Source organism: Colius striatus, chromosome Z (genome assembly GCF_028858725.1).
Source record: "Colius striatus isolate bColStr4 chromosome Z, bColStr4.1.hap1, whole genome shotgun sequence".
Classification (NCBI taxonomy): Eukaryota; Metazoa; Chordata; class Aves; order Coliiformes; family Coliidae; genus Colius; species Colius striatus.
Window position 1 is genome coordinate 88,567,806 of NC_084790.1, and position 104,723 is coordinate 88,672,528.

Sequence of the window (104,723 nt, forward strand, 5' to 3'; positions counted from 1 at the left end):
TTTCAAATGCTACCTCCAGTAAACTTCTTGCTGTCTTCTGGCATGTGCAGTTCCCTCCTCTGTCTGCAGACCTCCACATAAGCTACACCTGAGTTGAACGTAGCACGGTATGTTCTGTCAGTTCTGGCCCTGCCTGGGCGTTTTGGGTAAGTCCTGACTCCTTGGCAGCCAGGTGCTGGCCCAGAGCACCCTCAAAACACAGCTCTGTGCTACCCAGGAAAGTCACTGTACCTACTCCAATCGAAAATGCTGAGAGGTGCTGAAATATCCTCTGTGTGCAGTGGTTTGTTTCAGATGGCAGCTGTCTGGCAACACGCAGACTCCAAACCTCTGCCCTACGATAGGATCAGTGCAGGAACAGCAGCACTGTGCCAGGGTGAGCTGCAGATTCCAGGGAGCTCATGTGGAAAGGAAGCAAATCTGTGGATAATCAAACAAGCTGCCTGCCCTTCAGCTGACGGCATCGCTTCATCAGGACCTTATAGAGGACAGAGGCTGATTTTGTGTGGGGCAGAAGACAGGGGTGTCCATTTGTGAATGGCTTTGTCTGGTATTAAAAGACAGGTAAGTGGGAGAAAATATTTCAACGGGAGGGTTATGGTAGAATTACAATATGCAAAAATATGGGGAAGAAAACAACTTTTCTAGAGCAGCCTGAGCACCAACACTGTGCAAAACTTTGACCGAGTGGCATCTTAAATACGTGGCTGTTCTTGTAGGTGCTGAACCCACAGGGTCACAGGCACAGACAAACAGGAGGGAAGATGTTCTCCAGGGGCCTGTGGTGCACTCGGTGTCCAAGCCTCAAAACATGCAGCTACCAGTACACAGGAGGGTTGTAAGATGGTCCAGGCAGATGGCTGGGATTGTCTTCCACACCACAGCTTGGTGTTACATCTCAGGTACCAAGAATCAGCTTCGTTGCTGGCATCAGCATCAGGATGGCTCTGAAATAATGTCACAAGGCAAAAGACTACAGTTATCCCCTCACCAGGTTGCTGGTGCCTATCGCTACGTATCCCCAACAGGAGTTCCCACGACATGGGACAGTGCAACTCAGTGCTCCGAAGAAATGAAGCCTCTAGGTTCTCTGGCTTTCTTGGGCACTACTTTCTTCACAGTCGATGAGTTTGGTAGATTTTTGCTCTTCATGGCTGTTGCTTTCCTCTGTTTTTGGTGAGCTGTCCGGAGAGGTTTCAGCCCCAGCATCTCGCAGTACTTATTGCACTGGTGGAGGGCTCTGAACTGCTCGATGAAGGAAATCGAGCAGTTGCCTTTAAAACCTTTGTATCTGTAGCAACAAAGACAAAAAGAAAAGTCAGATGGGATTTCATTTTCAGCGCAGGGAGGCAGAGTATGAAGGCTGACTCATAAGCAGCTTGAAAACATTAAGCAAACCTCTTCCACCCTTGCTGTTTTGAGAAGCACCAACTGCCACGGAGAATCAAGCAAAGCCATTGAAAGGTGAAGGGAACTGGGTAACTAGTAATGACAGAAGAGGGAAAAGGGTTAGAGAGGCATAGTTACATGGTCTCTGTCCTGGCTACTATCTTCCATTTCATTTAGTTGGGAATTCAATTGTCTGAGGCTAACTTTGTCCCAGCAACACAGAAACAAGATCCATTCTACTTTACTCTCTCCCTAAGCAGCTCTTGTGACCAGCACAAAGAAACCAGGTGGCTGCACCAGGTGCTGTCAGAACCAGAAGCCGTTTCCATCCAAACATGTAGAACTTCTCTGCTCCTCTCCTCCCTCCCCCAGGCTTGACTGCAAGATGTGAAAGAGCCAAGCCTCTTGTGAAGCAGAGACAGAACATGGATACTCAATACGTGACTACTTTTGTTTTACTATCTTTGCTCCTAAGCAAGCTTTCTCCGTTTCCCTTCCCTTACACAACACACCTGCACTTGATCTGGTGGCTACAGATGTGGCCTGGGTAACACTCCTTGTCCTCATTGGAAGTTGGGAGGCATCAACAAGCCTGATTTGGCTCTGCAGTGTGCAGACAGCCCCAGGTCTTAGAGTGAGCCATAGGAAAACTCATGTACAGATGTGAGACCAAAGTTCTGCATCAGAGTTCTCACAGCTGTTTGCTGTTTGTTAGCCACTGCTCCCTTTTCATGCCTCCAGGCTGCATCCCTTGCTCTGGACAGGCCTAATGGCCACAGCTCTGTTGTAACTGGGCAGGACTTGTGAGTGTAATTCAAACTGTTCCACGCTGTGACAGCCTGTGGTGTGCATCGCTGGGGGAAGTCTCCGCGAGTGAACAGCTTCCACACTCTACCATCTCTTGCTCTTGTGCTTTGTGTTCAGCACCAGCAAACCACTGGCCACTCCCAACACACTCTGCACAGCACATGGGATTAAATGCACTTGACTGGGCGTCCCACGAGTACAGCCCAGACAGAATTCTACCTCCAGACTTGATGGTTGGGTTTTGCCCATCGTCCTTAAACCTGGAGGGGAGATGTGGGATTTACTCCCAGGCTTAAATTCCCCGGTGTCTCTTGTTGCCACGCTGAGTGAGACTGAATTTGTCGATGCCCTGAACCCAGAGAGACTCGGCCACACGTGGCAACCTGCAGAGCTGCCAGTCACGACCCAGGGCACGGTGACCCCGCTTCCTTCACCGCTGTCCTCGCCACTCCTGGACGGGCGCCTGGCCCTGACGCACAGTCGCCAGAGCGGCCAGCCACAGCGAAGTGCTGGCTTTGCTTAGGCTCGCCAAGGACCCCGGGAAGCAGCTTATTGAAAGGGCCGGCGCCTGGCTGTGGTGTGCCCCGCGTTGGAAACACTCGCCAGCCTTTTCGGTTTCTAGTTGGGCTTCGCCCTCTACTGACAGAAGCTGTCTCGCAGCCACCGCGGCGCTGCAGGACCCTTCGCTCCGGGCTCGCTCGGTTCCCAGCCCGCTGGTCACACGGACACAGGGAGGACAGAGATCAGAACTGGCTGGAAGAGCAGTTTGTTAACTGCTGCGAACAGCGGTCTCTGCACTGCGTCTCCAGGAAGGAGGCGGCGGGCGAAGACACACGATACAGAACTGCTCATCCAGAAATACGTGTCCAAGCCTGGAACGTGTCTGGACCCACGAACAAGATCACTGCCAGCAACGAGCAGTGTGGAATATAGGTGCAAAATGTTGATATATGCTGTTTACTGCGCCTGGTTTACGAGACGCCCTGGGGGATAAATAATGGCTATGAATAATTCACGACAGTTGCCACACAGGCCTTTGCAAACTCATCAGTAACAGCTTGTGCTATGACATGAGATGGTTCGAAACCCCGATTTACCACGAGCGTGGTGGGCGTGAGGTGGGCGAGATGGATTCTTTAAAACCTTGTTTTCCCCTCTCATCATAAGTTAATCTTGGAGTAAAATTAGATTTGCATTCCATTTACATTCCAGCCAGGAACAATAGAGATGTTCCTCCACTCGTCAAGCGTCACCAGAGCATCACCCAGGGATATTTTTGGTTCCATGGTGTGACTGGCCCGGGGCTCAGACCTGTCTGTGATCAGGGAGCTCGTCAGCCCTGCAAAGATTGCTTGAGGAAACTGGAGGAATTCCTATAGGCCACGAAACTCAGCTTTGCTTCTCCTCTGACAATACAGATAAACCTGTCAGCAGTGTCACACGGTATTTTTGAGTTGAGTAGGACGGTGAATGTTCTCCCCAGCCTGTGAAACAGATTCATCAGCACGGCTGCACACTACCAAAAGCAGCAACGGCCAATGACACAGATCAGTTCCATGTACTGGTTTGTTGTACCCACCCAGGAACTGGAAATCAAACTGCAGAGCTGTTTGAAAGAAAAATATGGGGCCAGGAAAGACAACCTGCTGTCTTGCAGCAGCATCCTTAGCTGAATCACAAACAGAAACACCCTCAGCATTTTTAAGGGGTTGCTTTTGAAGTGAAATTGCATTCCTTTCTGTATGACTGAGGTGATCTTTACTACAGCTTGCACTGTGTATTCATTTTCTCACGTCAGCTTCTCCTCCCTAGTCCAACTCGTGTTTTACAGGGGTAGGTTCCCACAGTGGGCTGGACAACCACATCCATTAAAGCCTCTCTATAAATCTTGGATTCCAGAGCACAGTGGGGCCTACATACATTTTTCATGACTCTTTGTTTCATAACAGGATGATGCAACTCCATTTCAACTGACTTGACTTTGGATGCACAGCTAAAAGAGCAAAACAGAAGAAGAGAAGCTCTGGATGGATGCCAGCCTGCAGATGCTGAGGATCTTCCCAGAATGTTCTGGGGCCAAATCTTTCATGATCTAAAGGATATTGTGAGGAGGTTTTTTCCAGCACCACAGGCATATAGGCAAGGTCCAGATCAGTGTGAAGACTGAAGGCATGTGATCGGATCTGCTTTTCCGTGTCTGTTTCCCAAAGGACAACATGAATTTAAAGCCTTGGTCACAGGCATTTACTCAGTTGCCTTTTCCTTTCCAGCAGCTATCTGATTTGAATGTCTGCCTACACCACCTAGTCCTATCAATGTCTCTCTTGGCCTGTTGTGAAACAAGAAGCTTTAATTAACAGAAACTTGACAGAAGTGGAAGAAGCTTAGGATAATAAAAGCATATACCTTTACATACATGCTTCAGTCTCCCTGAAAGCTCTGAAGCCACTGCAAAACAGGCCTCTAAATATTAAAACCAGATCCTCTGTCATATGGCAGAAATACTGCTTCTCTGAGAGAAGGGAAAGAGATACCATCAAATCCCTTAACACATTTCCTTGGGTAAGAGGTAAGTGGCCTGTGCAAAGCTGAACAGACACCTCCCCTCCAGCCACGCAGCTGACAAGAACACGGGGCTCAAGGCAAGGTTACAGCCACTGCCTGCCGTAGGAAGGGAAACTAACTGCTGGGCTCTGAACTTAAGGAAGAGTCTTTATAAAAAGTTGTGCCATAAATTCATGTTCCAAAGCTTTGGCACCTTTGCAAAGAGATTTCAGCGATCAGGGATTGTCTCATGCAGTCTCTGCATCACTCCTTTAAATTCCTTGCAAAAAGTGCACCACCAGCTTTGGCCCCTCTCGGGGCATCTCCCACACTTCCCATCTGTGGCAGATGCCTTCTCTTCTTCCAGAGGAAGAGCAGCAGGGCAGGAGGATCACCTCAGCTACTGGCAGGAGGACCTGGGAGTAGGGCTAGATAGGTATAGGTGCTTGTGTTTGCATTTGCTGGGGCAGGTGCTAGTGAGTGCAAGCCCCACAGGAGCTCTGGTCCCAACAGCCCGCTGGGTGTGGGATGTCTCCTCTGTGGGCAGGAGCTCTGGACCACGCAAACACCAGGTCTTTCATTGTACCTCAGGCTGCAGCCAGGACTGGCCCTGTACTTTCAGGCTTCCCTTCCTCCAGCTGATGTACCATGAAGTTTAAGTCACCAGAGACCTTGACTTCACTCATGAAATGCCGTTGGAATAAGTTTCTTCTAAGGGAGGCATGAAGAAAAAGCAAAGCCCAATCTGCATTGTAGCTGCATCCCTTTAGAACAAAATAGCTGTGTTCTCGCATACAAATGAAGAAAAAGCAGCCCAGCAGGTCAGATCAGGATTGTTTGTTCTCTTCCACGGCTCAAGGAAGAACAACTTTCCAGTGCACATTCCCCCAACATATTTACACTGTGAGCAGGATGATGTGTAAAGCAAAACCATGCTGTTGAGAGTTTTTCACTCACCCTTTGGCCAGTGTTGCTATGCCAACGTCAGTTAACTTCATTCCTACACCTGCAGGGCACCAAGGAAAACAAGAGCTTACACCAGAACTTCTAGGCATGCCTTCATGTTCAAGCACACCATACAGAGGCATTCTGTGGGTTTGACGCTTTGCAAACCTGGATTACAGTGTTTATCAGTAGGAATTACACGTGTGTTTTCTCAGTCCCATAGCATTAGTTCAACCTTGGTTTTTTGGGTGAGAAATCCAAAATCCCTTCCTCATCCAGTACTCAAAAAACTTGGCATTTTAACCTGTCCCTTTGCTGCCTTGTTTACAGGCAAAATCCAGCCCTGTGGGGTGCCATTTTCTCTGTATGGGAAAATGATGGTCTCAGGACCATTTTCCTTGGAGAACAGAAATCTCTACTGGTATGCTTGAAAAATGCAGCCTCGCTACTCGAATGTGAAGGTGATCGGAGAGGGAGGATGTTTCTCTTCAGCAGCAGCAGGTGTATTGTCCTTTGTTGCAGCAGTCACTACAGAGGCTCAGGTACCATTTCCGCCTCCCTCAGACTAGGACTTTGTTCTGTCTTCTCCCTTTAAATTACCTCAGGGTTCTGTTTAGGTGTCTCTTTGCTAATTTTCCTGCCTTATTCTGATGTGATATTTTCTAAGATCCCATCTTTTCCTTTATTTTTCTTTAACAAGGGTCTGTCTTTCCATGTTTTAAACAGATCTCTGCACACAGTGTGGGTGCAGCCCAGCAGTCAGGAGGCGCCACACACCCAGGGGCACAAGAGCAGTGTTTGGTGCATGTGAGGAGAGAGGTTCCTCACCAGCCTTCTCGCTCTTGAAGGAACATCTTTCCTCAAACCTACCCAGGACCTGAATGTGGAGCGTCCCACTCTTCAGAGACTGTCAGTAAGTGTTCAAATACAACAAAAAGTGAAGGACTGGGATGTTATCAACAACTGAAGTCTTTCACTCACAAGGCTTTCCATTAACCTCTGGGAGATGAGACAATAAGCCAGACTCAACTCATATTGAGTGTCTTGATTTACCAAGGGGACATGTGGAAGAAAACTCTCCCATTAAGAGTGTAGGATTTGTTTCTTCTTTCCCCAACTGTCTTCTTACAAGAACATAAGCTAGGCAAAACTCCCCTCTCTGCTGACTAGGTAAACAACCTAATACTATATAGGTTATATATGGCATTACCTGTACATCTGTATTAACCTAATATTAGACAGGTTAATGCACGTGCCCCTGCAGCCGTAGTAGGCAATTCATTTATGTCCTTCTGACCCCTGGGGTAACACATGCAAGTAAACACAGTGCAGTTAAAAGAGCCTAGAAAACAAAATACCCTAACTCTCCTGTCTTGTAGCCTGCTCCACCTGAGATGCTGTATGAAACAGGCACAGGGGTAGCATATCTGGAGACGACTTTGCCTGTTACAAGACCATGGCAGGAGAACACTCGGGGCTGTCAACGGGACAGAGAAAGCCAAGAGCTTAACGTTGCTCAGAAATAACCCTGCAAGTTCTGCAGTTACAGACTGACTCTGAGAGGTCACTAAGCTGTATCCCAGGAAAGTCATTTTGTTGCCCCCACACAGACAACTCACCTTGCAGGTCAGTGACAAGCAAGCTCCCATTGGTCTTGTCATACACCCAGTGCTGGAAGGTGCAACACTTCTGGCCAGCCTCCGAGTCTCTTCTCAGGAAATTTACTTCCTTGCCATCCCTGACAGAGTATTTCACAAACTCCCCAACCAGCTCCTCCTCCACTGTTGCATAGGGGATGTTATTAGCAGGGCGATGGACAAGAAAAATAGGAATGATCCTGAAATCAAGGGATAAAAGCTGATAAAATCCAGAGAGTTCTGTCAATGAATGAGTAGGACACAGACGAAGTGGGGAGTGATCTCAGAGAGCAAATGGCACCTACCAAAGCTAAACCAAGTCAGCAGATACCTGGATAAAATGGAGATGATCTAGGTAGCTCTAGAACATGATCACATTATCCTCTATGTGCCTATTTCTGTTATTTACTCAGATATAAACTTCTTCAAAGCATGCTTCCTAATTTTGTCCTATTGCATTCCAAAACCTGAACTATGCACAATAAAGTGTGCAGCTTACTTCAGAGCATCACAGCTTTAGCTGCTCAGGCTGGCTGACACCTGCATCAGTCTTTGTGAGATGTTAAACACCTGCAAATCTGACCCATTCCAGAAAGAGCTTTACCAGTGGCAGCGGCAATGAAGGAAGAGGCAGAGAAGCAGCTGACTTGCACAACTATTTTCCCTAGAAGGCTTCACTGCCACCGTCATCGCTATTTCCAGCCCTGAAAAGGTGTCTCTAAGGAGTCACTCCAGAGGCTGTTTTAAGTGTTCCCTTTTTTTTCCAGGACCTTTTTTTCCTTTTCAGCAGATCTTGTGTCATCTCAGTGGAGGTGGGGATTTAGCTTGCTGTCAGTCACAGACGTCTTATCCTTGAAGTAAGGCAGATGGAATTTCAACCATCCATTGCAAATTCAACTCTGCACAGTAGCCTGACACTGGAACAGCAAATCCTTTGACAAAGATCTATTACCAAACCCTCAAGGTGCCACTTTCCAGCCTGAGGCAGAAGTGAACCTGTGCTGAGCTGCTGCTCTGATGTAGATATATTTGGGAAATGGAAAACTTCTGAAATGAAGTAAACTGATCTCTGGAGGCACCTAGAATCAGAGCTGAGCTTTCTGGCTTGATCCTTTATGCATAGAAAATTTGCCTAAGGAGTGGCTTCATATCAGCTTCAGAATGATCATGATTTCTCTCAAGATATTGACAGTATCATCTACTGGTGTCACATAGAGCGATTTCCTCTAAACATGTACCAAAATCATGGCTTTTGCCTGCTGTTTGCTCTCTCTACTCCTTATCATCCTTCTCTAACAGGAATGAAATCTCTCTGACCACCTCAGTACTCAAAATCTAGGTGATGATTCCAGCTGTAACTGTTCTCAACATTCCTCTTTCTTCCTTAGCAACGTCACCTAGCAGTCGCTGAGCAGCTGTGGCACAGGACAATATCTATAAGCCAAGGTGTATATCCATATAAAACCCACACAGACTCACTCTGGTACTTCCCCAAAGCCTTCCAAGGGTTCAGCTTCAGCTGCATATATCTTCGCGTACTCTCTCGCAGTGTTTTGGACGTAGCACTCCTACATTGCAAACAGATGCACCTATGGAACATCACTCAAAACATTTCACACATCACCTGTCTGAATAATTGCAAGACAGCTTTCCCCACAGCTCTTGCTCACAAAGGACAGGGAGGCAGCTTACCTGCAGAGCTAGCTTGTAGTTCTTTTGAACTAGATCATCCTTACTCTTGGTCCCGTAGGTGACGGCGTTGTGCACTTTGAGGACACAGGCGTGGCCAGGGCTGAACACTGGCACCAGCCCCTGCATCACTTTGCTGCGGAAGGCTTTCCTGTGCATGCCCTCGCCGAAGTGCAGCTCTTCTGTGGCTATGACTCCGTGCAGGTTCCCACCAAAGTAGCTGTCGCTGATGAAATCTTCTCTGAACATGAGCTGCATGAATTCGATTTCTTCCACACCTGAAGCACAACGACACTTTATAGAATCACAGAAAGGTTTCAGCTGGCAGAGACCTTTCAGCCCATGGAGTGCAGCCTCTGTCCCAGCCCCATCACCCACCAGCCCATTGCCCTCAGTGCAACACCCACCCAGCTCTGACACCCCTCCAGGGACGGTGACTCCAGCAGCTCCCTGGGCAGCCCCTGACAATGCCTGACAGCCCTGGCAGCAAAGAAATTCCTGCTCACATCCAGCCTGAATCTCCCCTGGTGACACTTGAGGCCATTTCCTCTTGTTCTGTTGCTTGTTACCAGGGGGAACAGACAGACCCCACCTGGCTACAGGTTCCTGTCAGGTAAATGTAGAGAGTGAGAAGGTCTCCCCTGAGCCTCTTTTCTCCAGGCTCAAAAGCCCCAGACCCCTCAGCCCTTCCTCATGTGAGACATGCTCCAAATCCTTTCCTGGCTTGGCAGCAGCCTCTGGATCCTCTCCAGCACCTCAGTGTCCCTCTTGTAGAGAGGGCCCAGAACTGGACACAGTGATGAAGGTGCAGCCTCACTAACACAGCACCCTTCTAGAAACAGGCACAGGGAAAGGGGTGGGCGTGGGGGAAAAACTCATCCCTATGACCATAGAGTATTAAAGAAAATGCTCAGTGGATACACAACACATGGGGTTGAGATCCTGCTCCTCTGAAAGTGACTTGTTGCCTTCACTGTCTTAAGCCAATATGGAGAAAGGTGGCAGCTCAGGTGCATGAGGAGAGAATACAGAGTGTGGCAAACCAAAAATTTAAACTATTTTTAAACTATTAAACTGTTTTTAAACTATTAGGTGAGCTACAAACTGGAGCTGGAAATGAACATGCAGTAAAGCGAGCTTACTAAAGAGGCACTGAGGGAAAACAGAGATGCTGCCAACTCTGCTTTTAGGGGAAGACAGAGGTGGTAATAAAGCCAACGTGCAGCAGTGCAGGTAGATGGGAAAAGCAGAACACAGTTCTGTACCCAGTGTGCTCAGAGCACATCCTTCTGAAGCTAGCCTGTCTTCTCTGAAAAGCCAGAAGTCACTGAAGCCTCCAGAGCTTGTTTGAGCCTTCAGCTTGGATTGTTTTCAGGGGAAGATTCTGTCATGTGTTCATAGAGGTACTCTGTTACCCACTGTGACCACAATGGCAACGTGCCTTTCATAGCACCACCACATTCACTATGTCAGCTCTGGTGCTGCAGGCTGGCATGCTAAAGTGTTTCTTTTCAATCTGACAAGCACCATCTTCATTAGCAAAGGCAGAGGAAAATAGCAAGATTTTACTCCGTGAATGATTTTGAGGAAGAGCCACATTTGTACAAATGACCATGTTTCTACCAAAAAGTAAATACATCGGGTTTAGTCATCTTCAGATTCGGGAGAAATTGGTACAATGATATTTCTCTTATCCACCCATTTTGAAGGTACCAGTAGCATGGGAATGTGTGCCTAAGCTGAAGCCAAGCAGGATTATGGATTTCACCCTTTTAAATGATCATTTGAATACAAAAGGAAACAAAAAAACTGTAAGGGGGACCAAAAAAAAGTGGTTAAGCACTGAGAGAAACTGAAAAACTCTAACTGCCCTTCAGGTGTGTCTAACATAACACTTCAAAGGACACCAGTGAAAAAGATAAACAGGAAAGGTATATACAACACAGCAGGGAAATCCTTCCAGCTCCTCTTTGTAGGTACCTTTGGTTAGGGTTCTGGGCTCTGCTGCCTCTGGTTGAAGCACAGTGCACACGTAAAGCTGGAGTTAGAAGCTCCTTAACCTTGAGCCAAAACTCTGTTGCTCAAAAGTTATACAGTGCTATGTTAAAAGCTCTGTCTTTATTTTAACAAGGAGCTAAATGTTTAATTATATTCTGCCAGGAGAAGAACCAGTTGCCTGAATGAAGTACTGGGTCAGTACTGTGTGTTCAGACATGATCAACCAATTTGCAATGCCCTGTCTATCTTTAGCTGCAGCACTGCAAGACACACGACGGGTGTGATTAAACACGAGGTAACATATGGGGAAAGCATCCCAGATCCTCATGCCTGTCTTTCTCTGGGAGTAAAGTTACACAGCAGGTGACTTGCAAAGACCATGTGTTCAAACACCACCGGCAAGTTCTCGCGCCAACAGAGCTCTCGGCCCTCGGTGTGTGGCCGTGTGAGCGATGGGATGTGGCGTGATGCTGTCCCACTGCAAACTGCAGGTGAAGCACACTCAGCTACTGAGGAGTCAAGTTCAAAGCAGTGGTTTGCCATGGTGGCAACTCCATCACCCTGCACAAACCATTCCATCCTACAGGAGGGTAATTCACCTACAAACCTCCCATGAACCAGAGTGCAAGAAGGCAAAGACAGCTAGCAGAAACACAGCGCTGATTCAGTGGACTCCCAGAGTTTCCCAAGGGGTAACTGTCAAAATGTCTCAGCCTGGGCATGCTCTCCCATCCTTGGTTCTGTTTGGAAATCAGAAAGAATGCAGATTTGAGCACACAGTCCAGCAGATGTGTGGCCTTACCTTCACAGGTCTGAAAACTCGAGAGATGTTCCAGTACTACAAGGAAAGAGAGAAACAGATTTTGTGGTTAAAGAGAAAAAAGGATGATAACTCCCACAGTCATTGTACCCATCGGAACTGTACACTGGGATTTACCTTCAGAAGTCAGGTTAAACTCAGCAGTCACCTTCCCATACGTGTTACTCAAGCAGCAATAGTATATTCCCTGGTCTTTGTTGCTGGATTTAGCTATTGCCAACGAGACAGGGGAGTCATCCTGGGCACTGGAACAGAAGATGTTATTGTTGCATATTAATACCTTAAAAGGTCCTTCCTGATTATTCCATGTGTCTCTCCTCCTGTCCCTGGAATTCCTGTCCCTCACTGCAAAGGCTGATCCAAATACAATGCAAGTGGACAAAACATTCTATTTCACTCTAGTCAGAGGCATTCACCCTACTACATATTTCACAATGGATGAACATACTACATTGTGAGAGAAAACTACCTCCATCGAATCCAGGAACAACGAAATCCCACCAAAACGTGTTCCAATATTCCTATCAATATCATGGCCAAATATCTGAATTACATATAAAAGCCCAGATCATTGCATGCTGTTCCTTAATAGCGACTCCTCACTCAGCTTTCTCTGGTCTTTCGCTTTTGTCAAGCTAGATATTTGCTCTCTGGTGTCTGTTAGCAATGTCACAAAGGGATCAAGGGCAGGTGTCATTAACAGGAGGGCAGTGGCATGTGAATGGAGCTACAGTGCTTGCAGACCCAAGCTGGCTCTGGAAGCAATAAAACCACACTGGAACAGAGCTGTGCCTGAGGGAAAACCCCTCTTAGACAAGAAGGTTTTCAGATGTGCCACAGAGGGTGTCCACAAAAGCACTCATCAGCAATTACAATTGAGGGGTGACCTCATTCGTGTTACAAATGCATCAAGGGTGGGTGTGAGGAGGCTGGAGCCAGGCTGTGCTCAGGGATGGCCAGTGACAGGACGAGGGGCAACGGGCACAAGCTGTAACAGAAGAGGTTCCAAAGCAACACAAGGACAAACTTGTTCCCTGTTGAGGTGAGGGAGCACTGGCAGGGGCTGCCCAGATGGGCTGTGGAGGCTCCTTCTCTGGAGACATTCAACCCCAGCTGGATGAGTCCCTGTGTGCCCTGCTCTAGGTGGTGCTGCTCTGGCAGGGGGTTGCACTGGATGAGCTTTCCAGGTCCCTTCCAGCCCTTCAGATTCTTAAGCAAACCAGGTAATCTATACAGGGATGACAGAAACCTGGCTGTTGTGTTTTAAAGCTCCTGTGAAGTGCATTAATGAAGGTGTGCACACTTTCTTGGCAACATGAAGCTCCATTACATTTTGGCACACTGGGGAGTTCATTTCATCCAGCAATAGCTTTTAAATCAAATGACTTCTCATTCACCAACGTTACAAGCAAGCTGTGTTTCTCAATGCACATTCCTACATGGTGACAGAAACTCAGATTCATTACATGATTTCCTATAATCACCTCCTGCAGAAACCAAAACCTTAAATGTACCAAACAGCCCAGATTAAGAACTTGTGTGGACTGATGTGTGCTTCCAAAAGAGGAAGCAGTGCTTGGGCACACACAAAGCAGTTGGGTTTTGATTGTGATGGAAAGGAGGTTTGCTCTGAACTCTACTGAACATACTCGAAGTAAAAGTTGCGACTTAGCAGCTCTCCCAATCTAAATCTCTGTTATATATTTCACTTTATTTCTGATGCTTGGAAATGTATTTATCCTATCAAGTTAAAGTTCAAATATTTTGTGTTATCACGTTTTATTCCTGACAAACCTGATAAATCTGGTGTCTCCCCACCGCCCGCTTCTTAAAACGCTGCAAAACTATTTAGCATATAACTACACGTACTAACAGTGCAATGGATGTTGCAACACAATAATCAGAACCCATAAAGGTAAAACAAGATCAGAAACACATGGGAATTTAACCAATTCACACAACTTTGTCTCCCTGCTTAAAAGAACAACCGACAAGGTGCCTTCCTGCAAAACTTTTTCACCTCCTCAAGATTCCGTGCTCTGATGGAAGCAGCTTTTCCTTTTGTGCTTTGGGTGACGTTAGTTGTGTATTTTTGAAACACCTCACACAGATTTTAAGAGCTATGTGATAAGAATGCCACTAATTACTGCTAGGGAAGAAAATAACCTGTTTCATAGAAACACAGCCCAGGAAGCAGCTGGCTCTCTGGGCTCCCAGTGCACACTGACAGCTCACGTCAGGCTTCTGTTCACCAGCAGCCCAAGCCTCTCTCTGCAGGGCTGCTCTCAATCCACTCATCCCCCAGCCTGCACAGGTGTTGCAGAATAATCACATCAAGCTCTATGTTGCATGTTGGTTGTCCCAGCAGCTCCCTTCCACCACACCAGGACAGCCTCTCACATACGAACCAAGCGTGTTTGTGTTCAAACTTCACTCCATCCTTTGAAAGTAGTTTGAGACTGGTCATGAGCAGGCTGAGAGCAGACTGATGAGGGAACTCAAACTGTGACCGACACTAATGCCCTGTGTGAAGATATGCTGCTTGATTACCCTGTTCAAACTCATTTTTTGCACCCATCATATGAAACCTTGCAACAGATACAAGAGTGAAACACAGGCACACTTTCCCAAAACCCTTTCAGAAAGCTCCAGGCCTTCAGAGACATTCACTCACCTTCTCTGCAGCCGAGACAGTAACTTGGAATCTTTAGTCCACGTAATGGTGGAGTCAGCATGAATATTACCAAACTGACAGCACAGCTTAATATTTCCAGGGCAGTCAGGAAACCACTCTGCCTGGATTTTCTTCAGCAGCTTGGGAGCTGGAAACAGAAGAGCCACAGTTTAGGATTAGAAGATACTTGTATTGTTTTGACATTTTAAAGGAACCTCAGCACAACTTAGAGACATTAAGAACATGAATCTAACGAGACTAGTAAATAGTTATGGTTGCTTCTGGTGCAGAAACCAAGGCTGGAAATGGTTTCAACAAAAGGACATTTTCAATCTATGGAATAGGACTGAAGGGAAGTTCCAGCCTGAAAAGACACTCACATCAAATAATCTCTTCATGAAAACATGTGCTCTCCAACTACAGGACAAGCTGGTTTTATCAGTAAAAAACCACCACAAAGGCAGAAAACACTGTATGGTTACATGATGGGAACTCACATTAACCAAATACTTGTAACTCGCAGCTTTTTTCAACTGATCACAGCCTGTGAGAGAAAAGATTGCAGGTCTCAGGAGATGCTCAGTCTCCAAAGTGTTCTGGGAACACACCTAACACACACTGCCAGGATGAGACTCTGCAAGATGCAGTGATGGCACCACTTCCTTTAAAGCACAGCTGGAAGGAGGAACCCACACTCGGTGCTCTGTCAGACATTTGCACTTGGCAATGTCAATGGCCTTTGCTTCCCTCTTAGAAAGTGATTTCTGCTTATGAAGTCCCTCCCTTTCCAGCCACAAGGCACAGTTCTTTTGCCAAACACTGACCGTGGTGCAGAACAAATCCAAGATCACTCTGGTCACAGCAAGACAGCACCATACTCAGTCTGGGGAAAGTCCTGACGCACACTGAGGGAAAGGTTCTGGGACCATGGCACGTTCCTGCACTCAAGTGAGACATCCCTGCTGGGTGTCAGGGATGTAAAACACAAGAAGTTTGCTTCCCACTGTGTTAACTCTGACCTGCTGCACTCTGACTGAACCGTCATGAGACAGCTCCCTCAGGGATCCCATTCCCGTGGTCTAACCTTCTCCAGTTAATGCTGAAGGAACGCTGGGTCCAACTTGAAGGGTCAGGCACCTGGAATTCACTGCTATGTTTAACTTGTAGTCACTAAAGTCCTTAGGCCTAAGAATCTCACTGAATCAGGGCTAAAATGACGCAGACAGCCTGTGACAGAACTGTAAACAGAGCTAATGGCTGTGGATTCCCTGCCCTAACCACCAAGTCATCCCTTCTGCCATGGAAAATAAGGCAAAAGAGAGCACTGAGTATATGCCCAGCTGTCCACACAGACCTGCCCTTAATGCTGAGCAAAGGCCCAACAAGTCTCTAAAGTAGGAATGTACACTCATCTCAGTCTAGACTGAGGCAGATAAGAAGCAAGTTAAGAAAATTCAAGCTTATCTAACGCAAGCGTGGATGATTAAAACATTTCTCAAGCATAGCCTCAGGCACAAGGAAAACAATCAAGCATTTCCCAGTAACTGCAGTTTGCTTGCTCTGCTCTGAAGGAACGCGTCTCTCCTCCCACACGTTGGATTCTCCAGCAAAGGCCACATCTTTGATCAGAGAAGAGTCTGGGGTTAGAAAAATGTGACTGGAAAAGCAGAACTCTCACCAGACTGTAATTAGAATCCCTGTAGACCTTCATAGTTGAGTCGCTTCCCTTTAGTCACTGCTAAGCCTTGTTTTGATCTATTAAGTTCTTTTATGAAGTGAACGTGAAACGTGGTGCCAAAATGCAAAGATTGGACCTCGGTCCTTGCAAAGTATCCATGGAAACCACAAATACCCCATCTGTCCAGCTCTTACACGACTGCTACTCCTGTCTGCATTTTGCTTTACCTGTTGGCAGCCTCCTAGGGACCCTGACAAACAGCCCAAGTTTTGCTTCAATTACATGTTCTCTACGCCAGTTTAATATTGCTAATTTAACCATTTAGTCACTTGTGACCCATGGTGGTGAAAAGGCATGCAGGACCAGCCATCAGTCATCAAACTGGACTGCAAAACATCACACTTACCAGTGGCACCCCACAAATGACAATAATACTTGGCTAGTACTAAAACCATTTAGTAGCCAAGAGAGGGTAATTGCATCTGGGAGTGACGGTGTCGAAGCACAGCAGGGAGCACAGTCCCAGCTGTGGGAACATGACCACATGCAGGTTTGCAGTTGCTGAGTGGTGTGCAGTTATCTGGTACCACTGTGCACCACATCCCAGAAAATGAAAAAACAGGTTTCAAGCAGGTTTAAAAGTCCATAAATGTAACACATTTGCCAGCCAGGACCAGGATGTTAGCGAGGGTTCAGCTCTGTGGCACAGGCACGGCACAGGCTACTAAACTCACAGCAATTAAAGTCTGTGAGGGCAGGAGCCCTCTAGCTGACAGGGCTCGGAGCAAAGGCCTGCAGGTGTTTAATGAGCCCGAGTTTCATGCTGTAGCCAGAGCGATGGGGAAGACAGAAATGAACATCAGTGTGCTCTTACCTTTGCTGTCCTTCTTCAAAATTGTTTTCCTTTGCTCTCTTCTATCTTCTCTGTGAGTCAGGCCTGCCTCGCTCTTCACAGACTTCCTAACACAGCTGGGATCCTTGCTGACCTTCCCTCTCTCCTCCAGTCGTGGCTTTTTGGACACTGTTGCTGATGGTAATTTCTTCTTAGCTCCAGCAGTCAAATGCCCACTTGGTGCTGCATCTTGTTTACACTTCATGGGCTCAGGCTCAGCAACAGTTGGTGATGTCTGGTGGGATTTGGACCCTTCCTGATTCTTCAGCCTCCCTGTGTTGACTGGCATCAGATCATACGTGGCCACTGCTAAGGAGAAGGGCTGAGCTCTGCTACAGAGATGTTGCTCTTGGAAATTCTGGTTGTTCCCTGAACCAGCTTGTGACAAATTAACTAAGCCATTGACCTCACACTCTGATGTCATGACTTCTTCATCTTTACCACACTCGGTAGAATTAACTGAACGATTGACCTCACCAAGCTTGCTGGAAGAGATGGAGCCAGGACAGGGCTCCTTAGTGCTAACACCCACCAACTGTCTCTGAGCCTTGGAGCTACTTAAAGTGTGCAAAAGTGCCTTCACTCCAGCATCATCTGGGTCATTTTCAACAGCTGCTTGAATCTCCTGTTTATTTTCACATGAGGGTGCTCCCACCTTGTTTTCTTCAGGTACTCTACAGAACTGACCCTGCCACACTTGGCAGGTTCCCAGCACACCCAGACATTCATCCTCCTTGGCTGCAGTTTGTGTGGATCCTGTTTTCACGTGAGTCCCTGTGCCAGGACACCCCGTTGCTGATGCACTGGCAAGGAGGCCCTGTGACTGGCTCACAGGTGTGCAGAGTGCTAATGTCTCTGTTGCAGTTGGTTGCAGTACAACTAGCTGGTTACCACTCTCTCTGCAGCCCTCCTTTGCCAGGCGGTGGTACCCATTCTGAGCCTCTCCAGGCAGTTGGGCACTAACCAGTGTTACACTTCCAGGTGTACATGGCTGATTCTCTGAAGAATCTGTTTTTAACTCTTCCTCGGACTGGAAGGTGCTGTCAACAGAAAATACATGTTTTTGTGATGTCTTATGAGGGGAAACTGCAGCCTGACTCTCTGAAGCACGACTAACTCCCGAGTCACAGGAAGTTTCAGTCCTTTGTTCATCACCTATGCAAATATCTCTCTGTTCTTCTGTTTCATGGGATTCATATCTGGGCACTTCTACATAAGAATCCCTTAAAAGTGGATCCCCAGAAGAGGGAGTGAGCGCCACTTGTTGGGTTTTTACATCTGTCAGTTGGTCTACATTTTGGGGTAGATTCTCACATGCCACAGTTTTGGGAGTCTTAATTAAACACGGCAATTGCTTTAGGTATCCAGATTTCTGTGCATTAGAAACAACCTGAAAATCTTGACAGCCATCATTGTTTGAAAGATGATAACTGTCAGAAGTATGGTCATTTCCCATGCCCCAGGCTAAGCTGTTTCCTTTTTCATGCCAATCATCTCCATAGCCTTTATGTATGGTGTTAACACCAGAGTGATTTTCACAGGTAAACTGGTTGATATTTTCACTGGGGAAAACCTCTTTGTCTTCAGGGAAACAAGCCAGTTCTTCTCTAAAACGACAGCCTTGATCAGCTACAGACTCATTTATCAAGGATAGGTTGTGCTCAGTATGAAGTAATTGCCCACTTGTCCTGTGTGACTCATCCACCCTGTAAGCTGGGTTTTCCTCCTCACATGCCCAATCACCACCCTGAGCATTCTTTAACCTTTGAGGAGAACCAGCACGGTGTGTTTGGGAAGCCTTAGCGGTGGCAAGCTTTCCCTCCCAAGCAGCAGTCGTTTGAGTGGATCCATTACTGTCAGTTAAGGTCTGAATTGGCTCGTGCTCCAAGCACTCCCCTGTGTTTAAGATGACACCATTTGCTGCAACACAAACGGATGGCGTTTCCGGTTCATTTCCAGTGCTGGAATCCAGACACATACCATCTGTTTCTGCCACTTGTGCAAGACAAATGTTTCCTATGGATGCACTGTTACATGCTTCATCTGTTTTAAGCAGGGTATTAGGAACATCAGAATCTCCTTTCTCTGCTCTTTGTCTGCTAGCTGGCTGTGTAACACGTTCCTGCTCTTCTGTCCCACTTGTTGGCAACGGATGATCAGAACTGGTCTCCTGTGCAATGTCCAGCTCTCTGGCTTTGATTTCTGTTGGCCTAATTTCTAAACTTGTGATCCCCAGGTTTTCAAATGGGATTCGATCGTCTGAGTCATCTTCATGAAGAAGTTTCCACAGCTTGTCATGCACTGCAGATACATCAGCAGCTCCTTTGCACCCAGGTTCTCCAGCCCCCGGCGTTGACCTGGGATCAGCTTCAAACAGAGATTCGTCACTTGACAGACTGCAGAGGATGTATGTGTTGTTGCTATCATGTGAGTGAAAACTGTACCTGTGGCCCCCCTCCTTTGGCTCATGACACAGCTTTGCAGAAGACAGAACAGCACATAAACACTCCCGTTTATCAGGAACAGGGTCTGTTTCCCGTGAAGCAAAAGGCGAAACATCGTTCTTCGGTGTGTTGGTATCACTGGTAACGTTAATTCCTTGTTCACAGAAGACTTGTTGGTGACAACCTTCCCTCTTGTCACAGGCAGCACGGTGTTGGGAATGGGTCTGCAAATCTGCATTTTTTGCTGGTAATATCTTTTCAGCACAGAGCATTTCTGAGGCAGGATGAATGGCTCCTGCACTCTCACAAGTCATGAGGGTGCCTTCCTTCCCTATTTCGGGCTCCATACGCAGTCTCTCACAACCCTGTGTCAAGGCTTTACGACTGTCACCTGGATTCTACAAAGAAGAAAAAAGATGAACACAGTTAAACACCAGAACTGCTGCTTGACACAGGCCTGAACTAGAGCCTTGGCTTGAAATGTACCTAAATTATTTAATTATCTTTCTCAGAAAAACACTTGTCATCAGTCAAGCTCCTGACTCATCATCCTCACAGACCGAAAGGAAACACCTGGGTCTCAGCAGCCCCGAATCCGGGTGAGTTTCGGACCTGGATCCAAACACTGAGAAACAAAAAGTTTATCAAGATGAAGGTAACGGCTGACACAGCCCACCTAGAGAAAAAACAAAGCAAAACAAAATGAAACCATAACACCTGAGCCTTCTGCTGACGGTCAGAGTGCTCCACACTGCATCCAACCTGCCGAGCTTCTGGAACTGCACCGACTAGTGTTTTGGAAGCTTGCCTTCCCCTTTGCTGCCATCACAGGCATTATTTGTATCAAGTTTTGCACACGTGCTTTCTTAATATGTGGATGCACCCCACACTTGCCATGCTGTGTACTTTGGAACAAGACTCCTACCAGGAAACAAACAGCTCTGGGTCACTCCTGAGCCCTGGAGGTGACCAGTCCCACAGGAGTGCCAGAGATCATCCCAGATCTTGCCTCTGTCCAAGTGGTAATGAATAATGAGGGCACTGGAGCATCTTTCCTGTGAGGAAAGGTTGCAGGACCTGGGGCTGTTTAGTCTGGAGAAGATTTCAGAGGGGATCTCATGAACAATTACAAGTATTTAAAAGGTGTGTGTCAAGAGGATGAGGCAGCACTTTATTTCTGCAGTGCCCAGCAACAGGACAAGGGGTGATGGGATGAAGCTGGAACACAACCAGTTCCATTCAAACATCAGGACAAACTGTTTGAGTGTTTGAGTGAGGGAGCCCTGGCCCAGGCTGCCCAGGGAGGGTGTGGAGGCTCCTTCCTTGTGGGTTTTCAAGACCCACCTGGACACGTTCCTGTGTGACCTGATCTAGGTGGGAGCTGCTTTGGCAGGGGGTTGGACTGGGTGATCTCTAAAGGTCCCTTCCAAGCCCCACCACTGTGTGATTCTATGAATGTAAGACATGTTAAGCCCTCCTCTGGGAAGGAGATGTGCAGCCTGAGGTGTGCTGCTGGGAAAACTGGACCAGAAAGAAAAATCCATATTCTTTATGAAGAAAAAATCCATTCCTCAATCAAACTAAGCTTAACTGAACCCAATTTATGGAAGAAGCGCAGCCTTTATTAAAGAGAACTGGCTGACATTTGGGCTTGCGTGGGATGAAGTGCTGCCGCCTGACTGGCACACAGCATCTGTTAAGTGCTCACCATTACCCTCACAACCAGGCTTTCACTCTTAAGTTCTTGCTCCAGATCCCCTACCAAGCTTTTGTTCTCTGGGATTTTCTCTAGTCCTCTTCAGCACCAGATCAGTTCCACAGAGGGAGTGAGCACGTTTCACCCACAGCAAACCACAGATGCAGAAGCCCACCAGTTTACTAGACAAAAATGCATTGTTTCCAAAACAAGTTGTGCTTTACGCTTTCTGTTACTGTTCACGCACCAGAACAGTCTGTAAGAGCAGGGAGCAACTTAGCAGTCAACCTTGGACAAAATACTTACTTTCAAATAGCCATTAATAGGATAAGACAACATGAACCTCATCAATTAGCTTGTACGTTTGACCATGTATCTTTCTAGTGACTGCCTGAAGCTTTGCCTCTACCTCCAGAAGAAACAACGAACCCTAAAACCCATCAGATTGCATCTAAAAACCAGCGATATTTGTTGACAGTTTTTGGTTTTAGCTTTTATCCAGCCACAAACTCAACTTCACAACTGTTTGGGGTTGTTTGTTGTTTGGGCTTTCTTCCACCCACCCTTATTAGTTAACTTGTAATGATGTGCTGGATGGCTGAAATTAACAACTGTGCTGCATAATGGGTGAGTTCTCTGGGTGACAGCAGAGCTGTAAATGTGTACTGAGTCCTGGCAGACACACAGCTCAGAGAAGCCATTCTGCAAAGAAGCCAGTGTTGCTATTTAGTGAAGGATGTGTAACACAGGACTTCCCAGGAGGTGCTGTGTGCTCAGGCAGAGGCAGGGGCTGCTCAGACACTAGGTTCTCAGGGTCCATAAGGTCATGGTAAAAGGATTACCGGCTGTAGCAAATATTGCTTTCCTTTTCTGCAAAAGCCACCCACTTCAGCTGCAACTCCTTTCATCCTTTGTTTCTCCATTCAGCTTGAGTAGGATGTGGAGCTGACTACGTGCTGTAGACAATGGGGAAGGAAGAGATACAGAAAATTGTTGTCAATGACTTTAACTGCTGTTCCCACCCCAAGCACCATCCACTTGCCACCACACTGTCTTCAAAACTCCTTGGCCAGGGCTTATTTACCCAGAAACCCTGAGCCTAGAGAAACCTCAGCTCCACAGCTGCATTCCCCTCTGATTCCCAGTGCCTTGGTCTCCTGCACAAGCCTGCTCTGCAGAAGATGCTGGTCTCTAGGTCTTTGAGTTTAGACACACACCTTCTCCCAGGTCAAGGGAGGATGTGAGCCTGGATGTGTCTCTACACTCAGTGCCAGTTCTCTTCTCAGTCATTTCTGATTCCTTCAGAATCCTTGTATCTGTCTAGTCTATGTGCCTGTCCATGTTGGCATTTGTCTCCAGGATTTACAGACACGCAGCACTGTAGGGTCTGGAGACTCATTTTGATGGCTGGAAAACAATACAATGACACAAGAGGGCTTGTAATGGGTTGCATTGTACAGGTGCAGTCAGCTTGCCTCCAGATGTTTCAAGTCACCAGGAACTGAGGAGCAGCACCCCATCTATGGCCTCAAGAGTTGCAGTAAAACTGATCACGCTGGGCTGCTCCATTTTCAGATTTGGAGATCTCCTACACAACCCAGTACACCATCCAACTTATGGCCAACACATTACATGTTTTGCTGTTTCTTTTACTGGATTTACTGCCATACCATGCCTGTAGAATCACAGAATCATTTCAACTGGAAGAGACCTTTAAGCTCATTGAGTCCAGCCTTTGCCCCAGTCCTATCAACCACCAGCCTATTTCCCTAAATGCTGAGTGACTATGGATGCTGAGTAACAATGGATGCTGAGTAACTGGATGCTGAGTAACTACACCAACTATGCATAAGCTGAAACCCAGGCTGGATCAAACATGTAATTCTTTGAAAGCCAAGCCCTGTCTCTGAAGCCATTGACTCTCTGGTGGCAATAAAGAGAGATCCACTGATGCTGTCTAGTTGCCTTGCACACTACCTCCCATTTTGGTATTTGCACTCAGCATCTCAAATTCACTCTCAGTGTTATGAGTTGTGGTAGACCCCATTTGGATGGAATGGCAGCTTCTCTGAAGTTAAAACAGATCCTCTCTGGATCTGCCTGGCTGTTAAGCTTGGCAGGCTGTGTGCTGTTCACTGACGAATTGACACGTATGCACAAACTCAGTAGGCATGTGTGAAGGCTATTTTGGTTCTCTTTACAAAATGTAGGGATATTTTACACATCAGTCTCTCATCTGACCACCTGAACCCCTTCTCTTAATAAAAGCAAGAAACCTCACAGTTTCTCACTACTTTTTAAGAGGAAGTAGTAACTCTCCCCTGTAAATAAAGTCTCCATGTTACCATCTACATCCCTCTGTAGAAATGGAGTATAACAAACTACCCCTAGAAAACAGATAGAAAGTGTATCACTGCCTCTGGATCAGAGCTCCCTCAAATTCACCATGTCTGGAACTGCTTTTAGTTTACACTGTTCTCCAGCAGTAGCTTAGGAAGTCATTCTATTTCCCTCTTCTGTGCAATGCCACTGAAATTCCTCTTTACTAAAATAACACTCTGCTTTAAATGGCACACCTGCCTCAGATTAGCTAAAACAACTCAATACCTGCAGTTATTTAAACTGCTTTACACTGGTAAAAGAGAAGACATGAGCTGTATTGTATCCTGTATGTGCTCTGTGACAGGCACACTCTCTGAGCATCCTGCTACTCCTGCTGAAGAGACCAAGGAAGAGAAAGAAATGTAAGAGCAACAGCATTTCAAAGGAGCAAAAGTGAGTTCTCTGCCTCTGACAAGAGAGGATAAGCTGACCATGCACAGCTGTCAAGAGTCTGTGCTCAGAATGTAAAAATTTTCCAACTGATGGGTTTTTTGTGTGTCTCTCCCAGGAAAGCCTGGAGCCAGCAGGGCTGGTATCACAGCCTGTGTGAGCTATAGTTACTCACACTGAGAACCCTCTGCCTGCTCCAATGCAGACGTCCTGCCGCTCAACACACCACTCCCTGGGAACACTCAGTTCTCATCTCAGCCAGACTCATGGAATCACAGAATGGTGGGGTTGGAAGGGACCTTTAGAGATCATCCAGTCCAATCCCCCTGCAGAAGCAGGTTCACCTAGACCAGGTCACACAGGAACGTGTCCAGGCGACTCAGAGCAAAAGCCTAAGACAAGACCACATTTTGAAGTGATTGCACCAAGCACTCTACCCTGTTAGAGCAGCAGCTTCTCAAACCCTCCTGTTGGATATGTGGCACGTAGTATGAATGTAACACTCATAAACAAAGCTTGCTCACCTCTTGATGGAGGCATACACTTCACCCAAGGATTAATGACATATTTTACAGATTGCAAAACTTTCCAATGAGGTGAAAAGCTCTGAGAAAGGAGAGACTTAATTTCTAATAACATTCAAAGTTGGAGATTTGGATTCCATCTTCCTCTGCCAGAAGAGGCGATTTAGTGCTTTTTTAAAGTTCCAGCAAAAGAACTGTGAGTGGTGGCACATTGCCCCAAGAGGGAGCAAGAAAATTGACTGAGTTTTGAGCTCAGATAACCCGAAAACCTTCTTTTATTCCTGTAACTATTCATTTAAATGAGACAAGAGGCAGAGGTGTACTTTAAAAACATTTGAATAAGGACTGAAACACGTATAAGCGGGTTGAAAGTGCAGTGCTGGGCATGTGAGGTGACTGTTATTCTTTGTTATTTCAGAACAGAAATCCTCACCTGTGCTGTATTCAAAGCCAGTCATTAAATGAGTTCTAATCCAATAGCTGTTCACTGGCCTATGCAAAACCACTTGCTGGGTTTCAATCTTATTCCTCATGGGAAGAGTTAACTTGTGGTGACTGTTCTGACACCCTTCCCAACAGTTTCTTTTCGTTCTTCCTTTTTGCATAACTCAGCTCCTTCCTCTCCTCTCCTCTCCTCTCCTCTCCTCTCCTCTCCTCTCCTCTCCTCTCCTCTCCTCTCCTCTCCTCTCACCTTTCCACTTCACACCTTTCTGCAGATTGCTGCCATCACACTCCATCTTCCTCATGACAGTTGTAGTGGGTCTGGGATGGTAGTGATTTTCCACAGCAGCTCCTGCAGTGCTGTGCTTACTGTTGATATCAATGTTATAACTAACGCTCGCACAGCATCAGGGCTGTCCCTCCAGCATTCCTTCCCCCACCTTCACCAATAGCTGTGAGTGGGCATGATCTTGGCACGGGCCATGGCCAGGACAGCTGACCCAGGCTGACCAAGGAGATATTCCATACCCTATGACATCAGCTCAGTAATATAAACTGGGGGAGAGGAGCAGGAAGGGGAGGCGAGATTCATTTCTGGCCTTCCCAAAGCAACCGCTACGCGTACCGCAGCCCTGCTTCTCGGGAGGTGGCCGGACATCGCTGCTGATGGGAAGTGGAGAGGAACAGCTTTATCTGCTTCTGCTTTGCTTCCCGCGCGCGGGGCTTTGCTGCTTCTTTATTAAACTGCTTTTATCTCAACCCACGAGACTCCCATCTTATTTCCTCCCCTTCCCTGGCTTGCTGAGGAGGTGGGGGATAAAGCGCTGTGGTGGGCACCTGGCATCCAGCCAGGCTCAAACTACCACAACAGTGTTGCCCTTCAGTGTGAAGGACCAGAACCTGCACTTCCATACTGACTGCAGAGCAGGAAGCTCCAAACTCCAGTGTCCCAGCAATGAGATGTGCTAAATGACTATCCTCCACTCCCCATAACAGCTTCCAGGACGTCACCCACCACGGCAGACAGCTGCCATCTCAACACATCAAACAGGGCCAGCAGCCCAACAGACAAAGAGCATCACTGGCCTCTGCAATCCTTGTAATCCCAGCTATCCTGGAATCGAACAAAGCAGAGGCAAAACACTTTTTATGCCCAACCAGAGTACCCAGTTACTCGGGAGCCCTGTGTCAGCTCTGCTTCTCTCCTTGCTGTACAATAACATTTAAAATTACCGATGTATGAAGTAAACTTACACCAGGGAGGTCCAGCCAAGAATCTCCCAAATCTGCTGAGAACAGACTGTTCTGACATGAACAAAACAAAAGTAAGGGCAGCATGAACAGTGGATCTAACCTGCAGGAAGGAAATGCTCTAGAAACATACAAAACCCACATGCCATTCGTCCTGGGGCAATGGCATAACCGTTCAGTCTTTTGCTTATGGCCTGGAATCCATCAGAACCTGCCAGCCCCACCAGGACTTCGCCAGCAGCGCTGGCATTCAGCAGGCCATGGACATGGGCTCTGTAATCCACAAGTGACACCAGTACCTTGTGCTGAAGGTGTTGGCTGAACACTAAACAGAGACTGGCTCTTGAATGCCACACAAAGCCTCCTGGCTCTCCATACAGTATGTAACATCATACGGCTGGCACAGTTGGCTTTTAGGACCTATTATTAATTAAGGTGCTTTGAAGCATTAAATAAATAAAGAATTTCTCCTCAGGCTAGACCATGAGGTCTAAGCAGAGTCAGGAGCCCTCCAGCTTGACTACCTAAAGGAAGAAGTCACCCAGAACAGCAGGCGCTGCAAAAGCTCTTCCAGTTAGAGGATACTTGGCACAAAGATGAACTGTAAATCCTCAGGTAATTAGTGCTGTGGTTCTGTGGCTCCTGTGTACCTCTCAGCAGGCTTGATTCACCACATGGGGAGGAAAACAACAACGCTCTTCAAAAGCGGTCAGTCGTGGCTTTTGCTGAGTTCCTCACCTGGCCCCTGGCAGTGGTGTTTCCAGTGCTGGGCTCCAGCTAACACCAGCGTGCCCTTCTACTTAACCTGTGTGCAGCAATAGGAGGTGACTCTTGCTTGCCTTTCTTAGGTTACACAAGCAGATTGCTGAGGAGTTTCTGGCTTACTATATGGGAGCTGTGAGGAGCTGCCCACATTTTTCTTTTGCTATGGCGTGCTTTCCACATGAGATGCTTTTGTTTAGCTCATTTTCAAGCCCATATAACTTTGTGCTTAGATCTTAATTTCACCTTCATTCACACGTGCTCAAAACCAGGGGTTTGGTTTGTGCTTACCTCTAGACTTTCCATGTACACTGATACTTCTTCCCTACTTAGTTTTTATCTAAGGTAAAGTTCCTGGACACACAAACATGAGAGATATGTACCGCTTACAGGCAGTGAGAGTCTAACCAGACAAAGTGAAATTTGGCCATGGCACTTGCAGCAACATAACAGCTGCAATTTGCAAAGAGGATTTAAATTCTTTGAGGATTTAAGTTATTGCACTGCACTTGGAAAAAACAATGAAACAGTGCCTCTTGCAAACCATGGCAGCACAGGCTGTCAGTGAATCCCCAGCCCACTCATTTCAGTAGGAGGGTATTCCCCACCATAAGAACACGATGTGCTGCCAAAGTGTGGTTGAAATTTTATGTACTGCAAAACTAGAGAAAGCTAGAGATGTTTTTCAGGCAAAGGAATGCAGTGATTTTTGGCTGCTTAGGACACCCCAGTTGTGAGATTAAAATCAGTCTGCTGCCCAGAACTGGGAGATAGTTTTTGTCTAAATAATACCGATGAAGAAAAGCATGTGGAACTGGAAAAAGCCTGTGTTTACTTGTCACAAATGGGGTATTTTCCTGTGCAATTAGCTACTCACCTACAAATCAGTAAAGTCAGTAACAAGATTATTCATTATTTAATACTCAAACATATGCATTTATGTATATTGAGTCTTTACAATGTGAAACAAAAAGTATGATCTGATTCTCCCACTTACAAAGGCTGGTAGGGAGTCACGTCAGTCTGTACAGACACTGATTTCCCCAGCTGCTTTCCCACTGACAGCACAGAAGTACAAGCACACGGAGAGCACTGCTTTGGGGTTTTTCACTGGTTTTTTAGGTTCCAAAGGGAGCATCTACCTCTTTCATTGTCTTCTTTTCAAAAAACAAAGCTCTGTTCACTTCTGTAAAGTGAATTCTCTGGATTAAATTCCCCTCCTCATTACAAATTGAAAGCAAACCCCTGTTGATTTGGTTTAGCTTTCCAGTCCCATAGGCAGATGACAGTTTTGTTTTTTGCATATAAACTGAAAAGAAAGTAAATCAAAACATTCTCTGCTCACAATAGGCATTTGGGAAACTTGGAAAGAAGCATTACATTGATGAGACCTGTGCAATAGCCTACATATCGGGTTTCCCTATCCAGCTGTCCAGAGTCCCATTAGTGCCTCTTACTGTTATCAGTCTCACGCTATAATTAGAACAGCTTATGGTTTATTTGGGCCTTTTTCAAAACCAGATTTCCTTCCCAGCCGTAGCTGTCATTCAGAAGTACATTAATAGTATCTTCCAAAGCAACTTAAATTTTACACTACTTTGAGACAAACAGGAATAAAATGCATTTAAACCAGCAGAGCAGCTCTTTCTGTTCAATGACAGTCACCGTACTTACCCTGGGCGAGACGTTCTCAGCTGGCATCTGATTTTGCTCAGGTAGGCCCCAAGTCTTGTTCTTTTCCCAATGACAGTCTTTATCTGCCTCTTCTGTATGACACAGACCAGCTTGCCCTTGTGAGCTTTCTGTCTCCTCGGGGATTTGAGCTGAAATGACACCTTCCTGACTGGGAAACAGAGCAGTGGATTCCCTAACCTCTGCTGCAGTCTGAAAAGATTGTCCTATATTACTCACGTATCTGCAAAGCTCTTTAGGGTTTAACAACTTTAAAAGGTTTCTTCTTAGACTTTCTGTTAAGGTACAGACAGCATGCCTTGTGCTTTCCTCCGGCAGATTCCTTTCCCCCTCCTCTAGCAGCACCGAGCTTTCCCCCAGTGAGTGCTTGTCCGTAGTGTTTTCCGTCACCGTCTCTGAAGCCTGATTTGCCGAAGAAGCACCTATGCCAGGAGTAGAGGAGTCCACCTTGGCACGTGTGTTATCCTTGTTCTTTGATTTGTCAGTGGAGAAACCTGTAGCTGTGTGGCCACTTCCATTCTCTTCCTCCTCAGTTCCTGGATGGTCATTTTCGATGGCTGCAGACGCAACAGGCGCTTCATGCTTTTCTTTGTCTTTCACACTGTTACTTTTATCTCGGTGGTGTCCAACAGTGAGAGTCATCTCTGCCTGCAAAGTTGACTGGCTGTACATAGAGGGGTCTCTCCTTACATTTACTCCTTCGAATTTTGAGTGATGACCACAGAAGCCAATGGTGGTATCCATAGGCGTAGTGTTATCTGACACTTGGAGCAGACAAGGCATGTCACTGAGGAAGTAAGCACACCCATCACAATCCCTACTGAGCTTTAAATCATCTTCATCATCACTTTCTAATAAAAATTGCAGTTTCTTTTTCCACATTTCATTTTCATCTGCTGTCAGCACATCTGAACATTCAAAATACTCCAGGTCATCATCAGAAAAGTCATTGCTTACACTTCGAAATTCCTCTGCTTGAGCCCCCCAAATAGTGGCAGAACCTTCAGAATCACCTTTTGCAAAGCAGTTGTGATTTACTGAGGGAGTGCTTGCCTGTTCACTGAACAGGGTATTCATGGTTAGAGGTCTAGCAAGCCCAGTCGTTTTACATGCCTGGACATCGGCCAGAGACTGACTAGACACAGAGTCTTCCGTGTGAAGGCAACAGTTGTCAGTGTGAGATGTGATTATATTTGTAGGGCAGGAATGCACCTGTCTGCTGCAGCTCTTCTCTGCCTTTCCAGCAGTGACACTGACCATACTGTTACACTCAATTAGGTCATCATCATTCTCTGACAAGTCCCCGAGACAGGAAATATTTTCTGGGGTTTTAAATATATGTTCTAGGGGCATGTCTCCCATGTTAGGCGAGTGCCTGTGGCTCTTCTGAAACGGGGACAACAGTTCTGCTTTTCCGAGCTTCTCGAGCAGTAAGCCACTGATTTCTGAAGAGCCAGAATCTACTGAAATCAACCTTGGGCCACGATCATGGGGGTAGCTCTTGTGCTGTGCAAGTTCTTTCTTGTTCTGCTCATTTTACACTGAAGTCTCCCACATTGTCATTCAGGTGAGCAATGAATTTCGGGAAAGTTGTGGGTTTGTATCTGATTCCAGTGTAACACAACTTGAACAACAGGTCATTCTAGCCGCCAGATTGTTTCCAGGTGCCGTTCAGTAAAGTGCATACCCTGCTCTGCACACCTGCAAATAAAAGAAACCTGAAGTTTAAAATTACTTCTAAAAGTATTTTAGAAAAGATATTGTCTAAAAATTGATACAGAGTTGTAAGCATTGCCAAAAAAAAAGAACATATCTCTAAAAATCGAGATCAAACAACTGTTAACCCAGCTCTCCACGCAATGACACTTAATGGTAGCACCCTGAAACTGCATGGACTGATTTCTCCCACAAAAAACGTTCTTTACCATGCCTGAACAGAACACGTAGCAGCACAAAATAGGCTTCAGCACACATTGTTTTGGCACTTCTAAATGCAAATAATAATCTGCAGATAATGTAACTTCTCAGGTACACAGGGCTTCTACAGGTACCAAGTACCTGACAGCAGGAACTGACATCATAGAGACTTAAATTCCAAACTCTGATTGTAGAAACACCTGAAACAATCAGTCTGGATGGATTTAGCTGCTGGAGAGAGTTCAGCACAGGGACAGAGAGATGATGGAGTGGAGCATCTCCCTTGTGATGAAAGGCTGGGGGAGCTGGGGCTCTGCAGCTCAGAGAAGAGGAGCCTGAGGGGTGAGCTCATTCATCTGCCAAATCCATCAAGGGTGGGTGTGAGGAGGCTGGAGCCAGGCTGTGCTCCGTGATGGCCAATGATAGGACAAGGGGCAACAGGCACAAGCTGGAACAGAAGAGGTTCCAAAAGAACACAAGGACAAACTTGTTCCCTGTTGAGGTGAGGGAGCACTGGCAGGGGCTGCCCAGATGGGCTGTGGAGGCTCCTTCTCTGGAGACATTCAACCCCAGCTGGATGAGTCCCTGTGTGCCCTGCTCTAGGTGGTGCTGCTCTGGCAGGGGGGTTGCACTGGATGAGCTTTCCAGGTCCCTTCCAGCCCTTCAGATTCTGTGATTTCATAAGGACATTTCTGTTTAAACCAATTCTATTGCACTTTGGCTTGATGTTTGTAATTTCTGTGTTGAGAGAAGAAATGAGGCTGGCCAGCTTCAACTGCCTGTTCATATCAAGTCTTACTTTCCAATCTCTGTGTAGTAGCAAAATCACAGAGTCACAGAATGGTGGGCATTGGAAGGAACCTCTAAAGATGACCTAGGCATTGCAGAATTTACATAAATATAGATTGAAATACACCCAAAGGCTCCCATTAGCTGAATCCAAAGAAATCTGGAATCATCTCTCTTGTACAAAAACACTTGTTTCCCAAGCATTCCCAAATCTTAGGGGTTTAGATACTTGTGATGTTTTCTGTACACTGCTAGAGGAACTCTGGGCTACTCTTCACCACTGGGTACCCATATTAGTCTGAGCAGGACTCTTCCACCTTCCAGGGATCCACTCCACAGGGAAAGTGCTGCAGCAGAACAGACTTTGAAGTAAATCTGATCTCATGAAAGATGCCAGACTAAAAGCTTTGAGAAACAGAGACCTATTTTTACTCACAGAACTGACATGAAGAACAGCAGGAAAAAAACTTTCTTGCCATCCTGCTTATCTGATGAAGCTATTTAAAGACAGCTCATTCTCCTTTCCCTTCCCTCTGCTGCTCCCATCGTTTAACTAATGTCTCTCTCCTGTCTGCAAGATCACCCATCACTAGCAGCCTAGCACAGCAACCTTTCCCAACGCCCTTTCAAGCACTCCAGTGCCCCATCTGCTCTCTGCAAGGCTGCAATCAGAGCAGTCATTGAGCCTGTCAGCACTCAGCTTCATTTCACAGTCCACTGCAGACACTGATCAAAGTCAGTTGCTAAGAAAATATGTGGGAGCTAGATTAGAGTTAAATGGCTAAATAGCAAGGGGCTTGCATGGCTTGCTTGGCATCTGCCTCTCACATAAAGAGCATAAAGCAGAGAGGTGGATTTTCATTGCCTTCTGGTAAACCCTGCCACAGTCACCCTTTCATGGGCATTATCTGGGAGGTGAAAAGCAGGAGGAGAAGGGGGTTAAGAGGAAGGATACTAGACAGGACATTTAGGCTGACAAACACAGTTTGACTCCAAGCACAAACAGCAGTAGATGGGGCAACCAGACCAGCACCAGCTCCCAGCACACACATGTGTTGTACACACTCATGAATGCGCCTGCTGGGTACATGTGCTCAGCCTGACAGGTTGGGCTGTGAGCATGGAGCTGCCTCAGCCTGCCGTAAAGCTGCTGGCTTCAGCAGCCTGGGTCAGCATGGGGCCTCTGGAGTGCACAAAGCGATCAGGGCAGAGGGGAGGGGAGTTCAGTATTTTGATACGAGAAGTAAGAAGGGGGATTGAGAGGAGATGGTGAAAAGGCAGTAGAGAGGCAAGAGGTTTTGTAGATTTAGTCTTGGAATGAGTTAGCAAAGTCCCAGCATGTAAGTGCAGGCCAACAGGAAAGGATGGTTTGAAGCACAAGCCTGATGTGCCACTGTCACATTGTCAGCATGGTGGTGCAGCCAGGCAGTTGCCACAACGCACAGAAGATGATAAAGCTGCTTTACAGTACTGCAAGTCAGCCTGGTCACCGTGGCTTGGCTGGAGATGCTTTGCACCATGAGACTAAGCTGGGGAACCATGCCCTGCTGCGTACGGTGTTGCAAATGTACAGAGGTTTCCAGTTACTTTTCAGCAGGGTCTGTAGTGACACAAGGGGCACAAGGGGTAATGATTTTAAACTAAAAGAGGGAGATTCAGACAAGATATAAGTAAGAAATGTTTTATGATGACAGTGGTGAAATATTGGAAGAGGTTAATGAGAGAGGTGGTAGATGCTCCATCTCTGGACACGTTCCAGGGTCAGGTGGGACAGGACTCTGAGCAACCAGATCTAGTTGTGTTGATGCGCATGGCAAGGGGGTTAGACTATATGACTTTTTAATGTCTCTTTCAACTGAAACCACCGGATGATCCTACGATTGTCCACACAGGAGGTAGAGAGCAGGAAGCTGATGTGCGGGCTTCCTCAGACAAGGAAACTACAGGAAACTACACAGGAACTACTGACCCGGGAAACTCCAGGCTGGTCAATCTCACCTCCATCACTGGAGAAGCGATGGAACAACTCATCCTGAATGTTATCACTAAACATGTGAAGGATAAGATGGTTATCAAGGGGAGTCAACATGGCTTCACCAAGGGTAAACCCTGTTTGACCAACCTGATGCCTTCTATGAGTGCATAACCAGCTGGCTAGATGAGGGGAGAGCAGTGGATGTCATCTACCTTGACTTCAGCAAGGCTTTGGACACTGTCTCCCACAACATCCTCATCAGAAAGCTCAGGCAGCGTGGCTGGATGAGTGGAGGTGAGGTAGATGGAGAGCTGCTGAATGACAGAGCCCAGAGGGTGGGGATCAGTGGCACAGAATGGAGTTGGAGGCCTGTGGGCAGTGGAGTTCCACAGGGATGGGTTCTGGGGCCAGTCTGGTTCAACATCTTCATCAACCACCTGGGTGAGGGGACAGAGGGACCCTCAGCAAGTTCCCTGCTGGCACCAAACTGGGAGCACTGGCTGATGCACCAGAGGCTGTGCTGCCAGTCAGTGAGAGCTGGGCAGGCTGAGAGTTGGGCACAGAGGAACCTGCTGAGGTTCAACAAGGACAAGGGCAGAGTCCTGCAGCTGGGGAGGAACAACCCCCTGCCCCAGGCCAGGCTGGGGGTGACCTGCTGGAGAGCAGCTCTGCAGAGACAGACCTGGCAGTGCTGGCTGATAATAAACTGCCCATGAGCAGCAACGTACCCTCGTGGGCAAGGAGCCAATGGCAGCCTGGGGGCATCCAGCAGAGTGTGGGCAGCAGGGCCAGGGAGGTTGTGCTCCCCCTCTGCTCTGCCACATCTGCTGAGGCCTCATCTGGAGTCCTGTGTCCAGTTGTGGGCTCCCCAGCTGCAGAGGGACAGGGAACTGCTGCAGAGAGGCCAGTGCAGGGCCAGCAAGATGCTCAGGGCACTGGAGCATCTTCCTTGTGAGGAAAGGCTGCGGGACCTGGGGCTGTTTAGTCTGGAGGAGACTGAGGAGGAATCTCATTAAGGTTTGCAAGTATTTAAAAGTTGTTTGTCAAGTGGATGGGGCAGCACTTTATTTCTGTCGTGTCCAGTGACAGGACAAGGGGTGATGGGATGAAGCTGGAACACAAACAGTTCCATTGAAACATCAGGACAAACTGTTTGAGTGTTTGAGTGAGGGAGCCCTGGCCCAGGCTGCCCAGGGAGGGTGTGGAGGCTCCTTCTCAGGAGGTCCTCAAGATCCACCTGGACACGTTCCTGTGTGACCTGATCTAGGTGACCCTGCTTCTGCAGGGGGGTTGGACTGGATGATCTCTAAAGGTCCCTTCCAACCCCTACCATTCTGTGATTCTATGAATCTAAGCATCTTTGAGCCTGACAAGCAGGCTAAATCAAAATCCATCATAAGATGGGCTTCCCTGCTAAAGAGGACAAAAAGAGGGCAATTAGTACATGTTGTAGTGGCTTTAAATACCGCTGACTCCTGTGAACAGGCTCTAAGCCAATATTCTGCACTTGCTTCATGGAGGTCTTTGTGCTACAATCTAGATAACTGGTGCAACAAGAGTCTGGATAAGAACAGCATCCAGTTATCTTCATCCCTTCAGATCTCTGATCATGTGTTTCCTTCTGTTTCAATGGTTCTGCCTGGGCTAGGTTTATGGTAGGAGGGGGCTACAGGGGTGGCTTCTTTAAACAAAAAGCTGCCAGAAGCTGATTAACTTAATGCAGATTGACTCAGGAGTACTGTTTACTAAAACAATTGTGCTGTGCCGTTATCATTATCTTGGTTCATCTGCATTTTTGCATTGAAGGGAAAAGAGCTGTTAGAGTTCTTGACAGGAAATTTGATTGATTGCTGGGCATTCTGTCTGATCCTAAAATGGAAATTAGAGCAAAATAATGTTCCAGGATGAAAACTGCAATAAATGAAGAGAAAGAATAAAGAAAGAGACCTGGTAGTGTAATACCCTCTCAGCTCCTCAAGAGAATTTATGACAGAAGATGCATAATGAAATCCACTGAGGAAAGATGAACGGGAGACCATGACAACTCACCACCAGCTACTGACAAGTACCCTGAAAATCAGCTCAACTCCCAGTAAACAGAGTTTTGAGTATTTGGTGAAAATCCAACATGAGAACAAATGTATGAGTATAAAGGTGTTCTGGATGCGTGTCTCCAGCCCTGCTCTGGATGATGCTGCTTGTTGAATCAAGCACTAGCTAATGTCAGGAGGAAAGCACTGCAGAGCCATGTAGAGGACATTAACACTACCAGGTTTCTGCAGGTAATGGTAAGAAAGATTCCTGTTTTGGTTCTCTAACGATCTATAAACATATTCTTCATGCCTTACTGATCAGAACTGTAGCAATTGGTGGGGAATTTTTATGGTACCCCTTGAGGTGAATTAAACATGTGCTTGTGCTTAAATAATAATTTTTTCTAAATACTCAATGAAAAATGCATTAAGCAGAGTCCTGCTGCCATAAGCAGTTTTATAAGACCTGAAAAGACCATCATGAACTCAATCCTGCACACAGTGGCACAAGCATCAATCCCAGGAGTGGTTGCAGGGCCACCTCAGACCAGCTCTGCTGCCCAGACATGGCCCCTGAGCACTCTTACAATACGATGCCTGCAAGACAATACTGAAGCTGTTTCTTATCCCACTACCAAGGGAGACTTCATTCCCTTACAGGGGGTACTTTGGTCTCTGGCATTCCTGTTTCCAGACAGCTTAAATCCTTCTGCAGTTGAGCCTGCTTGCCCTCCACGACAGATCATTTCTCAGTCACAAACCACCTCTGCTGAGCAGCTACGTTTTGAATTTCCCTTTCACTATCTTTGGACAAGTGGGTTTCCCCTTCTTACTTCCTTCACCCATCCCTCAGGCCTGTCTGGACTCCCACTAAGAAAGCCACGTGTGCACCACCAAGGTCTGATGTTGTCTGAGCTCACTGCCCTAGGGACTAAGCCCAAGGGGAAACAAAGCTGTTGGCAGCATGGAAACGGTAAACTAAGAACTGTGGTTGCATGTGAGTCAGGAGAAATACAGAATCATGAAAACCTGGAACAGTCAGATTAACAAGGCAGCAACAGGCAGTAAAGACATTTGTAGATGCTTCACCAAAGTCCTTTCACAGCAGAAAACGATCAAAGTGTTCATGGAAAACCATCAGTTTCAAATAATATGCAAAATAATGGACAGAAAAGGCATCAAAATGGGTAGAATAATCACTCAACATTTCTCTAAGGCAAAGACACAGTGGAACAAGTCCAAGCACATTTCCAGGGAAAAAATTCACACTTTGTCATAGTTCCACATGGGTTTTTAAAAACACTCCCAGTGAAAAACCTGTCTGGAATTCCAGATCTAAACAAAAACACTCATTGCTCTGCTTTATCATCTTCTTTAAAATGCCAACATTTTTCCCAGTTTGAACCTTATTTTCACTTTTTAAAACGTTCACTATTTGGCCATTTACTACAACTCAGACCAAAATGTCTTTTAAAAACTACACTTTAACATGGAAGGAACAATGGTTAAGTTAGTTTAATTCTTAGAAATAACCACTTTGCAGGTGGTTTCAGACACAAAACCACTTGTAATGATTTCAGAAGGAACCATGGGGCTAATCCCAATGTTACCAAACAAACTGTAATGACGAAAATATACAAATGCCATTGAACACAAAAGTGTCCATTAATTTTCCTCTCTTGCAACACTTTTTTTTCTACTTCATTTAGTTATAATCAAAATGGAAATCTTCCATTGTAAGCAGCTTTACGTTCTCAGAAGTTATTTCTACAGAAAGCCTACGCATGTTATGAGCCCAGGAAGGAATCTGTCTCTTTCTGTGGGGTTCATGTCTCCTAGAGTCAGCGGAAAAAAATCCCTGTACTAACCTTCTGAAGGTTTCTTCTCTTTATCTACTATCTATTAATAATGTTATCTCTGTTCCCTGTACAGTTCTGCACAGCCCACACCCTTAATAGGATTTATTCCCATCTTTCAGACACACCTGCTCCTGGCTCTTCCACAAGACGTGTCTTTATCCACGTATTGTCTCTCTCCTTATCGTTGCCACACCAGCCTGTTGTGCCAGGGACCATTCTGCACATGCATGTGCTGTCTGGCACAATGGGCAGCTGACCTACACACAGACCTTGTACAGTACTGCAGTACAATACGTGCCAACATGCTTTGACAACCACAGCATTGTCTAGGTACGTTAACAGCTCCCCATCAGTGCAGAAATACCCCTGTACAGCTGTTTGTGTTCTTTACACCCACATCAGCGTGAAGCGTGGGGATGAAGAACCTGCATTAGCCCACACAAAGGGTTATCTTAGCTAAACACACAGCAGGAATGAAACTGATAATCCCCCCATGTTCCATATTAAGAAATATCCTTCCATTGATTAAGAGAAGTTGACATTGGGTCTCAGATACCTGAAAACACAAGAAAAATTAACAATGACATAAATAACGTGTTTGTAATAGCCTTACCTCACACAGACCGTGCCTTCAGTAACTTATCTGCTCTTGTCCACGCTTGCAGGGCCACACAAAGTATGGCAGATCCCTTTTGCTTAACCAATCAAGGACTAGCTTTCATTAAACTTCTACACACCAAACTCACAGTCTTTCTCCTTCGTATGTATGTGTACATGAGGAGGACACAGATATGGGCACAGAATCAAAGAATCATAGAATGACAGGAGTTGGAAGGGACCTTTAGAGATCATCCAGTCCAACTCCCTGCCAAAATAGGTCCCACCTAGATCAGGTCACACAGGAACACGTCCAGGCGGGTTTGGAAACCTCCAAGGAAGGAGCCTCCACACCCTCCCTGGGCAGCCTGGGCCAGGGCTCCCTCACCTCAGCGGTAAAGAAGTTTTTTCCTTATGTGTAAATGCAACTTTTGATGTTCCAGCTTCTTTCCATCACCCCTTGTCCTGTCACTGGATACAACAGAAAAAATGATGTCCCAACCTCCTGACACCCACCAGTGAGATATTTGTCTCCTCTTCTCCAGACTAAACAGCCCCAGGTCCCGCAGCCTTTCCTCACAAGGAAGATGCTCCAGTGCCCTGAGCATCTTGCTGGCCCTGCACTGGCCTCTCTGCAGCAGTTCCCTGTCCCTCTGCAGCTGGGGAGCCCACAACTGGACACAGGACTCCAGATGAGGCCTCAGCAGATGTGGCAGAGCAGAGGGGGAGCAGAACCTCCCTGGCCCTGCTGCCCACACTCTGCTGGATGCCCCCAGGCTGCCATTGGCTTCTTGCCCACGAGGGCACGTTGCTGCTCATGGGCAGTTTATTATCAGCCAGCACTGCCAGGTCTGTCTCTGCAGAGCTGCTCTCCAGCAGGTCACCCCCAGCCTGTATAGTCTGCTCATCTATTCTTTTAACACTAACCCATCTTGTTTAGAAAGTCAATGGGTTATTTGCATTTCTACTTCATTTAAGATACACATGAAAAATCTCCAAACCAAAACACTAGTAAAACTCTAATAACCACAAAACTTTTCTTAATGATGAACAGAAATGGTCTCTCACTATGCAGATGTAACCAGAAAGCTAGATGGTATGGACAGTAAGATGCTTTAAACATTATGGATTAAAGGGAGAGAAAGCAGTAAAAGCAAAACAGAAACAACAAAAAAAGCAGAAATGAATCTCTACTAACCACACAATCCCAAGAAACGTGTAAAAGGGGCAGTGTCTAAACAGTGGGACTAGGTGAAAGTTCCCACCATCTCAGCCTGTACACATGCCCCAGCCTCACGCCAGTGTGGTGTTGGAGTTAGCACTGCAAACACACTGTTCCCCTCCTTACCCTGTTCTTGGCACAAACAGAAAACCCAGCCACATGGGATGTAAGGGATTCTTGCCACATCTTGGCCAGGTCCTCCCTCTGCTCAACCAACTGCTGAGGCAGCACTGAGGAAGTCAAAGGTGCTTTAGTCTAGACACAAACATGAAAGTCTGAGGCCAAGTGCTGGCCCCGAGAAGGCTTGTACACGTGACTATTGATTTCTGCACTTCTCAGGGTGACAGGCCTTTACTTGCATTTTTGTCACTAAAAATGACTGCACTGACTGAAACTGGACTATTGGGCTATCTCTGAAGATCCCTTCCAACCCCTACCATTCTATGATTCTATGAAAATTAGGCATGAAAAGCCACATACCACAGACAGAAAGTCCCAGTGATTCCCAGCCTATGTGTATGAGAATAATATTAACTGGAATGGACTGCAGAGCAAACAATTTGCGGTAGCAAAAGTATCTTAAAATTAATTACTGCTGACAAAGTTGGTGTTTGTACGACTCTGACTCCTGGGTTGCAGAGATACAAAGGTGTCATAGGCCCAATCACCCAAACAAACCTAGAGATCCTTTCCAGAATGACCAGCTGTGGCACCATATGTATATTTCCCATCATCCAGTCACCTGCAAAATCTTCAGTGTCCTGCTAAACTGCAGTTGTGTTCCAAGATTAATGCAAATCCCCTTTCCATTCTCCCTGGAAATACATCTCAAATTCGTCTCAACCTTTTTGCAAGGAGTTTGCTTACAGTTTGTATGGCTGCAATGTTTCTCTAAGAAATCAATAGCCCTAACTCCTCATTCCCAGCCTGCCGACTGCTTTGAGTGTGGGAACACACACACTGCTTTAACTATCTCATACATTTAACAAAGATTTTTTTCCTTTGTAGTAAATTCCGTAAGTTTAGCATTTTAATTCTGCCAAAACAAAACATAGACTTTTCCTGCTGTGCAATAAACACAGACATCACACACCAATTTGAATTTCTTAATGGAGGTATTATATTCCCTGCCTGGAAAGACATCCAATGTATTTATATTTATGATCAGAAACAGATAGCTTTGTTTTCCCCAAAAGGTTGCCATGCACGTTTTGTCACACTTAAATTCTTATTTTCATGTTTTCTTCTTAAACTTTTCCTTTGAGAGAAATCAGAGCTTTTATTAAAGGCTTTTGTTTAAAAGTCCTATCAACATCAGCACGTTTCTGTGAATCATTTTTGCTCTACGTATCCAAAAGTACAAACTCCACACAAACTTTGCTCCCCTCCACTCCTGTTCTAGACAAGCTTTCCAAAGTGATTGTGGAAGACAACCATAAAAATGTTTTCCAGAAATGCTGTGATCATGCCTACATTCTTAAACATCACCACTTTGTAAAAGTTAACATCTCCAAGACACCAGAAACTGGGATTTTACGACTCAATTGTAACTTTGTGAATTCTATTCACAGTAGGGCTGTGGTACATACTTACACACAGCAGTTTCCTTACTGCAGAGTCTAACATTTGATGGGGTAGAGTAGCGAGAACTCATGCATGGCAGGATTCACAATGACTGCATGTTTCACAGTAGTTCTGCCTGGCTCAATTCTGTCTGGTATCCCTAACACTGGAACACAAACAATAACTATACGCATAATACTCTTCCATAAATCCTTCAAGACATTGTGACCACATCGAGCACTTAGAGCAGCATAATTGTCAAGGAGTGTGTAATGTTGGAAATCAAACTAGCAAAATGCTGTATTGTCTAAACCAATTCTTATCAATTATTACACAGCTCTTTTATTAATGAGGTTTGAATAAGAAAAATATCACTGAAGTTTCGTCTGGTGTTTGTACACTATGTCCTTGAGAAATATACTGATATATTGCGTTTCTTCAGCTTCCAGCATCCGAAGCTCTTTGTCAGCTTTTACGATAGAGAACTGCCCATTGCAAACAGCACCACTGTACAAAGAAAACAGCACAGCTATAATTCAGTGTCTAAACCTAAGAAGAATAAATGACCAGCTCTGCATATCCTTATCAAAGACCTTAATATAGAGTAATTAAAATAAGCAATCACAGCACAAGTCTTAACACTTATGTTCCTTAATCTATTTTTAACATTTGTCAAGCATCTGACACTGCCAGCATGAGCAATTCATGCAGCTTTATCCTCATCAACACGCTACCAAGTGACTGCATTTCTTCTCAGGAATGGAGGAAAATTGTACCTAATTAGTACTGGGCCACGCAATTTATAACTAGAAAGAACAAAATGCATATTTCAGGATGCCTGGTGTCATTTACACAGTCTGTGGAGAAGGAGGCTCACTTTCGTACCATTTTTGCAATTTTGTCTTGCTGAAACTCAGTGGACACGGTACCAGAGGGTAACTTCAGGAACATTCAGCAGAACACGTCTAAAGCAAATAATCTATCAAGATGAGCAAAGAATTACTATACTTGGCCAGAAGCAAATAACAAATCATACTTGCTGTTCAGCAACAGTATCAATCACTATATTCCTGCAGTGCATGAAGGATAAAGTAACATGCTCTTTTTCATCTTTTATGATATGCATTCTGTTTACACATGGGAGAAAAAAAAAGCAGACAAGTAGTCTTAAACACATAAACAATTTGACCTTTTAAACCCTAAACGTGCACTTACCTGTGAGTGCTCTTTCATTAAGTTCTAGAAGTGGCCCAGGCCTGTGGTTTGACTCTGCATAACAAGACAAAGGACATTTAATTTATGCATGTTGTTTCAGAGCTGAGAAGCTAGCTGTCAGCTTCAGTGTTGTTTTGCTAGTGTGTGACCTTAGTGTAGTGAGTCTGATCCCAGAGCAGTTTGACTTTTACAAGAGACTATTTTATTACACGCAGCAGATGGCTCTTCCTGGGAAAACCTCAGCCAGACAGAGCCAGAGAGAGAGCTGGCAGTGAGGAGAGGGTACATCCTACTTCCATAGAAGTCCATGGGAATTTCCTCGTGGCCCTGAAGGAAATGCTGGCCTTGGCTTTTTACAAGAAAGCATTTGTTTGTTTTCTAAAGCACATACTTAAGTGTGCCTAACTGCTTTGCAAGGCAGCCTAGGAATTTCTTACTTGCTTTAAGCTAAGCACACAAAACTTCCCTGAACGTGAGAAGATCTGCAATCCCTAACAATTAGGTTGAGAAAACCAAAGGTGACCAGTGAACTTTTAAGAGTCACTACATAAAGTTCACTAAACAATTCCCATTCTTCAAAGGCAAATAAGTGAACCCTGGGGTAAGAAGGTATTCTCACTGCCATTACCCAAGTAGCCAAGTCTTGCACAGGAGAATTTGAATGAATTGCACAAGCTGCTCAGAGCTCAAAGGATGTGAAAAAGTCTGAAAAGCAACGTTTGTGCCAAGGTTTTCTTAACCATTTTGCTGAAAGCACAGCTAAAACTAGTTATGAGACAGCACCATGCTAAATACCTCTTGTTCCCAGTGTTATCTAGACCCAGATAGGAAACTGGTCTGTTCAGAAATAAATATAGCTCCTACAACACTCATTCAGGAATAGCAGCAGGGATATCTCTGTTTTATATAATAACCTGATAGTCAAAATACTCCCAAGAAAATTACACAGCAGGATTTAAAACTGTATTAAACATGAGATAATTTCACTGCTTCACATTGTAGGAAGGCAACCAAATGCAGACAACAAGTTAAGGTGAGTGAAAGGCATCTGCCTGATTTTCTAAATCACACCTGAATCCATTTTGACATGCCGATTACTTTTGCACCTAAATTAGATGAAACAAACTGTTGGTTAACAACACAGGAAAAAGCCACTTGAAAAGCCATTTCTTCATGTTGTTTTAACTAAATGGTTTGTTTTCCAGAGATTTTGGACCCCACAGAAGTCAGGAGAGATGCTAAATTGCCATCTGCTCTGCAGGCAGGGTGTGAAGCCTGTTTTGACTAGTGCAATACAGCCCATGAGACAACAGACTCTATTGAGCAGCAGTACTTCACAGTTTGGTTCCAATGCTGGGCTCTTGCAGCTACCCAACTTGCTCACTGGACAGGCAAGGGCAAGGTTGCAGACACATGAAAACACACTTCAGAAATACAGGCTGTCACGTTCCAATGTTTGACCACTGATTAAATGTCAGTAAAATTACTTTCTAAGCCACTTTCAGTTCACTTTCCACAAGATGCCATTCCAGAGAAAAGACAGTTCATCGTAGATCCCAGCTACGGTCGTCCATCCATTAGTAGTGATGGAGAGCAGTCATGGAAACAACTCTCCTCAGAAGACTCTTCCCAAGCAGCATCTCTTTGGCCTCACTAAAAGGTAGCTGATCCCTTAAGATGACCAAGATAATGGAGTGGAGCATCTCCCTTGTGATGAAAGGCTGAGGGAGCTGGGGCTCTGTGGCTTGGAGGAGCCTGAGGGGTGACCTCATTCATGTTACAGACCCATCAAGGGTGGGTGTGAGGAGGCTGGAGCCAGGCTGTGCTCAGGGATGGCCAGTGACAGGACAAGGGGCAACGGGCACAAGCTGGAACAGAAGAGGTTCCAAAGCAACACAAGGAAAAGCTTCTTCCCTGTTGAGGTGAGGGAGCACTGGCAGGGGCTGCCCAGATGCGCTGTGGAGGCTCCTTCTCTGGAGACATTCAGCCCCAGCTGGATGAGTCCCTGTGTGCCCTGCTCTAGGTGGTGCTGCTCTGGCAGGGGGCTGCACTGGGTGAGCCTTCGAGGTCCCTTCCAGCCCCTGAGATTCTATGACTCTGTGAAGATGGGCACTTGATTGTCTGGGAACCAACTGCAGACTGAGGGGCAAGTACATGTCACAGAGAAGGGTCCGTGGCTGTGTTGGCTACAGTTAGATCAAAGCGTTTCCCCGCAGAGCAAGACCCCTGCCCCCAGCATGGTATGGCTTTTGCCTAGTGTATCCTGCCACACGCCACTCCTCTCCTTCCCACAGGAGAGCAGCTCCTGCTTCTCCCCTGGCCCCGTCTGTCTCCTCAGCACCAGCCGCCCACACCAGCAGCAGGTCTCCCGGGCTCCGCTCCTCAGCGCCCGGCCCCGCGGGCCCGGCCGCAGCCCCTCAGGAAAGGGCGGGAAGCGGCGCGGAGGCAGCGGCCGCGCTGCGCCTGAGGCGCGTCCTTCCGGGCGGCAGCACCGCCCCGAGCGGCCGCGCCGGGCCGGCCCAGGCGGCACGGCGGCGATGGCGGAGCCGCCGCGGAGCGCCGCGGGGTCGCAGCCCCTCGCCCGCCTGGCGGAGCCGCTGCTGCGGAGGCTCAGCGAGCTGCTGGACCGGGCAGCGCCCGGCAGGGGCTGGCGGGACCTGGCGCAGCGAGCGGCGAGCCGCGGCAGGCTGCGGCTGAGGTGAGGGCGGCCTGCGGCGGCGGTGCACTGCAGACGGAGCGGGAGGCCCGGCCGTGTCCCGCGGCCTCGGCTGCGCGGGGTGCGGGACGGGCCGCAGCGAGGGTGGCGGGGGCTGGCTCCTGCGGAGGGAAAGCCGCCGGGCTCCGGTGGGGCAGCCCGAGCGGAGGGGCTGGGCGTCGCGGCAGGGCGAAGGCTGAGGCTGTGGTGCCGCCGCGGGGTCGAGGGTCTCCCGCGGAGCCGTCGCCGGGGCCGTCCTGTGGCTCGTGAGCTGTGCGGCCCAAGAGCCGTGCTGGCCCTGCAGGCAGGGGCGCAGTGAAGTGAAGCGGGTGGAGGTTGGTCTTTGCTTACCAGCCTCTCTGGAAGTTTGTACTGAGTACTACTGTTGGTTTGTTGCCGCTTCAACCTGAATCCGGAGTTGCTCAGCCCGTGTTGGCCACAGTGTCTCTCCGCGCGAAGGAAGGCCTACCTCACTGGTGCGGGGCAAGAGAGCATTCCCTAACAGAAGCCCGTGCGCTGGAGCAGATAGAGTCGTGGACACGCAGCCTGTCTCTAAGAGGTGTTTGCTGAGTCCCCCATCAGGGCTTACAGCGAGGAAGTAATGGTGCCAGCAGGGTAGTGTTCTGCTTTGCTGCTTTTGTAGTTGGGAAAGTGTCCCTGCATACCTCACCAGACTGTGCACCAATGCAGCCTGGGCAGGGAACAAGGGAGATGTTTGTACACTGTTCCCTGGACCTCCTCTTGTCTTAATGCATCAGTTTTCTTCAACTCTTTCAGCCCAGGTCACATTCCATGGATCACTTCCCAGTCATTGTACTTCTTGTAAAAAAGCTTTTCAATAATTTGTTTAGAGAGTAGTACCAAAAGAAGTGAGGTTTTTTTCAGTACAGCATTGAACGTGTGTCCTTTCTCTATTATGACTATATCAATCCAGGGAATTAGAGCCTGAGAAGTACAATCTGACCCCTCTGCAGGGCTGTGTTTGTTTCTTTGTGTTATCCAGTAAAATACCGTGAAAGTCTGAATGATAAGCCTCCAGGTTTGCATTACACAATGATTTCATGAGGGAATCGGTGATGAATCTCTTTAGTGTGAATACGTACACTTGCATTCCTTTGTTTAGCTGTTTTCATGGCATTGTTGTCGGTGTTATTTTAATCTGCTGCAATTGAAAGTACCTGAAGGCATAACACCAGAATCTTAAAATATGCATCTTTATAGGCAAAAATAAACTAATTGGAGCAGTTAGCTGTGCTGTGGCAGTAGATGTGTGTATCAGTTCAGCTACAGCAGACCCTTGTTTTAGCAAGTACTCTGAAAATCAAAAGTCTTCCTGGACTTTCAAGTTGGATTCTGACACAGTCTTTAGTGTGTCTGAATTAGACACGTGAAAATGAAAGATGTCATACTTGTTTTTCTGCTAAGACTTTAAAAAGTGAAAATGAAGAGATTTCTCAATATGTCTGGTCAGAACTGTTAGGTACAAGCATCCCTTGTTTTGTAGCGTGTAACTTACTAATACCACTTCTTATCTGTGGAGGTGTCACTGTGTAACTTCAGAACTCCCAAAACGTGAAGGAAATAGTGCAAAAATGTCCAAATCAGCTAGGAGTTTCCCACCTCTGTTTAAAATTTTCTAAGATTTTGTTTGTCTCGGCTCCTTTCTGAGGAAAAAGTACTAACAAGGTCTATGCCATGTCTGTCTTGTACTATTTTGTAGCCCTCTGGATTTAGAGCAGTGTTCCCTCAGAGTGCTGGAGCCAGAAGGAAGTCCCAGCTGGAGTCTTCTGAAACTACTGGGAGATCGTGGTTGCACTGTTGGGGAGCTTGTGGAGTTCTTGCAGGCCCTGGAGCATACAGAGGCTCTCCAATGTCTCAGCCATTCAGGTCAGTTCTGTTTTGTGCTTTCATTACACCTGTGTTTCATTGGAAAAAAACAAAATATTTGTTCGCTGCAGTAGTTAAAAACATCCTCAGTGTTTGAGTTCTAGTAGTTGGTATTCATATGATTACCATAGTAATTGGCTCGTATGATTTTGAGATTAAAAGTAAGCCAAGTAGGTAAGCAGGCTTAATGTGGTGCTGCTGTGGGCTTGGCCTTGGCTGTGTGGATACGACAGGTGCTGTCATTCCCTCTGCTGACTTGTCGTCTTTGTCAAACTGTGCCTCTGGGAAATGCCTCTAGAACTGAAATGGTTGAGTTAGAAAGGCAAGTAGTTTTGCCAGCCATCTGTTTAGGCTACAGGTTTTGTTAACTGCATTTCATAGCTTACCCTAATTGAAGGGGAAGGGTCCAATTAGTGCCAGTTCTGGTGATACTGGGTGAACTCCAGTTTCCTAATGGACAGAAAAATAGACTAACTTAGGGCAGAACAAGGTTATTTTCTGCTAATGCATTGAGCTTGCTTCCTCACAAAACATCTGGGAGGTGGGACAACACAAGAGAATGCACAAGTAAGGCCACATAGACCAAGTGCTTCTTGCTATAGTACAAAACAAAGGCAGTTTTTTATGTCCTCCTCCTTCAGGATGTGGTGAAATTCAGCCTACTTAGAAGGTACAGAAGCTTCTCCAGGGAGGGTGTGGAGGCTCCTTCCTCGGAGGTCTTCAAGACACGCCTGGACATGTTCCTGTGTGACCTGATCTAGGTGAACCTGCTTCTGCAGAGGGGTCGGACTGGATGATTTCTAAACGTCCCTTCCAACCCTACCATTCTATGATTCTCTTTGGAGTGAGAAGTGGAAGTGAGACTAGGAAGCTCTTTGCCATACTGATAGCTGTCCTTTCTTTGGACATTATGAGAAAAGAAGCCATGGACTGAGAAACAATGTTGAGACAACCTTGGAATTTTTCAAGTAAATCATGTAATACTTTGCAGTCATTTCTTCTAGTTAAGGCTGCTGCTTCCTACCGTGCTGGCAGGACCTTGTTGTGTTGAATGAGGCATAATAGCTCAGTCTAGCTGAAGTATACGACTGTAAGCTTGACAACGGAAATTGTTCTCCATGTGGTGGTTACGGGGGGAGTACTGGAAACAAGAATGGTCCTGGTTCATGTTTGTACTGCAGAGTGACTGCACTGAGACAAAACATTGTGCTCGCTTGATCTGTGATTGGCTCAAGTATTACCAATGTTGGCTGAACTGAGTATTTAAGTGTGACTATCAGTCAAGTTACATTTTGAAGACTAAATGCTGGGTACAACAGGAACATAGAACTGTGAGATGGCAGTATTGTTTAGGGAACTGGATAGATAGGATATCCTTGTATCGAGGAGAACAAGCCAATAAGCAGACTTTTGCCAAGACCCCTTGGAACTGCAGAGATGGTCTTTTTGTGAATGAATCTCTTGCAGGACAGTATGATCTTTGATAGAAGGGATTCAGCCTCTTCTAGGGAGGACTGGGTAGCTTCATAGTGGCCAAGGCGCTGGAACCAAGACAAATCAAGGCAAAAGGTACTTGAAGAAAGCATCACAAAGAATTTTAAACTATTTAAAAATAAATGGTAGACCTTGGTATTTACAGTGAGTTTATTTAAATGTTCAGAGGTGGTTGATGCTAGTCAAAGTACAAAATCATAACTGTCCATTTGTTATAATACACCAAAACCAGCTTAAGAGTTGCTCATATTCCTGTAGGAATAGCTTGTTTAATGAAAGACATCCAGAGCTGTCCTAGTGGTTTATTAGACTGTTCTACCAGCTTAGCTAATGTGGTTAAAAAGACACAAGTCTTTGAGTGGGCCTGTGAGTGTACTGGTTAGTGAGTGTATAGTTTTGATGCAACTTAGTGATCTCTTTTGACAGTGATAGGACTTCGGTACCTTTATGGCAGAGATGTGCTGTTATAAGCTGGGATATCCCTTCATTTTCAGCAGTCAGTCTCAGAAAATCACAGACTCCCAGAACCAAGTTCCGGCACTTTTTTGTCTCTTAGAGCTTAGAGGCTTGTCTGTCACATTGCGTCTTCTTGGTATAAAGACACAAAACAGTAGTAAAGATAACGTAAAAGGCTTTTTTGCACTGAGAATGCCTAGGCATCGTGTTCCTTGGGTCACGTCTCTGTCCCTTTTCTTCCTTTTTTTTTTATCTTGTCATATTGTGAACTTGTTGGAAATGAAGGAAAGGCAAAGAGCTTTCACCCAGGCTAAGAAGGACAAAAGGTTTAATACCCAATTTGTGGTATTACAGTCTAGCCCTTGTGCAACCTGACTGAGCTATGGTCATTGAAACAAGAGCAAAGAGGTGTTTTTCCTCTGCAGACAGGTCTCTTACTGCAGCAATTTAGGCACTTCAGTCTCAGTGTGAGTGAGGCTGAGATTCCAGAAATGACTGAAAATGTTTACCGGTAAGCTGATGCTGTAACAGTTGGACTATAGTTAACATTATGAGTACTTGATCTGCACTGCATGTTTCAGAGTCTAGTAACCATAAATGTCAGTATGTCATCCTCAATGATAAAACTCAACATTTGCATTTTCCAAGGAAGATCAAAGAGGTATTTACTGTGTCTTTGCTGTCGTTCAGAAAACCGAGACAGAAGGTTTTCTTTTTGAACCATTGAATCCTATGATGCTTGTGGGAAGTACCTGAGTAGTGCTGAATGAACTGCAAGCAAATAAATGAAACTGTGAAGAAATTGTGAATCAGATTTCTTAGAACTTGTTCATAACTGCTCCAAGGAAAGCAGAACACTAGTCTTTCAGAGAATTTGTTTTTGTCAACTGCTTTCCTAAGAGTTCTCGGTGATGCAAATCAGGAAGAGTTAATAAAAAAAAAAGTGGAAGTCTTTGACAAGATCTCCAGTCTTAGTTTTTCTATCCTTAAAATGGAACCAATATAATTCCTGCTTGTCTTGGTTAATGCTACAGTGCTCAAAAACTGAACTTAACATGCTCCCTTTAGCTATGAAAAACAGTGTTGAATCAGGAACTGAGGTAGTGATCTTCAGAGCTGGGGTAGAGAGGGAGGTTACTTTAGAGAAAGAATAGCAGGGTATTTTCCAATCGTGCAGCTACTTTGGAGTAGCTACCTGTGTGATAAACTGTGTCAGAATAACGTGGAGGAGGTTGGTGTAGCTTGCTTCCCTTCTAGACAAAGATTATGTGATTTCCAAATGTCCTGTCGTCTCTGTTTCAGTCTGTTAATGGGTTTGCATGAGTTTCTGCTCAGGTTTCAGCCAGTTGATCCAATTGTTAGAGTTTCTTTCCTCAAACGTTCTATGTTAGGAAGAAGTTCCAATGTGCAGCTAAGCCATTAAACACAAGGGGAACAAAAGCAGAGAAAAAGAACACTCCTTGCAGAGTGTAATATGAAGGCTTTGAGCAAATGGTAGTCTTGAGTCTTGTACTGGGATATTTGCTATCTCTTTGCAGCTGTCTCTTATTTTTACGTATATTGTGCTTTGTACTGTTCTGTAAGACTCTTCCCACAGCAGTCTGCAGTACTGCTTCTATACCAATACAGCTTGTGTTTCAGCTTCTGCAGTCTGTTTTCATTAATATAAAAAAGGAACTTTCTTCCAAATCAGGGAAATTGGTCTGACTCTTGCTAAAAATTTCCTCTTTCTTTTTCTGTATACCTGTTTCATATCTGATTGTTCATTTAGAAGAGGAACAAGACGGTGAAGTGCATCTATACTGTTCACTGTTTCTGTGTACAGTTTTCCTGTTGTGCTGGGCCTAGCTAGGATAGAATGAATTTTCTTCATAGTAGCTCATATGGTGCTGTGTTTTAGATTTTTTACCAGGTCTGTAGTGCTAACACGGCAGTGTTCCAGCTTTTGCTGAACTGTGTTTGCACAGCATCAAAGCTTCTCTGTTGCTCTGCTCTGCCTGTAAATAGATTCGAGATGTGCAATAGGTTGGAAGGGGACACCAGTCAAGCAGTTGACTTGGGCTAACCAAAGACAGATTGCATACTGTAGAACATCATGCTCAGCAATAAAAGGGAAAAGAGGTTTGGAAGGCCTTACCATCTTCTCTTTAGGAGCTCTGTGGGCATTGGTCTACCCATGGGAGGTGGCGAGTGATTACCTTTGGGTCACTTGTTTTGTTCTGTATTCTTCCACTCATCCTTCACTTGTTGAAATATTATTATTATTTGTTGTTTGTTTGCTTTATCTCAACCTCTCAAGTTTCCTTGTTTTCATGGTTTTTTCTCTCTTCCCCTCTCCTACTGGAGGTGGGAGCCTGTGGGGTTCCACTGGGGCTAATGTGCAGCACTGGCCCTGTGGCAACTGGTCATTCACGTGTAAGTATTGCTTGTGGTTCCACTGAGATTGTAAAAATGCATTTCACCATCCATAGTAAATAATGCTTTAAACGAATACTTTTTTTTAAGCATTTTTTTTCTTTTTACCAATTTAATGGCTTTTTTGTTGTTTTGATCAGTGTTTCTGATTGCTTTGGTCCATGGGTCCATGTATTTTTAGACAGCAATGTGAGGTTAAACTTTCAGTTCTGCAGTTTACTTAGTTTTTTTTTCCCCTCTCCTCTTGTTCTGATGACCTTGGTTATACCAGTGGGTCTGGTTTTGGAGTCGTGCTGTAACAAGATCTTTGGAATGGTCTAGGTTAAGAAAATAACAGGATCGTGTCAGACTGGTGTCAGAATTTCACTTGTGCTATTTCCTGGCAGTTAAATTTTGAAGTGGAAAATTTAACCTTGCATACTGACAAAAGAAAACCCCAGCCTTGCATTCTGCAGGAGCCAGAGGCATAAAGCTAGTAAGGGTGCATGGGGAATACAAAAACACACTCTGATATAGTTAAGCTAACTCATACTGTTTTTGATCCATCCCTCAAGATGTGCGTAATCTTAATCTGAAGATTAACAGCTCAAAATAAATTGCTGCTCATTCACTTGTTTCACAAACTCTTAAAACTGGTAATACCTTTCCCAGAAAGGATCTGGGGTGCTATGGAAGTATTATTTGCTTTAGTGAGTAGAGAGCAAGAAGAACAGAAGTATCCTAAAATGTCTGACTGATCTACTTTAAATCTTTGATAAACTCTATAGTGTCCTGATCAATTTAAGCATGGATTTTGTGTAATGAAAGAGAATTTTAAGTGTCTTAAAGCCTATAACTCATGGTAACTGCCTGTGTAAACAGTAGAAACAACATACTTTCAGGTATATTGAGGTTATTCTATATTGTTGAGGCTATTCTCGGTGATGGCCAATCATAGGACAAGGGGCAACAACTACAAGCTGGAACAGAAGAGGTTCCAAAGAAACACAAGGAAAACCTTCTTCCCTGTTGAGATGAGAGAGCACTGGCAGGGGCTGCCCAGATGGGCTGTGGAGGCTCCTTCTCTGGAGACATTCAACCCCAACTGGATGAGTTCCTGTGTGCCCTGCTCTAGTTGGTCCTGCTCTGGCGGGGGTGTTGCATTGGATGAGCTTTGGAGGTCCCTTCCAACCCTCCAGATTCTGTGATTCTGTGATATTTAATGACGGAAACTTTCTTTGCTCAGAGAACAATTTAAATGCAAATTTAGAGTGTCAAATAGTGTTTTCTAATAACCTTCCTATGTGTATATTCTCTTTTAAAGGTATAAAGATTGTCATACAGCCAGACTCTCAAGCAGTGCTCTCTGGTCAGGTTGTCAAGCTGTGCTGTTGGGCAACAGGACACCCATTCGTGCATTACCAATGGTTCAAGCAGGAAAAGGAGGTAATAATTGATACAGAGGGTAGGGGGGTTTAAATTTGTGGAAATAATAGGCAATGCTTTTGGATGTTTCTTCTTTAAGACTATTAGTGTTATTTGCATTGAGAACAGACTGTTATATCTGCTAATTAAAATGAAAGTTTGACAGATGTGCTATAATGTGCCAGAACAGTAAGAAGGTTCCTTATGTTCAGACCACTTCATACTTGGAGACTAGTCTTAAGACTGTGACAGTAAGAAAAAACCTGTAAGTTCGGTTGTCTCTCAGCCTATCAAGAAGTGTAACACTGGCCACTGAGAAACTGCTACATTGGGGCAAACAGATGGAAGCTGTTCTGGTTTCCTAAGAGCGAGCAGTTGAGGGCCTGAACTCTGTGGTGCCACAGACTTCTTCAGTAAAATACCAGAATGCATGTGAGCAAGTGTCTCTGCAATTTGACTGGCAGCAGTTGTGCCTGTATTCCTGCTGCTGGTTATCCTGCTGCAATATTAATGAACATTTCCTTGATGTTATTTTATGGTAAGCACTGTTGTTAAAAACACGGTCTGTGGTACTCTAAACTGCTCTTAGGACTGCGATTTTTCACTCATTTCCTCCACCTTTCTGAAAGTTTATCTAGATAGTAAAAAACGTGGCTTAAAAATATAATTGCAGTAATTTCCTGCTCATTTCAGTTAAAACATATAATTTGGTTGGGGTTTTTTTTCTGTGAAACAATGTTCCAGCTTCCTGGCTGTAGTTGAATGTATCCTAAGACTATTGCTGCATGTAGTATATGTGGTGGTTGGAGCAGTGCTTAAGAAATTATTCCAAGTTATTTGTGGAGAAAGGAAAAATTACCAGTTTCAGTAAGAGCTTTTCAACTGGCTTAAAGGCTTGGGATTATCTGAAATAGAGGCATATGAATTATTCTTGGCAGAAAGCCTGTCTATGAGCTACTAAATACATAGAACAAGACTTTGTCATCCAGGAGTTTCAAGTAAGGGAGAGAGTTAGGGAAGGAGTTGGGGACATTGAAGTAAATATTCTGATGTTTGGTCCTGGTTTAGATGAAATCAATCTACATGTAAATATTTCTTGGTTCACTGTTAATTCAGGTTCCCCATGGTAACTCTCCAGAGCTGGTTTTGAATCCAGTGAATGTAAATGACTCTGGCTTTTACATCTGTCGAGTGAACAGTGAATCTTCCTTTGTGTTCAGTCGGTGGGCACAACTTGAAGTTTGTGATCTCCAGGACACATCTCATGGTGAGTGGCAAAAGCATTGTCTTCTGACGGTCTGTCTGTCTGCTCGTTAGAGGAACTTGAGTCCCCATGCAAAGATGTGAAGGAAGGCTGATAATAAATGCAGAGTGCAATTATCAGACTCTTGTGCTGTCACAACATGGAAGAGAAATGAAGTTCCACAGTGGTGGAGAAGAATAGATTGGTGGAAAACATACACAATCTCAGATCTTTTCAATTATTAGAGGATTCTTGGGCTAGAAAAGCAGTTCTTTACCTTTCTTGTTGTTTACCTGCTTACCTCTTGTAACTTTCAAGTGACTAGACACACACTGTCTGTTCTGAATGTCTGCCTTATGAGCTGTGGCCTTATACTCGGCAGTGAATAAAGGTGTCTGGGTAGAGGAGAATCTAAAGAGATTCTCTGCCTTCCTAGAAAGAAGGGCCAAAGCTGTAGACCACAGAAGAGGGCATGCATCCTGTAGGCCTAGACACTTTAGAAAACTTAGATACTGTGGAATGGAAAGAAGGTTAACTGCACTCTGAGAAAGAGGTCTGAGGCCTGGAACAAAGGTTTGACAGGTACCAAAATAATAGCTCTCCTTCAGGTCACTTTTTCAGGTCATAGTAGGCTATCATAATCTTAAGATGTGTACCAGTCAGTAAGGATACATTGATCAAAGGCTGGTGTGGTTTTTTTGCCAAAATACTGGAGGATATGAGAGGTTGGACTGGGTGGATATGGCTGTTGCAGCATATATGTTTGCTAACATCATCTTCTCAACTTCACATAACCAAACCAGATAAGAGTGGAGACATTACCAACAGTTTACTGAAATAAACCTGGGAGAGGAGGAAACTTGGGAGTTAAACTGTGTCTTTTTGTTATGAATTACACTTTTGTGGATTTTATAAATGGTCAGCTAATAGGCAAATGTGTTTTACCTGTGTAAGAAAACCTGCAGTAGTTCTTCAGCTGTGCCAATGTACATCCATATGAATTTATAGCACTTGCTTGGAGACACTTCTGCTTCCATGATGGGTTAGTTTCCATCTGCAGCCTACATGGTGAAAGTACAGAAGGGGAAGAACCATGAGGAGAATTAAATAATACCAGAAAGCAAATAAGGTTAAATAATTATTTATTCAACAGTATGCAGCTAGTACTGGAATTGGTTAGTAGAGAGTAAAGAAAATCTTGGGAACCTACTTCTTGGATCTAGTCTATTAGTACTGTCCATTTCTTTCCAGTTTCCTGAGGCTGCTGGAGTGACATCATTTTTTTTTCTGGTATGTGTAGATTTGGGGGGTTTGGTTTTAGGTTGTTTTTTTTACAGAATACTCAGTTGCCTCAAGTACAGTGACAGAGTCTACCCTTTATAAACTTTCCAATTAAACATCCTGGAGTTGCTTGCTGTTAGTTTAAAAATGAACAAGACAGAAATCAACTGTATTGTCTTCAGTCTGTGAAGAGTACTTTCTTTTGTCTTATGTCACAAGTCAAAGGTGTTTTCCACTTACATCCCACATGTAAAAATTATTCATGTCAGGAAAAGAGAGAGATCTTCCAGTAAAAGATCAAAAGCTGTTGCAATGTAATTTGAAGTGACATTCTTACATCTTAATCTCAAACATATTCTTGGTCCCCTATGTAAGCAAGGATGTCTTCTGCTTTTCTTTTCTCCTTCTTCAGGTTCTATTCAGTTAGAAACCCACAGTTTCAGATCTTGCCAGTTGCACTGGGAAGCTGAGATGAATAACCTTATAGTCACTACTTCAAGAGAAAACCAGCTGCATGTTGTTTCATGCTTGTGGCAAAGTTTTGGTGACTAAAGGGCCACAGGTATCCACATTACCTACTGTGTGTGATAATTAGTAAATCAAACTGATTCTCCCCAAGTTGAGACTGTTTTGTTCCTGATGATCTTCCTGTCCTTATCTCAACCCATGAGCCTTTCATTACATTTTCTTTCTTACGTCTCATTTAGGGGGGTGAGTGACAGAGTGGCTCTGGTGGGCACCTGGCACCTAGCCAGGGCTAAACCAGCATGTATGTGTTCCATCACTCTTGACCAACCAGGAAGTGGTAGAAGGGAGCTGTAGTGTGTTTAGGTCTTGGTGATGGGCAGGATGATGAGTGGGATGGGTCACTCTTTCCTGTAATTTTCCCTCTCAGGATCCTTACAGAGAAAGCAGAAATAGGTGTGTAGTGCTCGTACTAACACTCTCCTGCTATGTTTGGCCTGGGATTGCTGGTGTTCAGTCAAACTGGCTGACACTGATAGTTGCATCTCTGCAAATTTTGACTAGGTATGGAATCTTCTGTTTCAGCTGCTGAATGTTTGTGATTTTTTTTCTTTTCCCTTGCTTTCTTTATGTTTTCTGATATTTTTCCCCTCCTTTTATTGCTTTCTACTTGATAAGAGCTCAGCCATTCTGTGTTCTGTAAAAGCCATCTTTCATAGGTATCTCCTGAGCTTGTGATCAGTGAGGCAGCCAGAAACAGTTCTGAATGATACTGAGGCAGACTTGTTGGCAAATTTTGTGAGTAGCACAACAAAAGACTGTGACAATAAGGCCTGTAAATGAGATGGCAGGTCAGGGGTCCCACTGGAGATATATTTCACTATCTGTAGCTTTTTCTGTTCCTTATCTTAAAGGTTAATCCCATTTAATTTGACTATAACAGCAGTTCATTTCCATCTTACCTTACTTCTGTGTTTCTGCCCCAAGGACAAATAATTTTTTACGTTTTGGTGAGAAAGTCTGATATCAAACTGGGACATAGAGAAGGAGGGGGAGAGAAGGAAGATTTTGCAAACAGCTGAGTGAAAGGAAACAGTGAAAGTTTATTTTAACATACAAAAATATTTTCTAGAATAAAAGTTACAGAAAGCAAAGCTCTTTTTCAGAGGAAAACCCAACACATTATTGGAGTTGACAGAGAACACGGTCTCTGCGCTTGAAATGCCATGCAGCAGTGGTCACAGGACAGAATACTTGCTCGGGCATCTGTCAGGCTTCTTACCTGAATCTAGTTTGCATTAGGAAATACAGCTTTCCTTTAAAATCTCTAGTCAACATGGATCAGAAATACAAAACATCTATTTGTAAAGTCTCTGAAAGACGAGTTTATAATGTGACAAGAAGCTCAGACCCTGGCAGATCAGAGATACCCTCATCACTGGCTGTTCTACCATGCAAAGAAAATGTCATCACCCCCTAATTGTCAGTCATGAATAGCTCTGAGGACAAAACGTGTCCACATACATAATCTAAAAGTAAAGATGAGTGACCTTGCAGCTGAGAGAAAAGATCACTGGTGTGACCTTTACACTTGGGTCTAGGCTTGCTGTGGCATGTGTCAGTGAATCTGACTGGTTGGTACACAAGAGATCAGAAGCATTTCCAGTGGAGCACCCTTGTGTGCATAGTGGATGTTTTAAAAGTTAATTTCAACACTTTGTTCTAATAATTTTGTTCACATATAGAAACTTCAATTACATCATCTGGACAAGTCTTTAATGCCTTTAGGATTTTCTGAATAGGTTTCTTTCCCAAAGACATTTCTGTATGGGTATGTGTCAGTGGCTGAGTTTGTTAAGCATTTTTACCTTTGGACTTTTTTAGTATAATTACCATAAAGTTTTGTGCTTAATTTAGAATGGGAAGAATATGGATGTGCTAAAATTAAGTCACTTTAAGTTTTTGAGTTCTTCTGTACACATGTGCAGACAAGTTGCATGCTTGTTGCATGCAACATCCTTCAGTAGCTACTCTTCTTTGTACTTGCTCCATTGTCTGGAGCCTTTGTAATCCCACAGACAGGAATAAATAATACAAAGAGAACTTTGTTCTTTTTTTACTCCTGGGGTATATTCAGCACTCATTCTTTACTTTTCAGCTGAAGAGCTGGAAAGTCATGGCTGTTCGTTTTCAGCACACTCTCCAAGGATGAGTAACTTAATTTCATTGCTATTAAAACAGCCTGTTGTACTCTCAGGCAGGTGTAGCCGTGTGTTGTCAGTTCTTACTAGTCTATATGTGGTATGTGGGTAGGTTGTCTCACCTTTTGTTTCCTTTTTTCTTCTCATTTTTTTAAGAGAGCTTACTGGGTTTGCCTGAAAACAAGCTGCACATTTGCATTCAGCCTCAGCCTCAAAACCTGTCAGTGGGGGATGCTTTGGTACTGGAGTGTGGTGCCGTTGGAAACCCAATTCCTCATTACCAGTGGTTCAGAAATGGATTTCCCTTGTCAAATGGGAGTAAAAAGATGTACACAGTAAGTTAGTACAAAGTGACAGCCTTGGAGAACTAATGTGTAACCACCTTTAACTTATCCCATAAAAGTTCCTTGAAGAAAGTAACTTCTTCATGGCCTGTAAGTTGTGTTGTTACTCCCTTGCCCATGCTGTTCAGAGGTTCCCAGGTGCATCATTTTATCTGAACACGTTTCACATGGTAGCTATGGGATGTAAGGCCATAGTGCATGTTGGATTGCTGGGATGTAGTGACATAACAAAGATTAACTTGTCAGTAAAAGTGAAAGCTTCTCTGGCTTGCACTGCAAAGCACCCTGGTTGTATGAGCTGTTGCATTAATGCTGAGTGCATCTCAAGCCTTTGAGGTGGATCTGCAGTTTTCCTCAGTGCTATCCAGCTTACTGCAGCAGCTTTCGTATGTATAGGCTCTGCTTTTAGTTGTTACTCTTCCTTGCATGTGGGCTTAAAATGAAACCGATACGGGAATTCTTCTGCAGTCTGGTGGGGTGACTGTGACAATGCCTGCACAGGTGACTTGTGTGGATGTGGAACATCAAGGGACATACTGGTGTCACGTATTCAATGACCGGGAAGATCAAGACAGCAAGAAGATAGAAATCGTTGTAGGTAAGGGTTGCTTCTGTTTGACACAGGTCAGCTGACTGATCCGTTCCTTCCTGTCATTAGAAGTTAGTTTTGATGCTTTCCACGTTGTTGAGTACATGCCTCCTGTGTTTTTAATGTATCCACTTGTGATAAATGGCACTGCTTGCCTGCAGCACATGGAGTTTTTGAGCTGCATCAGTTATTAAGTGCTTTGGGGTTTTATGGTAACCAGCACAGAAATGGCACCACTTTCCTGCCATTGCTATCACGTACGTGGCTTGTCAGCAGATTGCAAGCTGATTTGTTTGTGTTTTTTGACAAGTAAAATCCAGTTTAACCCTTTTTGGTGATATGACCTGTGTTTGACTGAGTCCTTCAGCAGTCTGTACAGGTGAGATTATTCATAGCAAGCATACCTAACACAGTTTAGCTTATGTGCATGTCTTTGCAGTAGACTAGAGAGAAGATGTGCTTGTTTAGCTTCCAGATCTATCTGTTAATGCTACTGTGTAATACATATGAAAAATTCATTCTTATCCTAAGAAGTATTCGAGTTTAATAGTCTTGAGTTTAGCAATAGTGACTGTAAGGTGGTTTTGGGCAATGGTGATTTGTACTCTTATAAAGTGAGCTGGGTTGCAGAGAGGCTTAGAAGTGACCTTTGCCTTCCACTTTGTCTGCAAACTCTCATAACTGAGAGCAATTGTCTTCCAATTTTTCCCCCACTTAAAACACAAGGAAGGAAAGTTATGGCAGTGGAGTGCACAGAAGGTAAGGTGAATCTTTAGTTGTGAATCCGTTTTTTAGAAGAATTAATATTGGGGATGGCAGATTGTTGAATTTGGTGCTGAAAAGCACGTGTGGGTTGTCTCTCTTAAACCACTGATGTGTGATGCAGGCTTCCCTCTGCATGTGCTTCTCTTGTCTTTGCTTTGATACCATGATCTAGAGCACATGGGTGAAAAACAGGCTACTTTCTTTTGTAGTGTTCAAAGTTGTTTGGTTTTTTGCACTGTTTTTGTCATGTGCCTCTCACAGTTGCTAATGAAATGTAAAGATCTTGAGATTTCTTTGACTGGGCTCGGGAGGCAACATCCTTGCAAGAAAATCTGAGATGTTTAGGAACCTGGGTGACCCTAGAGAAGTGAACAGAGCTGGTTCCACTGTCCAGCTCTGCAGGTGTTTCCAGCAGCCTGAACAGGACAATTCCTTTTGTCCTTTGCATCGCTGTAATGGGAAGAAGAACTGTATTGTGTCCTTTAATGTTGAAACCCTTGATGATAGACTTTGAGATGGGCAGTAACACCTACATCGTAAGGGATCACATCTAAAGATGTAGGGCTGGTTACAGCAGCACACCCCTGCAGCTTACCATGAAACTAACGGACGTATTTGCAAAGGTCAATACGTGACTCTATACCCTATTTTTTCATAGAATGTTGAGTTTTCTTGGAATTAAACTGCTCTGCAGCCTTTCTTGTTCAAAATTGAAGCACAGCTGGTGTCCCTCGTGAGGGACACACATGGTGTCAGCCACTTCCATGGCATAGCTTCTGTCTCTGTGAGCCTTCACATCTTTCCTGGCTGGGAGGTATCTGCGTTACTGAGCACATGGCCTGCCGGGCAGAACCTTCCTAGTTACCTGTAATTCAACTACCCTTTGAAACAGAAGGTAAACACTGTATTATCTGTGGGGGTCTACAGTTTGCTTGGATGCAGCATCATTCTGCTACTAAGCTATGTTGACACCTACAGAAGTGTCACCTCGTGTCACACCAGTCTCCCACGTGGGTAAATGAGCCTGCTCTTGTTGCTGAAGGGGTCTGCCTAGGGCTCTGCTGCATGGAGCAGGCCTGCTCCAAGAGACCCCTGGGGCTTCAGATAAGTTGTTTTTCTTTTCCATGGTTTCCATTGTTCTCAGCATAAACAAGTGAAACTGGTGGTGGCTTGGAATGTTTGAAAACTGTACCTGAAGTCTTCCTGAATACACATGGCTTCACAAAGTCAGATTTCTTGCTCAGGATGTTGCTTTTTCAGCAGTCCTTCAAACATCTATTTTTCAAATGGGTAGTTCTGGTATCTTTTTCTTTATTCATTCCGTCTGATTGCATGCCTGTGGGATTGAGGCATAGTACATGTTTCTCCCTTTGTTTTTAGATCTACTATATTATAATGCTGTGTCTAGCACACCTGATTGTATTGGTGTAGGATTTTCTCTTCTCTGTGTGTGGAATAAACAGATGAAAGGTTAGATTTGCAGATGTGTTTCCTAACATACAGCTGTTATTAATCATGGCCTGACAATTACATTTGTATTAACAGAAAATGTATTTTTTGCTTCTTGTTTAAACCATGGTTTTGTTGGTGTATTTCTTCACAGAAGATCTGAGTGATCTTCAAAAGCTGGGTAAGTGATAAGTTTTGAAAATCCTCTGTTTTGCATCTTCATTTCGTGTCACAGATTACTGAAGCCTACCTGGGTTACAATACAGAGCTTACATTATTCAGATGTATTTATAACTGGGTTTTAATAGGAGCGAAATCACAGACATGTGAAGAGCACCACAGCTTTCTGGTTCCAGTAAATTAACTCAGGAAACATAGCGAATCATCACACAAACCTGGTCTATGGGACCTGGGGCTGTTTAGTCTGGAGAAGAGAAGGCTGAGGGGAGACCTTGTCAACACTGGGCCAGTGCCAGGACAATGGTTAATGGACACAAGCTAGAAGCTCCCCTTGAACAGGAGAAAGTCCTTTGATGTGAGGTGAGGGAGCCCAGGCGCAGACTGTCCAGGGAGGGTGTGGAGGCTCTTTCTTGGGAGGTTTCCAAACCCACCTGGACACGTTCCTATGGCCCCTGATTGAGGGGAACCTGCTTTAGCAGGAGGTTGGGCTGTATGAGCTCTTTAGGGCCCTTCCCACCCCCCACCATTTGGGGATTCTGTTAGACTGTGTTTGCTGGAAGAGTGCAAAGGAAATAGAGTGAAAAACAGCAACACCCCTGAATCCCACCAAAACAAACAAACAAACAGAGCTGTTTTTGTCAAACTGTTAATGTTTTAATACCAATAGACTGTGGCTGTACGGAACACACAGTTCGTTGTCTGACACTGGCAATGGTAGCTGTAGTTACTGATGATCTGCTCTTTTAATCTGTTCCAAGCAGACCCACAAGAACAGTCGAATTGCAGACCTGTTGGTGAGTAGCTTTGTAGCTGTCGTGAATGCATGTATTTCATAGCTAGGAAACAGATCTTGCTGCTTCTGGATTCTGCTTCTGCTGACGCTGCTAGTGAAATAACTGTAGTGTGTGTAAGTAGCTGCATGGAGGGAGACTGTATTTTTATAGTCCTTTATAATGCTTGCATGCCCTTTTGGTAGCAAACCATGGTGAGGGCACCAGTATTTTTAGTGACTCGGTGGAGCGTCTACAACTTCTCATCTGTTTCAGTTTACTGTTTCAAATTCCGCTGGCTGCAGCCTCAGCCAGTGTGTTCCTCCCTCACGCTGAGCACTTCGACCGCTGGAGATAGTGGTGTTAGGATGCTCTGATAAAAAGGGTTGGTATGCTGTCCCTGCAAGCTCAGCTCTTTGCAGGCACAGCGTGTGGATGCTTTGATCGTGATCTGAAGCTCGTAAAGATAGATGGATTGCATGTGTGTTTTATGAAGAAGAGTTGCTGGGGCTTTTTAATCCTGTTCTTAAATTTGCATGGTAAACTTGACTGTGTCAGGCAAGTTGTCTTGTCATTGCTAAATCAGGCAGAAAGGCTGCTGGCCTCTGTTAAAATTTTACCACTCTCAAGTTCATCAATGTGACAGGCAAGGTTCTTCCCCTGTCCTTGTTCTCTCTTCTAAATGACTTGGAAAGCTTGTACTCTTAAAAGGAGTTTTCAGTGATGGCATGCCACAGTCACTCGGTCTCTGCTGTTTGAAATAGTTTACAATGTCCAAGGCCCTGGAGGTTGAGAACAGCTTGTTTGCAGGAAGGGAAGTGTTAGCCATTGAGGCTATGGATGGGGTTCTCTTCTGGATCCAGCTCTGTGGTGTTAGTGGCACTGGAGCAGGTTTGGGGCATTCACGTGATCTCACTTGCCACCGGAGCTGTGGGGCAGGAATCTCTGTTGGAGAGAAGTAAGAAACCAGGGAGGAAATGCCTTGCTTTGAATAAGTGCCTTTCTGTAACTTAGTGCAGGTTTTGAATAAAAATCAGGCTGGTGGCTTCGGAAGCATTTCTGTTGCTGTGACTTTCTTTCCCTTCTTTGCTGCTTTGTTTTCTTCTGGCAGAATTACTGTGGACTTTGTGAAAACCAATGAGAGCATATCTCAAACTATGAGAACATCAGGAGACTTCCCTCTGAATTGTGTAAATTTCTCCTGTCTCTGTATAGATGCTTTTAATCAGAGCTACGGTGAAAAGAAACCTTGACAAGCAGAAACAGACTTTTTACTTTCGGTCTATAAACGTTTCCACCTGGATGTCCTGGATTCTAGAGAGATGGGATGTGGGAGCTGGAGAGCTGGAAGTGGTCTTTGTGTGGTGGGGGTTTTGTTTGTTTTTTTAAGAAGCATAAGAAAAGTGGATTGACTGGTAAATACATAAAGGCTGTAGCTTTGGGAACTTACCATATTAAGTGTTCTCCTGTGTGAGGGAGCTCAGTGCTTTCAGAAAAATTGAGGAAATGAGAGGAAATGACAGATTATCCAATCTGAGATGCACCACAGCTCAGATGACTGTCAGACCATGCAGAAGTGGGGTTTTTTGGATAAGAAGAGAGTGGAGCTGTCTTGTTGATGTAGGATGACTTTTAAAATCATATGAAATGCTGTGCCTGAAGTGAAATTGGATGTTGTTTTTCTAGAGTAATTTTGGTCAGAAAAGACCAAAGATCATCGTTCACTTTGGAAGAAATTAAATTTCAAGTTATTGAACTCATGGAATATGTAAATGTGACGTGGTTTTGTTTGTCCTTTGTCTTTGCAGCAACAGACAAGGTAGCTCTATTAATAGGAAATATGAGCTACTGGAATCACCCTCAACTCAAGGCTCCAATGGTAGATGTCTATGAACTGACCAATTTGCTAAGACAGCTGGATTTCAAAGTTGTTTCTCTGCTGGATCTTACCGAGTCTGAGATGCGAAATGCAGTGGGGGAATTTTTACTTCTCCTGGACAAAGGAGTATATGGTAAGAGCTTGTGATATCCCTTCTGAAGTAGATCCATTTTGTGATGTGTCAAGCACACGAACATCTGGTATTTACGACTTCCAGCTCCCTGTATGTGATAGCAAAGCAAACTTCATGGCAAAGAGCACGTATCTGGAGTGGGGAAAGTGAGTTAAAAACACACACCAGCATATCACATATATGTAGCCATGTATACCAACATATGGTTAAAATGTTATTGGCTGTTTATTATTAGATAAAATTCTTGAGCTTTTTTCTTTAACCAAGCCTAAACTGCAGTGCCATTTTTTGTTTGACAGTGCTGATGTGTGTCTGTTAGAGGATGCTGTGTCTGTACAATGTATTTGACAGCATACTCTGCAGAAGATGCATGTTTGTACCAAGTCATTAGTACCAGGTTGTAGTAGCCTTTTAGGCAAGAGCAGGAATAGTCTGCCATTTGTGTACTGTGGAAGTGAGCTGGTGGCAGAGTAGTTGAAAGCTGTGTAACTGCAGTATGCAAGGCTCCATGTAGTCTTTGGCAGTACTCCTTGCTGCATTTGAGACCTCTTAAACATCATCTTTGTAACTTCTGGAGCCCTTCCATCATGCCTTGTCTTTCTATTGAACGTCTGCAGAATGCTCTTTCCTCCTGGATTTCCATCCTTGTGGTGCTATCAGGGAGGGGCTTCTCTGCTCTCTTGGTCCTTGCTCTCCAGCTCTGTAAAGAACAGCAGAAGAGGGGTGCTTCTCTGTGCCTTGACAGCGAGTGCTGCATCCTGATACCAGGTGTGTTGAGGGTGGGGAGGACAGTGGGACATCTTTTTTTCCCCTCTTCTTTTTCCCCAAGTTCTCAGGTTAAGTAGAAATCCTTGTTATGAATTGTTGGTTTATTTCAGTTACTGTGATATTAGCCTGACAAGCAGAGTTTTTAGTGATGACAGAGAGGAAGAGTTGTGCCTGGATTGCTGCTTCAAAAAGAAAGTTGAAAAGAGGTTTGCTTGTGTGAATGAAAGTGTAGTCCTCTTAAATTATGCCTAGGCATTTTAAAGAAGTGAAATAAACCAGGTAAGAACTCACATATCCTTTGCAGAATACAGTTTGCATCAGGAAAGGCATTGCCTGAGAACCGGTGAGCTGTGGGCTTGCGGTGCTGACAACAGTGAAGGAGTTCTCACCAAGTTGAATTATTTCACAGCTCCATGGAAGGTTTGAATATAGAATATAAAACTTATTCTTCCTGTGTGTCTCTGCACCTTACATGGAGAGCTCCACAGTGGTTATGCTGCTTAAGCAGGCAGCAGCCCTCTTTTCTTTTTTCCTTCAGTTCTTCAGACTTCAGAGTACCCCACAAAAACCTAAGGCTCTGCCTCCATACTGTAGCATCACTCCAATAACTGTACTGCAGCGTCTCATCAGCGTTGGGTTAAGTTATAGGAGGGAGGCATGCCTGCTGAAGGATGTGTGTTTAACATATTCTCCTTTCTTTTCCGTAAGTTTTTGTTGTGTGAGTCACACATCAGTTTCTAAGACTGTGTAATAGAACATTAATAACAATTGTAAGCTCTCTTTAACCTTCTGCACAGGAAGTGCCTCCTGGTGGGATAATGAGTCACCAATCAAGTCTGTTCTTAGACAGTTACTCATCCATTGGGATTCCTTGTCGTGCATAAACTTGATTTTGAGGGGCAAAGCACTAGACAAAACTGGTGTGTGTGCTAGCTGTGGGAGGATGTGGTGGAACTGATGCACAGAGCAAAAACTTTCATGTCTTGCACGGAAACAACTTTCAAGGACCTGGAATAACCTGTCTTGAAATATGTGAAAAGCTCTTCATTGAGGAGTGGGCTGCTGACTGCTGCTGTTTTTGTTGTTTTTCTGAAAGCTCAGGTTGCACAAACCACTCTGGAATTGTTTAGAATAGAGACTAAAAAGTTTTGCCATTGACCTATTTTAGGTTGCAGAATTCTTACAGGAACACCCAAGGGAGACAACAGTATTTGATTCTTTTTTGGAACACGAGGTCAGATTATTCCTTAGTATGACTTTTTTTAATGGTGTGTTACCTGATGCTCTGTGTGTTCAGGACTGACTGATCTGACATTTGGGCATTTATGTCAGAGCCAAAACTTGCATGACACGAAGACTAATTATGGCAGGAAAATTTAGTAGACTTTGTGATAGCAGTTTTCTTCTGTTCCCTGGAAATCAGGTGTACTGAGACATCTGAATGGGATTCTTGCACCTTCTGAAGTTTTCTTCTGTAGCTGTTGACATGAATTTAGAAAAGAAAGTACTGACGGGCTTAAATGAGTTTCTCACCAGCAGCATACAAAAGCTCTTTTTGCAGTTCTGTTTGCTCAGGAAGCTGATATTTCTGAAGGGCAGCAGAGCATTGTTTCAGTACTGTCTGGCAGTAGCTACTTTAACTTTAATAGTCACTTTGTTCTTTCTGGATAGTGGCTAATTTTAGCTTAAAGAATGAAAAGAATGCTGTCAGTACAGGTAATAAATTATTGCAGTTGTACTGGACATAGCTCCAAATACAGGATGTAGAGTGGCTACTTCTCTTTAGTTCTTGTTACCTAGGTTTACAATGCCTTATATGATGCTTTCTGTCAGGAAAGTGGCGTTTTGGATACTGCTTGCTAAGAGCAGGAGTAGTAAAGTGATGATGGTTGTCTTCTCTAATGTCTTAGTATATGCTGTTCTAAATGTAGGGTGCAATTAATATTGTATTCCACAAAGGGTAAAAGCATAGACCCATGTGTTTTAAAGGATAAAAATAGTTGGGCTGTTTTCTTTAAAGAGAGAGAGAGAGAGAGATATCACTTAAACACTGACGTCTAAGAGGAACTTGAGCCTACTTAAAATTGTTGTGTCGAAGTGTCTAACAAGGCCCTTCAAACATGTTTACTCCTCTCACTCTGAGCAGGCAGAAGTTTATTTCTGATCCTGAGCTCAACGTATTAACTATTGCAGATACTCATCCAATAAGCGTGGTACAGTCATAGCAGATGCTATTTCTGAAGTGTTTCAGCTCGTTGAATTAATACTCTGATAAATTGTGCTCTACATTGAAGAGACTTGTTTCCTACAGTCAGTCCAATTAGCTGTCTAACATACATACATACCTATATAGCACCAAGAGAAGTGTGATATAGTTACTGTTACACAAACCTGGTGGGATGAGTTGCATGACTGGATGGCCACAAACTCTTCAGAAGGGACACGCAGGGGAGGTGGAGGGGTAGCCCTCTGTCTAAGGGAGAGTCTCAACTGTTTAGAGGTCATGATGGTGATGAAGGGATTGAGTGTTAATGGATAAGAATCAGGGGGGTGGGCTGATGTCCCGGTAGGAGTCTGTTATAGACCCAGCCAGGACGAGGAGGTAGATGAGATGTTCTTTAGGCCGCTGGGAAAGGTGTGGAGATGGCTGTCCCTCATTCTCATGGGGGGCTTCAACCTACCAGACGTCTGCTGGAAACACGACACAGCAGAGAGGAGACAGTGCAGGAGGTTCCTGGGGTGTAGGTGAGGGAGCCAGTGAGGGAAAGCTCCTTGCTTGAGCTGGTGTCTGTGAACAGAGAAGCACTTGTGGGAGATGTGATGGTTGGAGGCTGCCTTGGGCATAGGGATCAGGAAACATTGGAGTCCCTGATCCTCGGAGAAGCAGGAGGGGGCTCAGCAGAACTGCTCCCTCAGGCTTCCAGAGGCAGACTTGGACCTTCAGCAAGTTGGCTGCCAGAGCCCCTTGGGAGACAGTCCTGAAGGGCAGAGGAGTCCAGGAAGGCTGGACATTCTTCAGGAAGGAAACCTTAGAGGCACAGGATCAAGCTGTCCCCGTGTGCTAGATGAGCTGGCAGGGCAGAAGCCCGTCCTGGCTGACCAGGGAGCTTCTGCTGGAGCTCAGGAGGGAAAAGAGAGCTTCTGACCTTTGGAAAAGGGTCGGGCAGCCCAGCAGGACTACGAGGAAGGACTAAGGCAGGGTTAGAACTTCAGCTGGCCACTGCTGTAAAAGACAATGGGAGATGTTCCCACAAGTGTATCAGTAACAAAAGCAGAGCCAAGGGGAATTTTGTGCTTTAATGGGTGCAGGAGGAGGCATGGTGACCAAAGAGGAGGAAAAGGCCGAGGCACTGAATGCTTTCTTCACCTCAGCCTTAATGGTAAAACCTTCTGTTCTCTGGGCACCTGCTGAGCTGGAAGCCTGGGGCAACTGGTGGGAGGTCTCACTGAGCCACTCTGCGTCATCTACCAGCAGTCCTGGCTCACTGGAGAGTGTGTAGCTGTAAAGAAATTTAGGTGCAGCCAGCTCAAAAGGAGTTGTTGATTCTTTAGTAATGAGAATATGTTCTGAAGTCCTGACAAACATGAACATGGAGTATTTTTTTTCACCTCTTAAGTGTAAAAATATCCCTCCCTATAAAAAGGACAAAAACTGAACGGGGAAACAGCAGAACTAGGGTGTTGCCAAGTGCTTTCATAGTGCAAGCAAGGTGTTTCTCTTCTCTTTTGTTTCCCAGTTGTTTTAAGTATTGCCAGTGATTAGTGGTAAGTTAAAAAAAAACCTTGATGGAAATTCATTTTCAAGTTGACAGTATTCCTCATTTTAAAAGAAAAGAAAATCCATCCAAACTTTCAGCAGAAGGGTGTTGTGTCTGTAAAGTCTGCACTGGCTCACTGCTGCTCCAGGCTTCGTCAGCTGCACTCATGGAGAAGATGTTTTGCAGGTGGCACCTCTCCTTGTTCCTCTCTGTGGGTTGTATATCATACATAACAGGTTATTTCTGTTAGAGGTCATAATTCTGCTCAGGCATTTGAGAACATTCACCATGGTGTGTTTAATGCAAATGGATGGTTTTGCATGAGGAATTCTTTCTTCATTCATTGTGTGTGTGTACTATGAAGTTGGTGTTAACGTGGTTCCCCCCACCTCCCCGTGCTTCCTGTATTAACAAACACATATCAGTCCAAAAAAAGCCTGCTCGGGGCAGTTTGAATGATCTTCATCTCCCTCACACACGTAGAGTGGACATAGTGCATCAAGATTTTGGCAATGCTAGTGTTCACAGAATTGTTGCAGCAGTGTTTTCAGTCACATACATTTTGAACTCCCAGGTTTGTTATACTATGCTGGCCACGGCTACGAGAACTATGGAAACAGTTTCATGGTTCCTATTGATGCTCCAAATCCCTACCGGTCTGCAAACTGCCTGTGTGTGCAGAACATCCTCAAACTGATGCAAGAGAAGGAGACAGGACTCAATGTATTCCTGCTGGATATGTGTCGGAAAAGGTATGAGCTCGTCCTCCATCACCAGTGAGAAATGTTTCATAGAATGGTGGGGATTGGAAGGGACCTTTAGAGCTCATCCAGTCCAACCCCCCTGCAGAAGCAGCTCCCACCTAGATGAGGTCACACAGGAACGTGTCCACGTGGGTCTTGAAGCCCTCCAAGGAAGGAGCCTCCACACCCTCCCTGGGCAGCCTGGGCCAGGGCTCCCTCACTCAAACACTCAAATAGTTTGTCCTGATGTTTCAATGGAACTGTTTGTATTCCAGCTTCATCCCATCACCCCTTGTCCTGTCACTGGATACAACAGAAAGAAAGTGCTGCCCCAACCTCCTGACACCCACCAGTGAGATATTTGTCAATATTAATGAGATACCCCCCAGTCTCCTCCAGACTAAACAGCCCCAGGTCCCGCAGCCTTTCCTCACAAGGAAGATGCTCCAGTGCCCTGAGCATCTTGCTGGCCCTGCACTGGCCTCTCTGCAGCAGTTCCCTGTCCCTCTGCAGCTGGGGAGCCCACAACTGGACACAGGACTCCAGATGAGGCCTCAGCAGATGTGGCAGAGCAGAGGGGGAGCAGAACCTCCCTGGCCCTGCTGCCCACACTCTGCTGGATGCCCCCAGGCTGCCATTGGCTTCTTGCCCACGAGGCCACGTTGCTGCTCATGGGCAGTTTATTATCAGCCAGCACTGCCAGGTCTGTCTCTGCAGAGCTGCTCTCCAGCAGGTCACCCCCAGCCTGGCCTGGGGCAGGGGGTTGATCCTCCCCAGCTGCAGGACTCTGCCCTTGCCCTTGTTGAACCTCAACAGGTTCCTCTGTGCCCAACTCTCAGCCTGCCCAGCTCTCACTGAATGGCAGCACAGCCTCTGGTGCATCAGCCAGTGCTCCCAGTTTGGTGCCAGCAGGGAACTTGCTGAGAGTCCCTCTGTCCCCTCACCCAGGTGGTTGATGAAGATGTTGAACCAGACTGGCCCCAGAACCCATCCCTGTGGAACTCCACTGGCCACAGGCCTCCAACTCCATTCTGTGCCACTGATCACCACCCTAGCATTAAGTGTTTGAGGCATGTGGAGAGGGTATACTGACTGTAGTTTTGGGAACCATCTGTGAAGTTCAGTTTATTCACTGCATCACCAGATTGAAACTGAACCTGTTTTAAAATGATGAGATAAACTGAACAGACGTTTCAAGAGAATAACAAGGGGTCTTGAGAGAAAACTGTGAATGGTGTTCAGGAGGAATCTTTAGTGCAGGATGAAAATTCACTGTGCTTGCAAGTTCATGGTTCAGAGAATTCACAGCCTGCACCTGAGTGCTTTGCAACTCAATAGGATTCATTCATGGACTCATTTTGCCTTTGGCTTTGGATGGAAGCGTGAAGCTGATGATTAGACTTTCTGTGGGTATATACTTTCCTTGTGGTTTCAATGACCTTTGTTCCTGGAAGGAGCTGCCCAGGTGGGCTGTGGAGTCTCCTTCTCTGGAGATGTTCAACCCCAGCTGGATGAGCTCCTGTGTGCCCTGCTCTAGGTGGTGCTGCTCTGGCAGGGGATTGCACTGGATGAGCTTTCCAGCTCCCTTCCAGCCCTTAACACTCTGTGATTCTTTTTCTGGTTGTCGTTTAAAAGGTACAAAGCATCAGTCTGATTGTATAAAAGTGATGTAAGAAGAAAAGTTACCATTTTTCCTTGTATCGTTAACCATCTTTTCCATTACAGGAAGGAAGGAGAATCCATGTGATTGAAGGCGTGTTTATTTCCCAAGAGAGTTTAAGTAAAGTGCTTGTTTTGGCGCTCTTCAGAGGCATGAATGTAGTAGACTGCTTTGATGCTGAGGATGTTATATCTGTGTTTAGATCTTAGAAGGCAACTGGATTATTGGATTTTTCTAAAGAAACTGCTGTTTTCTCTCCTTGTTAAGAGACTACTTTACCCAACTTAAATGGCACTTGAAATAAGCCCTTCAGTCAGCACTTACGAAAATTGCTCTTTAAGGAATGTTTCATAACAGAAAGCTGCAAGTGCTGTAGTGTTTGTAAAGACTTCACTGCTGATGAAATGCAGTGACCCAATTCAGCTTCACAGTCTGCTGTCCAAACAGAGAACACGGCTACATAAGCCTCGTGTTAGCTTTACAGACACCATATTTTGGGCAGGAAAAAACCCCAAAACCACAAAAAAGGGTTTTTGTTACGACCTAAAACAGGTAGTTATCATAAACCACTTTTTAAGAGTGTATTGGTTAGCATAGCATCCCCTCCTCTGGGAAATGTGATATCTGACCTTGTCTTTACATTGTCTCTATGAAGAGTGTTGATGATGCTGGTTTTTGTCTTGTAGAAGTCAGGAGAATTGTGGGAGAGAAGGACATTGTTAATTCTGTTGAGGTGTTTTGAGCAGTTGTAGAGTTTGGTGCCATTACCTGTTCTCACATTGATGTTTTACCTCTTTGTGTTTCCCTTGATTGCAGAAATGAGTACGATGACACAATTCTCATCTTGGATGCTCTGAAGGTTACAGCCAACATTGTTTTTGGATATGCAACGTAAGGAAATATTTCTCCTGCTGTGCCACAGAGGTTTTGAAGCCAGAAGTGACTGTGGAGATATTACTGTGGTGTTAAAGTACCAGTAATTTATACCCATATCTGTGTCCTTACACTATTTTACTACTTTCTTCAAATCCTTTTGCAGTCTAACTGACTGTGGAGGTGCAAATGTACATGTTCACAGTATTTAATGTTTCTGTTCAGAGGAAGGGTAACACAAGTGAGAGAACTGCATTCCACACACCAGAAACTGCTGGACAGTGTCCTCAAGTTTTTCTGATGGTTACTTGTGGGAGTGTTCTGCTCATCTAAGTATTTGTCAGAGGTGAAAAAAACACAGAAGAAAACAGCAGATTTTACCCTCAGACCCATAATGTTCTGTTTCTTTGTGCTGATGGGAAAGGCGAGTGATGTCCTGTGTGTACCTAGTGGTACTGACTACACTGGGAGCTCTGACAGAAGGGTCAAGTACTGTGGAGCAGTTGCTAAGCTGTAACATAGGTGCTGTGTCCTATCGGGTCATGTGTCACCACTGTTAATGCAACTTCAGTTCCTAGGGAAAAGGAAAAACAAGTGTAACACCTGTAACTTAGTTAATTACTGAGGGAGTAGCATGTAGATCAGCCCTTGTGTTTCTTATTCTAGGTATAAAGAATAAACTTACAACTGCAATTGAAAGTATTTGCAGAGGATACTGAAGCAGAAAGCTAAATAACCTCTCTCAAAGTCAAGTGCAGGAACTATTGAGTGGAAGTAGTCATGGGCTTTAATGTAGTCTCCTATGAGAAATTAAGATCCTCATCTAAGCAATTTGACACCAGCTTTGTTCTGTGGCTTGATTGTAAGTCAGATCTTCCCAGGTGAGCTGGTTGCAAACGAACATGAAAAGCAGGCTGGACTTAGACTTGGTTTTCAAATTGTGGGGTTTCTTTCCCCCATTCCCAACATAATTATACTCCTTTTGTCCTCGTGGTGATCTCAGTCATGCAGAGGATTCTGTGGTTTGGTTTTTTACTGACTGATAATGGTGATCTCACAGGTGCCAAGGAGCAGAAGCTTTTGAAATTCAGCAGTCAGGGTTGGCCAATGGAATCTTCATGAAGTTCCTGAAGGACCGTTTGTTAGAAGACAAGAAGATTACAGTACTGCTTGACGAGGTTGCAGAAGGTGAACTCCAGCTTACTGCACTAACAGTCTTCTCAGCTTGCAGAGCTGAAAGCTGCTTTGCTTAAATGCCATTCTTGTCATGCTGAATGTGTTCACAGTACTTTAAGCTCTTTCTTGTTAGACTTTGTTAAAACAGCAGCTTTTGTCAAGAAGCAGCTGCTACTGAGCAGCACATGAACAAAGCAGCACATTAATCATATTGAAAGGGCTCAGAGCTGGTTTAATAGTGATCAATTTTATACTCTCCTTTTTAGAGAACCTTATTTCTTCTGAGTGTTTCTCTTTGCGGGACTTTGAGTTGTCCATCCGCAAAAATTGGCCTCTTATTTTGTGGTGTCAACTGCTTGTGGTAGTTCTATCATTTCCACATTCATGTAAACAATTAACTGAGTCCTGGCTACCTCAGTGCTACAGTGATGATCACTATTGGCTCCCTATCAGTGGGTGCAAGTGCACCGTAATGGGCTGCCCACTGTTTCAATATGCCTGGTTCAGTAGTTGTTGTTCATGATTGATGGGAAAAGTGCTAAAGTGAAAACTGTTGAGGAAAACATACTGCTCCTGTGCAAACATTTGCTCGCAGCAAAAGAGCTGTCTATGTAAAATACTGTTATTTGTAGGTGAAATACATAATCAGCCAAGTTCTGGCGTGGCTTCCAGTGGACTTGGTGCAACTGCAGGTGTCAGAGTTTTGCCCAGTCTGTCACTTGACAGGGATCCAAAAAGAGGAAAAAACTCAGGAGGATCCTAAAAGCTCAGTAAAGGTCTGCTGTCAACAGGTCAGACTTAGAATCACAGAATCACAGAATGGTGGGGGTTGGAAGGCACCTGTAGAGATCATCCAGTCCAACCCCCTGCAGAAGCAGGTCCCACCTAGATCAGGTCACACAGGAACGTGTCCAGGCAGCTCTTGAAGCCAACGGAGACTCCACAACTCTTCTGGGCAGCCTGGGCCAGGGCTCCCTCACCTCACAATGAAATAGTGTTTTCTTATGTTTAAGTGGAACTGTTTGTGTTCCAGCTTCATCCCATCACCCCTTGTCCTGTTGAAAATGTGACTCGAAAATGTGATGCAAAGATTAAACTGGCAGAGCTTGTGTCAGTGCTCTGCTGAGGAAAGGGAAGAGCTCAATGGCTGACTTGCTGCAGTACAAGCATGTAGCTTATGTCAAATTGATGGGAATAAGACTCCAGCAAAGCTCCAGGCTGTAAACTGAAATGTGGTGGCTCTTGGTTACCATTTGCTTGTTCAGCTGGCTATATTCTCTGTTTTGCCTGCAATTAGTATGCTGCTTGACTAGCTCCCATAACACAACCTTAGCATTCTGAGTTTTCAGTCTTAACTGTTAAACTTCTGTGTGAAGTTAAGTGAAATTTCAGAGGATCTCAGAAGTACCCTGAAGAAACGAGGTCTGTAGAGAATAAACTGGAATGATTATTCCAAAGCCCAGGGCTGAAGCTGGTTCTGTGATTTTTAACACAGGGCTTTCTCCTGTTACCAGGTGCTGGCCAGCAGAGTTCTTTGCATGAAGATTTGTGCTTTTTATTTGCTGACAGTACTGCTCAGTTGTGCCATTACCAAAATACAAAGGAAATATTTATGAACCTGCTGTCCTCTCCCTTGCAGTGTCAGAAACTAGAGCTAGCTATTCCTACACTTGCTGACAGTCTGGCAGTAGCTCTAGTAAAGCTTCTCCTACTGGATGCTCAGCAGCTGCTCCATTTAGGCCCAGATTCATTAAGCTGCTGTTCCTGAAACTCTTTTGAAGCAGACCCCATTATCTTCCCTTTTCTTCATTTTTCTTGCCTTCTAGTAAATTCTGTTACTGTTCTGGGAGAAGAGAACGCTGTGATCCCCCCATCCTAGCATCAGTGCTGTGTCTGCATCACGTGTGTGCTACAGCTTTAATTTTCATGCCACATTCTCCCGTTGTCAGCTGTTCAAAGCAGGAGGAGGAGCAGAACAGACACCCCCTTTCATTTTGCAGTGATCACAGACCTGTCAGTCTTTCAACTTACAACTTTTGTAATGAACAAACATCTAAAAATATTCCCACCCTCTTCCTCCCCTCATCCTTTCTGTCATTGCTTTTGGGTTATTATTCCCTGAATCTCTCCTCTCCCCCTCCCTTCATGGCTTTCCCATAGGAACATGCCACGGATCTGCTGGCACCCATTTTCCCCACACTTCCCAAAATGTCCTGTAAAATATAACTGACTCTCGCTACTTCATCTGTACTGCCAGGGTCTTGTCACATGCTGTAGATGTTCTTACGTGTGACCTGTTACTTACCTCATTCCTGAACTCAGAGTGAAGTGAAAGGTTGATTTGTGAGGCAATGTGACAACTCTTCTTGTCAGTATTACCAGGTATTGGGTGTTGGTGAGGACATTGGTGCACTGAAGAAACTTGCAAGTGTTCCAGAGGAGTGTTCACGTTAGAAGTGTTCCATGTAAATAGCCTTCATCGTTTCATTTTCATGTCAGCTGCCAAGTGGAAACTTTCCAGGATTTTTTACAGTTGCATTGCAGGCCATAGGTTGTGACCATCTGTGTGCAGCAAAGCATGAAACATCCTTCAGTTCCCTCATATTTCTCTTACATGAGAGGTGTTCCAGGCCTCTCATCTCTGCCACTCTTCACTGTGCTCTCTCCAGCACGTACATGTCATTCTTGTACCAGAGTGTCTAGCACTGGAGCCAGCATTCTAGATGGGGCCTCACCAGAGCTGACCAGAGAGGAGGGATCACCTTCCCTTGGCTTGCTGCTAATGCTCTTCCTGTTGGCTGCCTTTGCCATAAGAATGCGTTACTGGCTCATGGTCACCTGCTGTCTGCCAGGTCCCCAAAGTCCTTCTCTGCAGAGCTGTTTTCCAGCAAGTCAGTGCCTCTTCTGTACTGGCGCATAGAGTTAACCTTGCCCAGGTGCAGAACTCTGTGTTTCCCACTGATGAACTTCATGAGATTCCTCTCTGCCTGATTCTACATCCTGTCCAGGTCCCTGTGAAAGGCAGCACAACCCCCTAGTTTGTCATAGAATCACAGAATGGTGGGGATTGGAAGGAACCTTTAGAGCTCATCCAGTCCAACTCCCTGCCAAAGCAGCTCCCACCTAGATCAGATCTCACAGGAACACGTCCAGGTGGGTTTGGAAACCTCCAAGGAAGGAGCCTCCACACCCTCCCTGGGCAGCCTGGGCCAGGGCTCCCTCACTCAAACACTCAAACAGTTTGTCCTGATGTTTCAATGCAACTGTTTGTGTTCCAGCTTCATCCCATCACCCCTTGTCCTGTCACTGGAGACAACAGAAAAAAAGATGCTGCCCCAACCTCCTGACACCCACCAGTGAGATATTTGTCAATATTACTGAGCTCCCCCCTCAGTCTCCTCCAGACTGAACAGCCCCAGGTCCCGCAGCCTTTCCTCACAAGGAAGATGCTCCAGTGCCCTGAGCATCTTGCTGGCCCTGCACTGGCCTCTCTGCAGCAGTTCCCTGTCCCTCTGCAGCTGGGGAGCCCACAACTGGACACAGGACTCCAGATGAGGCCTCAGCAGATGTGGCAGAGCAGAGGGGGAGCAGAACCTCCCTGGCCCTGCTGCCCACACTCTGCTGGATGCCCCCAGGCTGCCATTGGCTTCTTGCCCACGAGGGCACGTTGCTGCTCATGGGCAGTTTATTGTCAGCCAGCACTGCCAGGTCTGTCTCTGCAGAGCTGCTCTCCAGCAGGTCACCCCCAGCCTGGCCTGGGGCAGGGGGTTGTATCTCCACTCAGTTTTTAATCACCTGCAAACTTGCTGGTGTTGCACTCTGTCCTGTCATCCAAGATGTTAAATAAGCAGTATTGGCCTCTGTATCGACCCTGAGCATATTCCCCTTGCCGCCAGTGCTCTACAAGTCCCCTCCAGTAGCGTTATCCACAATCACATCAGTCACTTCTAAGTAGGACTCTGCTGAGAGCTGTGATATTGCTTCAACTGCTTTTGGAAACCCTGTGAGCATGTTGAGTAGGATCTATGCAATACCACGAAGATTCTCTGCAGGCATCTGGCATTCTGTTGAGCCTTAAGTGAATTAATAGCTGAGCAATGAATGCACGTGAAATACAGGTTTCTGTGGACGCACTGGCACGGGCATAGCCATAGCAGCCACACAACACTGCAGTGCTGGACCTCATTTCATGAGGGCTTCAGCAGCATTGATTTTGAAATAAACTGTATGCTTGTTATTTTTAGATATGGGCAAGTGTCACCTTACCAAAGGCAAGCAAGCTCTGGAGATCCGCAGCAGTTTGTCTGAGAAAAGGGCGTTAACTGATCCCGTTCAACAAACCGCCTCTTCTGCCGAGTCGCTGGCACGGAACCTACAGTGGGCCAAAGCTCATGGTATGATCTGCTTCTAGATTGTCCTATTGGCACCCTGGGCAAAATCAGGTTTCTCACTGCCGATTCTCTCCCCTGTCCCAGGGTGGGTGAGTGAGCGAGTGTCTGTGTGGGGCTTAGTTGCCAGCTGGGGTTAAGAACCACAACAACTGTGGGCTATGATATCGAATAGAGATGGAAGAAATTCAAGTCCATTAATGGATTTTCATTAGCATGTTCAGATCTCAGCATGTTGTGACCTGATCTAGGTGAACCTGCTTCTGCAGGAGGGTTGGGCTGGATGATCTCTAAAGGTCCCTTTCAAACCCCACCATTCTGTGATCTTGGAAATGTCTGTGTTGGGATTTCCCTCTCCATGACAGTGTAATGAACAAGTGACAGGTGGAATTCACCCTGAGTAAGTATATTTAAGACCACTCAAGCACAATGCCTTCCTCCTGAGATAATGTCCCGGTAGTCTGTGTCTGACAGTGACACTTTTAAGACACCATTAATCTCATCCTGAAGTGATCACCTAAAGTAGTCAGGCGAAGGAAAGGTATGATCAATGTGTACAAGTAAGAAAAACTGAAATAAAGCTGAGATCAGTTCCTGGGTCTCTAGGCTTCTTTTAAGAAGGGCAGTGGGGTTTAAGACCATCTTTGTTACCTAAAAATACTGGACTGCATTTAATAATTTAACAGACCGGGCAGAAGGTCAGGGTGGCACTTTTAAGACAACCACTTGTGCAGACACTTTCAGGTACAGGTTTTTGTTCGTGAGATGAGGCCCTTAAATCTTCATTAAATGATGGAAGGGCAACACAGAAAATGTAAAGATGTGGTATTACCTTTTTGTTTGCTTGCTCTAAGCCACTCACAGAAGAGAATGTGTTTGGTGTTTGGAAGCAATAACTGTTGTATTTGTACAACGGTGTGACTGTGATGATGTGAAATAATCCACCTCCACTGGGAGCTGGAAAATCTGTACAAAGCACACAGATACAGAATGATGTCTTTGACCCACAAGCACTTTCAGATACATTTCTACAGACTGAGAAAGAACCAAAGTATAGAGAAGAACATTGCTTTGTGAATGTGTGCACAGGCTGCAAAAGGGAAATCAGGAACCTGAAACTACTGCTCTCGTTCAAAGGTCCTTGTAATGCCATAGCTGCACCTCGTATGTATTGCATATAGACCGTATTAACCTTGCTGGTTTGGTTGTAGATATGTAAACAAGTTCCTGGGTCAGTAAATGTTGCCTTGCTATTTGCACAGAGCTTGGAAAGCGACCTGCAAGGCACAAGTTCGGTCAGCTCTCTCTGGCAGAGGCTGCCAATGACCATGTGATACTAGCAAAGTGAAATGTTGCTGCCTGGTAGCTTCTGACCTCGTTTGCTTCGGTGTGAATGTGTAAGTGGGTGGTAGAGGGGGGCCAGGAAGAAAAGGGCTGTAAATGCTTCCTTAAAGCGTCTGTGAATTCAAAAAGCAAAGCTGAGAAAGAAGCCGCCAGAAGATGCACGTGCACAGAGCAGTTCGGAGTGCAGTGACATGCTGTTTGTTTGCAGAGCTCCCAGAAAGCATGTACCTTGAGTTCAGATGCGGTGTCCAGATTCAGTTGGGGTTTGCAGCCGAGTTCTCCAACGTGATGATCATCTACACGCGGATCGTGAGGCAGCCGCCTGACATAGCAGTGTGCAGGGCCTACGTCACAGACTTCGCACTCGTAAGCGCTTCCCCTTGCAGTCCTGGCGACCTCCCTCCTCCCAGCATGAAAGCTGGCTGCTTTGTCCATGTCAAACTGTACACACACACATTTACTCTTTTTTAAAGGCGTATTTTTAATATGCATAAAAGTACATCAGCAGTAGTGTGGGATCATCTTTTTCACAGACTCCTTTGTTTTCCATTCTCTAATCTCAAGGGTTTGTTGTATTTAATTAAATCTTCACCAAGGAAATGAAACATTAAATGTCAGTAGCTGCTGTATGAGCTGAGGACACATCTGCCTTGCAGGAGAAGGCTTCATAGTTTTACAGCTCTTTGTACCTGGGTGACCCTCTCCAGTTCCATTGACGTTACTCGGCTGATCACAGGAAAGAGCAGGATAAAACAGGACGCTCCTTGGGGCAAGAAACAAGCACTTTTTTTGATGTCTGTGAGAGAGGACATGGGGCAGAAAATCCTTTTAGATGGAACAATGCCTTATGTATAAAGTGTTTCATTTAGTGTGCATAGCAAATACATGTCCTTATGGCCCACAGAATTAGTGTTACAGTACTGTGCTTCACAGCAGAAGTTAGTTAAGAGAAAGCAACCCTGAAGCAAGCACAGCAAGTCTGACAGGAACCATCAGCAGCTTTTGCCAGTAATCCGAGACTGGTGTCTTCTTTCCTTTTAAGAAGAGTAAAAATTATGACTTCATAAATAAAGCAAAATTACTGTTTCATGACCTACTAATTCTGTAAGTACAGGGTGAAGTTCTCATTTGTTTCTTGCAACAGGACCTGGATGTGGATCCTAAAGAGGCCAATAAAGGAACTCCTGAGGAAACTGGAAGCTATTTAGTATCAAAGGACCTTCCCAAACACTGTCTCTACACCAGGCTAAGTTCACTGCAAAAATTAAGGGTAGATATGTATATTCCTCACAAGTTGGTTCTGATAATTTAGATGAATCTTGTTGCCTTGCAGTTCTGCTGAGGTGGCTTTATCTTGTCTACAAGATAAGTAACAAATTCTTGGGAGGGAAAAAGCAGCTAATAAAACAATTCAGTGATTTTGGTTTCTTGGGGGGGCAGGGAGGGGAGGGGGCTGGAAACCTCCTGAGAAGGAGCCTCCACACCCTCCCTGGGCAGCCTGGGCTCCCTCCCCTCAGCACCAAAGGACTTTCTCCTCCTGTGCCAGGGGCACTGCCTGTGTGCCAGCGTGTGCCCACTGACCCTTGTCCTGGCACTGGACACAGCAGAACAAAGACTGGCCCCATCCTCTCAACACCTGCCCTGTAGGTATTGATAAGGGCCCCCCTCAGTCTCCTCCAGACTGAACAGCCCCAGGTCCCGCAGCCTTTCCTCACAAGGAAGATGCTCCAGTGCCCTGAGCATCTTGCTGGCCCTGCACTGGCCTCTCTGCAGCAGTTCCCTGTCCCTCTGCAGCTGGGGAGCCCACAGCTGGACACAGGACTGCAGATGAGGCCTCAGCAGATGTGGCAGAGCAGAGGGGGAGCAGAACCTCCCTGGCCCTGCTGCCCACACTCTGCTGGATGCCCCCAGGCTGCCGTTGGCTTCTTGCCCACGAGGGCACGTTGCTGCTCATGGGCAGTTTATTATCAGCCAGCACTGCCAGCTCTGTCTCTGCAGAGCTGCTCTCCAGCAGCTCACCCCCAGCCTGGCCTGGGGCAGGGGGTTGTTCCTCCCCAGATGCAGGACCCTGCCCTTGTCCTTGTTGAACCTCAACAGGTTCCTCTGTGCCCAACTCTCATCCTGCCCAGCTCTCACTGAATGGCAGCACAGCCTCTGGTGCATCAGCCAGTGTGGTGCCAGCAGGGAACTTGCTGAGGGAACACTTTGTCCCTTCATCCAGGGACTTTTGTGAAGATCTTTTTGTGGGGATCAGCTGTTGCACATTGGGGGGATGTTCCTGAGACCTGCAGCACAAGAGAGTTGTGACCTGAAGCAGAGCTGCATCTTACACAGCTATTGGTATCAAATGAAAGTGTTCTGTGCCATCTCCTTCCATCCCAGACTGTGCTCTTGGGCTTGCAGTTTTTGAGAGGTTCTCATTGTAGCATATTGTGGCACTGTTAAGTTTATCTCTCCATCTTTGTGTCAGGAGTATGCTGGACATCACTTGGTATTTCTTCATCAGTGCTTCTGGCAGTTGGTGTAATAATACAAGTGCTTCTAGAAATAAAGACTACCAGATGAGCAAGTATTAACCAAAAAGAGGTCCTCAGTAAACAAGTGCTGCCTAATATGTGTCTGCAGCTCCTAAATTAGTCTCCTCCTTCAGTAGACTGTGCCTCTTTAGGTATCTCCTGTTTTGTTGACTTGGGGAGGAAGTGTAACTGTGTTTTTCCTTCTTTTCTCCCCCGTTCTCCTGCAGGAACACCTGATCTTCACTGTTTGCTTGCACTACGAGTATCCAGGCATAGAAGAGACAATGGATGAAAGAAAGGAGGTTAATGTTGGGAAACCTCTTATTGCTAAATTAGGCCTTCATCAGGGATTGAAAAACAATGACTGTCTGCAGACATGTGTGCCTAATAATCCTTTTCATAATCAAATAGAATCAAGACCAGTGGCAGCTCAGTACTACATTCCTGGTCATTATCAACCAAATTCCTGTGCAGGGGTTTACCACACAAACCCTCTTTGCTCAGACAGCATCAGACAAGCAGAGGCATGTTCTAGCAATGGGGTTTCAAGGATATTGGCATCAAGACGTGAAGTACAGAATCACTGTCCTGTGGAAAAGAGTAACGTGCCAGTAGAGACCACCGATGACACTGCTGAACTGGAATTCCTCCTCTCTGACAGCCTCGGGTTCTCTAAACAGCAGTAGCTGTGATGTGCTCAGAACAGTCCAGAGCATCATCCCCTTCCACCCTGCTTCTCTGTCGTCTGCAGTCTGGGGGCTTCGGGACAGGGACTGCAGAGTCTAGAGGTGTTCCTGGGAAAGGGGTTAAGATGAAAATTGTTCATATCCAAGGAAGCAAAGCTACACTGATAGGTTTAGGAATGAAAAAGACACGATTTTTACTCTTTTCTCCTACCATTTGATAGAGGGAAGAACCTGAATTCCTCATTGTCCTGCTCCGTTCTCTGGCAGCCAGGCAGCTAATGAACAGAGACGGTCGTGTGCTCCTGGCAGAAGGGCGCCTGTCGCTGATAGGGGATGAATGCATCAGAGCCTGGCTGTGGCATCTGTTTCTCTTGACCTAGTAAAGCCTTGGATTTTCTCAGCTGCTTCTCCAGTACCTGCTGGACGTGTGAGATTTACTGAAATGCATTTTTCACAAATCATTTTCAGAGGGGGATTGCTCATGCTGGACCAACCAGGTGAACGTGTGTAGCTGGCAAGGGAAAATCGCTGACAGACTTCAGGAAAACTAACTCCCATGTGCTCTGTGGTTTGACATGACTGTAAAGAATCCATTACCCCAGAACTGCAAGTCTGCCTTTCTCTCTTCCATCCTTCAGTTTCACTTCTCAATATCTGGGGATTGTTGTACTTTTACGTAGGTTTTATGTGTGTATATGTGTTGTAATGGCCCCCTATTGAGGTGTAACATGTCACATACAAACTGGGCAAAGAGGGAGATGTTACAGAAGTGGAGATACACTGCTTGAATATTCCAATGTTAAGAATACATCTCCTTCAAGCCTCAGTTTCTTTCCTTCCTTGTGTAAGTATTAAGCTCAGTCACTGACATTCCAGTCCCTTGAATGTAGCTAGTAATCAGCTCTGACTGCATTGTCCTCTCATGGGCAAATGCCCAGTGTCTGGCAGCAGCTGACAAGGTCTCTGCAAGGAAAACAAAACCTGAACCGAGCTGGTAAACCAATAGTATTACCTTTTTAATTAAGAGAAGAGGAAGCAAAGTCACAGATTCACACTGTGGTGGATTGTTGTTGTTGCTGGGTTTTCTGCTGATCTGATCATGGCAAGGTGGCCTTTTCCTGTTCTAGAACAGCACTAAATGGAAATGTGAGGGAAAAGTGGTTGTTCACAGCAAGCAAAGTATTGTGTAGTTAGGCAGTAAGACATGCTGAAGGCCAGAAGTGAGTGGGCAGGATGGGTGGAAACCTTGGGGTTCTTCAGGCTGAAGTGCAGGGATGATGTTCCTGGACACCAGCAATTTCTTTTCTGTGGTGATTTTAAAAACAACCAACAAACTGTTCAGATGTTCACCAGGCCAAGTGAGTTTGTATTGACTCAGGTACGTGGGACGTGGCAGTCTTACAACATGTTGGCTGGACACTGAGGGAGATGCAGTTCGTGGTCCTGAGAGGCTTCAGATGGGAATGTTAGTGCATCCTTGATGAGTTCAAGTTCATCTGTGCTGAAGGGTGCAGCACATGGGCATTGATGTAGTCGTTCCCAGAGTGACAGCCATGCTTGGAGTAACCTGCAGATGAGCTTGAGTTTCTGGATTTCTCCTTTCTTCTGGAGGGTGTTAAACAGTGAAATGTTTTTTTGGTGAATAAGATGTACCTGTACATTAACTACCCTGTGCCATTGCCTTATAAAGCAGAAACCATGGGCTGGGACATGGACTGTTACTGTCATATTGAGCTAATGCTGTGTCAGTTTCCTGATCTCTGTTAAAGCTTTATTCTGTTTCCTGATGGGTAATAAACTGTTGTCCATAAAAAGACAGATCTGTGCATACATAGTTGCTATATTCTTCTCTTCCTCTCAATTGAAAAAGCCTAAAACATTGGTAGAACAAAGCTTAATAGTTGAACAATGTCTGTGACAAGACAGGAGAGGAAATGAGCACCATGAGCTTCAGCTGCAGTGAAACATCGCGGAGCCTGCGCCGCTGCAGCTGTATCAAACTGGGCACCTCGGGGGTTTTTGTGAGTTCCTGTTTCCTCACAAGGTGATGTGCCTTCCAGCTTCTGGTATCCCAGGTGTACTGCTGGCTGAACCTCCCTGACCCTTCTCCATCACCTCACACTGACAGCCAAACCAGTTTCAGTAAGGTTCTGTCACCTCCTTTGCGATGTGTAGATAGAGCCTGGTTGTTAACCCTTGCCCAGTAATTCAGCCTCCTGAGGCAGGGTTGGCTTGTCTGTTTGCAGGTGCACTCCTCCATGGCATGGGAAGGGCCCCTGGGAGCAGCAGGCTGGATGTGTGAGGAGCTCCTGGCATGACTTAAAACCTGCTGTGGGCAGTCAGCTGGTGCGTGGCAGGGGAAGGGCCGGTTGGTGCTTGGTGCATTTCCTGCTGCTGGAGAGCTCTACCATACAGTGACCAGATGCCAGTTTAGTACATGGTCTGATGGCACAGCCTTTGTCAGCCTAGGCAGCAGCTGATTAACCCTTTAGGATCTATACCTAGGGTGCTTGACATGTGCTTATACATAACTATGGTAAAGGGAACGTCACAGAAGTGTGGAGACTGGAGAGGGACCCGTTAAACAGTCTGACAAAGTTCTGCCTGTGGCAGTAGGGTCTGTGGAGGAAAACCTGGTCGTTCTGAGCCCTCCTTAAAAGGGGACTGGTGCTGGAAACCATTTCCTTACTGCCTCACTGCCTTTAGGAACTGCTTTAAGCTGTTTTAATCCTTGGTGCTGAGTGCAATATTCTGCTGCTTAAAGGCAAGCTGCAAGCATCCATTTCATCTGGCCCATAGCCACTGAAGCCCAGTGAAAGCTCAGCAGCTTTGCTTTTCCTGAAGTGCAGTTGGTTGGGGATAGTGTTTGTTTTTCACTTAGGGTATCTACTAGGCTAAGTTACCGTGGTTTCTGCTTTATCCATAGCTGTAGGGTTTTGCATAACCTAGGTGTATATTGTTTGGTTTTGGATGTTGAATAGGTCTGGAAGCAAGGCTTTAAGGTAATCTAAATCAGCTCAAGCTTCTCTGGCAGAGGAAGAGTTCACATACTTCAGAAAGGCCAAGGCACACACGTCTTGCAGTTTCCCTCCCCACACTGCAGTGAGGTGAGGCACTTGAAATGCAAGAAGCTCTTGGTATAACAGCATTCAATGATCCTGTTTCTAGTGAGTGGTAGGAACAGGGGAGCATGAAAGGCTTACAAGGAAAGAACCCTCCAAAATGAATGGCTTGGCATTCATCTGGTCTTTTGGTTTGGCACTTTGCATTTCATGTCCCTGGCCTTTGCTGCTGGCCATGCTCTTCCGCAATCTGCAGAGGACACTGCTGGGCCTTCACGTGGCACCAGCTGCCCCTGGCTTGGAAGTCAGCATCCTGCTGTGTGTTTCTGTGTTGTGGCCACTCATACACACTGTTAGAAGCAGTGAATCATTTGTATTGTCCTGCATGAGCATCTTTCTCTGTGAGCCCCCCTGGTTTTCTGTCTTGTTCGCTTCCTGCAAGATCTGTAAGGCAAGTCTTTCGAGCTGTTTCACAAATAGCACTCTAAAATCAGGATGCTGTTGGTAGGTTTAGTAGGAAGGATTTGGCAGTTCTGCATGAGTCTGTCCTAGTGCACTGTCACAGGCTGAGGGAACATCAGAAGGGTTGTGACATGGTCAGGCCATCAAGTAGCCAGGATATCATTAATGTCCTCTGGTTAGGAGCATTAACTGATGTCATTCTGTGACCTGATTTGTGTTGCAGCTGAGATCTGAAAGTTCTTGTGGTGGTGGATGATCAGCTGGTGCTCCTGCATTGCACTGTTTAACACCAGAGCTCACAGGAACCACTGAGCTTCACACCCAGTGTTGAGATTATGGCAGCTAATACTGTGGATAAATTTGCATCCTCAGTCTAGTTGATCTGGTACATCGGCCTAATGGAGTTCTTCAAGCTTTCTTTGCCCATTATGAGGGCTTGTTCTTTCTGTCAAAGTACAACTGTTTGAACTGCAGGAGGTATTTGAGAGGTGCTGCCTCAAGACTTGCTCAGGCCACTTCCTATTGCAGTCAAAGCAAAGCACTGTTCATACTGGCTTGGAGAAATATCGTGCACAGAAGTGGTAGGAGTGAATTTACCTGAAGCTCTGCAAGCTGCCTGCTTGGTAAAACAGAGTCCTTAAGCTGTCTCTGGCTACAGAAGACTATCTGCACCGTGTAAGTCTTCACTGAGTGATCTCCAGGCTGGTTTTGCTGTCTCTGTAGTTGTTGCTTTTGTTCACATCTCAACTACTCCCGTTCTTTCCTCAGCTAGTTAATAGCTATGTCTGTCCCCCTGACTGTCAGCATAATGCATTTCAGCATGACTTCTCCTCACACAGGATTTTAGCTCAGGCAGAGGGAGGTCTGTTCACTTTTTGGAGTGTGGCATTTTGAGGTCCAAGGTGTTTGGGAGGTCAGGTGTGAGAGGACAAGTTGGGAAGAGCACAGCAGGAACACTTCCCTGTCATAGAAAGTAGGTGCTTATTTAATTTCCAGGTACCTCTGCTGCAAGGCAGTCATGCCAGAGCTAATAAGGAAAAAAACTGCTGTGTCCCATCCTTATTGCCATGCACAGGGAAGCCAGAGGCCAGGATCCAGTGGAGATGTGTTACCACCGTGACCAGGGGGTGCAGGAGGAGGTGACCAGTATTCCCACCCATCCTTCAGGCAGAGCTGCTTTCAGTTTCCAAAGTCAATTGGAGTTAGTATGAAAGCTTCTCCACCTCGTAGGAAGATGACTTCACTGATCAAACAGCTCTGGGATGTATCCTGGGCTCCTTATGATGTGGCGATAAGGATTTACCTCTCCAAAGGTGAGGCAGCTCTGGAATCCTGTAAGAGGATGTGTGTTGGACGTGCATGGTGGGACAGCAGGAGCCCTCCAGTGCAGGCAGGCAACTGAAACACCAACCCTTCCATTGAAACATCAGGACAAACTGTTTCAGTCTCAGGTGAGGGAGCCCTGGCCCAGGCTGCCCAGGGAGGGTGTGGAGGCTCCTTCCTTGGAGGTTTCTAAGCTCACCTGGACACGTTCCTGTGTGACCTGACCTAGGTGGGAGCTGCTTTGGCAGAGGATTGGACTGGATGAGCTCTAAAGGTCCCTTCCAACCCCCATCATTCTATGATTACCATCAGCCAGCATGGAGACCTCGAGGAGCCTGTGCCTAGCCTCTGCAGAGCTGAAAGGCTCAGAATTAATTACCCTCTGAATGTGCTGGGTTTCAGGGCTGTGGGTATTTAAAATGGTCCCAGGACTCTCCTCTGTCTCCTGTATTCTTCATGCCTGACAGCTTTTCATCTCCCTTCTTTGGCATGTCAGCAGTGCCTGTGCTGCTGCCTCACAGGAGCAGCTGAGGATCTCTCCAGAAAGGTTTAAGAACTACTCTGAGCTTGCTAGAATGTACAAAATCTAACCTGCTTGTTTGCCTGCTTGTCTGTAGAGTCTTTCAAAAAGTACAGCACAGCTACAGAACACTGATTTGCTGAGGCTCAGTTTGGCAGGCCTTGCTTTGTGCCTGCCTTAGGGATGGGCAGGAAGCTGCTGCAGACAGTTTCGATCCTGCAGCTGAAAACAAAGCATTTTGTGTGAGACACAGGTTAGATTGCCAGCTCTGCTGTTCGTGGAAATAATGGGTTCATTTCAGTCAGAAAATAGCTGGGCTTCATGCCAAGACATTGACCTGTCCTGGCAGGCAGAGAGCTGCAGCTGTGTGCACGCTACACAGGAATGGCTTGCTGGTTAAAGGTGGAGTGGGTTTTGCAAGCACATAAATTGGAGATAGGGCTGATGTGACACATTACAGTGGGAGACTCCCTGCTAGTTTCTGTCACACTGTCTGCTCTGGCCTAATCCTGGTTTAACAGGAGGGGGCTGCTGTGGTATAAACACAGTTCCCTCGGGTGGGATATATGGCAGCAAACCATTTGTTAGCTGTGTGTGAGACATTTGTTTGGCTTTTCATCTTTGAGGGGTGGGCTCAGATGAAACACCCATGAGCCCAACAGAAGGAGTTCATAATGACAGGACGAAGGGCAACGGGGACAAGCTGGAACAGAAGAGGTTCCAAAGCAACACAAGACCAAACTTGTTCCCTGTTGAGGTGAGGGAGCACTGGCAGGGGCTGCCCAGATGGGCTGTGGAGGCTCCTTCTCTGGAGACATTCAGCCCCAGCTGGATGAGTCCCTGTGTGCCCTGCTCTAGGTGGTGCTGCTCTGGCAGGGGGTTGCACTGGATGAGCTTCCCAGGTCCCTTCCAGCCCTTAAGGTTATGTGATCCTGTGAAACCATGTTACACTATCTTCTACTGCATGAGGTATAGAGAGAAAGCTCTGTGCTTCCATTTAGCCCTTTAGAAACAGTGGCAGCACCCAGCTGGCATAAAACCAGTGACGAGCTCCAACCTGAGCCACTGCCAGTCCTTCACCTCCTTGTTACTGCCTCTCCTCTGGAAGCTGCTCTCAGCTGAGATCAGCAACTCACAGCCAGCAGCTTCCTGTGCCTCTCCTAAGCTTTCCCTCAGGCTGCCTTCAGGTACTTCCTACTGGCCCACTGTGAATGCTGATCTGTAACAGGGGCCTTTGGAGGCACAGAAGTTGCAAGAGCTCCAGCTCACACAGTGCTGGCAGCCAGTTTTTGTCAGACACAGCGGGAGAAGATCTCCTGCAGGGCTGCGTGGCTGACAGAGAAACACTAGTGAGACGAGAGCTCACACAGAGCTCAGTAACATGAACCCTTTGCATCCAGCAGAGTGTGGGCAGCAGGGCCAGGGAGGTTCTGCTCCCCCTCTGCTCTGCCACATCTGCTGAGGCCTCATCTGGAGTCCTGTGTCCAGTTGTGGGCTCCCCAGCTGCAGAGGGACAGGGAAGTGCTGCAGAGAGGCCAGTGCAGGGCCAGCAAGATGCTCAGGGCACTGGAGCATCTTCCTTGTGAGGAAAGGCTGCGGGACCTGGGGCTGTTTAGTCTGGAGGAGACTGAGGGGGGATCTCAGTAATATTGACAAATATCTCACTGGTGGGTGTCAGGAGGTTGGGGCAGCACTTTTTTCTATTATATTCAGCAACAGGACAAGGGGTGATGGGATGAAGCTGGAACACAAACAGTTCCATTGAAACATCAGGACCAACTGTTTGAGTGTTTGAGTGAGGGAGCCCTGGCCCAGGCTGCCCAGGGAGGGTGTGGAGGCTCCTTCCTTGGAGGGCTTCAAGACCCACCTGGACACGTTCCTGTGTGACCTGATCTAGGTGGGAGCTGCTTTGGCAGGGGGTTGGACTGGATGAGCTCTAAAGGTCCCTTCCAACCCCACCATTCTGTGATTCTATGATTCTTTGACCTGAGAAGCCCAAGTGATAAGTTTAGTTTCCTGGTACCAAGTAAAGCCAGAAATGTGAAGGATGCTTTTCAGGCAACTCTTTAGATTAGTAACAGGTTTAATTATTCAATTATGGAAACACTTGTGCATTCTCTCAGTTCCTGTGCCCTGTGTGTTTAAAAAGACAAAGCTCATTTGCACACCTACGTTTGATTCTCAGTGTTTCAGCCGGGCCTTAGCCCCATACAGTGTTTTCTCTGGCAGCACTCTGGGCTCTCGTTGCGTCCTTGAGTGTTTGTACGTCCTGGGGGATGCTTTGGGCAGTGCAACCTCTTGTTCTGAGGCTGACCTGGAGAGTGAGTTTGGTCTGTGCTGATCTGCAGTTAACAAATAGTCAGGAAACTTCCTACCCTGTTTTGTGTTAATATTAACTCTGCTGCTCAGTTCACAACACATGGCAGCTAAAACACTTCTTTTTCCCCCAAGACTGACCTGTGTAAGCTTTGGCTGAAGAGGTCTGTTGGTTTACAGGTTTACAGTCTTCCTGTGTAAAAGAAGCAGTTGACTGAGCAGGTACGTTTGTTAAGCTGTGGGTCATGGATGACTGTCTGGAAGAGGTCACAGGCTCACCTGCACCTTATCCTTCAACATCCTCTCCCAACTGTAGCACCACTTTACATAAACAAAGACATGCCCATTGCTTTTGATCTGGGCATTTTCAGCTCAGCTCTTCAGCAGCAGATAATCTGCAATAAACAAGTCTGAGGTTTGTGAGGATCTGTGAGCTCCTCCAAACTTTGGTGGTCCTCACCTACCTTTGGGCTGATGTTTCTAAGCTGAATGTCTTGGATTTTTGGCTTATATTCAAGCTTTCAGCTGTTTGTGAGGTCATTTATTCTCTGGGATGTAAACAGATATTTCTAGAGTGCAAGTTCTACTTAGGCATGCAGCAGTTTCTATTTCAGTTCTCCTCTGAGAAAGTTATTACCATTGAAACACTCCCTGAAGCCATACCAATAACAGCCCAATTCAGGCTGTTGCTGAGGCTAGGGCTGGTTACTTTGCTGGTTCTGAGGTTATTTATGATGAAGAATAGAGCTAGTATAAAAAATCCACTTAGCAATAAGGTTTTCTATCAACATGAGGTTTCTGCCTACAGCTGTGTTCTGCCAAAAGGCATCTTGCTTGTGATGAAAAATTGACATTAATATCCTCAGCCCAGAAGCAAATGTCTGGAAAGGGGGAGAGTGGCTGATGCTGAAAGAGAACATCTGATTCCAGTTCCTGGGGAAGACCTGCTGCCTGCAGGAGCCCAAGGGGCTGCCCACTGGGGCTGTGCTGAGCACTGAGCTCCTGTGCTGGATGCAGCTCCGTGCTCGGGGTGTGTGGGCTGTAGAAGGGGCTGGAAGGGCTGTTTGAGCCGCTTGCTGCTGTGTTAAGCAATGACACCGTGTTCTGCAGTGTCCTCCTCTCTGCAAAGTAAAAAGATGCTTTTGTTCCCATTGTAACAAAAGTTTTGAAGCTGCAGCACTTCACAAAGGCAAACCCTTGGACTTGTCTGCGGTGGCCTGCAGCTCTGCTCTCTGCTACAGCTTGCACTCAGAGGCGTCTGTTTGGAGAGCTGCTGGCTTCTGCCTTGCTGGTTCTTGTTTCTCTTCCTCATTTGAAGTGACTCTTAATCCTAACTGACCTGATTCCACAGCACAGGATGGACAAGCAGCATTTCATCTGGCTGAAGTAAAAAACAGCATCAAAAAGCATGTGCCTCAGCCCTGGGGATCAGGTGCCCTCGTTGGGGTCGGAGACCAGGAACACAGCCACGGGCACACGGGAGATAACGCACCTTGCTGCAGGCAGCTTGCAGACAAAGGAGAGGTTTGCCTTTCGCCTGAGACGCTTCTTTTAAGGAAGCTTTTGGAAGGGCTTGCTTGGTGTCGTGTCTGTGACTGTATAATTTAATGGGCCGTCGATCTTTGAAGCCCTTGGCACTCAGACACGTCTGCAGAACGAGGGGACACACACGTGTGGGCAAAGCTGCTACACGCCAGCCGAAAGCATCGCTGGTTTCACGGTGTGGCAGAGCTGCGCAGCCGTCCGCTCCCTAGCGGGCGATCAGAGGTGTGCAGGGGCCGGAGCCGGGGCTGCGCTTCTCGCTCGGCTCGGTGGCGCGGCGCCAGCAGCGCTCGCCCTGCCCGGGCTGCGGCGCCTCTGCCCCTGGCGAGCCCGGCCCGGCGGCTCTGTCTGCAGGGTGCATTGACAGACCAGGCTGCGCTGGGGGAACGGCACAGGAGGGAGAGGAAGCAGCGGCACCGAAACGGTGAAGGCGAAAAAAAGTGAGAGAGAAGTGCTGTGCTGTCGGTCCCGATGGTTGCCACGCCGGGGCTGGTGAGGGTGGGGGCAGCAGGGCTGCTCTCAGGGCACACGCTGCAGGGAGATGCAGAGCTCAAGAGGTCGGGAGAGCAAAGGGCTTGGCTGCCTCTTCCTGCTGGCTGATGCAGCTCGACAACAGAGGCTGATCCTGAGGGGTCCAAGGGCTGCATCCAGTTCTCAGACATATGAACCTGTTCGTGTTGCCTGGGGCAGTGCGAGGGTGCGGAGCCGTGCTGCCACAGCGAGCCTGGAGCTCCGTGGGTGGAAGAGCAGCAGCTGCCTGGGTGCGGATTGCTCTGTGCCTTTGCACAGCAGCAGTCTGCTGGTACTGTGCTGGAGCAAGGGACCAGGACCCAGTCCAGCCCACGGGACGGGCAGAGCAGGGTGTGTGCTCCCTGTGCAGAGCTGCAGTGAGCTGGGCAATTGGAAGGGAAGGTGGAGGTTTGAAGCCAAGTCACTGTCTGGCTGCCAGCACAAAATCAGGGCTGGGCTTGTGGTTGGGTGGTGTGTGCTCGCTGCAGTGTGCAAGTACAGGGCTGGGTCTGTGGGGTCATCCTCACTGGCTCGGTGGCTGTGAGGAGTGAGGGGCTTCCACGCTCTGCTCAGGGGCTGCCTCTCCATCAGCTGCTTTGTACCTTGTCTGGTCCCCTGAGACGAGCCCCGTGTCTGCTGGGACACCCTCCCACCTCCTGGCCTCATCTTGCTCTGCAAGTCACTGTAACTCCTCGCCTCAGCTGCTGCAAATCCAAGGTCCAGTTTTTACAACCTTGATAAACAAAAATCCTTTGTTTTATTAATCCTTGGGGGGATTTTTGGGTGAAGTTTCTGCAACTGGAAAAGCTGTGCCAGGTGTCAAGACACAAACATTTCCCTTTTTCTACAGAATACGATGGAAAAGAAGGGTAACCCCCAGGTTTTGTTATCCAGAGATTCCCAGGGGAAATCACTGCTCTCTCTCAAGTAATTCTGTTTCGAGTTATCTTCCCTTCAGGCTCATTACAGTGTTGTCATTGCCGTCGTCTTGGTGCTAGTCAATACTCAGAGTTAATCTGTGGCAATAGCTGTCTTCAGGCCGATGTTATTAATATTTTTACATCTACAAGTGATACTGAGTCACCAGCAACAGCAGCTTCTCAAGTCAGCAGATGGTGGCTCTGTAAGAAAACGTGTTTTCCTGCCTTGGCCCTCGGTTTGTTCCAAGACTGAGCGAAGGGAACTCGGTGGGAGCATCTGTTGGGGTAACAGTTCCTGTTAAACTCCATCTGCCTGCCAGACCCAGAGATGCTCGGGGCATGGGCGAAGTGTGAAAGGGACCATTAGAATTTCGATGTGCCACAAACTAGGGTTGGTTTTAATTACGTGAAACACTTTTGGGCAGCTCTGAGAGGAAGCTCCAGGAGGATGTGGGAGCAGAAGGCTGAGGCTGAGCAGCTGCACATATGATCTGCACATATGAGAGGAACCTTTGGGCCCAGAGGAACCTCATGAAGTTCAACAAGGGCAAGGGCAGAGTCCTGCAGCTGGGGAGGAACAACCCCCTGGGCCAGGCCAGGCTGGGGGTGACCTGCTGGAGAGCAGCTCTGCAGAGACAGACCTGGCAGTGCTGGCTGATAATAAACTGCCCATGAGCAGCAACGTGCCCTCGTGGGCAAGAAGCCAACAGCAGCCTGGGGGCATCCAGCAGAGTGTGGGCAGCAGGGCCAGGGAGGTTCTGCTCCCCCTCTGCTCTGCCACATCTGCTGAGGCCTCCTCTGGAGTCCTGTGTCCAGTTGTGGGCTCCCCAGCTGCAGAGGGACAGGGAAGTGCTGCAGAGAGGCCAGTGCAGGGCCAGCAAGATGCTCAGGGCACTGGAGCATCTTCCTTGTGAGGAAAGGCTGCGGGACCCGAAAGCTATTTCAGTGTTTCAGTGGGGGAGCCCTGGCCCAGGCTGCCCAGGGAGGGTGTGGAGGCTCCTTCCTTGGAGGTTTCCAAACCCACCTGGACACGTTCCTGTGTGACCTGATCTAGATGGGAGCTGCTTCTGCAGGGGTTGGACTGGATGAGCTCTAAAGGTCCCTTCCAACCCCCCATGCTGTGATTCTGTGATAAGAAGTGCAAAGGGTAGGTTTTGGCCTTACCTGAAGCCAAGCTGTTTCTCATATGTCAGGCTTGTGGAGGGAGTTGGAGACAGGCTTTCAGAGCGGGTCAGTGCAGTTCCTCTGCCTGCACAGGCTGTGTCGTGGTGCTGGGGCTGGGCTCGTGGCTGTGACAGGTGACACAGGGCTTGGACCGGGTCTTGCTCTTCACCATTCTGCTGTTACCACGAGTCCAGAACTCACTCACTGAAGAATTTTTACCCATCTTTAATGGACAAAACTGTAATAATAAGGCTGGGAGGTTGTTTTCTCTCCCCACACTGTAACAGGCTCTGAAAGGGACCGTGCCAGGGCCAGGCCTGGGGCTGTGCCTGTGAGCAAGGTTCCTGCCCACGCTGCGGCGTCCCAGGGTCCTGCCTGACTCAGGCCCCCACTGTGCCCAGTCCTGACCCTGCTGCACCTCTGAAATCTCCTACTGGCTTTCTAAAACCTTCCTTCCCTGGTAGAATGATCCCTGCGTGCCTAGCAAACCCCTGAGCCTCTCTGCTGGGAACCCAGTGGCTGTGTGCTGGTGCTGCTTGGCCCCTCTGCCTGGCACCAGGGACCTCACTGTGCAAGCCCCTCCTGCTGCACACCAGATGTGGGAGGAGGGAAGCAAAGGTGTGTTGCTTGGTGTGGGCTCTCGTGTGCGTGTGTGAACTGAGCACAGAGGCTCGTGGCTCACCGCAGTGGCTGGGGCTCTGGGCAGCTGCCTGTCCGTGTGCCCTCTGGGGCTGCTGCCAGTGCCCGGGTGTCAGATCTGCAGCTCCACGGGGCATCTTTGGTCAGGGTCTGGATCCCTCAGCGTTACAGAGTCAGAATTGTTACAGCTGGAAAAGCCCTTTGAGCTCATGGAGCCCAAGCCCTCCCCTCACACTGGCAGGCCCATCACTAACCTCGGTGTGCAGCCGTCTCTGCGTCCTCCGCACACCTCCAGGGGTATAATAACATCACAACATGTAATAACATCCTGCCTGTAGAGCAGTGGTGAGAGGGTTCTGGTGGTGCACATGTACACCAAATGCAAGAGTTTTCTCTCCAGCTTTGCTGTTTGAAGCGTCCCTGAGCAGAGAGCTGTGTGGTGCCACCATCTAAGAACATCAGCAAGGTTCTGGGGAAAGCCCGGGGCTGGGTGTCAGGGTACCGGCATCATCACTCAGAGCAGGAACAGATGCCCCAGGTCACCACAGAGGTGGTGTTGTGACTGTTGCTGTAACCCAGACATCAGTTCTGGTGCTGGAGTTTATTCTCTCGTCCCTCCCAGCCGCCAGGCAGCTGGGGCAGGGCACGGTGACAGCATCCAGACCCGTGACTGATGTTTAGGGAGTCCGGGAAAAAGGGGATTAAACGTTTCAGTGACGTTAATTTTGCTTTTAGACTGTTGTTAGTGTCACATCTGTGCTTTGAGATGGTCTCAGGTGTCTGTTTGCTTTGCCTTACCGTGCTGGTGAGACCCTGACCCAGCGTGGCGTTTCCCTCCCAGAGGCCGTGGCAGCCGCCTGCTCAGAGCGAAGCTGCTGGAGCTGCAGGAGCCTGGAGGCCAGCCGGGAGCCTGATGCGGGACGTGGCTGAGCTGGCTGCTCCTGCTGTTGCTGCGGAGGCACCACGGGTGAGGTGACTCACGGCAAGTGTCACACGGGCGCACAGGAGGAATGAGTGATGCATTTTGTCACGAAGGAAGCCCAGGGTGATATTTTCAGTGGTGAGTTGCTGCGTCCCAGAGGAGGCTCTTTGTAACCCGGGCTGCAGCGTGTGTGTGTCTGCTGAACGTCTGGGCTCGGCGACAGGAGCTCTGGCTCTGGGGTTCGCAGGGTGTGTGTGCAGCCCCTGCCCTCACACAGAGCCCTGTGCCCGTGGCACGAGGCTGCTGCCAGCAGAGCCCTGGCTCTTGGTGCCTTTGCTTGGCGCGGCAGGGCCGGTGCAGGAGCGGCCGTGGGCTGCTCAGGCTCTGCTGTGTGAGCAGTGGGTGAACTTCAGTGGAGCACCGGGAAAAGGATGTTTTCCCATGTGCTCCTGGCAGGGTGACATCCCGGTGTCCTTGAGCGCTGGGGCCGCTGGGTCTGTGGTGCTGGGGAGGGATCAGCCGGCGCGTGGGAGCACAGCTCCTGAGACACACGTGTCTGAGACCTGAAGGGACAAAGGGGCAAGATACCCTGGGCCTGGAGAGGTGGATTAGCCCCCAGGGACAATGTGTGCAGTGTAATCTCCCCCAGCAGCCCATCGTTAAACACAATCTAATCAGGGCCTCAGCAGCTGCAGCCAGGCCCCAGCATTGTCCCCAGTGACAGCAACGGATGCTTACCAGGGGCACTGGTCACTCACCGTGGGAAACACCCCCCGCTGTACAGATGCAGGAGGCACCAGGCAGGGCTCTGCTGCTGCCACGGCTCCCACCCCACAGGGAACAATGCTCTGTCACCAGGGACCCGTCCAGGGAGATAACTCCTGCATCTCTCCTTTGTGTGAAACAAAAGCACCTGCCCTTTGGTACAAAAGGCACTGGAGGCTCCCAGTCTGTCTCAAAGATGGTTAATAAACCCGAGCAGGGGCTGCTGCTGCATGCTGAAACACTTGGGGCTGGGCCCATGCTGGGGCTGGATGCTCCCCTGGTCCCTCTCCTCCCTCCTCCATAGGCCCTCATCCTCCTGCAGCTCCTGCCTCGCTCTGTCAGGCAGGACAGGCGTGTTTCCAGTGCTGGGCACATCAGATGAGCAGTGTGGCATGCCACAGCGGGGTGTGAGCAGAGGTGTTTGCTTAACGAGGACCTGGCTTAAAACATTGTTTGTGTTTCAGGTTGTTGTGTGTGTTTAAGACACTTGGAGGGCAGCGGAGTGTTCACAAGGTAGGGAGCAGGGGTTCCAGTGCAGAGCAGCTCCCATCCCTCTCCCCACGCTTACCAAGGGCAGAGTGTGCACATGTGGGTAGTGCCAAAGGCTGGTAATGATGTCAGTAAGCTGGTAAGGATGGGAGATGTAGCTTGAGATAGAGGACAGTTTGCAGCAGACTGTTTGCAGAACCTGGGTTCAAGTTGGTGGTGGAAGGAAGCCAACAAGCTGTGAATGCTCTGGGTGGCTGTTGTTGGAATCTGCCAGCCTGCAGCCTTCCCAAGGTCTCTCTGGGTGATGGCTGCAGACATTTCATTTTCCTCAGGTTTTACTAGAAGAAAGTTGCCTTGTTTTGTTCAGAATTACCCACTCAGCTCCTACACAGAGATATAAAACCCTCCTCAGGACTGTGTGGGCACAGTGCTGGTCCCTGGGCTGCCTCCCTGCTGCAGAGGCTGCAGGCAGAGGCTCTGAGAGGAGACCATCCCTCACAAGGAACAGCCTGGAACCTCCAGGCTCAGAGAGGAGAGACTGAGTTTCCAAAGAGCAGGCCAGCTCAGCAGGGAGAAGTGAGGGCTGGGTGTCCTGAGCTGAACTGCCTCCAACATAGCACTGCAGATCACACCCACAGGCCAAGCAGCCCCCTACCAGCTGGTGACCCTTCCCCTGGGCACACAGACAGGTAAACTGCCATGTTATAATTGTGTGCTAATCGCCAGCCAGTCACAGGGAGCCTGTGAACCCTGGAACTCTTGTGTATGAACCACAGAGTCACAGGATGGTTTCAGCTGACAGAGACCTTTCAGCCCATGGAGTGCAGCCTCTGTCCCAGCCCCATCACCCACCAGCCCATTGCCCTCAGTGCAACACCCACCCAGCTCTGAAACCCCTCCAGGGACGGTGACTCCAGCAGCTCCTTGGGCAGCCCCTGCCAATGCCTGACAAACACAGCACAGCAGCTTTGGAGAGGGGTGAGATAACTCATCACTGTCTCCCCTGAGCGTGTGATTACTGGTGAGTTGCACACCAGCACATGAATCCCCCTCTCAGACAAGAGCTGAAGGTCTCTGCCTTACGCTGCTCCTTCACTCACTTCATGGGCAGCCCTTAGTGCAGGAGCCAGCTCAGTTGCTGTCAAATGCTGCTGGGTGGAGGGATCACAGTGGAGACAGCAATGTTTGCAAATGGAAGGAGCTGGAAATGGGGATGTTGGTACCTGTCTCTCCTGGGGAGGGATCATTTCACCCCTGCGATGTGGGCAGAGCTCTCAGCAGTCTGTACAGCACTTGGAGGCATTTAGATGTCTCTCAGCCACTTCTGCAGTGATCCCTTCTGAAAATGGTCACTAGGGATAACAAAGTGCTCAGAGCGAAGCTGCTGAGGGGCTTGGGGGGATTGGTTATGATAATAATAATCATGTTAATGTTGTTATCATCATCTTTGAGCAGAAATATGAGCTTGCCAATAATTTTAACATTCTGGACAGAATCCAGAGTTTGCAGAATCCAGAATGGTGGGACCAGTCCAACCCCCTGCAGAAGCAGCTCCCACCTAGATCAGGTCACACAGGAACGTGTCCAGGTGGGTCTTGAAGCCCTCCAAGGAAGGAGCCTCCACACCCTCCCTGGGCAGCCTGGGCCAGGGCTCCCTCACTCAAACACTCAAACAGTTTGTCCTGATGTTTCAATGGAACTGTTTGTGTTCCAGCTTCATCCCATCACCCCTTGTCCTGTCACTGGATACAACAGAAAAAAAAGTGCTGCCCCAACCTCCTGACACCCACCAGGGAGATATTTGTCAATATTAATGAGCTCCCCCCTCAGTCTCCTCCAGACTGAACAGCCCCAGGTCCCGCAGCCTTTCCTCACAAGGAAGATGCTCCAGTGCCCTGAGCATCTTGCTGGCCCTGCACTGGCCTCTCTGCAGCAGTTCCCTGTCCCTCTGCAGCTGGGGAGCCCACAACTGGACACAGGACTCCAGATGAGGCCTCACCAGGGCAGAATAGAGATGGAGCAGAACCTCCTTTGCTCTGCTGGCCACACTCTTCTTGATGCATCCCAGGCTGCCATTGGCTTCTTGCCCACGAGGCCACGTTGCTGCTCATGGGCAGTTTATTATCAGCCAGCACTGCCAGGTCTGTCTCTGCAGAGCTGCTCTCCAGCAGGTCACCCCCAGCCTGGCCTGGTGCAGGGGGTTGTTCCTCCCCAGCTGCAGGACTCTGCCCTTGCCCTTGTTGAACCTCAGCAGGTTCCTCTGTGCCCAACTCTCAGCCTGCCCAGCTCTCACTGACTGGCAGCACAGCCTCTGGTGCATCAGCCAGTGCTCCCAGTTTGGTGCCAGCAGGGAACTTGCTGAGGGTCCCTCTGTCCCCTCACCCAGGTGGTTGATGAAGACGTTGAACCAGACTGGCCCCAGAACCCATCCCTGTGGAACTCCACTGGCCACAGGCCTCCAACTCCACTCTGTGCCACTGATCCCCACCCTCTGGGCTCTGTCATTCAGCAGCTCTCCATCCACCTCACCTCCACTCATCCAGCCACACTGCCTGAGCTTTCTGATGAGGATGTTGTGGGAGACAGTGTCCAAAGCCTTGCTGAAGTCAAGGTGGATGACATCCACTGCTCTCCCCTCATCCAGCCAGCCAGTTCTGCCCTCATAGAAGGCATCAGGTTGGTCAAGCAGGATTTCCCCTTGGTGAAGCCATGTTGACTCCCCCTGATAACCATCTTATCCTTCACATGTTCAGTGACGACATTCAGGATGAGTTGTTCCATCACTTCTCCAGGGATGGAGGTGAGATTGACCGGCCTGGAGTTTCCCGGGTTGTCCTTCCTGCTTTTTTTGCTGCCTGCAGGGACATTGGCCTTTCTCCAGCCCTCAGGCACCTCACTCTGTATGTAAATGATCCCAACTGCCAGTTTTATCCACTTCATTGAAGTGATGACCGGAGTGGCTTGGTAGGATACACACTCAACTACACAAAGGTTTTCTGTTCTGAGAGAAATCCGTTAGCCACCCTCTGGAACAAATGTAACTGTTGCAGAAATACCTCCTCTCCTGGTCCCTTGGTAGTTTTCCAGCCCGGAGAGAAGGTGCCTCCAGCCTCAGAAGGTGCCCTTGGCAATTGCACCTGCAGCTGCCGTGAGTGCTGGTGAGGCCGCTCCGCAGGCTCCAGCATGAGCCAGCCAGGGGTGTTGCACATGACGTGGCTCTGCACGGATATTGCAACAAAGCCCCGTCTCCCAGCCCTGTGTTTGGGCTCAGCTCTGCGCTTTGGCTGTGTAACACACAGCATTCAAAGGGCTGTTGATAGCACCATCTGTAAAAGGCTAATGGCTCATTCATAAGCAGTGGGAGCCGGCACAGCCACAGCCTGATCGGATCTTGTGTGATGAATAATTCACAAATGATCTGCTTATACTTGAATAAGCGTCAGGAGAAGGAAGGAAGAAGGAAGCCCCATAGAAGTGGCGCGTTAGGGAACACAGCGGGCGTTTCGCAGTGTCCCGTGCTGATGAGCGTTGTCGCGCTGGGTGCGAATCGCACAGGTGGCGAGGAGACTGACACACGGGTTTCTGGGCCGGCACTCGGAAGGTGTTGGTGAGCAGGAACAACTGTAAGGGGAAGATGCAGAGCCTGGCGTTGCGCAGCGTGTGTGGTGCTGCTGCGTGACTCTGCCTGTGCCCCACACAGCCGCTGGCCCTCACACGGCACGTGGGCAGCGCGTCCGCAGCACCGACCAGCCGGGGGACCCTGCCCTGGGGCCTCTGTGTGGCACTTCCCTGGGGGTGAGGGTGTCTTAGTGCACAACAGAACTGTACAAGCTGGCACTTGTGTGCAGCCCAGAAAGCCAGCCACGGCCCGGGCTGCTTCACCAGCAGCGTGGCCAGCAGGGACAGGCGCCGACTCTCACCCTCTGCTCTGCTGAGACCTCACTTGGAGCACGGTGTCCAGTCCTGGGGTCCCCAGCCCAAGGAGGACATGGGCCTGTTAGAGCAGGCCCAGAGGAGGCTGCAGAAGTGACCAAGAGCTGGAACATGGAACACCTCTCCTGTGAAGGAAGGCTGTGAGACAGGGATGCACAGCCTGGACTAGAGATGGCTCTGGGGAGGCTTTGCAGCCTCTCACTATATAAAGGTGCTTATCAGAAAGATGGAGAGATTTGTTCATTTTTAACCAGGGCCTGTAGTGACAGGACAGGCTGCATTCAGTGAGCTCAGAGGTCTCTTCCAGCTGAAACGGTCCCATGAGTCTTAAACTGAAAGATGGCAGGCTTAGCTTGGACACGGGGAAGAAATGTTTCACGCTGAGGGTGGTGAGGCCCTGGCACAGGCTGCCCAGAGAGGCTGCCCCATCCTGGCAGTGCCCAAGGGCAGGTTGGATGGGGCTGGGAGCAGCCTGGGCTGCTGGAAGGTGTGCTGAGCACAGCAGGAGGTTGCACTGTATGAGCTTTGAAGGCTCCTTCCACCTAAACCATTCTGTGGTTCTAGGAGGAGCCTGGAGGTGTGCACTTGCTAATGCAAGTGTGCCAGCTGAGTCACACCTTCGTAATGGGCCATGGAGCAGCGTGAGAGACGCTGCAGCAAGGGCTGCTCCCAGCAGAGTCTGTGCCTTCACTCATCTCCACCCTGGCTTCTCCAGAAAATGGTGCTCTGGTGCAGAAGAAACGCCTTTCCAAGCTTTGACAGCCATCAGCTCATCACAAGTTTTCCTACTTCATTTGTCCTAATTCATGTCTAGAAATGTTTGAGCTTAAAGGCATCTTGTTGCCAGCAGATGCAAACCTGTGACAGTTCTCCCCAGAGACACAGGGTACAACCTTCTGCCATGAACTTCTGCCTCTTGCTGTCCTGAGGATGACTAGCCAGCGAGCGCTGGCAGGCACATGGCCTGTGTACCAGCTCTGGTGTGTGTGCAACAGCAAGTCATACACGTGCATCTTTTGAGCAAACTCCCTTTTTCTGACTGAAAATCAGCTTGTTATGGTGCATGTGTAGGTGTGGGAGTGCCTGAGGTGCACATGCTCTTGTGACAACAGAGGCCTGACCATCGCCAGATCACTGCTGCCCAGGGCTCTGTGTCCAGCACTGAGGCAACCAGTGGCTGCACAGAGGCTCAGCAGCGGAGCAGGAGCTGCAGCACTGTGTGGGAGCTCGCTGCAAAGGCATCCAGCCACCCAGGCCATGCTGCTGGAAGTACATGGCCTGGAGCCAGAGACTCAAGTGTCCTGGATCAGGCACCTTTCCAAGGAGGAACACCTCCCATTCATTCTCTGCCCTTCCTCTGGGAGGACTTGGAGCTTTTCCGTTTCTTCTCTTTACACTTACTCAGGCAAAAGAGCATTTCTGCCGTGGGGATGCTGTGGGAATTCATCTGCCTCTGCAGCTGCTGCCCACACAGTCCTAGGGAAGGGGAAAGGACTCTCAGTCATTGCATATGGCTGCTGGAGCTACTTGGGAGCCTTCTGCCACCCTCTCTGTATAGCCCAGGGTGCAGGCTGTCCCCATTGCAGGGGGCTCTCCTGGGGGGTCATTGGTGCTTGCACAAGTTGTGCCAAGGCAGCCTCCTGCACTTGTTTCCAGGTGATGTTTAGGGCCCAAAAGAGTGTTTGTTTGGGACTCAGAGAGCAGCCACGAAGCCTTCTGTGGCACAGTCCCCTTCGTTCCAGCAGATGCCCAGATAGGGCTGGTGCTGTCTGTGCAGGGCAGAGCCCCAGTGCGCACCCTGGCCAGAGCCTTGGCTCCCTGTCCAGCCCCTCTCCACGGCTCCTGGCCTCCTCTGGCCATGGGGACCATGCCCAACCCCACCTCCACCAGCCGTGGTGCCAGGACACAACGACCCCTGCACAGCGGGGAGAGTCCTGCCCACCGCTGCTCCCAGGCACTGGCCCTGGGGCTCCGACCCTGCAGCCTCGCCTCAGACAGCACCTCTCAGCACACAGGCAAAGGCAGCTCCTTGCTTATAGAACCACTTTAGCCCACGGTCCTTGCTGACTAACAATGACTTTGGGTAACAGGCAGCTTGCTCTGGCTTGTTAAGGAATCATCAGTCCCGTCAAACCCTCCTGGTTCTGTGTCTGACTCAGCATCTCCTCTACAGATGACTGACAGTCTGAGTCTCTCTGTGTTCAGGACATTACCATGTTCTGTTTCTTCCAGCATTTAACATCCTGAGAATTACTGAGGTTTCTCACACTTCACTGGGCATTGCAGGTGCTCAGTGCTTTGTAATCAGTCACTTCTGCAGGTGGCAACCAGAGTCACCAAAACCATTGGGCTCTGCCCCATGCACACTCTAAATCTGGGGGAAATTGTCTGTGATGGAGGTGTTCCACAGCCATGGGCAGCATGTGCTGGAAGCAACGTGCCCTCGTGGGCAGGAGCCCAATGGCAGAGGCTGGGGCTCTGCAGCTTGGAGGAGCCTGAGGGGTGAGCTCATTCATGTTACAAACCCATCAAGGGTGGGTGTGAGGAGGCTGGAGCCAGGCTGTGCTCAGGGATGGGCAGTGACAGGACAAGGGGCAACAGGCACAAGCTGGAACAGAAGAGGTTCCAAAGCAACACAAGGACAAACTTGTTCCCTGTTGAGGTGAGGGAGCCCTGGCAGGGGCTGCCCAGATGGGCTGTGGAGGCTCCTTCTCTGGAGACATTCCAACCCAGGCCTCAGGCTCCATACTCCATGCAGCAGCAGAACCCTCCCCTGCAACCCTAAGGATCGCTGCCTGGCCCGTGGTGTCCCTCTGGGCCACCCTTTCAGCTGGGACTGGAGCCAAGGCTGAGCAGTGCCAGGCTGAGCAGAGCCAGGCTGAGCAGAGCCAGGGCTGAGCAGTGCCAGGGCTGAGCAGTGCCAGGCTGAGCAGAGCCAGGGGTATGCAGTGCCAGGGTATGCAGTGACACGGCTCAGCAGAGCCAGGGCTGAGGAGAGCCAGGCTGAGCAGTGACACAGCTGAGGGATGCCAGGCTGAGCAGTGCCACAGCACAGAGCTTGCTGGGGAGGGAGTCTGGTGAATTGCAGCTTAGATCCAGGCACCAAGGTGAGAATCAGGTGAATCTGAGCTCCTTTGTCCACCTGAGGGTCGTGTTTTGGCTGTGGACCTGTGGAGCCTACCAGACGGTCAGGTGCCAGATGCTGCAGCACTTGGGTAACTGTGTCACTGAGGAGTTTACGTCCAATATCTCTTGTGCCAGGAGCTGTTTTAACAGAAGACATTTGTAATTTGGAGCCTACAGATGTGGATGCAAGTTTGTCTGTGTTTCTCTTACCACCTTCTGCCTACTAGAGGGAGGGATTTTCTGTCTCGAGCCACCATAGGTTTTAGTTTTTCTTGGCCTCAGTAGCAGCTAAGATGTGCTTTGAGTCTGGTTATGGATTTCTCCCTATCAAAGTCCTTCGTCTTATCTCATGTACTATCCCTTTGTTTTAATAAATCTCAGCTTTCTAAAAGCAATCTGAGAGCTTTTAGTCCAAAACAGAACAGGAGGCTCATGATGTGGAGCTTTACAGTGACATGTACCAATAAACCTTATGCTGACATCGCAGTAGTATAAAGCTTGTTTTTCAGACGGGACAAAAGTCACACACAAGCTGTAAAAAGGTTGTGCTTATCCCCCTACACAATACCTCCACCTTCCTTGAAGGCAGAAACCCTTCGGTGAGGGGCCAAGTGAGATCTGAAGTTGCGCAAAGATCGGGGGTGAGAAAGCCTCGGGACTTCTCGGCCTCATCCCCAAGGTCCCAAAGACCATCACGGCTATCCCGGGACGCCAGTGAAAGGAAGAAAAGACCTGATTTACATGCAAAATCGGGGATCTCGGTGGATAATGTCATCATATGATTTTGTAGGTAACGTCAGTCAAGTTGCCGGGTCGGGTCGGGTGGGCAGTTTGTGGCGCGATCCCGTGCGCCCGGCGCCACATAAACGTCCCTGCTTTGTGACTTTTGAGTTACACAGCCTGTTTCCACAAGTCATTTGTTTTAATAGCCAGGAAGGCAAACTGATTTTTTTTTGGCCAAGAAAATACCAAGAGCACAGAGCAGGAGCTGCTGAAAGGGGAAAGCTCAGTTGCACGCTGGGTTTTATCTACCGCAAGTGCAATAGTGGTTAAAGCACCATTGCATTTTAAACGGGGATAAAAGATCAGTGCACTGAAACTACTGGAGCAGGCTTCTGCTCTGCTCTTGTGGGTAATGGATACAGGGAATTTTAAGGTGAAAACCCAAAAGAGCAGCTCAGGTAACAGGTAGTATTAAGTTTTTGCCAAAACCTTGTAAGTCTATCAGTCTGAATAAAAAGTTGGGAACTGGCAGTGTAGGATCTGTACTTTGCCCTCCTTGCCTGAGCTAAGGGAGGAAATGATTCCTTACCCAGTGAAAACAGCAGACAAAACTGTGAGGGGACACCAAGGGCACGGGTTATTCTGACAGGAAAACATCACACCTACATCGACCCTGTCTTTATTGTGTTAATCCACCTGCACGGTCACCTTTGGCCCCAGCACGCTTCCAATGGGCAGAAGTTTGCAGCTGTTTGATACGGTCAAAACTGATTCCTATGAGGTGAACACACCAGTCAGTTCTGGGTTTCAAGAGCCATAAAATCCTTTAAGAAGTTAAATTAAGAAGTTGTTATTGTACACAAGGTCCACATTCACTGCAGCAACAAAGGGAGAGTGTTCTGCACCAGCAGCACGGCGGG

General features: G+C 47.1%; 2 protein-coding genes across 5 annotated transcripts; one reads left to right on the forward strand and one right to left on the reverse strand.

Annotated features, from left to right (window-relative positions):
- Positions 1 to 1,056: 1,056 nt before the first annotated feature.
- Positions 1,057 to 30,296, reverse strand: ALPK2 (alpha kinase 2). Its single transcript, XM_062018866.1, has 12 exons — positions 30,229 to 30,296; positions 29,001 to 29,715; positions 27,572 to 27,639; positions 17,056 to 17,558; positions 14,504 to 14,651; positions 11,947 to 12,074; positions 11,812 to 11,847; positions 9,015 to 9,289; positions 8,802 to 8,890; positions 7,305 to 7,522; positions 5,698 to 5,746; positions 1,057 to 1,291 (listed from the first exon to the last, which is right to left on the reverse strand). Exons 1-12 carry the CDS (start codon positions 30,294 to 30,296, stop codon positions 1,057 to 1,059), a joined length of 2,532 nt encoding a protein of 843 aa, XP_061874850.1.
- A 14,062-nt stretch (positions 30,297 to 44,358) lies between these two features.
- On the forward strand, positions 44,359 to 83,203 carry MALT1 (MALT1 paracaspase). Of its 4 annotated transcripts, XM_062019171.1 has the most exons (17): positions 44,359 to 44,523; positions 46,241 to 46,407; positions 52,076 to 52,197; positions 53,293 to 53,443; positions 57,523 to 57,701; positions 58,212 to 58,308; positions 59,026 to 59,058; positions 60,668 to 60,694; positions 61,455 to 61,487; positions 63,272 to 63,475; positions 68,576 to 68,753; positions 71,221 to 71,295; positions 72,338 to 72,465; positions 76,698 to 76,847; positions 78,394 to 78,551; positions 79,330 to 79,455; positions 80,929 to 83,203. In XM_062019171.1, exons 1-17 carry the CDS (start codon positions 44,363 to 44,365, stop codon positions 81,385 to 81,387), a joined length of 2,448 nt encoding a protein of 815 aa, XP_061875155.1. In that variant the 5' UTR covers positions 44,359 to 44,362; the 3' UTR covers positions 81,388 to 83,203. The 4 variants fall into 4 exon arrangements, with proteins under 4 accessions (XP_061875155.1, XP_061875156.1, XP_061875157.1 ...); XM_062019172.1 differs by lacking the exon at positions 59,026 to 59,058; XM_062019173.1 differs by lacking the exon at positions 59,026 to 59,058 and having other exon boundaries at positions 60,671 to 60,694.
- The last annotated feature ends 21,520 nt before the right edge of the window (positions 83,204 to 104,723 follow it).

What these genes read in the sequence shown, in the direction of transcription:
- ALPK2 (XM_062018866.1), bottom strand. Translation starts at nt 30,296, where the DNA reads ATGACCTGTTGTTCAAGTTGTGTTACACTGGAATCAGATACAAACCCA. An exon ending in TTTGAAGAAGGACAGCAAAG is followed by an intron (nt 14,652 to 17,055) that starts GTAAGAGCACAC and finishes TTCTGTTTCCAG; the next exon opens with CTCCCAAGCTGCTGAAGAAA. An exon ending in GCTTGTCACTGACCTGCAAG is followed by an intron (nt 5,747 to 7,304) that starts GTGAGTTGTCTG and finishes GGTGCCCTGCAG; the next exon opens with GTGTAGGAATGAAGTTAACT.
- MALT1 (XM_062019171.1), top strand. Translation starts at nt 44,363, where the DNA reads ATGGCGGAGCCGCCGCGGAGCGCCGCGGGGTCGCAGCCCCTCGCCCGC. An exon ending in GGCAGTGGAGTGCACAGAAG is followed by an intron (nt 59,059 to 60,667) that starts GTAAGGTGAATC and finishes ATTTCTTCACAG; the next exon opens with AAGATCTGAGTGATCTTCAA. An exon ending in CTGGATATGTGTCGGAAAAG is followed by an intron (nt 68,754 to 71,220) that starts GTATGAGCTCGT and finishes CCTTGATTGCAG; the next exon opens with AAATGAGTACGATGACACAA.